The sequence below is a fragment of the Panthera leo genome, chromosome C1 (genome assembly GCF_018350215.1).
Source record: "Panthera leo isolate Ple1 chromosome C1, P.leo_Ple1_pat1.1, whole genome shotgun sequence".
Classification (NCBI taxonomy): Eukaryota; Metazoa; Chordata; class Mammalia; order Carnivora; family Felidae; genus Panthera; species Panthera leo.
Genome location: NC_056686.1, coordinates 204746125 through 204868020, shown reverse-complemented (window position 1 = coordinate 204868020; position 121896 = coordinate 204746125). Strand labels below are relative to the sequence as shown.

At 44.4% G+C, this 121896-nt stretch overlaps 1 protein-coding gene and 1 long non-coding RNA gene across 3 annotated transcripts; one reads left to right on the top strand and one right to left on the bottom strand.

Annotated features, from left to right (window-relative positions):
• The first annotated feature begins 3629 nt into the window (after positions 1-3629).
• On the top strand, positions 3630-100783 carry PAX3 (paired box 3). 2 transcript variants are annotated; one of them, XM_042950280.1, is made up of 9 exons: positions 3630-3720; positions 5010-5245; positions 6562-6691; positions 7841-7975; positions 69642-69847; positions 80134-80299; positions 81397-81611; positions 99381-99627; positions 100131-100783. In XM_042950280.1, the coding sequence occupies exons 1-9, from the start codon at positions 3636-3638 to the stop codon at positions 100163-100165; spliced, it is 1455 nt and encodes a 484-aa protein (XP_042806214.1). In that variant the 5' UTR covers positions 3630-3635; the 3' UTR covers positions 100166-100783. The 2 variants fall into 2 exon arrangements, with proteins under 2 accessions (XP_042806214.1, XP_042806213.1); XM_042950279.1 differs by having other exon boundaries at positions 3636-3720; positions 6565-6691.
• Positions 8283-10839, bottom strand: LOC122226693. Its single transcript, XR_006205723.1, has 3 exons — positions 10278-10839; positions 9313-9396; positions 8283-9143 (listed from the first exon to the last, which is right to left on the bottom strand). It is a non-coding gene; the product is annotated as an uncharacterized LOC122226693 (long non-coding RNA).
• Positions 100784-121896: the final 21113 nt, after the last annotated feature.

Below are 121896 nucleotides of genomic sequence, written 5' to 3'. Positions count from 1 at the left end.
CTGTTTCACCTGACGTTCCTCTGAAACTCGGGGCAGAGGAGGCATCGGCGAGTTATCCTTCTCCCCCGCCTCCCACCATTATCTTCCTATTGCCCTCAAGGCTTCAGTGGCATTTTGCACGTGCATGGATAGCGCGCGTGGACACCACGTTCGTTCTGGAAACTGTCCTAGAGACTTTCCTGCCTGCTTTCTGGGTAATTTGTCAGCCTGGGGAAATGATGCTGCCTTCCAAACCTGCGTTCAGTGCCGCAGGGGCGAGGGCGCTTGCCTTCCAAGACCCACTTTGGGGCCACTCCTTTGTCAACTGGCGACTGTATCGCGTCCAGAGGCAGCGCGGAGACTCTGGCTCAGAGGCTTGGGAACGGGGACAGGGCCTGGGTGGACACTCCCTTCCTGCTCCGGGGAATGGGGGGGGCGGGGGTAACTTCTGCTTCCAGAGAGACTTCTGAAAGAAGGGAGGCACAAGCTTCGGAGATGGGGAAGGAGTGGCTGAAGTGTAGAACCGGGGTTCGTTCTCAAAACCAATCTGGAAAGCCAGGAACCACCCCACCCTTCCGCGACCTGTTGCGCTCGTCTATGTCCAGGCTCCGGCTCCGGGCCTGGTCTGGTTTGGCTGCGAGTGGGCGCCATGGGCCCCAGAGCCTCAGCCAATGTCGCTGTCCCGGCCTTCCCTGGTCGGAAATCAGGGATACCAAGTTCAAGGAACTTGGACTCCCGAGGTCTTTGGATCCAAAGTGGCCCCGCAGCCCTAATGACCCAGCTGCTGGGAGACTGAGGGTGCCCTCTCACCCACCTCTGAGTCTCCCGGGTCCTCTGACCGCCACCCGCTGGAGAGGGTATGAGTTAATCTGGCTACAGAAGAAGAGCTCTCCCGCAGGGGAAGGCCCGGGAGTAGAGATCCTGGAGCTTGAGGCCCCCACCCCCCCCCCCCCCCCCCCCCCGCCCACACACACCCTCGTGGCCTCCATTTGTACGTTTTTATAGCAAGTGGTGGTCGGTTTATGGATGCGCATACTGGACTGGCTTCCATGGGTACTTCCAGATCCAGTTCAACCCGCAGTACCTTCGTTCCAGGATGCCCCTGGCCCTGCCGCTCACGGTTGCTGGACGTGCAACCCGGGAGAAGGAGTCTGCAGCCCGCGCACCTTCCCTGATCTGCAAGCTTTGGGGAAGGAGAACATCCAGCCGGAGCGCGCCGGGTCAGCGCCGCGAGGGTTTGGAGACACAGCCCTCGGCTCAGATACAAATGAGACTCAGTCCCGGATGTTCCTGGGTTCCTTTCAGTGGCGAGTTGAGTCCGCATTTGCCCTCTTAAAATACACCTTGGGTACCCCCCTTTTCCAACTACCGCTGACCCTAGAAAGTGCCCTATCGGCTCCACTCAACTTTTTAAAGACGGAAAACTAAAAAAAAAAAAAAAAAAAAAAGAATTTCTAGCTCAGGGGTTGCAATCCCTGAGAAGTGGCTTAGGAAGAAACAAGGACACGGATTTTGGTGATCCCCAAAAAGGAAATGAGAACGTTTTCCCCTTGACAAATTGAATCGTTTTATGTAATATCAGGTTAAATAGGGCTTCATTTTAAGCGGTGACTCTCCTTTGTACTATGAATGCACGTCAGCCCCCCCCCCCTTTGGTGAGTGAGGAGATGTCCAGACTTTTTTCCGTGTTTCCAGAGGCCTGTCTCCGCAGCTCGGAAGGTCAGTCAAGCCTTTTAATGTTGAAGCCCAGCCGGCCGAAAGCTGCCTGCTTTTCCCACTTGCGAGTGGATTTTTAAAGAACCAACTCCCAGAAGGTTGAGCAGTTATAAGCTACCCACCCCCCCACCCCATCTTCCCTTTTGAGTTTGCCTTAATTAGGGGGTGGGGAAGTGGGGTTGGGGGCCGCCTTCACGTAAAAACTGTCAAAGGAGTTGGGGGATGGGGGACCTAGAGAGAGGGGTGGGGAACTCCGGCGCAGGAAAAATTCAAAAATCGTAAAAGGAAAAGGGGGAACATGAAGCCCAGAAGTCATTGTTTCCTTTATTTCAAAGGGAAAAACCTGCCCGATTCTCATCCTTTTGATTGATTAAGGCCCTGAATACCTCGCAGCCCCAGAGTGACAGTCCTTGAATAGACTTCAGCGAATAAAGCGCAGGCAGAGCGCGGGGCTGGCACTCGGGGTGTAAAGGAGGCGAGTTCGCTGGCACTTACCAAGTTATAAATAAAGGGCTATGCACAATGGTACCTTCTCTAAGGACAGACAGTCTTTACAACACTCCTGGCGTCATATCCTGCTGGGGACACTTCAGCTCCTAGCCAAGACTTCGCTCCTTTTATTTTTCCAGCAGTTTAGTCTGAATACCATAATAAATTCCTGAGAACAAACGCAGCAGCCGGGCAAAACTTTAACATACAGACACATCTCTGCTGCCGCATTGGGGATCTATACCTCGAGATTTAGAGCTGGGGCTTCCCAGAGTGGGTTTTTCAATCAAGAGGCAGTTTTCTTCTCCCTCCCCACCCCAGACTTCAACTAGCGAGTCCTAGGGCCTCCCCAATGGCTGCCGAAGCTCCTCACCACTCCTGCTCCCAGACCGAGAAGACAAAAGAACTTTATCAGCACACTCTGGACTCCTCCTGGGAGGAACCCCACCGGGAGGACCCCTATAACAAACCTAGGCCAAAGGGGCATTGACCAGAAGAGAGAAAGCTAAACAAGGGAGGGGGGGCGGGCAGAGGGTCCCAATGCCTTCTTATTGGAATTGCGCCCCTCCAGTGGTTGTAAAACAAACAAACAAACAAACAAAACTAGAAAAAAGAGTCACAGAAAAATAGAGACATAGAGAGACAAGGAGACGGAACGGGAAGAATAGAGTCAGAGACGGAGAAAGCCACACAGAGATACACAGAGGGAGACAGAGACAAAGAGAGCAATAGAAAGTCAAGGAGAGAGGGACACACGTGAAGTGAAAAAAAGAAACAGGGACTCCTCTCCTCTGCGCAGCTGCCACCTCCCTCGGGCTGTCTCTTCCAGGTTCCACGGCTCTGCCCTTCTCTTCCGGGGAAGGGGAGCAGCGTGGGTCCCTCTCCGGGCCGGCCAAGGCCTTGGCACCGCCGGGGATGGGAAGAGAAAGTGGCCGCTGTCGCCCAATCAGCGCGTGTCTCCGCCACCCGGGACGGTCTCCCCGTCGGCCAATCGCAGCTCAGGGCTCCTGACCAAGCTTTGGGTGAAAGAACTAATAAATGCTCCCGAGCCCGGATCCCCGCACTCGGTGTCACGACGGGAGGAGATTCAGGCCGGCCGCGCTCCCACCCCCACCCCCCCCTCCCTGGCTCGTCGCGGCGCTCGCAGCCCCCTCCCCAGCGCCCCCCGCCGCAGGGCCACTCGCTCAGACTCAAACCAAACTTCTCCGCCCTGGGCTCGCGATCCCGGACTCTGGGGCCTCCCTGCCCGCCCCTTTCCCCGGTTCCTTCCCGAGCCGCTCTCTGGACGAGGAGCGGGCAGCCCTCCTGCCCACGTCCCTCCCTCTCTTTCCAGCCTTTTTGGGGAGGGGCTCCCCACGCTCGGGGGCAGTTCCCGAGAGCCGCCAGCACCGCGCTCGCCTTTCTCTTTCGCCTTCACCTGGATATAATTTCCCAGCGAAGCTGCCCCCAGGATGACCACGCTGGCCGGAGCCGTGCCCAGGATGATGCGGCCGGGCCCGGGGCAGAACTACCCGCGCAGCGGCTTCCCTCTGGAAGGTAAGGGTGGGGGGGCGCCTCAGCGCCGCGCGGAGCCCGGGGCCCGAGCCGGGCTGCTCCAGCGTCTCCACAGGCTTCCTCGGCGTGCCCTGGGAGCCCCATTCCCTGGGTGCCCCGACCCCCCCCCCCCCCACCGAGCTAACAGTCGGGGGGAGATCTCCGCTCGATTTTCTCCCTGCAAACAGAGCGCAGCTCTTTCTGCAAACCCTCGCGAAGCTCGGCGGCCAGGCCTGCTCCGGGCCGGTCCACTTTCCTCTGCTGTTTTGCAAGTGCGGCGGCGGCGGGGAAGGGATGGACCGGCTTCTGAGCGCCAGAAAGCACCATCTCCGCATTTTGCCCACCCCAGGGCCTTTCAAAATTGTCGCGGCTGCGCGGACATTTGCTAAGCTCTTGTTAGTTCCGAAAGAATTTTCTCGCCGGCCGCAGAGTGCAGTGGCAGGAGCCGGATGGCTTCGTGCTTGGAATTTTTAGTATTAACCGATTAATTAATTAGAGTTCCATTCATCTCAAGTGGCATCTCGAAGTTTCCATAAACCCTTTTGGGGGAACTGCCTTGCAGTCATCCAGAAGGGAATCCCAAGGCAGGAAGACTTTGGATAGTTGAAGAGGTTGGGGCAGCAAGAGCGGGGGGAAGCTGATCCAGAGGCGTCCCCCCTTCAGGCTGGGTCTGGAGTATAATGTCATACCTAGAGCATGGATGGAGGTGAAGGGGGCTGCCTGCAGACCCTGCTGTCCTCTGGGTCCCCAGGTGTAACAGGTGACTCGCTACCACCTGAGGCCTCCTTTGGGGACCCTCTTTGACCTTTGGCTGCTGCACTCTCACTCCTCTGAGTCCCTTAGAAAAGGAGTGGTTCCAGTTGAACGGGGTTTTGGGGGAGTGGAGTTCAGGAGGCCAGCGTCTGGGTAACCTTCTCTCTGCCTGGAGGCTGTTTCTCGAGCAAGCTTCAAGATACTGGCCCGAGGGTCTTCCCTTCCAACCCCCACCCCCTGCCAAAGATGCCACTTTCTCCGGGCCCAAAAGGAAGACAGTTTCTCTGGGGCAAGTTAGTTTGCTGTCGTTGCTGCCCCTTCACACAAGATTATGTGCTCCCGAATTGCTTAATACTTTCAACAGATGTGATTGGAAGAGGGGCTGGGGCTGGGAGCCGGCTGTCTTGCATTTTCAGCTGTGGCTGTAACACGCGGATTGTCCCCAAGCGTCAGGAATTAGGTGGGCTCATCTTCCCGGCTGCTCTCTGTTCTCCAGAAGTGACTTTTCCTTTGCCTCTCTTTTCGCCTTCCGCTCCCAGTGTCCACTCCCCTCGGCCAGGGCCGCGTCAACCAGCTCGGTGGTGTATTTATCAACGGCAGGCCGCTACCCAACCACATCCGCCACAAGATCGTGGAGATGGCCCACCACGGAATCCGGCCCTGCGTCATCTCCCGCCAGTTGCGCGTGTCCCACGGCTGTGTCTCTAAGATCCTGTGCAGGTACCAGGAGACCGGCTCCATCCGTCCCGGTGCCATTGGTGGCAGCAAACCCAAGGTGAGTGCTGGGGCCTGGCCCCAGAGGCCTCCAGGCCTGTGGTCTCCCCGGTTAGGGAGGATCGGGGCAGGGGGCAAGGACGCTCATCTGGGGCTTTCCAAGGAGTTATTTTTCAAGACTAGAAAGAGGTGGGGGGGGGGGGGGGAGGAGAACAAGGTTGCTGCCTGGGCGCTGCTCCTTGATAAAAGCTAAGGGAAAACTCCAGCCTTTTTGCAAAGGAGATACAGCATTTTTAAGAATGTCCCGGAACCCTTGAATACTCATCAAATTATTTTAATAGGCAAACACATAAAGCATGCAACTGTGTGTGCCCACCTGTTGCTGGTTTCCCAAGAATCTTCCCAGCTCCGACCCACCGCACCACTTTTGCCAGATCTAAAGAGCCACTTTTGGTTTTCTAAATGGTTTCTCTCCCACCTTCTGTCCCCAATCTCCTCCAGTCCAAATTGTCTTCAGGGAGTCAAAAGCTAGGGTGATTTGTTTCCTTTGTAATGGGCAGATTACTTGGCATTTAAAAAGCAGTTTGGTACTATCCTCAAATTATTTTGGTTCCTTTTAAAAAATGAAGGAGTCACACTGGCTAAGACTCAGTGGGAGGGGATTGCAGTGGGTCTGCCTTTTCTTCTGGATGTGGGGAAAATCCAATATAATTTTCTAGTTGCCACGGGGCAAAATCGAAAGGAGGATTCTGGCAAACCGAAGACTTCCAAACACCCTCCTTCCTCCCACTCCTAGCTCCCTTTCCAACCTCTCCGAGAATCTCTAGAAACAACTTTTATTGAGAGAGAGAGAGAAAAAAAAGACCCAGTGTTTCAAATTACCCGTATTTGTTTATCCACTCTGATTTTTTAAAACCCATATAATCACCTTTTACATTGCATTCTGCTCTTGAGGGTAGCTAAAATCTTGTGCTTATTTTTGGAGAGGTGCGAGTTGTAGCTGTAACTTGATTTTTCTGCTTCTCCTTTAGACATTCCCCTTTTTAGTTTCGTTTTCATGTTTCTGTGTAAGGAGTTGACTTTATTTTCAGGGATCAGAAAGTAAACCCCTCTCCCCCAAGATGTTATAAGTCTTCTTAATTTATCCTAAGTGCCCAAGCTTACCTAGGGAGGAACAGGGTCGACAGGGGTGAGGTGATCTCATTTCTACCCCTTCCTAAAAGTAAATTGCTCCAGAGAACGGGGTCCTTTTGCTAACAAGGGGGACCTTCCCAGGGGATTCAGGAAGGAGCATCCCACCGGGCCTGGAGGCGATGGGGCCACCACATTTGGCCCAGAGTCCTGGGTACCAACGCCTGCCTGCCTGTTCTCTTAAAGCAGGTGACAACGCCTGACGTGGAGAAGAAAATTGAGGAATACAAAAGAGAGAACCCGGGCATGTTCAGCTGGGAAATTCGAGACAAATTACTCAAGGACGCTGTCTGTGATCGAAACACTGTGCCCTCAGGTACGAGGTCCATTAACACCTTCCCCAGGCGCCGCCGTCAGTCGCTATTCCCCGGGCGGGTCATCCAAGCCACAATCACCCCAGAGATCGATCCGGGCGATCCGGAGGCAGCCCCTCCCAGGGCCCTGAAATATTCACGAGCCAGACGCGCTCTGGGTGTTTTACCCAGGGAGGGCTGAGCTGCTGGTCCTGGGGTTGAGAGACCGCCAACGGCTCCCCAAAGAGGATTTCTGTCGAGGACGAAAGCAGGAAACGCGAGGCGGAGGCCAACTGTTTATTAATATTGATGTTCCCTTTTAAAGAGAAACAAATGTTTTGGTAACCCCAACCGAAGGGAGATGGGGCCGCGCCAGCCCAGGCTCTGCCTAGTGCGCAAAGGAGGGGAGGCTTCGGCAACGGCCCGGCTTTTTCCCGAGAGTCCCAGGGACCATCCGGCGCCCCCGGCAGCCGGGGGAAGGCGGAGAGAGGGGCGAACGCAGGGCGAGCGCGCGGGCGCGCGGGAGAGTTTGTTTTTAATTAAAAGGAAACTCCCTCCCCCCCACCACCACCCCTGCGAGAACGAGATATTTCAGAGTATGGATTTGTTTACCAGACTGGAATCTGGAAAAAATAAATGGGGGAGAGTGCATTTTCTTTTGATTTTTTACAATAGGAAACGATTCTGCAGTTGAAATTTAAACCCTTTATAGCCTCAAAAAAACGTTGAATTGCAGGGGACGGGTCCGCTGTGGTTCTTCCTCCCTTAACGCGAACCGAGGGGGTCCAATACCCAGGTGGTGGTAGGGGTGGTGGGCTGGCCGGAGAGTTCTCTTGGATTGGAGATCCAGAGCCCCGTCTATAGGGTCAAAAAGGGGAATGCTTTCTGCCAAGAGGGACACAGACGGCGGCTCCCGGCCCTAACTTGGGAGGTGAGGGCTTCCCAGGCTTCGGGGTCCCAGTAGCTCCGCGTAGATAGGTGCAGACTGTGTGGTGGGGGGATTGGAGTGGGCGGGTGAATGGGGTGGTAGAACGACGGAGACACAGGCGAGGACACAGGCGAGTTGTGCAAGGCAGCCTCTCTACGGCTCGGGTCGGGGGTTCGGGGCTCCTACGGCCCGGCCTGGCACGGCTCAGTCGTCCGCGCTCCCTCCCTCCCCCCCGCGCCTCCAGTGAGTTCCATCAGCCGCATCCTGAGGAGTAAATTCGGGAAAGGCGAAGAGGAGGAGGCTGACCTGGAGAGGAAGGAGGCAGAGGAGAGCGAGAAGAAGGCGAAACACAGCATCGACGGCATCCTGAGCGAGCGAGGTAAGCGGCGGCGCGCTCGGGCGGCGCACGGAGGCCCGCGCCTCGGCCACGTCCGCTCTCTGACGTCGGCGCCCAGAGCGCCGGCCAGCTCCCGCTGGTGTCAAGGTCTCTCCCTTGGTACCCACTGCACCCGCGTACGGAGCATTCACATGAAGGACCAGAGACGCACTTGAAATTAAAACAAAAATCTCTGGTCTTTTTTTTTTTTTTTCTACTTTGTAAGCCTTTCTTCTGTACCAGTCTCAGCCCCTTGGAGTCTGGAACCGCGAGCTGCGGTTTGGTGAAGGGCTTCCCACTTGCCCTCAGGTATACAGGACCAGGCGTGGGGGGTTGAGGGGCTGGGGACAGTCTGTGAGTCCCCGGAAGCTGAAGGAACTTTTGCGCCCTCAGGAAAGGCCCAGATTTCCAGAGTTTCCCATTATCAGAGGAAGGGCGGGGAGAGAAGGATTCAAAACTCTTTGGCGCCGCGGGGGGCCCCCCAAATTCCGTGCCTTATACATACATACATGTAAGTTGGCTGTTTTGTGCTTTAAATTGTTTTTCAAATGCGATAGGGTTGGATTTCTGTGTGTGTCTAGGAAGTAAAACCAGCCTAAGAGGTGGGCTCTTGGGCCCGCCGTTTTGGCACCCTGTCTCCACGGGAAGGCACAGGCCACCTGCTCCCTGTTGGCTGTGACCTGGCATCATCAAGAGAAAGTCTCTCCTTTGGAGCCATAAGTGCGGCTTCCTTCTCGTCTACCTGCAGCACTTGGTCTGGAGAGTCTAAAGGTGTCCCGCCCCCGCCCAAGGAAAGGCAGCCCCCCAGGGGAGGTAGAAGTTGAACCAGAAAGGGGTCCCTGCAGCAGTTTTCCCGTGAGCAGTTTTGGCCTTGGGGATGGTTGCACCTCTTCAAAGGCATGGACGGTGGGGAGGCACCTGGAGTCCCAGCCATGCCTAGAGTTCCTGCTTCTGGGCCTGGACTTTGGTGGGTAGAGATGAGTTTTGACTTGCCTTAGAAGGGCAGGCGGCTCTCCAGATGGGCTTGAACACCCGCTGTGACTTCCAGAGTCAGGACTGTGGCTTCCAGAGTCAGGACTGCGGGTAGAAAGCTGGTTACTGCTTTTGCCTTCATTGCCCAACCTGGCGGATGGCAGCAGCTTTGCGAACCGATGCCAGCTCTGTACACAACCTTGAAGGGACACTCAGATTTAGATGTTACAAACCCAAACAGCAGATTTCAGGGATACACAGAAGCCTAGATGCTCTGGTACACACGGACAACCAAGAAAAGACACCCCCAACCACGGCAGGGAGATACACATGCTGTTGTTTCCCTCCCTTTAAAGCAGGGGACTCACAAGGTCTTAGTCTAAGCCTCTCCTCTGGGAGGGGCGATTTGCTGCTGTAGTCTCTGAGGAGACACCCCAGCTTTTATTCCAGACCTAGATGGAGCAGAGAGGTACTGGTGAGGGAGGAAGGAGAGGAACCAGCTAATCCCAAACCCAACGGGCCCCTGCGGGCACAGGGGCAAGAAGCCCAGAGCTATCAGAGAGGCTCAGGAAGGGGGGGTGGGGGGCACGGCTTTGCTACTTGTTGCTGGAGGCACCGGCGGCCGAGCGGCCGCTCCCTCACAGCACAGGCAACCGAGGCCCAGGAGACAAAACGCCCCAAATGAGCTGGTCAAACATTTGTACAACTTTTCCAGCTTTTACAAAGAAGGCCTTCTCTACACAATCTACACTTGGAGATGAACTTGGGAGACAAAGCCTGGAGAGTCCATTGAAACTCACACTTTAGCTCGGCCCAGACAAAGCTCCAGCGCGCAGCAGCTTGATGTGAACAAAGGAAGGCAACCTTTTTATAATTCAAGGAGAAAAGAAGAGAAAACAGCCCCACAAAGGGCTGAGAATAGACATTATGGGCTTGCAATGAGGGATGAATTATTCAATGAGCTCCAATAGCTGCTGCGCCAGGAAGTTTTATGGACTCTCCAGCGTGGAAAAAGTGGCTATTTCACCTACAAAATGTTTCTAGTCTTTTGGGCCGTCTAGCTGGGCCGGCTGCCATTCAAGGGCAATTGCTACCATTTTTAAAATCAGAGTATTCTCCCCAGCGGGGGCTGTGCCGTTGAAAACACACACACTCCGCGGAGGCTGAAGCCTAATTTAATTTGGGGTTGTCAGAGAGGATACAGCGACCGTTTCTTTAGCGGCTCTAGCTCCCTTTCCAGATAAGCCCTGGAGGGCATATGGGGCCCAGAGAAAGGACAAGTGTAGGAGTGAAGTATAGTTTAAAGGGAAATCTAGGAACCTAAAAAAATTACCTCTGTTCTTTGGGCACCAAAAGTTATCGACTGCCCCCGCTTGTAAAACGGGATGAATGTTGATAAAGGGGTCTGAGTTCTCTGGGGGAGGGGGAGGAGGCTGGCCTAGAAAGGACCTCTGGGTGCTCTGAGCAGGGGACGCGCTCTCTCTGGAGGTTCCAGCTTCCTTGCGGGGTCGGGAAGGGGGGCGACGGAAGCTGAGACTGGCTTGCCAGGAGACGTCTTTCCGCTTGTCAGACTCGAGGGCACAGGAAGACAGGCACCCCGAAAGAGGTCAGAACTGCCTTCGCTTTTCTCCAGCGTTTGGCCTTTCTTCTAGGTGACCCCCTTTACCTTCTCAACTTTCCCTCGTCCCTTGCCCAATCCAAGGGCAGCGCGGCGTGCTGACTCGGCGCGCTCAGGCCCTTGCGCCCTGGAGCGCACTAGACGCTGTGCAGCCCTCCTCCGTCCGTCCTTCCAGCTCCTTTGCCCGGGTGAAAGGAGAGAGCTGGGAGGCCGGGGGACAGCAAACCGCCCCCCATCCCCACCCCCACCCCGCTTGGTCCCGGCCCTCCGGCCAGCACCGTGATCGGAACAGGCGCAGTCGCAGGAGCCAAGCCCCGGTCGCAGCATCGGGGGCTGTGGGCACAGCCTCCGCCGCGGCCACTCAATGGGCGCCTCTGTTCCTCCCCCAGCGCGGCGGAGCGGGCCCGCGGGCGCCGTCACAATGGGTCGGCCCCCACTCCTGCGCCCTGCGCCAAAGCGCCGCGCCGCGCCGCCCCCTCCCTTGCGCTCCGGCCGGCTCGAAGCTTAGCTCGCCGGGCTGCAGCCGACTCAATTGCCTCCTTTATGTCCTTCTCACTTTCATCTAGACACAGCCCGCCTCCCCCCCTTCTTCTCCTTTTTTTTCCCCCCTCTCTTGCCTGAGGCTCACATTAGTGAAATTTCTGCAGCCTCCCCCCATTTTTTTCTTATTTTAAAGAAAGCCCTTAACACAAAAGCAGTGACTAATCAATAGAAAGTGCTCCTTCATCATCTCCTCCTCCTCCTCCTCCTCCTCCTCCCTCCTTCCCTCCCTCCCCCCTCCTCCTCCTCCAGCAGGGTGACGCTTTTCCTGTTTGTGAGTTTTGGGAAACATTTTTGCTTTGTGCCGTAATGGAATTAGAGGACAGATGAGGACTGTAAATGGACACGCGACGGCAAGACTCTCGCTTAAATATTTAGATGCAACATTACAATTACCGACTTGTTGCAGAGGCTTTGATGTGGCAGTTCGGGAGTGCGGGGGGGGGGGGGGGGGGGGGAGAGGCCAGATTGCCCAATTGATGTTTTGATTGAGGCTGGAGATACACTTTCCTAGGACTTTCCTTTCCCGCTTTAAAAATCACTAGTGAGCGTGGGAGGTTTGCAACAGTTTCAAAGATTGAGCTCAGAGACCGCAAGCATAGGTCGGTTGGGGCTTATACTCCATTCATATCTCTCCCTTCCTATTTGACATTTATGAAAAGCAGGTCTGTGTGGTTTTTTTGTTTTTTTGTTTGTTTGTTTGTTTGAGAAAGTGAAAGTGACCAAAGTTTTGCTCGTGTTTTGTTTGAAACCTTGCGAGCTTTTCTGAAATAACTAGGACGCTGTCAGTTTTTCCGCGGGGCAGAAGATAAAGCAAGTAAAAACGCACAAAAGTTTTAAAGGCCCTTGAAATATTTCGTTTCCAATGGAATCATGAAAAGAACACTTTATCATTGACGGGGGCGCTACTGAAGTCGAGAGGAACGAAGGCCATTTCTTCCCCCCGACTTAGCAAGGGAAGGACGTTTTGGCGCGAGGCAAAGCGGGGGAGGGGGGGAGGAACTTTCCCACAGACTGAAATCCCGGGGTATAAGATCTTAGGTTTGTGGCATCGGAACCTTTATTAAAGTGGACAGGCCACTCTCCAAGTCCGTTTGTCAGAATCCTAAATTTGACCCCAATGTCGCCTTCTAGTCTTTTGAGTGAAGTTTATGTTTTCTGAAGTCCTTAAAATACGCAACAAGGAAATAGCACCCATGTAAAAGTGTATTGGAAATATCAGCACTTGAATTAAATTAAAACACCAGGCTGGGTCCTTTTCAGGGACGTAATTGTAGCGATTTTCCTGTTGGAATGATGAGAGAGAGAGAGAGAGAGAGAGAGAGGGAGAGAGAGAAAGAGAGAGAGGGAGAGGGAGGGGGAGAGAAAGAAAGAAAGAAAACAAAAGAGGAAAGAAAAAAGAAAACCACCAGAGTTCAGATCTTGCAGGTTTTTCTTTTTTGCTTGTTTGTTTGTTTGGCTGCTGTATGCTTACTTTCTGGCCTTATTGAAAACATGCAGATTTTCTAATTAATGCTTGAAATCGTATGTTTATTTTGGGGCTTGATTTGATTGTTGATAGCACCGGAACGGGGACTAGGGGCTTCAAGTGCGTAATAATTACTGAAGGGTCATTTAAGAGTCCCCAGGGCTTCGCAATAAAACCCACCGGGGCGGTGAGGCGGAACCAGCAAGTGCCCCGCGGTTCAGGAGAGTGGGATATGTGGAAATCAATCAGGTGAATAGGAGCGTTGCCACTGAACTCAATTTCCATGAATAAATATGTTTTCAAGACAAAAAAAAAAAAAAAAATCCCTCCTAACCATAAGGTTAAATATTTAAGCTGCACATAAGTAAATAGCCAATGAAAGTTAAAAGTCGCAACATCAGCCCTAAACAAAGAGTGAGACAAAGTTTGTTCAGGACTGAGGACAGAGAAGGTTCAGTTCGGTGGGGTTCTAGACAGGTAACTTATTTATGTGGGTAAATAAAGATTAAAGAACCATTAAGAATGTACATATATAACTAACAAGACACTAACAGGCAATTAAGCAGTCAGTTTAATGCCTTATCTCACTGGCTGCTCTGGGGTTGTTTTACAACTAGGAATTAAAATCTGAAAAGGAAGTTTTCAGCAGCTCTGGCCAAATATTGATTAAGTAGCTGTTTGTTGATAGCATTGTTACGCATTAAAAGGCCGGGATCGCGGCCCCTCAGTGGCCATCTTCTATTGTGAGGGATTCTTAACCACAGAGATCAAAGCGGGATCATTTCAACTTATCTGTCTTGGAAAATCCTCCTTTTCCTCTGAAATCTCTAAGGAGGATTGGCCAAATTCTCTTTAAGAAATAGGAACCCAAACCAGTTACACGTCGTAGGTTTGTAGAGAAGAGACGCATGGGGTGTTTTTAATTATCCTATGGTGATTTCTTGTTTAGAGCTTAGGCTAAGATGGTGAATTTATCATCAAGTAGATTCTCATTTTTGGAGGGTGGCCGGAGGCATGGCACCTATCATTCTCTCATCCCTAAATTTCTAAACGTGGAACTTGCTTTCGCTGAAGTTGCCCTCAAAGCTGGAAGGATGGAAAGGAAAGATGTCAGATTTTTATGTAAAACTAGGTGGGGACTAGTTAAATACACAGGAAACTGGGAGTTACACTAAGTATGTTTCTCTACATGTGCTTCTATATTTTTTGTTTACATGAGTCTCATGCATATTTTTAACCCTCTATAATGTAGGAGTCGATATGTATTTGTGTATAGTTTGTGCATCGTTAGAGTTTATAAGTTGCTCACTATGAATTATGCTGGCAGTAAACTATATCCAGTTGTACAAAGACTTATTTGTCCAATGGATTACACTTTCTAGAGTCATCAGAATTTGAGATAATAGCACAACCTCCCAATTCTTATTCAGCCCTTCTGTTTAATGCTAGGAAAAAAAATTTCCCTGAATGATTTTATGACTTTTTAGCTGTTGATGTTTAGATGAACTATTAGACTTTTTTTTTTTAAGTTTAAGAATTCAATATATCTAGATAAATTTTTCTTTTATTATGAGAGTTAAAATTCCTGCAAGACCTTTTTTAGAAATACCATCTCTGTGCTTAATTTGCAAATTCCAACAAATCACTCTGAGGTTGTGAAATTTATGCCAGATTCAGGCTTTGGCTATTCAAATTTGCATCGTGGATCTGTCTTTCTGAATCTTCTTCTCTGATTGTGTTCATTGAAGTCCTAAATAATTGTGCATAGGGCTTTATTTTATTTTATTTTGTTTTTATTCTTTCTTATTCACTCTTGAACAAGATGAGTCTTGACGTACAGAATTACTAGTGGATATTTTCTATTCCATTATCATCTCCCAATTAATTAATAACCTACCTGTGCTCAAATGTTCTTTGATATAGTCCCAATCATTCAGTGTAGAGCAACTGTCTGAAAAAGATTAAGCTGGAAGTGTGAGTCAGCTCAGATCTGTTATGGTTACCCTGTCCTGGGTCCAGATGCAGCATTAGGGCGTTCTTTGTTGCATACGTCATATGTACATGTATATGAAATATACATATGGAGCTTAAGTGACTGTTCCCCCTTGGGTATCAGGCTATGTATTCCTATACTGTGAAGGCGGGGGGCAGCAGAATCGAGCTCCAAACTGGGTCTGATCTCAGTACCAAGGCAGAATTCCTGATATGAGAATTGGCTTATGTCAATAATATCTCAATCAAGTTGGGGGGGGGGGAATACGATTTGATATTATTGTAAAAAAAAAAAAAAAAAAAAGGATGGGCTGCCTTTCACCGAGGAACTATGATCAGAGAAAGTGGAAGGGAATTTCAGAAGTTGTCTTTCTCTTGGAAGATGCACAGCAAATCAGGAACAGAGGACCATCTTCTGCTCTATTGGGAAAGATTTTCTTGCCCTGTACCTGCCAGTCTCTGGTGGAGAGGGTCACAGTGCACCTTTCAGCTCTGCCTTGTGGTGTCGGGCCAAACACTGAGCCTCAAAAGCATGGAACTTTTGCTGGAATCAAGACCTCTGTCTTCTAAGAAATCTTTCTCTCAAATTATCTGTATTAGGATTATGCTCCCCAAACATATAATTTCCAGTTTGTTACTGGAACACGCACAGTTATCAAAATGCCCATTAACATTAGAAAACATATGTTCAGGGGAGAGGAGTTAGAAACGTCATCATTGTCAGAAGCAGATATGAAAACCATGCAAAGCAGTTGCTGAGGACACTTGAGGAAAGGTTTTATGAATTTGTACCTTCAATGTTGGTTTTCCTTCCTTCCTGATAAAAACTAAGACTAACAGACTTCTGCGATAGAAGTGACCACTTCTCTTTAAGGTAGAAGAAAGTGCCTCATAATAAAAGGGTGATGCGAAATTTAGAATTTGATTCAATGCACATTTCTCCTAAGAAGGGCAATCTTGAGAAAGAGTTTTATCCTGCACATTGCATGTAGCAAAGTTTGTAGCATTTTGATTTTTGTTGCAGGATTTTAAGTAAACAACAACAAAGAAACTCTTCTCGTTGGGGTGAAGCAACTTGATCAAAGTAGTCTGAGTTTTTATGTCCTCCTTACTGCAGTGATTGAGGAATCAATCTCCCTCAGTAAAACAAATTAGAAGACATGACAGGCAACAAGAAGCTAGCTGTATATTTGTCTCCTTCACCTATATTTTGGGATTTTGTGACTATATGCACTTTTCTTTGGCCAGATTCAATGCATCTACAACAGTATATTAACATAAAATCTCAGTTCTAGGGGGGTAATCAATGGATTCCATTTAAAAATAGCTGTTCAAAACGCTTTGTGACGAGGATAGGAGAGACTCTTCTTGGCTGAGGGAGAGGAAATACCACTGATTTTCAGCATTAACAAATGTCCAGGGTCATATTGGGAGTTCAAATAGTATAGTTTTACGGAGGCTTAAATGTAAATTTTCAGAATTTTTATAATCGGCTGGTAGGCATATTTCTGGAAACTGCCGCAGAATTAAATGTCCTTGCCTTTATGTCGTTAGATGGAAATAATAAGTAAGTTAGGGTAGAATAGTTAAGAAAAGAAAGTTAATTGCTGTGCAATTAAACCAGTGGGATTGGTTTGGTTTTTAATGTACTTTTATAGTAAATATTTACATGGTCACGCACAAATTTGCATTTTTTTTTAAATTTTTTTTTAACGTTTATTTATTTTTGAGACAGAGAGAGACAGAGCATGAACGGGGGAGGGGCAGAAGAGAGGGAGACACAGAATTGGAAACAGGCTCCAGGCTCTGAGCCATCTGCCCAGAGCCTGACGCGGGGCTCGAACTCACGGACCGCGAGATCGTGACCTGAGCCGAAGTCGGACGCTTAACCGACTGAGCCACCCAGGCGCCCCACAAATTTGCATTTTTAATAGAAAGCTTGCATTCGTAGGCTAGTGATTTTATACGTACACCGCAATGCTAATAGTACAGTCAATATATACCCTTCTTATCTCTGTTTTTTGGCAAACCCTAATATAGACATGACTTATCCAGTCGACAGGCACTTGGGCATTGTATGGGGATATTAATATCTTCCTTATTTTCTTTATAGGGCTTATCTTTTTTAAAAAACATTTTTTAAATGTTTATTTATTTTTGAGAGAGAGAGAGAGAGAGAGAGAGCGAGCACAAGCAAGGGAGGGGAAGAGAGAGAGAGAGAGGGAGACACAGAATCTGAAGCAGGCTCCAGGCTCTGAGCTGTTACCGCAGAGCCTGAGGCAAGGCTCAAACCCACAAACTGTGAGATCATGACCTGAGCCAAAGTCAGATGCTTAACCAGCTGAGTCACCCAGGCACCCCCAAAAGCATTTTATTTTTAAATAACTGTAGACTTATGGAGTCTGTCTTCAAACATATTAAAGTTTGGCCAGTTTTCAAATATATTACCATGATTAAGAAAATCTTGGCATGTGTGTGTGTGTGTGTGTGTGTGTGTGTGTGTGTCTCAGTTACCATGGTTGAGCTTAACCTGAACTAAAGAAAATTAATTGGTCCAATTCATTTTGTTATAAGAAAAGCAACAGGTTTCTTCTTTTTGAATTCCTACTTGGCCAGTTTCCTGATTGAGTGTTTCTTGTATATTCTGACTTAATCACACCCAAAGTCTTCTTTCCTGCCTTTGCTTGCATTGTAAGAGCCCAGTACCCAAAGTAAAAGGGGCCTTGCCTCCCTTATTTTACTCTAAAATTGAGACCAACCACACTTCAGGTGTGATCCCCTTGAACTTCGGCTTTGAAGTCTATAAGATGGGGCACATCATACTACTTTCCCAGGGTGATATGAGAAGAAAATGAGAAAATGCAAGTTATGTGCAAATTACACGTATGATAGGAACACTCAAAATGTTGGGGGAGAAAACCTTCTGAACGTGCAGAAAATGACCAGCCTGCTGGCAGATGGGCTCTGCCCAAAGGCAGATAAAAGCTTAATTCAGGGCTTAGGAGCAACAATGAAGAAACACACACACACACACACACACACACACACACACACACACACACACAGAGTCCACTTTCACTGAGTCAAAAAGATTGAGTTTGTAAGCAACTATTTAATGTAACAGATTTTATTGTCTTAATAGATAAGAAAAATAACAAAATTCTAAAGCCATTCACTGAGATGTCAAAAGATATTTCTAAATTATGTTTTTCTCCTAGTTCTACAAAGATTACTTTTCTCTCTTAGATTCACTTGGCTCTTTAAGAGCCCTCCATATCAAACTTTTCTTCGATTTTTTTTTTTTGCACAAGTTCTTTTCTCTCCAGAGATTGACAAACAAGTTGTTGTTTGAAAATCGGTCTCATACATGCATTCTTACTTGTGAAATTCTGTTGCAATGCTGCATTTTCCGGAATTGGTCTGGCATCATCTCTCATTCTGTCTGTCCCCTCTTCAGCCCCCTCCGTGTTCTTAAATATCTCCTTAGCTCCGCACGTGAGATTTTGTGCATTCTTCTTTCTTTGTGCATGATTCTTCTTAACCCCTCTCCTATCAAATTCGAGTTCAGAAATATTAAAGAAACTTTCCAAAATAGCATTCGTGAAGTTGGAGGATACATTTCGGTGACCTTTCTATTCGATTTCCCTCCATCCAGTTCCCCGAGCTCGGGAACTTGTGTGTTGTGTTTTCCGGGGTGCCGTTTGGAGAGTTGAAAACAAAGTAGCCTGGCTTGTGAGGCTTGCGGGGAGGGGGCTGGAGAGCTCCTGGCCCGCGTTTCCCCTGCTGGAGCGCCTTGCTGGTGCAGCCACTGCAGAAAAGGAAGGTTGTTTTCTTATCCCCGCATGCACTGGTCTGACCTGTCTCTGAAATAGGTCAGGCTGGGGCACAGCCAGTTTATGCAGCTGTTGGGGCTTAGGCGTCCCGGCAGGCGGCCCCCAGTGAACTGATAAAAATTCGCTGTCGAGCCATTGGGCCTTCCTTCTGGACTGTGCTGCACCCCTGCGCCCTCTCCCCCCCCCCCCAAGGCTTTTAGATGCAAGAGGACTCCTGGATTATGGGGACCAACTCTCAGCCTCAAAAGGGAAGCGTTCTTTTATTCCGGGGATTGTACTCTTGTTGATGCAAACGTTCAAAAGAAATATATACTTTGTCAGATTTCATTTTTAAATCGTCCCATTTACTTTGACTGAGTAAAGCATTCACTCTGCGCCTAATTCCAAAGATACAGAAGGATTTACAGGAACAGGTGTTAATAGGTTTTCTTCCCATCTATGTCCCTCAGTATCTTGGTCACCCCTCTAGTCTACACATAAATAATTACATTGCTCTCTCTCTTTAAAAAATATTCTCCCTCCTTTTGCACAAATGGTAGCTCACTTTAGAAACTATTCTGTGCCTTGCTTTTTTTTTTTTCTTTCCATTTGAGACTATATCTCAGCAATTACTCCACATCAGGGTCTGATGGTCTCCACAGCCTTTTGTATAGCTGTATAATATTCCCTTGCGATGGCAAAAGGTGATTTATTTAGCATTAGATAGTGTCCAATCTAACGTGTGTGAGTTTATTTATAAAATAATTCCTCCATGGTAGGGACAAAGAGAAAGTGTTTGCAACTTTGGTGGCTTTGGTGGAATTTTAGTACTGTGTCGAGAACAAATCATGGGATACTTAGCATGGAGCAGGAGCATGCTGGTTACGTGCACGAGAGAAATGAAACAGTTTTCTCTACCGCTGTGTGTTTATAGGAGCCGAGATTTTGAAATTTCTGCTTAGGAAGTTGGTCTTCCAATAGTGACTACACTCTGGAAATTTCCTCTACTCTCTTTTTGTTCCAAATGGAGAAATCTCTAAATCCCAGGAAAGCTTTTTTCTTTGACTTTTTGGTTCCTCTTTTTTTTCTTTTTAAAAAAAAATTTTTTTTTAATGTTTATTTACTTTTGAGACAGAGACAGAGCATGAACAGGGGAGGGTCAGAGAGAGAGAGGGAGACACTGAATCTGAAACAGGCTCCCAGCTCTGAGCTGTCAGCACAGAGCCCGACACGGGACTCGAACTCACGGACTGTGAGATCGTGGCCTGAGCCGAAGTCAGATGCTTAACTGACTGAGCCACCCAGGCGCCCCTCCTCTTTTTTTCTTATCTACTGTTCGCTTCACTCCCCACCCCCATCATTTATTAACATATTTATGTTAAGCCTTCTTAGTTATTTTTCCTTCTGGGCTGGAAAAACTATGGCTAATTTTATAACAATTTAGTGGCAACTTATCCTGATGGTTTAGTTACGAAAGAGAAGTTGTCTTTCAGGGTCACCAAATTCGGTTTGAACTAGTAAGAGAGCAGGTCATGAATAGTAAAACACGTCTTGTATTTCTGATTCTTGAGACGGGCTGGCCCGGTGCTCTCGGGGGTTTCTCGAGTTTGGGAAAGGCTGATTTTTAATTTTGCAAACTCTTAAGGGGCATGTATCCATTCCCTCCTATGCACAAAGGACTTTTTATGTTTTTGCACATACCTCGCCTCCCTCAAATCATTTCAGCCTATTTTCCCTTCAATCTGATGCCCAGGAATTCAGTTGTTGATGCTGTTAAGTACCTGGCTTACCTAAGCTGGAAGTCCGAGTCTGTGAAATGAGCCAGAGAGAGCTGTGTTCCAACCCTATGAGAAAAACAACCCGCTGCAAACCCTCTTGGGAAAACTGAAGATGTGAACGCCAATAAATGTTATGAAGTGAATGTTTCGAGTCATTCCTTTTTAGGAATGGGCCTTGCAGAAATGGGAGAATAAGCTAGGAGCTAGGATTTGCTTTTGAGAATCAAAATCTTGATTTGGTTAAAAAAACAAAAATTACCGAGAAACAGAACCCGTCTTCTTTCTTGACCGTTCTTGCCGCCCGGCCCCCGGAGCACGGTTGTGCCAGGCAGTGGCAGGAAGGTGAGTTCTTCTGCTAGAACTTTTGTGTGTGCTTCGACAGAACGCAGCTAGGTGGATCCTCTCCGTCCTCTCCCTGCTTCCTCTCTGACTTGCTTATGGAAATCTAAAGGAGTCAGTTTGAACATGCAAACAGGTCTGGTGTCCAGAGCATCTGTGAAGAGCTGAGAAGCATCAGAAGCAGCTTTTTTTCCCCTGCCCTCTCCCAGCTCGGTGCGTAATTTGGATTGAATCAGGCCCATAATTTGTGACCTCTGATTACTCCCGGCAAAAGTAGGCAACTCTCCACATAGGATGGGTGGTGGGGGTGGGGGTGGCTAGGGAGGGGTTAAGTTTGAAGAAACGTTGATTTGTTTGTCAGACTGCTGTGACGTTCCCAACAGAAATTTAGACCCTGGGAAAGATGCGGTTTTCAGAGCTGTGTCGGCAGAGTAACCGAACTTGAGATACTTGACGCGTCTTTACACGGTTCTCATCCGCACAGGTACCGGGAGAACATTCTCCAGCGGGCTGGCTCAGGGTCAGCGAGCAGGGATTTTGGTGGGAGAGCAGCTCCCTCTTCTGATTTGTACATTTGCCGTGTTTTTTTTTTTTTTCTTCCCAATAAAAAGGGACCCATGAATTCGTTAGGGGAAATACTTCAACTTTCCATTTCGTGATTCCCAAGTCAATGGGACCTCAGGGTCCGGAATCATTGGTTCAATTTGAAAAATGTTGGAACTTCTAACATCTTCTCAGACCATTTCTAAAAGGGGCTGGGGGTCCATTTCAGGAAGTCCAGCAAATAAATGGGGTCTCCTCACGGTGCCTCCGGCAGACTAGCAACATGCCAGAGAGGAATATGATTTGGGAAGCCATCCAGTGTGGAAACTTTCCAGGCGGTGGGCTTGCTTGGCTTTTGTGCAGACAGGGCACATCCGGGGTTTGTGTGCGCACGGCACACGTTTGTCAGAGGGCGGCAGAAAGGCAACTTCTATGGTTTCTTCCTGGAAGCCAATGTCTGCTTGTGGTCGCTGGCCCTGCCAAGCTCTGAATACTTGCTGAATTTTTGTCTGAAAAAAAGATGGCAAACGGAAGACTGGGATCTCAGCATCAGGTCAGACACTACAAAGAGCCAGGCTGAAGAGTCCAGGGCTTAGGGGGGATGCTGGGTATTGGCACCCCCCCCCCCCCCCCCCACACACACACACTGGGGGTTGGGTTCCAAGATGGAGGCCAGGCTGGAAAGTCAACTGGCCTATTTGGGATTTAGCTTCTGGGCTCTTCTCGGGGAACTTTCTGGGCCCTGAATCCTCAGTGTCTTTTTCTTCCCTGTGGAAAATTGTCAGCTGGTGTGTCTCAGGCCATTCCTGAGCCGAAAGCCAGTTGGTGGCTGGGAAGGCCGCCTCACCTTGTGTCCCTCAGAGGCTCATGTGGTGGTCAGTAGAGGGTGGGGACATACAACTCTTGTGCAGGTGGGAGCAAGTCCTCATTACCTGGTGCACCTGTGTCATGGGGTATGTCCTTTTTTAGGGAAATTGAAACTAAGTCCCTGAACGGGCTTTTCTTTCTTTTCTTTTCATGTTTATTTATTTTTGACAGAGACAGAGCATGAGCGGGGGAGGGGCAGAGAGAGAGGGAGACACAGAATCTGAACCAGGCTCCAGGCTCCGAGCTGGCAGCACAGAGCCCGATGCGGGGCTCGAACCCACGAACCATGAGATCATGACCTGAGCCGAAGTCGGACGCTCAACCGACTGAGCCACCCAGGCACCCCTAACGGGCTTTTATTTCTAATGGGGTATTAGCATATACCTTGGGCAGATAAGGAGAGGAACAATTTCCCTATTACAAAATACAAATGACACAGAGCACCAAATTTGGTCTGAATTTGGTTTGCTGTCTAACTTTATCATTTTATTGAATTACTATAATTTAATGTTACTAGTTTAACAATTTTCCCCCGGAAATGAATCCTTTTTATTTTTTCCTTTAGTTGAAGACCCAAATTAAATTCATTAGGAAGGACAATGACAATCTTTCACGTTGCAATTCCTGGTACTTGGAAAATCCTTTTGGAAAAGCTTCAGGAAAAATAGAACTGTCATCAAACTTTAGTGTATAGGAAACGAGATTACCGGAACAAGTTTGGGCCTTCTACAGGGATGTTTGAAAATCTCCCTACCCCAATGCTCTGCCTTTCAAATCTTTTGAAAATGTTTCCCCCCATTTTCCTTTCACAAAGGGCTCTCTGGGCTGACCTGGGGTAAAAAGAGGGAGGTCGGTCTTGGATGTCGTCTCCTCTCCTTCCCTGTGTCCCCCACCCCTTGTCCTATTTCCACCAACTCTTCCTCGTTCACGTCGAGACTCAACCCATTACCTCTTCCTGGGATGTTGGCAGTTTCCAGAAGGACCCTGGGAGCTCATAACCTACCATGGAAGAAAGAATCTCCAGTGGTAGAATTCCGGGTGTCCATGTAGGAAGGACATTTTTGTGGGGGGTGGGGGCAAGGGATGGGTTTCTGGTGCCCCTCAATCACACCCCTGTGGATCCTCTCTTCACTGTGAGTGGTGAGACTTGTTCTGAAATGAGGGAGCTTCTTGCTGGTGAGTATGGCCTGCCCGGGTGTGGTACACCACTGAGCTATCCAGGAGGAGGCAGGTCCAGGTAGGGCCGAGAGCATTCTCCATCGCAGGTAGATTTTCCACACTTCCTGGGTGCCAGGGAAGGGCCTTGGCTTGTGTCCTTTGGACTTCCTGAAGAACAGAAAGGGTCTGTTCTGGCCTACAGCCACAGGCGTGGAGGGCACTGAGGGGCCTATCTTGCCTCAGAGCTCAAAACCCTCCTAAGGAACAGACATCTGATCTGAGCTCTTATGCTTTTAGTGCCACCTGGGCAGATGGCAGAGGTCAGAAGAAGTGAGGCTCCCTCCTCTAGAGGACTAGGGCCCAAGGGGCAGCCATGATGGATCCACTGGCTGGGAAAGCTTCTGGCAAGTGCACTGAAGCACTTCTAGGAATCTTCTGGATGGCCAGAGACTCCTAGACTCTCAGTACTGGAGTCCTGGAGAGCCTCAGCAACACGATGCTTTGGAGAATGTATGCCACGAGCGCCCCAGGGGAACAGCTGGGATTTATTGCATCCATGATATATGGGGTTCAGAAATAGCCTGTCATGTTGGTGGACTATTAACTGATGACCCTGGATTCCTGCTGAGCCCCCAAAGTGGGGGCTTGATCACTCAGACTTGATCGACCTTTTATAAGTGTTAGGTAATGACAGCAGGCTCAAGCATGTAGAAACAGTCTACATCTCCCCCAGGCCTCCTCAGGTGGAGGATAAAAGACGAGTCCTTGTCAGAGAGGTGAGCGTATCGTACAGTGAATGAACCTTGAGTTCCGGGGCTCCTCACCTGCGTGGGCCCTTCCAGGCTCTGGAAGGGTACCTACAGCGTCTTCATGCCATTAGGTTTTTGGCAAATGATGCAAAATTAAGGTCTGTTCGTATTTACTGCTCAGAAGGGGCTCCCTCAACTATAAAAGCTTCAGGTCCCTCAAAGCTGTGTTTATCCTTGTCCTTGCTTAGTTTCGGGTAGGAAAGGTAGAAGTGAGCAGAGATGGTCCCTGAGCATGGAGACGGCCTGGTACACCTGTGTGAGAGCAAAATAGTAGTAGTAGTAATAATAATAATAATAATAATAATAATAATACTCAATTTCCCTCCACTGTGTCTTAGGCCTTAGAGTTGGCCAGGATGCTTCCTCATTTCTCATGCCTTATCCCGTTTACTTAGGGGACCAAAGTCTGAGCTACTGAGAGTTTACCCATGTGGCCCTGATATCGGACAGCATCTTAGGTCCTTGCAGGGAGCCCCTTAGAGGGATCCTGGACAGATTCCTTACCAGAAGATGAGGAACATCCACTCCCTGGACACAGGGAGGTGGGCAAGAGCCCTAATTTTGGGTGGGAGGGGGGGAGGCTTTGATTTCCTCAGCTGTAGAAGTTGGATTGGGCAGTTTTTAGATGTTTCTTGTAGGTCTCCAAAACCATTGCTATGACCAGGTTGCTTTCCCTCTCTGGGCCTCATTCTCCTTTCCTCCGAGAACAGAGGCATTGGCGAGGTGAAGGGTATGGTCTGCCCCAGCTCTGGCAGGACGTGGTGGCTCCGGCCACGTGTCGCGTCTGTTCTCAGCAGACTCAGCCGGGAGCCCCAGGCAGCTGTTTGAAGAAACAGTGGGGCCTCTGGGCAGCCGGAGAATCAGGGCAAGGATGTCTTAGAAGGAACTCCTATCTGTCTCGTCTGTGGAAAGAAGGATTCCAGGTGCTGGAACGGTGAGGGTGGGAACAGAAGCTTGCTGTACTGTTGAACAGGTGGACCCACTGGCTCTTCCCCGTCCACGTGGGGCAGTGCACGGTTTCTTGTAACTCCTGTCAAAACCGTGGCTTCCAGAAGCGTCTGGAAACCCCTGGGGATATTATTTGGAGAGCTTCCCCTTAAGCTAGAGTTGCTGAAGCAGGACAGTAACATTCCCTCTTTCAAATCATCTGTGTCTGGACATATTTCCCTGTGACCGGAGAGGGACACATGAGATTTCTGGTAGCTGACCAAGTCAGAGCTGGAAGCTGGGCTTGAGGAGAGAGAATCAGACAATGGTGCGTTCACTTCATCTGATTCTGCTGTCGTATTTTAAACATAAATTAACTCCCCCATCAGTAGTTGTCAAAAACTAAATCAGATAAAGTGGCTTTTTTTTTTTCTTTTGCCTTGGGTTAAAAGACACGCATAGACACTCGTGAATTAAAAACAAATCACATTTGAATCAATTAAATTTTTTCATGCATAGTAGAGTTTGAGAGAAAACTCAAAGATTAAACAGTATATAATTTCAAATCCGAAAACTTTTGTTGTTTTTGCAAGGCCTTTGCAATTAAGCGTTTTAGAAATTTGAAAAGAATGTAAGAAATAATTTTCTTGCATTGAAAACAATTCAAGGCAAGATGTCATAGCCTATCGAGACGAGATTTGAATTTTTTTTTTCTCTTCAATGTTTTATTCTTTTCTTTTTGCGGAAGAAAATTATTTGAGGAGTCAACATCTACATATTGACTTTTTAGGTCTATATTCTGAAAATAGACGATGAATCATTCAAAGATGGTGAACCTTCACTGCAGAGGCAAAATGACGAAGCTAACAATGTAAAATGCATTGTGAAAATTTATTTTTTGAAGAATTTTTAGAGCATGAAACTATCCAGACTAATCTCTGCATGCATAATTTTTCTTACGTATCTGATAATCTATGGCTCAAGGTTTGTTGAGGCTTTCCTTATCTTAAACAAATGGGTTTGTGGAAACACGTGTGAGCAAATATTGCTACAAAATATCAACTAATCTTCTGAAATAGAAGCTGAACATTATAAAACGAGAACATCAGGAAGGGGAACTCTACCCCTTTATACGTTCAGAATAATAAGAACTACTGTTTACCATACGAAAGAGTTTGTTTCTGTTTTTCTTAGTCATTAGCCTGTAGTCAGATCCAATGTATTGCGATTTTGAACTTTGAATCGCAAATGAAAATTTTTATGTGATAAGAGAGAAAGTCACCACTTGACCTGCAGATTAAAGAAGAAATCTGATCTTAGCTACTCTTAGCCAACATTAGAATTTTTGTTGAGTAACTCCATACAAATCAAAACAATTCAGGTTGTCGACTCCCCTTTCCGTATCCATAAGCCAACCTCTGACTTACGCTGCCCACGAACTGCACTCCCAGCAGGTTTGAACAAGTTGATTTGGTGAGTTATGGCATATATTTGTTTAATATAGTTTGAATAGTAAGATAACCACATAACTTTTAGAACGGCAGGCATTTATAATGCGTTGCCAAGTTTGGGGTGGTGAGCAGTGCTCGATCTAGTATTTGATTTCCTCCACTTACTTTTCTTTCATGTTTTCTTAGGGAAGTGCTAGCAAGATTCGAGATTCGGAGAAGAGTTGCCATTCTATTTAACTGTATGAAAACATTAAAGCGTTTTAGGGAATGCAGGAATACATATGCTTCAGGTTAAAATATTGAGACATCTTGGATATTTTGATAATATTTCCACTATAAAGTAGCAAGAGCAGACTTATTTTTCAACTTCCTTTAGACAGGAGGTTACATTCGTTGATTAAAGTAATTTGAACACTTTGGAAGAACACTTCAACTTTCTTGTGGTGAGGCATTTGCTGTTTTCTGCTATGCTATTAAAAGAGGTGTGGTTTTTTTTTTTTGTTTGTTTGTTTGTTTCTCAGTAGAGTGCTATTATGGTTGTTTTGTGATTGCTCAGAGGGATTTTAAAGTCAGTGTGAATACAGATTGATATTCACTGAAGAAATGAAATCAAATGCTACAGCTAACCGTAGAGTGACAGTCTATGACATACAAGGTTGGGATGCATTTCGCTGAAATTATTTATGTTAACGAGGCTGAAAGACTTTGTTGTACGGTTCATTTTGGGTGCTTGAGATTAAAAATATCCGTTTAGGATTCGGAGAAAATGAAAGTGTTGCTGTGTGCAAGGAGAGGGGCTAGCTGAGCAGAAAACGTTCTAGAGAGAACTTATTCTGAACGTTCTTCAAACGCTGCGGATACCGTCTATTTCATTTCTCAAGGTCCTTTGTGAAGTTGATTTCTCACATTAGGATTAAAAAAGTAATTTCCCTAGAAAGCAAATAAACGCCAAAGTCCAAATTCGCTAGCAGGGCAGATTACGATTTAGGCTCGCTTTTATTCAAACGATGGGAATTTTCTAACAAAGGGAATGAGTTGACGAACAAATTGAAGAAATTATAGCACCTACTTTGTCATATTGTGGTTGAACTTTTATTCTCTTATAGTCCCAAGGGCTGCCAGATTACCTAAAAAGAACAATGAGTTTCTCAACAGAAAATTTAAAAAAAGAAAGAAAGAAAAAGAAATTACCGAGGGATGCTGTAACCTACAAAACAATTGTTCTTGCTAAGCTTTGTGCAGCTTTAAATACAATTGAATATTAATTCTATCAGACCCAGTTGACTTAAAAGCTACGATGGATCAGGAGCTGATTTTTGGCATTCCTTCATTTTTCCACTCTTTTGTTCACTTGACACACAGCTTTTATACACTGGCTTTGCGGGAACCACTGGCGTGATCTCCGAACAATCTGTTCGAGGAGGAAAGGGCTCGTCCAACCAGCAGCCAGAGTTTTAATTAAATACTGTTCATCCTGTCTATCTCAAACAGCTGAAGAAATAGCTGTTGGCATAAAGGTATCAATGAACTTATGTTCTCTGGTGTTAATGGGGCAAAGAACCTTCTTGGCGCTTAAAAAGCAAAACAAAACAAAACGCACACACGCACACACCCCAAAATCGTGTCATTATTATTTTTTAAGTTAAGAAGAATCACATCGAAGCAACAGTCCCGTTCTGTGGCGCTAGACTCTGTATCATGTTGTAAGGGACGCGCAGGTTGAAGAAATTATTTTGTTTATTAATTCAGGTTACACGTCCTGCCAGGCTGGCTGGACGAGAAAGGCAAGAGAGGTGTAACTTTCAGCACACACTGATTTGTTCTTATTACATCACAAAAGTCTATTTCTTTATCATGTTATCATTCAGTTAATAAAAATTAGCTACAATAACAGCATCAACTTAAAAACCCCTCAAAGTCCGGGGGATTTTCTTTCACAATGAACATGAATACTGTTCAGAAATACAAACAGTCAAAGGATAACTTTAGGTCTGAAAGGGAAACCTGGCAAGGGTAATTGAATAAGCCTGGGTCCCTTGACTTTGTCATGGTGAGGGCAGTCAACATGTCATAATTAGGTTTATTGAGGGCCATTCCAACAATCTGCTTCTTTTCTTCCTGCCTTATTGTCCACAGCTAGGCAAATAGCCAAGGGACAAAAGGAATCAAGTGCTGACAAAACATGAAAGAGGAAAAAGATTTAGCTGCTTTTATCAAAGAAACTGAGAAGGACTTTGTGTAAATAAAATAAGCGACTGGCCATCCTGCATTTAGGCAATGCCGTTTTCATTAGAATTAATTCTTGACATATTGGAAGAGTTCCAAGGGAAGGATTTCTACTTCTGACAAGTTTAATTTGTAAATTAAAAACAGTTGGTTAAACATGAGCCTCCATCAACAAAACTTAACCAAAGCCATACACGGCAAAGGCCTAAGCAGGTGAAAAAGAAGATGACTTTGAAAACAGTCTTCCCCCAAATTATGCAAATTCTTATTACTTCATGACAACTGTTTCCCATTGAAGGCCTACAGCAGGATGTCTGCTCCTAGAGGTTTGTTTGGATCACATTTTCTTCCCCTCTAAGCCCCTTTAGTTGACATAACACTCACTCCGGGCTGGTTCTTGGGAGAAGTGGCGAGAGCGGAAGAGGTAGACTTCACGTGTGTTAAGAAGCCGAGCGAATGTAACTTTTCGAAGTCTGCAAATTGCAGGACAGGCTGCTCTGTTTTTTCTTCCCTGAAGGTGAGAGTTTCTTGCGAGCACGCTTCTGATTCCTAACGGGGGATAAAGGGTAGGAGCTGTGGCTGCTGTGTCTTCGGCACTAAATATTCATCAGACCCCCCGGGCCAGGTTGTCTGTGTGGAGGGTGGTGCGCAAAGTCAGCAGCTCAGCTCTGTGGTCATGAGTTGGTGAGAGAGGCAAAGTGCGAACCTTCAGGACGGAGGTCCAGCTGGCCTCTGGACAAGACTCCCATTTACGTTTAGGAGAGCCCTTTAATAAAAACAGCTCTCTGTGACGTTGGGTACGTTCCTGTTCCCGTTTTGGCACGTTGCAGGTTAAGCTTCAGAGAGGGGTGGCTCCCCCGGACCTGAGTCTCGGAAACTTCTTTTGCCAGCTGTGAATGGAAGGGTGGCTAGAGAAGAGAAGGCGAGCATGAACGATCTGTCCCTTGGGAACATCGATTCTGCTGGAGTATCAAATGCCCCTGAGTTTGATCGAGAGTCACAGAGGAAATAAGAAACCTGTTACTCGGGCAGCTTTAAGGAGATGACTGTTTAGATGTGAAAACTTCCCGATGCTTTACTTCACCTGACACCAGGGCATATTCGAGATTCACACTGCTTCGTTCCTAGGCACTTGACATGACAGTGAAAACATACTTTTCCCCCCATCTGAAAAAATAGAATGACATCAGGTAGTGGGTGTGAAAACACTTGTAACTGTAAAGCCCTGGACGCATGTGAAGTATAATCATTACTATTGGCGCTGCTATTATTGCTTCGTTTGAATGGAGCTAATCAATGGTTGCATCTGTATGAGGAAATTGAAATACGTGGTCCAAACATTTCTCTTGTGGCCCATTAAGCTGGATTTGCAGTGTGTTGAAGTTTATTCCACTTGTGGCTGTCGGTAAAGAAACCAGAGCACGTTGGGCTGCCAAAATCTATTTCTGCACCAGATGTAACTGTGATTTCACGAAAGACTTCGGAGTTCAATGACTTCACTTTCCGAGCCGGTCTACTGTCTTTACTAGCGGTGTGATCGAGGGAAACTCGCTCGCCACCCTGAGCTGGATTCTTCTGAGGTGGGACTGATGATATTTGCTCCACCAGCCCCAAGCGTGGTAGTGAGGTATTAACGCCCTGAACACACGGGGAGTTCTGAACAGATATGAAGCATTATTTCCTCCTAATCTGCTCCTTGCTTTTGTGCTTATTGAAACAAGATTTGGGAGCTGATTGAGTTGCCTTAATGCTTTCTGAGTACGGTCTAATAAGAATTAAGTGGATCTTCCTGTGGTCAGTCCAAAACAGAATTCCTTCCGTATGCGGGACAGAAGGGACCTAGTTGTTGAGATCACACTGCTTTACTGCAGAGCAGCACCCTGGTGCATTTCTGGTTGAAAAGCAGGATGGGGAAAAGTGCTGTTAGGGGTTTGGATCTGGGCAAAATAAGGCTTTTGATTTCCACATTGTTCTGATGCCTGTTGGCTCATGTCACAAGATTAGAAGGCCCAGCAGGCCAGGAAGGAGTTTCTCTGGAAGGAGTTGGAGATTTATGCAGATTGACTGCCTCTCTGACATTTATTTGCTGCCCTTTTCTCCCTCTGTTCTGGCAACTATGAACCAGATGGACAAGCTCATGGAAAATAAGGCCAGTGAAGAGAAGGTGCTTTTGATTTCTTCAAAGATAAGCTCTCTCTCTTGACCTAGCAGTGGCAATTTTCTAAATTTTTTTAAATGTTTTTATTTATTTCTGAGACAGAGAGAGACAGAGCACAAGTGGGGGAGGGGCAGAGAGAGAGAGGGAGACACGGAATCCAAAGCAGGCTCCAGGCTCCGGAGCAGTCAGCACAGAGCCCGACGCGGGGCTCGAACTCACAGACTGTGAGATCATGACCTGACCCGAAGTCGGACGCTCAACCGACTGAGCCACCCCGGCGCCCCCGCAGCGGCAATTTTCTGCGCACGAATTCAAAATTGGCATCTCACTTTCAGAGGCCGTTTGAACCACTTGAACAAGGACCTTCCTTGTTACGTCATGGAGAGTAAACTGAACTCTGTTTATCAGGCATCCGCCGGGGGAGGAAAGTCCAGGGGATGGTCCGAATGTTGCGTCTACCAGAGGCCAGCCATCCATCCACTTGGTAGCCGGGCACCAAGGATGTTGTCTGAGCTTTAGTTAAGATGATAATTCACTGAGACTGAAACCCTTCCTTCAATCACCAGCCTCTCCAAAAGAAGAATGATGGAGAGGAGAAGCAAGGCTTACTCTTTCACTGTGGTCACTTACGATTTGAGCAGTATTTTACCTTCTGTTGACCTCCAGTGCTGCTGATAGACTTAGTCTATTGTTGCAGCTACAGTATCACAAGGGGACAAATGAAGGCACCACCAAATAGTGATTTCCCTGGGACAGATCTCGTCTACATCTAGAGATGACTGATAAAAGTGTTTTACTATTTTAGACTCAAACTAAATTCTCTGTACTGGAAGGGTTAGTGAAGCATCAATCATTTCAACACAAATGTTCACATCCAAAGTAATTATGTCCAGAGCACTGGGACTTTTTTTTTTTTGCGAAGGGTACATGTTTTCCCCCCTACGTTTTAAAGTCTTAACATTTTACCTCGGTGTTACCAATGGCACAAAGCGAAAATACTTTATCTCCGGCCTGTTGTTAAGTCCCGCCCTTGGAATTTCAGTGTTGAAATATGGGATTAAAAATGGTGAATGGATTTGCTAACTACATGCAGGGTTTTTTTGTTGTTGTTGTTTTTTTTTAACGGATGTTTGGGAGGGGATGTGCGGCTCACGAATTTAGCCTTATTATTTATTTCATGTTGTCGCTGTTTGTAGACTTTTTTTTTTTTTATTTGTTTACTCTTGTTTGTTTGAACTAATCACTACTTAAGGTCTTTTCCTCCCCTTCCCCAAGCCTTTAGCTGCGGTGACCATTCAGGCATAAAAACGTGCTTATCTGCAAATGAATGGCAGCTCTTCGCTTCATTAAAGCCCCTTTCTCTTTTGGCACTCGCATTGTGACCCTTTGATATTAATTCAAAGGGCAATTAAAGAATGCGGCCCATCTTTGAAGTAAGGCATTCAGGGCAAGGGTAGGGATGAACCTGGGCCTCTGATGGACTGTGTGTATTCAACAGGCCTTTTCAAGGCAGTTTGAAGTGAGTCAAAGAAAATGGGCAGGAGAAGGTCAAAGAGAAAAAAGGGGCTAAAGAAACAGTCTGTATTTGTTCGGAGTATTAGCCAAGCAAACTGCAAATAGCAACAAAATGAAACAGTTAATAGAGCAGCCAGACAGAGCCATGTCAATCACTTAACTTGGACAGCATTAGGCCTACGGAGGCTCCCTCCGCTGTGTTACCTAATTATCTTGGAAAGGCAGTAACTGGAAGTAATGGTATTGTATTTCTTTCTGCTTACTGCCCAGAAAAGGTGATAAATACTCACTGCTCCATAATTATGCAACATATATACATAAAGGAGGAGGAGGGGGTAGGAGGAGGCTGGAGGGGGGGGCGGGGGCTGCATTGAAGTCGAGTTCCTAGTAAAAAGTCCGAATATGGCACAAATATGGGATTTTCAAACATTAGCATGCTGAAGAGTCACTTAACTCGATTCATATGGAGCTGGCTGAAATATGCAGGATTTCTTCTTTAACAACCCTTAAAGACAAACATGTTTACCCATCTAGGAAAGTTCTTTAGGAAAAAAAAAAAAATTAGCCAGCAAAAGCTGTGCTTAAATAATGTGAAGGATTTGGCTAACACTCCACTCTGCCCCCGTGGAGAAGAGGAGATTCGGAGCGAAGTGGGATTCCTGTCTTAGCTTTCCCCATCGTGGCTGGCTGTTGACACACCCTTGGGGGGAAGCGGCTGGAAAGCCTTCCTGGGTAACCGCCGAGCTGGGGGTTTGTAGACGTCACCTAGAGGGGTGAGGTGGGGTGGCAGGGCTGGGGGGTCTGATTGGAGGCTCGATCGGTTTCTATTAGTGTGTTGAGCAGGGATAGTTTTGGATTCCACTTTTTATGGGTCATTTTGAAAGACAAAAAACCTTAACCAAGCACTTCTTTGCAAGTGTGAGCAAACTGATTTTAAAAAAAAGATTTCCAGGCTTCCCCAGGGGTGGATAGGTAAGAGAGGGAGAAAACCCCAAACACCTGTATAAATGTCTGCAGCTAGGTCGAACCAAAGGTGTCTCTGAATTACAAAACACCGAGGCTGGCTTGTAAAGAGGTCCCTGAGGACGCTGTTCGGATTTTTTGAAACATGGGCTGTTGCACATTGTCGTTTGATGTCGCGTTTTGGGCATAATGGATTTTGTTTGGAGGGACAGTAATAGATCTGAAGGATCTGTTATGCAGCTTTTTGACATACTGTTCCAGAATGTAGCTATTAATGTAAATGTTTCTGCCTTTGTTAAAAAGTCCATTATTGAAATAAATACTGCATCACTCTGCCTTTTAACGCACCAATCATACCCTGGTGCTTGAAAACTTTCCTTGTTTAAAAAAAAAAAAAACCCTGATTTGGGGGGTCACCAATGATGATCGGTATACAAAACTAGAAAAACAAATTATATGGTTAATTTTTGAATCTAGTAATGACTTTAGCTATATAGTAGAGTCAACCTACACATTCTCCCTCCTTGTCCTGTTTAAGGCTACGACAGAACAATGTTTGAGGGGGTAAGAGGTGTTTTCTACCACAGAAACAGTCAACAGAACAGTAGCAGCTTAACTAGCAGGAATCAACTATGTGATTTTGTAAATGCCCTTAGGTGTCTCGGGAGGAAAGTACCACCAAATACTCCAAATAATAAAAAAACCTAAGTAAACAATAATTGTAAAATAAGGAAAAACACAGGCAATAATAGAAGTAGAATAAATGAGCTAGGACATTTCACCAGTAGTAACCACGGAAACTTTTCTACTTCTAGAAGGAGGGCGTTTCTTTTATCAAAGGACTCCTTTGGATGTCCTTTTTCAGGGTGATTAAAAATCATAGTATCTGGAGCTATTAGGAAATGTCCATGATCCTAGAATACTGAAAATGCTGGTGTACCTTTCAGATCAAAGTCAGCTCTCGTGGGAAAACTGGGGGTCTTTGCTGTCACCATGCTCTCCCCACTTCTGGGTGATTTACAAATTTCCACCAACTTTTACCCTTCTAGCCTCTGTTTTCTTACTCCTTTTCCCACACGAACTCCCAGTTTCTGTTTCAGTAAGTGAAGGCTGGGGACCCGTGAAGAGCAATTTATGATCCTGTTTTCCTCCCATTTTAAATTTGCCCACCGGCCTGAACTATCAGAATCACATGCCCCTTTGGGTGAGACTGTGGTTCTGGAAGTCCAGATAGATTATTTCATGGGCTCCGCCTACCCCGTGGTGCATTTCAGATTGAAAGGGCTGAATGTAGCTTACAGAGCAAGGTTATAGTGATTACACTTGTAGGTCCTGCTGTAAACAGCTTCGATGCCATATGCTTTCTCAGGTTTACGATGCTACCCACCTAGTTCTGTCCTTCCAGAGCTGCATCCTAGAAGCACATAGGGAATTCCTGGAATCTGGATGATCTTTGGGATCTGTTGGTGTTAATGATTCCCCCCAGTTAGAATTTATCCTTGAATTCACAGTCGGCCCTTTAGGGGCCAGACAGATAACAACAAAGCAATAATGAGAATGTACGTCCTATCTGATAGCTAAGGATGCGAAAGTTTAGAGAGGTTGGGTAATGCATCTTGTCGAGGTGGTTCTGGGCTCAGAGTCCAGGTCTGCCTGACTCCAGAACTTGTATCCCAACTGGCACGCTGCTTAACTGGGTCGTGGCTTCTGGGAGACAAGCCGCACTGAGCGAGTATTGAAGAGCGGGTCTGTTTTCAGGGAGTGTACTTAAGTGCTTCTGCAGCTGGTAGGTTTATGAAACCTACTAATGGTAGGTTGCCGTCTAGAATCGTGATTGAAAATTATATGAGAGAGTACACAGGGACACTTTGTGCCCCGCAGTAAGCACCAGACTCTATCTTTGTTCATCTTATTCGTGGGGTGTGGCTCAGAGGTGGGATTCCCAGGAACTTACTTGAACCCCTGAGCATGCTGGCTGTTTGCTGGGTGTTGTAAGGTGTTCTAGGTGGGGAGGGGAAGTCAGGATGCAGTCACGAATTGTTTCTGTGTCGTCGTTCCTAGCAAATCGCCTGGACAGAGACGCACCAGAGGGAGCCCCTAACTTATGGTGATTTTTCTCCCCATTCTAAGGATTTTGTATTTGTAAATCTATTTTATTTTATTTTTATTTTATTTTATTTTTATTCTATTCTATTCTATTCTATTCCATTCCATTCTATTCTATTTTATTTTTTTTATTTTAAGTTTTTAAAATCCCTGCAGTTAACACAGAATAACGTTAGTTTCAGGTGTAGTGCCTAGTGATTCACCACTTACACACAACGCCTGGTGCTCATCACAAGTGTTCTCCTTAAGACCCACCACCCATTTAACCTGTCCCCTTGCCCACCTCTCCTCCAGTAACCCTCAGTTCTCTGTAGTTAAGAGTCTGTTTTCTGGTTTCATCTCTCTCTCTCTCTCTCTCTCTTTTTTTCCCCTTCTGTTCATGTTTTGTTTCTTAAATTCCACATATGAGTGAAATCACATGGTATTTGTCTTTCTCTGACTGATTAATTTTACTTAGCGTAATACTCTCTAGTTCCATCCCTGTTGTGGCAAATGGCAAAATTTCATTCTTTTTTATGGACGAGTGATAGTCTATTATATATATATATACCGCATATCCTCTATCCATTCATCTGTCAATGGATATTTGGGCTCTCTCCATAACTTGGCTATTTTTGATACGCTGCTATAAACATCAGGGTGCATGTATCCCTTTAAATCAGTAATTTTGGTATCCTTTGGATAAATATCTCATAGTGCAATTGCTGGATAATAGGGTAGTTCTGTTTTTAACTTTCTGAGGACCCTCCATACTGTTTTCCAGGGTGGCTGCACCAGTTTGCATTCCTACCAATAGTGTAAGAGGGTTTCCCTTTCTCTGCATCCTTGCCAACACCTGTTGCTTCCTGTGTTTGTAAATCTATTTAAAAAAGAGAGTCTTTCGAAGAGGCGTCTGGGTGGCTCAGTCGATTGAGTGTCTGATTCTTTTAAAAAATTTTTTTTTTTTTTAACGTTTATTTATTTTTGAGACAGAGAGAGAGAGCATGAACAGGGGAGGGGCAGAGAGAGAGGGAGACACAGAATCTGAAACAGGCTCCAGTCTCTGAGCAGTCAGCACAGAGCCCGATGCGGGGCTCGAACTCATGGACCGCGAGATTGTGACCTGAGCCGAAGTCGGACGCCCAACTGACTGAGCCACCCAGGCGCCCCGTGAGTGTCTGATTCTTGATTTTGGCTCAGGTCATGATCCCAGGGTCATGGGATCGAGCCCTACGTCGGGCTCTGCACTGAGCATGGAGCCTGCTTGAGACTCTCTCCCTCTCTCTGCCCCCCCCCCCCCCCCCCACCGCTTGTGCATGTGCTCTCTCTCTAAAAAATAAAATTTTAAGAAGAAAAAAAAGAGAGTCCTTCAAAACCTAGGTTAGCTACTGGATACTTCTGGCACTGTTGTGTTTGTCCTGCTTTTAAACCCTTGGAGAGAAACCCTCTGTAGGCACGGGGAGCCAGGTGATGGCAGGAGGTAGGAGATGGCTTACTTTCCTGATTTGTTGGTTAAGAGTTTGATTCATTCACAGGCATTAACTGAGAATTCTAGCTGTGCTGTCGGATTCTATGCATGTGTACATGAGCTAAAGAAGTCAAAACCATCATCCTGTTCTGGAATTGTTTGAAGTCTGGCTTGCCAAATGTCCTAACTTCTGGTATTCTGAAAGAGAACAAAAACCTTGTTCCAGATATTAGAAGTCCACACGAAACTAACTTAGAACCACTGGGAAAATATAGAACCTGGAGAATCAGAATTGATCACAAAGCGAGAGTAACAACCTGTGTGAATGAGGAGAGACTAGAACTTATTCAGACACCAATCCAGATTGTTTTATGAGAAACATACAACAATCCACACAAACCAACCACACTTATCGAATGTCTACTCTACAGTAGTTACTGGAAAGAATAATGATGAGCAAAGTATGCCCTCTCCTCTTGAGAAGCCTATCGCCTGGGGGAAAGATGGTCACGTGAGCAGATCACTGCCAATCCCTCGTTGAAGGGCTTGTAAAGCCCAGGGCACTGTGGGAATGCAGGGGGAAATTGTTTGGCCATCCCCAGCCTCAGGGATGCTTCCTGGACAAGATCTCAGAGCTGAGTTTTAGAAGATGACTAGGAGTTGGCCGGAGCCAAAAGCACTGAAGAGGAAAGGTATTAAAGGCAGAGGGCACAGCATGGGCAAAGACACAGAGCGGCCAAAACACAGTGTAGGTGGGAATTGGCAAGCAGCTGAACACAAAAAGGGGTCCTGTCACCAGAATTCCTCAGTCTTAAAAGGCAAAATAAGGGGCGTCTGGGTGGCTCGATCGGTTAAGCGTCCAACTTCAGCTCCGGTCATGATCTCGCTGTCAGTGAGCTCGAGTCTCGCGTCGGGCTCTGTGCCGACCGCTCAGAGCCTGGAATGTGCTTTAGATTCTGTGTCTCCCTCTCTCTCTTCCCCTCCCCTGCTCATGCTCTGTCTCTCTCACTCTCAAAAATAAATAAACATTAAAAAAAAAAAAGCAAAATAAACTTCCCCCTTTTCATCTCTCTTCTGTTAAAAATTAACAGGCAGTATGCTCTCAACACAGCCACATTTTCCAAAGGCTAAGTGGGTCGCTTCCCCCCCCCCCCAGCTTTATTAAGATATAATTGACAGATAACACTGTGTGAGTTTTAAGTATCTACCGTGATGGTTTGATACACATTTATGTATTGCAAAATGATTACCACCGTAGCTGAGCTAACACCTGCATCACGTCTCATAGTCACTATTTCTCGTCCCTTCCCTCATCCTCCAGCCCCTAGTAACCACCATTTGGTCTCTGTTTCTATGAATTTGACTTTTTTAGATCCAACGTAAAAGTGAGATCATCAGGTATTTGTCTTTGTCTGACTTAGTTCACTCAAGATAATGCCTTCAAGGTCCATCTATGTTGTCCCCATAGGTAGGTCAGTTTAACATGGTTATTAAGGAAGTGTTTGAAAAGAAAATGAATTTCAGACAGCTGAGGCTTTTTTTTTTTTTAATTGGGCAAAACATTCTCCTCCTATGAGTGACCGTCTTGCAGGAGCAGTTTCAGGAAGACCGGAGCCTAATGGACACAAACGGGAAGTCTTCTAGAATGTAACATCTTTACTTTTATGCTCTGTTCAAGGAGGTAATTGGAGCCTGGAGTTATTGACTCATTGCATTTTTATAATTTTCTTTTTTTTTTTTTACTTTAAATTTATTGTTACAAAATTGTCCCAAATAGACTTTCTTGGATTTCTTGTATTTGTGAATTTCAAAAAAAAACACGGAACAATTCAGTGGCGTTTAGTACATCCGTGATGTAGTGCAACCATCAGATCTGTCTACGTCTAAAACATTTCCATCACCCCAAAAGGAAAGCCTGCACCTTTAAGGAAATGCTCCCTAATCCCTAGTAACCACTAATCTGTGTTCTGTCTCAATGTCCTTAACTCTTCTGGGATAGTTTTTCTTTTATATAAGTGGAATCATAGGATATTTTATATAAATGGAATCATAGGATATATGATGTGTGGTTGGCTTTTTTCATTTAGCATAATGTTTTAAAGGTTCGTCCATGTTGTAGTATATATCAGTACCTCATTCTTCTTTATGGCTGAATAATACTCCATTGTGTGCAAATACCACAATTTGTTTACCCATTCTTCCATTGGTGGACACTTGGACTGTTTCCACCTTTTGACTCTTTTAAAAAAAAATTTTTTTTAACGTTTATTTATTTTTGAGACAGAGAGAGACAGAGCATGAACGGGGGAGGGGCAGAGAGAGAGGGAGACACAGAATCGGAAGCAGGCTCCAGGCTCTGAGCCATCAGCCCAGAGCCCGACGCGGGGCTCGAACTCCCGGATCGTGAGATCGTGACCTGAGCCGAAGTCGGACGCCTAACCGACTGAGCCACCCAGGCACCCCCACCTTTTGACTCTTATGGATGGTGCAGCTATGAACGTGCGTGCTTGTTCTTTTTTGGAATTTTAACACATATATAAATTCGTGTAACTGCCTCACAATCAGGACAGGGAATAGTTCTGTCACCCCAAAACTCTCTCTGCTGTCCCATTCAAATCATACCCTCCTCCCACCCCTAACTCCTGGAAACCACTGATCTGTTGTCCATCAGTGTCGTTTTGTTCTTTTAAGAATATCCTATAAATTGGGCTGCCTGGGTGACACAGTCAGTTGAACATTGGACTCCTGATTTTGGCTCACCGTCATGATGCCAGGATTGTGGGATCGAGCCCTGCATTGGGCTCTGCACTGAATGAGGAGCCTGCTTGGGATTTTCTCTCCCTCCCTTTCCCTCTCCCTCCACCGTTCCTCCTGCTTGTATGTGCACCTGCTGTCTCTCTCAAATTAAAAAAATAAAAAAGAATATCCTATAAATCGAACCATATAATATGTAGCTTTTTAAGATTGGCTTTTTTCACTTAGTATAATTATTTTGAGATTCCCTCAAGTCATTGCATGTGTCAACATTTTATTCCTTTTTATTGCTGAATAATATTCAATTGAATGGATGTGTCATAGTTTGTTGATCCATTCACCTGTTGAACATTTCAGTTACTTCCAGTTTTTGTTCATTGTGAATAGAATTGCTATAAACATTTGTGTAAAGATATTGTGTGAACACAAGTTTCATTTATCTTTACCCCAGGTTGTGGAATTGTCAGGTCACATGTTAAGTGTATGTTTAACTTTCTAACTTTGTAAGAAACTGCCCAACTGTTTTCCACAGTAGCTATATCAGTCTGCCAGCAACACTTGAACATTCTTTTTTTTTTTTTAATTTTTTAATCTTTATTTTTGAGAGAGAGAGAGAGAGAGTGAGCGGGGGAGGAACAGAGAGAGAGGGAGACACAGAATCCGAAGCAGGCTCCAGGCGCTGAGCTGTCAGCACAGTCCCGACACGGGGCTCGAATTCACCAACCATGAGATCATGACCTGAGCCGAAGTCGGATGCTCAACCGACTGAGCCCCCCAGGCGCCCCACAACACATGAACATTCTAGGTGCCAGGTACATCTGTGCCAGGCCTTCGTATTATCAGTATTTTTTTCTTTTTTAAATTTTAGCTATTCTAACAGATGTGCAGTGAAACCAAATCATGGTTTTAATTCACATTTTCCTAATGGCTAATGATAAAGAACATCTTTTCATACGCTTTTTTTGCCACCCATATATCCTCTTTGGTGAGTGTCTATTCAACTCTTTTGCTCATTTCTAAATTGCTATTTTGTTTTCTCATTGTTAAGTTCTGAGAGTTCTTTTTATATTCTGGATACAAGTCCTTTGTCAAATATATGATTTGCTAATGTTTTCTCTCTGTCTCTAGCTTGGTTTTTGTTTGTTTGTTTGTTTGTTTCGAATTCTTCCAAGTGTCTTTTGCAGCACAAAAGTTTTGCTTTCAATGTAGTTCAGTTTGTCAATTTTTAATTTTATGGTTGTGCTTTTTAGCATCACATCTAAGAACTTTTTGCCTAGCCTCTGGTCATGAAGATTTTCTCGTATTCAATACAGATTTAGGTCTGTAGTCCATTTTCAGTCAATTCTTGCCTGTGGTTTTATGTGTAGGGCAAGGTTTGTTTGTTTATTTTTTTCATTTGTCCAATTGTTGCCACACCGTTTGTTGAAAAGACTGCCCTTTCTTCACCAAATTGCATTTGCTTCGTTGTCAAAATCAACTGGCCATATTTGTATAGGTCTCTTTCTGTACTTTATTCTGTTCCATTGATTTATGTGGCTTTCCTTTTACTAACACCACAATGTCTTGACCACTATAGTTTTGTAGTAATTCTTAAGATCCACTAATGTGATTCCTTCAACCTTTTCTTCCTTTTCAAAATTGTTTGTATCCATTTTGTTGCTTTTCCATGTACATTTGTCTGTATCTACTAACAATTTCTGCTGGGAAGAATTCATTTATTGAAAGCTATTTTGTTTTGGTCTTTAAACATTTTAACAATCAGAGGGTGATAATAAAATGAATCTGTTTCTATTCCATGTAAAATTAATAACGTTATCTACCAAATGGGGGATGTCGTTCTATTACCAATTCTTCCTCTTTGTAAGCGCTTGATTTTAGTGAAATGTTTGGCTGTAATTCAGAGAGGTTGAGGAAAGTCATGTCTACCCCAGAGATGAACTTTGAATCACCATGCGTTTCACCTGCTTCCTGCATTTGTCATGCAACATTTAAAATCGATCTCGGAGAACAAGGAAGGTATTTGATGTATGTTCATGAAGACCAGGTCAATCTACCCATGGCTTTTTTTTTTTTTTTTTTTTTTATTTATTAAATTTATATGGTTTGAAGTCTTTGGGTCCTTTCAAAAACATTTGTAAATGTGCAATATTATAGGGTTTCCAGGTCAATGATCTAGCCCATGAGTTAAGTGCTAAGATATCAGAAACTCAGGGAGGGAAGTAGACGGCAGGAGGCTTTGCTTTTTTTTTTTTTTTTTTTTCTTTTTTTTAACGTTTATTCATTTTTTGAGAGACAGAGAGAGAGAGTGTGAGAGCAGGGGAGGGGCAGAGAGAGAGAGGGAGACACAGAATCCCAGGCAGGCTCCAGGCTCTGAGCTGTCAGCACAGAGCCCGACGCGGGGCTCGAACCCACGGTTGTGAGATCATGACCTGAGCCAAAGTCGGCCGCTTAACCGACTGAGCCACCCAGGCACCCCCTTTTTTTCTTTCTTGTTTTGAGTGAAGAAAGAAAACCACCCCTGCTCTGCTTCAGAAAGGAATAATGAGAGAGGTTATAATCTTGGTATCCTTTCCTCCGCGTCTAGAATTTCTTTGCCAAATTCCAGTGAACTTTGAATGCTCTGTCCTAATGTTTTATAGAAATTGACACATATGCCAGGTATTTAACATGGTTTTTTTTCCTCCCCACTTTCTAACATTTAGAACAGAATTCACAGTTAACACTTAACCAATGATTCAACACGTGAATCTCAAATGTAATCAAGGATTCAACATGTGGCTCTCAGATTGGCAGAGATGGCTGTAACACTCCTGGATTTTCTAGGGAGGTTGTTAAAACCGATCATCCTGGACAACTTGGCAGCTTGTCATGGGCACTCCAGGTCTGCCAGAATAGTTCAGTGTGTCGACCTGATTTTGGAAACTTTGGACTAGATAAGTCCGCTGAATTCAGGTTACTCCGTAAAAACCGTGCGTTGAAATGAATATCCAAGGTTAATCAGTTAAGTAGTTTTAGGAATTTTGCCTTGAGACTGGGCTGCACTGAAGGATTCGGTGCTCCATGTTTGTGACTACTTGAGTTCATTTCCGTGATTTATACAAAGTCTAGGTGATTCTTCAGTGATTCTAAGCATTACTCTTAAATTTTACGTTGCCAGAAATACTTTTAGTTTTGTTCCTCAACTAAGACCATATGGTGTTGAAATATAGCCACACGTAAATGAAAAGTAGTTATTTCATTTCTGAGTTAAAGAAAAAAAATAGAAATCTAGCTCAGTAAAACTGTCACAATCCAGCCATGATAATTATAATGTGTCATTTGGCTATAGTTCTTTTACATGTAGTTTTTAAAAAAAAATTTTTTTTTAGCATTTATTTATTTTTGAGAGACAGAGACAAAGCATGAGTGGGGGAGGGGCAGAGAGAGACAGGGAGACACAGAATCTGAAGCACATTCCAGGCTCTGAGCGGTCGGCACAGAGCCCAATGCGGGGCTCGAACTCATGGACTGTGAGATCGTGACCTGAGCCGAAGTCGGAAGCTTAACCGACTGAGCCACCCAGGCACCCTTACCTGTAGTTTTTATTAGCCATTTCAGTGTTGTGATGGCTGTAAAAAGGCATTTTGTTGCCCACCGCAGAGATGAAGAAAGCAAGGCTCAGAGAAGTTAAGTGACTGATCCAAGGCCACTGATAAACTTCTGATTCGAAGGCACAAGCTATGAGATTCCCCTCTCTTCCCTCCCCCCCCCCCCCCCATTAAAACAAAAAGGAAAAAGGCAAAAGTGTTGAATTCTGTGGCACCAGCTCTGGCTTGGAACTATTTAAACAATATGGGCACTTGCATTTTCTTTCTCTAAACACAGTGTTATTTCCCAGTGTCATTTCTCTGTTTGGACTCGGAGTTATAAATCCCTTTCATTTTGATGTTCTTAATAGATGTTGATTGGTAGAATGCCATGCCTAGTCTTTATGTTCGATATATCATGTATTACCTGCAAAGTGCTTCTTTGCTTCGTACAATCTTTTGGTTTTACCTTTTGATCTAGAGATAAAACAGGCAGAAGCAATGTGATTCCTGTCTTTAATGTAATAGGATTCCAGACATTAGGAATTTCCACTTCAGAATGCAGCCGGAAGTGGGGAATGGGTTCATTCAACAATGATGTTTTGTTGGGTGAATTGTGTTGGTTGCTTACAAGGATGTGTGTGTTCATTTAGAAGCAGTAAGAGCAGGTTTTTGCTTTCCAACAAATCATTCTTGGAAAGTGGTTCTCAGCTGCTGTAGATAAGGTAAAATATAGAATACATTTGGTTTAGGAAAATTTTACATTTTAATTTTTTTTTTTTTTCTTTTGAGGAAGCCATGGAACTTCCAATCTGCGGGGAAAAAGTTTCCTCATTCCAGTTTTTTTGTCGAGGTCAGTTTAGCGGCTCACTTATGCCTCAGGGGTTGAGATTTTTATAGTATGTGTTAAATCAGTGCCATGATTTGACCCAAGAGAATAAGACTTAGGGAAAAAGAAAAGAAAAGAAAAGAAAAGAAAAGAAAAGAAAAGAAAAAAATCTCAGCATTGCCAGTTAGAGACTTTTTTTTTAAGAACCGAATTTCAGATCCACACTTTAGAAAGATATAGTCAGCAACCCAATGAAATTTAGGATGAGGCAAATTCTCCATCTGCCCCCGAATATTCTCTCACTGCAAACAATACACAAGGTTTAGGAATCAAGCCTAAAGGTTAAAGGTTCTTGCTGTCAAGCCAAAAAGGGAGGAAAGAGGTATACTGAAGCATGTCAGTTTCCAGATTCTGGGGCCAAGCTGCTGTTCTTGAAAGGAACAAGGCATCTTCAGAAAAATGTGGTTATCAAACAAGGGGTCAAAGTTTATCTCTAGGTCAATGAAAGGGTGGGGGAGGGCCATCCTTCAGGCTCTGAATATAAGCTTTGTATTTAAATAAATTTGTGGTGAAATATTCAGTTCTTAAAAAATTACCCTATAAGGATTATTAAAGGTTATTTACTAATGGAATAAAAATTGTTCTCACTTATAATTCATATGGAGTAATAATACTAATAATAGGTGTAGGAAAATAAATCTTCACATACGTAGTTTAATCGTCAAAACAATGCCGTGAGGGACATACGCCCACTCTGGATGAAATACTCGAGGCTTAGATGCATGAGCATCTCTTCTAAGGTTATAGATAGGGGCACATAAATACACTGTTCCTTCCACCCCTCTTCCTCCAAAAACAAACAAACAAACAAAAAAAGGATGGTGGCGATGTGAATTAGTCCTCATTTGATTTAACATAAAATACAAATGTGCCCCAGAGCGTTCCAGAAAACCAAGTGGGTTTTAGGATGGAAGGATGTCTCTCGAATATTCCTCTTCCTTGAAGCGGTCTTTTTTTTTCTCCCCTTTCCCCCAGAAGGGTCTGCGGTTCTGTCCCCGCCTGGGTTCCCACAGCCCTCCGGTGTGGGAACGCCTCGAGGCCAGGCGGCGCAGGCGACCCCCGCGGGCCCCAAAGCCCCAAAGCGCAAGGTCCCTGCGCTGCCGGGAGCCTTCCAGCCCCGGAGGCCCTGGGCTCCGTGCGGCTCTCAGATGCCAAGGGCCCCAGAGTCCCCAGGACTCCTCATTGTTTCCTGGAAAAATATCCCAGTGGGACTTTTGGATCGGTGGCCATGGGCATGCATGCCCCTGGGCCTTCTAAACAGACCAATGAGCAGGTAGTTCATTTGGTGACCTTTCCTACACATAATCACGAGTGACTTTGCAACAGTGTCTGGAAAATAGTCAGTGAGTTGCTTCGTGGAGATCACGGGCAACAGGAGTCTCCGGAACGAGCGTGATAAAGCCTCCAAGAATTATTTAAAAGTTCACTGGTGATGCAGGTTTTAACTTCTCTGGTAGCTGTTGGGGCAGAAAAATAATTGTCCTAGGCTTGTACGAGTGCTCAAAACATGTAAGTGAAGTATTAATTGGCCCTTTATGTTTGGCTGCATGAGTTAAAAGCGAAGGAAAACAAAATCCATCTTGAATTACGATGATGTGCAAAATTCCAATAGGCAGACAAAGAGGGTGAAGAGTTAGAAATTCTGAAGGTCTGAACATGCGGAGCCATTTATTGAAGAAATATTGATTGGGTCCCTGTTGGGAGAAGGCACCCGGAGACATTTAAACGAAGTGTAGACAGTTTAAAGTGTATATCTATGTGGAACCTGCTCCCCCCCCCCCCCCCCATTTAGTACTGTTTTTCCTCACCAAAAAAAATGGCCTGTGGACTGTTGCCCCTGTTGTGTGCTCACTCTGTGAATATTTTCCAGATTTTACTAGCGGGTTATACAACCTGTTGTGACTATTACTAGTTGTATTTCACTGTCTCCAACGTGCCTTATTAAACAAAAGTTATCTCACAGCTCCGGGAGTCACTTCAGTGCTGCAGTTTGAGCTTTAGGGTTTAGGGTCGGGTGGCCGCATCTGTGCTTTGAGGGAGAGTCGGTCTAGGGACAGTGTACAATTTCAAAATGGAGAGCCAGTTCATCAAATTCAATGCCGGCTTTCTGGGATGGAGTCAGGTTACTTTCCCCAACACAAGTTGTGTCCTGGGAGCATCGCATTAAAAGTACCGTATTGGCACTCACGTCCTGAGTTTCAGGAAAAGGAAACGTGAAAGACTGTCCGTACATCGCTGTTAGATACAGTATTTTGTTTTTGTATTTATGAGAAATTGAGACTTCCAGGCTACTAGGGAAGAAAAGTTAATTCCTTGCAGTAGAGAAATCAAAGAGCAGTTTCCGAGTCTCCCCCGGGCTGAGCCTGGAGGAGGTTAGGGGGTCTTTGTGCCTGGGGGATTGTCTCAGTGGGAGTGGAGAGAGGGAGCGGGAGGGATCAGGAAGTGCCTTCCTCGGTGTGAGCCCAGGGATCAAGGAGGGATGGGGGAGGAGAGGGGGGAGCGGGCTGAGAGGGAGGGGTGGCGGGGATCAGGGAATCTTCCAGGGATGGTGAGCACAGTCCTTGTGGCTGGTTGGAGGGAAGAATGGTTTTCTGTGAGCAGAAAAAGTCCCTCGTGGGAACTGTGAAAACACTCAAGAGGATGTGCCTGTCGGGCCAGTTTGCCCCCTTGGAATGTGATTGGACCTAGTACAGCCCCAATCCCAGAAGGAAGAAAAGAGTCCGTGGGCTCTGATGCTTCCAATGACAGGACCTGGCACAAGCCATAGGGAGGTGATAGCTCATCTTCAAGGAGGCTCTTGAACTGTGGGTAAGGAATATGACTGGGCATGTATATCATCACTGCCCAGTTAGGGACGTTTTCTCAAATGCACCTGAGCTCTCGTGGTAGGAAAGTGTGTGCCTCTGTCAGTTCACAGAGGAGTCTTGGAGCACATCTCTTTTGAGCTTAATGTGTAGCTGAAATGCTATCCTCCCCCTCCCCCCCCCCAAGAAAAGGAAAAAAAGAAAAGAAAGGCCATCGTCACAACACCATGCAAATTAGGAATGATCACCCTTGTTTTACACATGAGTTCCTTGGGGTTGGAGGAGATCAGGTAGCCTTTTGAGGGCCATAGTGGCAGAAAAATGACAGATCCAGGATTTGACTCTCCACGTGTTAGGCGAAAACCTAGCCCAGTGGCATGCCGACTTCACGGAATCTACCAGTCACACATAAGAGAACCTGAGTTAGTGTATGTAAGGTGCTCAGAATATTGACTGACGCGGTAAACGCCAGACAAATGTTATCAGTATTACACTTAATTTCTGGGTTCCTTGCTTAAAAGACCATTTCTAGGATCAATTTCAGGTGATTTGGATTTTGCAGAACAGGGGTCGGGCTTAGATACCATCATTTTCCTCAAACACCTCAGGTGATTCTGATGCAGATGTTGGTAGATGATTTGCACAATATTCCCACGTAATAGTGATGCTGAGATTTTATCACCCAATGAGGACGCTCCAGCAAGAAGGATACCCCTTTCCCATCTCCTTGAGGCTTTGACCACATTTAGGCAGGGCAGACATTTCCTACCATACACCTACCATCCGCCTGACTCATTCTCAGTATTAAAATCAGATCCCATGGCTCACAGTTTTGAAGACTATATACATTCCCTCTTTCTCCAGTGAAATCTGTAAATGTGTTTGGCTATTGAGCCAGACAAAATCTCTATTTCTATTGATATTGCAACGTGCTCAACCGAATTGAGAATAGAACGTTTAATTGTAAGCCTTAAGCATAGGACACTCTGTGATACATGTGTTTTGACATTAACTGAGGTGTTTGATATCCTCATACCCTAGAGCGATAGGAAAATACTATGAAAAGAAGATCTCGAAGAGATCTTTGGGCGTTCTCAGCCAGCCACGATACTCTCTTGCATCCTAAGTAATCATGGCATTGATGTCTCCATCAGTGGAGGGGCAGACCCAGAGGTGGGTCTCAGAGGTGCCTTTGTGGTAAAATAATACTCAGAGACTCTGGGAAACCTAGATTTCCAAAGGTCTTTCTGGACATGGAAGAGTCCTTGAATTTCAGACCTCCAGGGTAACCTTGTATGTTTAAAGCATCGATGGTTCTTATTGTAGGAGGAAGCATGTCAGAACAGACCAGCATACTTGGATCCAACAAACCCAATCTAAATGTAAGGGTGGGACAAGACTGTGACGGCCACCCCCTCGCCTCCCCTGGCAAAGAATGTATCTACCGAACACATATTGGGATTGGGAGTCCAACTGTCTTGTGAATAAATGAATGCAAACTTAGAGAAAAATGTTGTGACGAAGTTATTAAAAACTTTGACCTTTTTTTTTTTTTCCCTCCCTGGGAAAGAGAGCATGTGTCTCAACGTATTTATCTTTGACAACTTGTTTTATTGCTGTTTCTGGTGGTGCACCATCTAGATTGATTGGTATCGACATCCAGAGTCTTCCTTAGCATGAAGTGTTGAATCCTTGAATCACACCCCAACGTGTCTTCAGTGTTCGAGAAAGTTAGCACACTAATGTCAAACCAGGATATACGTTTTATACTTCAACACCGTGGCTTACCTTTAGGTTGCCTTTCTGTAGTACTCTGCATTTTTCAGAGACTCTTCATACCCCTGTGAATTGGTTCCTCATAATCGCCTGTGGCTTGTTATTACTCCTTTACAAATGGGGAATGTGAGAGCGATACAGTTTAGGCAACGTGCCCAACAGACCATCTGGGTTGAGAACAGGATCCTGGGAATAGAATATGTCTCTCTTCTGTGCTGCTTCTAGCTTCCTTGTTTAGCGGATTGGTAAATTTGCTGCCCTGGTGGTGGCAATTTGGATAAACAGGGTGAGAGTGGTGTATAGGGCATCAGGGCATAGGACTAGGGAGTGAGGTGACAACTGCGTTTCTACCGTCTCTGTGGGTGTAACCGGTGGCTCATGGCAGAGGTCATCGAGTGTATCACATAGAGATCCAAGATAATCCAAGAGTCCGAAGTCAAAGCAAGCGTCAACATGAAACTTAAGTGACCGCAACAGCAAGACTCACATCCCCCGGAAAACTGTTGTCCAATCAGAAGAGTTTCCTCATTCTCTCTCTTCTTGTGAGCTGAGCAATAGCGTGGTTCTTGGGTGTAATTAGCCCATGAATTACATGTGGCACCGGCTGTATGAAGTTGAGTAACAACACAGAGACCTGGATTCTTGTGGGAAAATGTCCCCCACAATTCTGGCTTCATTCATGCCTGGACATGAGGGAATGACAGCAGCAGGAGATGGGGCCAGGCATCCCCTCCTACACACCATGGGAGGATTGGGACTTGAGACATGCTAGGGAAAAGTGAGAGAAACAAGGGATGAACACAGTGTTCATTTGCTTTAGATGAATGAAAGCAAGTAAAGGTGTTTGACATGGTACCTGGTGCAAATTGAGTCCCCATAAAATGTTGGTCGTTGTATAGGCCAGGCCATTTTTTTTTTTTCTGCAAAGGGCTATAGAGTGAGTGTTTTTGGTTTTGCAGACCATTGGTCTCTGTCAGCTTGCCTTTGTAGCACGTGATCACAAAAGATATATAAGCGTGTGGCTATGTCCTAATAATCTGTATTTATGGACGCGGAGATTTCCTTTAGTCTTTCTGTGCTGACGTTATTCTTAACAATTTTTAAATGTTTTTATTTATTTTTGAGAGAGAGAGAGAGCAAGCAGGGGAGGGGCAGAGAGAGAGAGAGGGAGACACAGAATCCGAAGCAGGCTCCACGCTCTGAGCTGTCAGCACAGAGCCTGATGCGGGATTCGAACTCACGAACTGCAAGATCATGACCTGAGCTGAAGTCAGACACTTAACAGGCTGAGCCAGCCAGTTGCTCTTGATGTTCTGCTTCCTTTGGATTTTCCCCCCAACCATTTAAAAGTGTAAAAACCATCCTTAGACCACAGGACATGCAGATACCAACAGTGGCTTGTGTTTGGCTGGTCCCTGGTGTAGACCTTCACGTCTTTAATTTGGAAGAAATTATGTGATTTCCTAGCGCCACATCTTTGTTTGTGGTGATTCTCATGCTTAGGGTTCTTTCTGTTGGCATCTTCTGGTTATGCAGCAAAGCACCTGACAGTGGGAGGGGTGGGGGGGTGGGGAGGGGGGTTGACAGTCCTCCTCACTCACCCCAAATTGGCTATCCAAATGGAACACTTCGAGAAGACCATTGAAGTGATAGGGTAGATGGTCCATAAGTGCAAATGTACATTTTTAATTTTGTGGAGTCTTAGCAAGTTCGGCTCAAAATTTCATGTGTAATAAATCTTTCTCACATGATGCGGTAGAACTGCTCTGAGATAAGTGGAAAGTAGTGTCTGATGTATTTACAAGTGCGAGGAAATGTAAAGGAATCTAGTCCCCAGTGAGTCATTTGGGGTAAAGCTATGTGACATCCTATACCCTATTCAGGATTTAAGAAATCTCAGATGAGAATAAAGCCACATCTTCAGATGCAAGTAAAGAAATGCAGGGGAGCCTGGGTGGCTCAGTTGGCTAAGCGTCCGACTTCTGCTCATGGTTTGTGGGTTTGAGCCCCGTGTGGGGCTCTGCGCTGACAGCTCAGAGCCTGCTTGTTGGGATTCTTTGTCTACTTCTCTCTCTGCTCCTCCCCTGCTCTCTCTCTCTCTTTCTCAAAAATAAATAAACATTAAAAAAAAAAAAAAGAAGGTCCCTGGGGCGCCTGGGTGGCTCAGTCGGTTAGGCGTCCGACTTTGGCCCAGGTCATGATCTGACGTCCATGAGTTCGAGCCCCGCGTCGGGCTCTGTGCTGACAGTGCAGAGCCTGGAGCCTGTTTCAGATTCTGTGTCTCCCTCTCTCTCTCTGACCCTCCTGCATTCATGCTCTGTCTCTCTCTGTCTCAAAAATAAATAAACGTTAAAAAAAATTAAAAAAAAAAAAAAAAAGAAATGGAAGGTAGTATTTCGCTGAGTGAAACTCTAATATCCTTGCGCTTGAAATAGTCAAACACTTGAAGCAAAGGCATTATTTTTCTCTATAACATTGTGATGGCCCCATTTCTTCTACTTCAGTTTCTAGAGTATCATATCTGGCCTACGTCTGGTGCAAGTCTCATTTTTCACGATATTTCTTTCCAAGTCTCTGTGCTGTGAATGTTTCCTAGGCAAGGTGTTACAAAGTCAGTTAACACGCGCAACCTTTTTGTGGTGTTTGTGATTAATTACTCTGCTATTTTTTCAAGTTTGGGAGGGTGCGGGTGGCGTCATCTTGTAGGTACAAAAAGACCTCACGCGCTGGCTAAAACGCTGAACTGATTCACGAGGTTGCTTGCAACTTCTCGTAAGAAGACCCAGGCTTTTTTGAGGGTACTTCTCAACACTGGAACTGTTTCCATTATTATAAAAGTCATACGTATTTATTGCAGAAAACATCTTAAAGTAGACTTTCCCCAAACATTTCAATTGCATTCCGTTTGAGGCCCTAATGGGTATAAGCAACATGCACGTGGAAGGCACCACACCCGTGGTAGTGATTTCACGAGGGTGTCACCAGGCTCATGAGATCCCTACCTAAGATATGTTCCAGGTTCCAAGATACTTCCTGAAGGTTAGAAGACAAAGCAAAATGGCTTCCCATATTTATCATGAAGTTCTCTGAACGATCTGTGAAGGGCGTGTCTCCACTGTTATAGTTTATAGGATAAGCTTTACTCACAGGCTGTGGAAGTGGCTACGTCCAAGAGTTGATTTCAGCAGAATTGGGCAAGAAACACCATGCCCCTGTGAAAGATTCTAGGTGGCTTATAATTATGATTACTGGTTGACTTGTCTGTCCCTGCTACTTGTGGTAGGATGGGTTGTCATTGCCACTGTTGATGGGTGTTTAGACCTTTCGTGGAGGGACGTGTGGATGTAGAAAGCGAGCGTCTTTCTCTTGTGCGTTGCATTTAGGGGCTTTCTGGCTTTAGCAGTGATTCATGAGCGGTAGTGGGTTTACAACAAAGCAAACTTCGGAAACTTCGCTGATAAGGATGCCTTTCAAATTCCTGCAAAGGCCTCAACAGTGTGTCCCATGGTCATGTAATTTTGTAAAACATGCCAAATTAAGCTAGTTTTATGTCATTTAAAAATATTTATGTATTTGTTACTTATTTATTTTTGAGAAAAAGTGTGCACACGCACAAGCGAGTGGGGGAGGGGCAGAGGGAGAGTGGGGAGAGAGAGAGAGAATTTTAAGCAGGCTCCCCACCCAATGTGGAGCCCAACGCAGGGCTCAGTTTCACAACCCTGAGATCATGACCTGAGCTGAAATCAAGGGTTGGACGCTTAACCGACTGAACCACCCAGGTGCCCCTGTTCTTTGTTTAAAAGCAGCATTCCCAGCCACCAAACTGTAGAAACTTTAGGCTCCACAAAACATCGATCTGCTTCTGGCTCTATATTTTCAGGGTGGGACTTACTCAAACCTTTTTGGAAGGGAAGAAGAATGTCTTTGTTGAAAGATAAGTAGGATCCTGGAAGTTGAGGGTTCATCTTCCATAAGGCCTACAGTTGAAGAAGAAATTGCGAAAGGGAAAGATCTTCTCTGGGAAAGAAGCACGTAGACGCTGTTGGTGTCCTCCTGTATTCAAAGAAATTTGAGAAGTTTGGGAAAAAGAGGGGCACGTGTCTTCAGCTGATCAAAGAAGAACCTCTTATACACTCATCTTTTTCTTTTCTAGAGAAAGTGAAAGCCTTAATGCAATGCCATTTTAATTTGACATTGGCTAATACATTTTGTATAATTGGTGCTGCATCATCTCCTACAATAATAATGACAATATGGCGGTGATGGTGATGAGAAAAACATGCATGTTATGCGACTGTTACAGTTTACTGAGCACTTTGCCGTATTTTTTTCCTCATTGGCAATAACCGAAACCAAGAGAAAGTCTCTTTACCTATGGCCTGTGGATGCCTTTCAAATTAACTGGAGTCCTATGAAAGATTGAGGTAGAATGGGGTCTCTGTGCTTCTTTCAATATTCTTTCCTTATTTTGTGATGGAGCCGTGACACCATCAGTCAGCTTCTCTTTTGCAAATTCTTCAGCATCATGGCAGTCAAAATAACCATTGAACTTTGACACACAAAGCCAGCGCTCTTAGAATGGCCTCTAAGTTTTTGCTTGCAAAACTACTCATCTGGCAAGCACAGAACCAAGATCCCTCAAAACCTGCTCTCGGTGGTGTTTGCACTCATTAGATTTGTCTGTATGGACTTACTAGTTGCTCTGCTGACCTCTGACTGTTTGACCCATTAAATGAAAAAGCACTATTGGGACACACAACTAAATTTATAGTAATTCAAGGAAGTGGTCAGTCAGAGAAATGTATGGTTGCAAAAGAGCTGACCTCAAAGTTTAGTCAATAGTTCAGTTAAGAAGCACAAGTGCTGAATGTATGGAAAGTATGAAGTGCCCTTGCAGTCCAGAGAAAGGAGGGGTATTGATGGGTGGGGGGTTCCTGGGAAGTTTGGGGACCTATGAGGACATCATGTTAAGATGGGCAGAAAGGGCACGCCAGGTTCAGTTAGTTAGGGTGGGAAAATCAAGATAGGACCAGCCCTTGGTCCCTTTTGGCAAGCTCATGGGATTCTGGAAGAGTATGTTTGTTCCAGTCCAGTGAAAATAGTTCCATACAGTGAACCCTTAGCAGATTTTTGCGTATGTGTTCAACTTTGCGTTAATTATTAGTGTTCAGGATGCCTGGGTGGCTCAGCTGGTTAAGCATCTGACTTTGGCTCAGGTCAGGATCTCACGGTTCATAGGTTTGAGCCCTGCTTCTGGCTCTGTGCTGACAGCTCAGAGCCTGGAGCCTGCTTCAGATTCTGTGTCTCCCTCATTCTCTGCCCCTTCCCGGCTTACGCTCTGTCTCTTTCAAAAATACATAAACATTAAAAAATTAAAAAAATTAATAGGTTTCTACATTTTAAAGCTGATTTACTCAGAAATACACTAATCATTATTTCTTATAAAAATGGTTATTAGTCATCTATATTTGAATATATATGTTACTTGAGCAAAGAAATTTGCTAATGGTACTAAGATGATAGAAATTATTTTCATGCATTTTAAGAGAGAAGGCCTGATGATTATATTCTCAACACTTATTTGGCTAATGCCTAGCTGGCTTGTTGAGACTTTGGGCAAATCCTTTTAAACACTCTGAGTGTCAACTTTATTTTTTTAAAAAGGATAATACTGTCTAACTCACAGAATTGTTAAAAAGATATAATAAAGAGTGTTAAAAGTCAGGAACAAAAACAGCATCATTTAATGGTTAGATGTACATGGAATGGTTGAGAGGCTACATGTTTACTTTTTCCCCCCCAAGGCCCAATTTGAGTCCAAAGTCCATCTCATTTTGTTCATATTTATTTAAAAATTTTTGTTTGTTTGTTTGTTTCAAATAAGCTGTACACTCAACGTGGGGCTTGAACTCACAACCTCAAGATCAAGAATTGCCAGCCAGGTGCCCCTGATTCATCTTTATTTTTTTTATTTATTTAAACAAAAAAATTTTTTTTTAACGTTTATTTATTTTTGAGACAGAGAGAGACACAGAGTGTGAACAGGGGAGGGGCAGAGAGAGAGGGAGACACAGAATCTGAAACAGGCTCCAGGCTCTGAGCTGTCAGCACAGAGCCCGACGCAGGGCTTGAACTCACGGACCGTGAGATCATGACCTGAGCCAAAGTCGGACGCTTAACCGACTGAGCCACCCAGGCGCCCCCCCTGATTCATCTTTAGATTCAGTGGTTCTGGGAGGGGGACTGTAGCTACCAGAGCTGACTAGAAAATAGAAGTCAATTCAGCCACAGATCCACAGAAAATTATGCGCTGACACTGTGATAAAAAGGAAAGAACCAAAATTTAGAATTCAAAGATGTAAGTTTGAGATTTAACTCTGCCACTAACAAGCCAGGTGATGATAGAAGTATCATTTCATCTGTTTGAAACTCAGTCTTGTTTTGTTTTGAAGCTGTAAGGTAAAGTACAGTCTGATGATCTTTGAAATGATTTCTAGCTTTTAAAGTTCTAATGCTAAGCAGCACGTTTAACATAAAGCATGACCACTAGCAAGTAGTCGTAAAAAAGATTTTAAACAGTGATGTATTCATATCCCCGCCCCGCCCACCCCCCCGTAATTTACGTTGTTATTTACCTGGATGTCATCTTGCTGTGCTTCTGCTGGGTTTCTTCTCTAGCCGGCGTCCTGCTCTGTGTACATACTGATCCTACTCTGGCTTCTATCAGGGAGAAGGAAGCATTTTAGGGGCCCCCTCTTACTTAGTGATAGCCTAGTTAGAAATGGGGATAAGGATTGGGAGGAATGGTCAGTAAAGACAGCCACCTTGGATGCTTCAGGCCTTTGAGAAGCTTTTAAACAAGACTGGCTTATTTATAGTGAGATGTACGGGAGCAGCTTCTGTGCTTGTTGGAGTGAATTATATGCTGGTGTCCTGTGAATGCAGTGCGAGCACATGTCATTTATCTTGGTCCCTATATAGAGAGATGGGCACATGCTTATATTTGCACATTCAAATGTATCTGCAGGTGTATATGAGTAAACAGGAAGGAGTAGTGCTACAGAATCTCAGAACTCAAGTTAAATTTGCACATAACAATACTATCAACCAAATTTGTTGTTATTACCAAAACGACAAAGATAAATTCATTTGAATGCTTGCTGGAGGGAAGAGTTTTATTTACCCTTTTAAGGTGTAATTAATCAAGAAAGAGGTTTTAAAAACTTACATTTTGTTAATGATATACACAGATCAAAAGAATGGAAAGAAACAAGTAAAGAAGTTTGGTCAATCTATATCTAACTCTTGTTCTGTCCATCCATTCATCCAACCAGCCAGCCAGCCAGCCAGCCAAACGTCCATTTATAGAATCTAACTCCTTAATTTAAAATCAATAGTGATTGTTTTGGATTCTGGGGTTATCTTTTTTTTTTTTTTTTGCACTGCCCAAATTTTATTTTTTACTGTAATGTACATTTACCATGTGAAAACAAAAGTGCCCCCAAAATAGAAAATATATTTTGTCCACGAAACTCTTCTTAGGAATAAACTTATCATTGGGTAGTGAAGAGTAGGACTTGAGTTTGAATTGGATTAAATATTAGCACTATCCTGACATGCTGATGGGGTGATTCCCAGTTAAAATCACTGGCTGGCGTGAGTGGAAAACATGAGTAGGACTATCTTTGGTTTCCATCCAAGAGGGTCTGTAATTTATTCAAAGCTGCCAAGGATCAGGACATGTTTTCAGACCCTCACTCTCCCACTCTCGTCCCTCAGAGCAGGCTTTCCCAACTCAAAAGGACTTGTCATCAGTCTTTTGGGAAAGGAGTGCCTGGGGTCAACCCACTGACTCTAAAATCACTTACTGCATTATTACTCGTCTTTGCTAGGATGGACAGCTCACCCTCTTCTCTTCTTTCTTCTCTCCTCTCCATTGCTCCCTTCTACCCAGCATTTCCTTATTAATTTCCCTTCAGTTCTGAAAGATTATTCCTGAAAAGGCAACGTAGAGGGGCAAGGCAGTTGTCTAGTAATTCACATAGAAGCCAGCTACCGAAGACATCCTTGTATTTTTTTTTTTTTTCTTCTTCTGAGACTGGGTGCCTGAGCTGTTCACACTGGCTGGGAACACTAATCAACACGATCAGAGAGTGAATTGCTTAAAACTATATTTCAATTTTGTTTTTTAGACGTGTATCAGTAGACATAAAAGCAGATGCGAATTTGCCTCCGAGCAAACATATTCAAAGCTCTTTCCCATGGAAACCAAAATGAATGTTGGCATAGAGGGGAGGCCAAGTATATTTAATTTCTTTTAGGCTAGTTGCCTGATTTTTGATCCATCAGCCTTCTTGTTCAGGCCCTGAGGTACTTGGGAGCACAGAATTTATTTACTTTCAGAGCTACCTTAAACATTGACACACAGCACAGACACGTGTCCTGGGTCAGCAAGAGTAGAGTACCCTGGCCAACATTTTGGATTTCTAAGGGAATTAGATATGCAGCAAGAGTTGAATATCCTTTTTAATTGGATACATGTATACCGGCTGATTATAGACAGGATCTTTGGAAGAGGTAGCAGATGAGACATTGGACGAGGCTCTTGTTTCACGAATTTGGGAATTTCTACAAGGCTTCAGTGGCCACTTTTCCCTCAGTCTTAACCTAGAGAGAGAATTTTCCTCATGCTAGTCCTTTATGCCTGGTGAGCTTGGACAATATGGTGGTGAAGGGAGGCAGAGGGGGGCCATATTTGCTGAGGATATATTGCTCGTCGGGAACTGTTCTGTGCTTTACAAACGCTCGCCTTTCCTTTAAATCAGCCTTTGAGGCAGGTGTATTGAGCCACACTTACTAATGAAAGAACCGGTTTCAAGGGTTAAGCAGCTTTCCCCATATCAGAGAGGAAGTGGCCCATTGGGCATTTGGAGCCGACTGGCCTGTCTCCAGGGCTGGAGGTCTTCTGCCAGGACGGCCAGCTTTGTGTGCCCAGACCTCTGGAATCACTTCTGAGTTCAATGGTGACTGTTGCTCAGATGCAAAGAGAAGAAAACAACATTTCAAAAAGCGGGGAGGTTGATAAATCGTTCATATCCTCTACTTAGTCATCTCGACCGGTTGGCCAACTTCCCAGACCTGAGCCTCATACCTCTGCAGGCTGAAGGGGTGAAATCACTGTCTCTTCCTCGTTTTCCCTTCCCTCCCAGCCTCGACTGAAGTTTCTTGCGCAGTAGGTATTCCGTGAATGATTTTTGATGGTGACCTTGATGTTGCCACTAATTCCTGTGCCAGCGAGAATTAAGCTCAGCCTCCTCTCTTGCCTCCAGGAAAAGTTTCCTCTTTCGCTTATGTTCAGTTATTACCTCTTTCTCTCTTCCAAGAAGCCATAATTGGCCCAGGTAAGATTTGGATTTTCAAAACCAGCTTCCTGTGCTGCCCCTTTTCTGAAATCCTCACGGAATCCCGTAGGAGACAAAAAGCAAAGAAACAATCTTGAAATGCCATATGGGAGGTGTCAGTGAAAGCATCTATGTATGAATTTGATCTCTATATTAAAGATCACAGGCTCACAGAATCTATGGCTCCGTTATTTGGTAAATAATGTATCTAGGTGTTTCAGCCTTGAGAGGCCGTTTAATCCCCCTGTTGCTGCAGGACACGGCTGGATTATCTTCTGTGTGTACCCAGGCTTGGCCTCCGTGGAGAGAGCACTGCGGTGGGAGCCAGGTGATGCGACTTTTGCTTTCTGGCTTTAAGTCCACACATTATTCATTTTTGCATCCTCGGTGCCGAGGACAACATCAGCCGCTGTTTCCCGAAGGATGTGTGTGAATCTGGACAACCCTGCTTGCTCTCTGGGCTTCCGCTCTGAGACGAAGGGACTGGCCTAGGGTTTCTGATGTTTCAGCAATTGTAGGAATGCTTTCCCCTGGTCTGTCCAGGCTGTCAGGCCTCTATCTCTTTATGTAGGTTTCTGGCACAAAAGGTGTCGTATTTAACTTCCTTCTTAAATCTGCCTTTCTTGTGTTTGGTTTCCCCCCACCCCGCCCCGAATATCTCCCACCATGCTAATCCTGACAAAATTTAGTTGTCGGTAAAACAGCGTGGGTCGCGTGTGTCTTTGCTAGTCCTGTCTCAATAAGGGTGGCAAAAGCGTTCTTTTGTTTTTCTACCCCCTGAAAGGCTCTTTGTGCAACTTGTTATCTCTTTTTTATATTCTGCTTTGGATTTATTTGTCGACGTGAAAGTGACTGATGCACACAATGGCAAAAATATCCAGTCGTGGGAAATAAAGGTGAAGGCAGGGTGGTTCTTTGTCTTTGTCCACTGTGTCGCGAATCAGGTGGTGTCTTATTTTAAAGCTCTGTATACATAGCTAGGGTTTCCGTTTCATAGCCAGCGATCTCTGTTAGTAACTGTGCATAACATAATTTTCACACACACCAACCACCACTGAGAATACCACTCACCTTTTATAGTCGTGTTTTCACAACTGATTTGCAGAGTTGACTGTGACATCTGAGTCCTGGCAGTGTAGACCAGGAAGAAAAAAAATGTGATGATATTGGCTACAGTTTTTCTTCCAGCCCACATCAATCTTCCTCCTCAAATGGCAATGCTAATTAGATCTTATATTTGATACATACGATCTTATATTTGGATAACCTCTATGCGTTCTCATGGATCAGGTAGGTTACATTACTCCCCAGACCTCATTTTTTCCCCCCTCTCATCTTTAAGATGGGGGTGACAACACTTCTCCAATAGGGTTTTGGGAAAAATGAAAGAATGTGTACATGAAGGAGGAAGGAAGCAGGAGTTGACTATAGCAGGCAGTCAGTGAGTCAGAATAGCAGCCTTTCATATATCACTGTTGCTACCGTTGACTTAATTTTGCCCAGAATGTTGAAGGAATCATCACAAGAGGGATTTTGAGGGACCCATGTTCTGTCTCTGGGCAACCAGTTTACAAAGACATGATTTCAGAGGTAAGCTGTCCTGCATGGCAGTGGATGAACCACACTTGGACCGGGGTGGGGGAAAAAAATGTGGTTTCAATTCAGATGCAGTAACAAAAACAGTAGCCAAATCTCAGACAGCAAGTCTTTTGCAACATGGTGTCCCCCACCCCCCACCATAGTAAAGAGATATGGAAGAAAGATACCTAATTACCACATGGAACATCATCTTGTGGTCCATTTCACAGGTTCCCCCCCCCCCATTTGTAACATCTTAGAAATGCAGACTTAATCGTGAGAGATTAAAAATGCCTATTGTTCTTTCAAAGGGTTTGCAGTGTTCGGATTCCTCCCCCGGCCCCAACTCCCTTCTGTTGAAAATCTAGGAGTTGTCCCATTTTTAGCAAGTAATAACTGTGTCAAGCTGTGCCGGCAAAAATGTCCCAACACAACTGTTAATAAGCATTGTCATTTTAAGCATGAAACAGTTTAGCTAATGATTTATCTCTTATAATGTAGCACTCGGGGCAGCTGTATGATTGGTCTCTTTAGCAAGTCAAGTAATTTCTTTAACAAAATGTTAAGCACAGATGGGCCAGAAGCTGTCAGTTAACTATTATTGTGTCTACATCTGCTTGCTTTCAATGCACTGTTTTATGTATTCAGTCAGTAACTTAGCCGCAGCTCCGTGAAAAGGCGAACCTACTCTGATTGGCAAATAAAATGTTCATTTGTCTCTTCTTCCTATTGTTTTGTTTTGGTAACACATGTCAGCAGCTCAATTACCCAGTTCATTAACAGCTCCCAAAGGACATGATGGCCAGCCCGTGATAAGAGGGCCATTGTGGCACATATGGTCAATAATGGCCTCTCTCTTGGCAATTGTAAATAAAAGTCACTTGGCTCTTTTCCTTTCACGAGAACTACCGTTTTCCTGTTCCCCTTCAGTGTGCAAATTACCTTTCTTTGCTCCATGCAGCCCAATCCCCGGGAAACCAGAACCTAGCTTCCCTGCTTTTAGGGCCATGGGGACTTAACACGGAGAGAGCGAGCTCTGGTTCTTAATTTTAATTATGACTGACTTTTAAGCTCTTGAGGGGGGAAATTCTTATCATGGGAGACTATTCTTAGAAAGCTGTTAACTGATTAATTAGTCAACTAATCAGTTTTCCTAATTGAATAGCAACACATTTTCTTGGGGCTTTCCTCTGTTTCTCTTTGAAATGCTCCAGTGGCAGTGACCACGGCGTTTTTAAAAAGCCGTTAAACAACTTTAAATAAAAATCGTTTGCAGGGGTGGGGTAGGGAGGTGTCACTTCATCTTTTCCCTCGGTGAGAGAGATTCATGTTGTTGAGAGCAATTCTTGTCACGCGCACCTCCAGGTCGTAAACCAGAGGGTTCAAGAAGCCACCGAGGTAATCTGGGTCAGCGTCAGGGTCTCTAAGCAAGTAAGGATGCGTCCTGCACTTGAAGCCTGGGGAGGGAGGTGCTGAAACACTTTGGTCACGATTCTGCGGCTCCCCCAGACGAGATGCTGCTGTAATCGCGGAAGAAAAAGGGCCCGGGCAGGTTTTTCCTTAAATGTATCAAGTGCATATGGCTGTTACAGGCCATTTACTGGCGGGGCTGTGACGAACAAGGAAGCATAAGCCTTTCTTTCTGGCTTTGTTGTTACAAGGGAGGCCTTTGCGGTGACCGATGATCAGGCGACGGCCGCCGGCCGGCCGTTGGGACGAACTCCACTCGGAGTTAAGGTGTCTCAGCGTAACCTAGCGGCAGGTGCGGCGCGCACCTGACATTGCGCCGAGATCGGGACCTTAGGCTCTGGGGGGGGTCTTTGGGGCCGTGCTGCTCATCGCCTGGGAGGCAGCTTGGCCGCTCTGGCGGCTCCATAGCTCTTATCTTAAGTAAACACCCAACGGTCCATGTCGTGCACTTGCGAGAACTCCGGGGCGGGTGTGCAGCACGCGCGGCCGGCCGGATTCATAACCAATCTGTACTCTCCTCCCGGGGCGGCAGGCACTCGGGGAGTTGTTGAGTGTCAGGGTTTATTTGTGCTATTTTGATTAGCACCAACCTGGCAGGAGCTTATTTTCCTTCTAATGACCCCGTGCTGCGAGAAGGCGGCTTCCGAGGGAAGGACCTGGGGGCGGGGGGAGGGGAATAGCGTTACATCTCTGCAGCCCCCAAATGGGGACTGCGGGGCAGGGGCCGCAGTGGGGAAGTGGCTGCGGGTCTTAATTAGATGGAGTGTTCTGAAAAGAACCTTTCTTGGAGAAAGCCCAGAATATTCTTGCCACAGATCGTCCTACCTCCTTTTATTTTATTCTTATTCTTTTTTTTTTCTGGGGGGGGGGTACTTGTTAAAGATTCTTGGCTGGCACCTTCGGAGAAGTTGTAGAGGCGACAAAAAGCAAAACAGGACCCCCTCCCCTCCACATGGACCACCGATGAGGTGACGGGCCATTTCTCCCTGTTTATCCACCAGCTCCTCAAATCGTCCCTGAGTCAGGAATTCTGGGAAGTTCTCTTGAATGCTTGATCGTTTGTTAGGTCACTCGCGCACTTTCTACGTCCACCTTTGGATTTGGTCGTCAGTCTTCCCGTGTGTTCCTTTCAGGCGGGTATCTCTTTTCCTTTCTGTATCTCTTTTCTTTTCTTGACCTAGATAGGATTTAAACACACTTAAAAAAAATAATGTCGCCGATTACTTCTCAGCTTGTGAATTAATGTGGAAGAGAAGGTTCCAGGTGCTGAAGTCTCTAGACTGGCTTGGATTAACCCCTACTGTGCATCCATTTCAACCTCCCCCCCGCCCCTGGAAGAAAAAAAAAAAAAAAAAAAACCAACCTCCCCTTTCTCATCCACTCCCGGCTTTCTTTGTGTCTGCTGCTCCCTGCCAGGCAGGTGTCAGACCCCTGAATGAGGGTAAAATGCCCCGTTGATGGATTCCACAGATGGAGCGTGGAAATCGGTAGAATAGGCCTCAGCCACAGGCCATTTCTTGGGATCCAACAAAAGCCTCCAAATAAGTCAACCAAAATCCCAAAGATCACAAAGGGAAAATGTCATTTGTCATTTACTCTGGGTCTGTGAGGGAATATCAGTCTTGCCTCACTCGTCCTGGCTTTCACCCGAGTAAACACGAGAGAGGTCATTCACATCTCTCTCAGTGGAGAAGGGCCACCTCACATCAGAAAACAGTTAGCTGTCCCATCGTCCCCTTCATGCTGGATGGCAAAACTCACAAACGCAGGAGACATTCTGCAGTTAGCCGAGTGGGTGCCTCAAACTTCGAGCTGACCCGTCAAAGACCTTGTGGAATATACCTGCCAGGTCCCCTAAGACCTTCAGATATGGGAGGAAGTGGTCTCAGGGAGCTCTCAGGCACGATTCTTACTTTAATTTGTGTTGTATTATTGTTATTTTTTAATCAGCAAGACACAGCTTTGAGTACAAATGCTGATAGGTCGAGCTTGCAAAGATTAGTACAGACGAAAAGACCGTCCGATTTGGTCTGGGGCCATCTTAGAGTGAATGACTGATGATGACGTTTAGCCTCAGAGCCCGCAGAGAGAGATCCCCCCCACCTCCTCTGTGTCTGTAAATTGCATCGTATTCTATCTGGGACAAACATAGAGTTTAAATGGTTGTCATGTTTTGATTCTTTAATTATTCAAATGAAAGGTCTTGCTGAGAAGAAAGACAGTGTGCCAAATTCATGCTTGTGAATTATTTTGTTTCTCCATTTTTTGCCTGTCTCCCATCTCTGAATTATATTGGTCCGGAAACCAATAATTATAGAAGTCCACGTGACTAAATCCCTATAAAATTGAGGTAAGATCTCATGTATAATAGCGTTAACTAGGATGAAATATTTCTTCAGGCTACAGAAGAGGTCACAAGGGGTTAACGGACAAAGACATACTCTCTAATTCTGTAATTCCTTCTTTAATTAAACTTCATGGTTGGTCCGCTGGTGGTAAATACTTCTGCCTTCTCCTCCCAGTTTGATTTGTTTCCGAAGGAAGAATTTGTAATCCTGTGGGGGTAATGATTGTTGCCTATGCTTGACCTCTCTCTCTCTCTCTCTCTCTCTCTCTTTTTTTTTTTAAACTGATGATGTCCACATTCCCAAGGTTAATCTTGGGAGTTAATGTGAAATCATTGGGGTCACTAAAAATTTGGCTCCTGAGACCTAAAATTAGCTTGAGAGGGAAAAGGAAGAAATAACCTTTCATACAAAGCACGGAACTGAAACACTGAGGCACCTGGGGAGAGGTGACTGTTTCCCCGGGATCACTCTGGGGCATGTACTGAATAACTTGTGAATACCCCAACAGATTTCAAGTTATTTATTCCTGCACTTTTGTCTGAAAACAGTTTGAGGTTACTTTACAGGGCTTGAGATCCTTTCACTAAGATGTTTTTAATAGCAAAAAAGAAGGATTTTGTAAAGCTGTAAAATGAGTGATCAGTTCAACTGCTTGTGACCAATAGTATCTTCTAGATTGACGCTGGATCTTATGACCAGGGCTCTGCGATGATTCTTAAGGGAGACTTCAAATGGTCAGACTATTTTGTTTTCTTAAATAAATTCATTCAGCATCTTGGCAAATGGATTAGTTTCTTAGGGCTTTACCCTTGTTTAACGACTACACTTGAATATACAAAGAATTCAATAAATGTTCATTGAATGGAATTAAATTCGATCAGGAAATTGATTTGGTGTCTAATATTAAACGGTTGTGTTTTCATAAATTTCCTTTGATTCTAGGAGGTTTTTGAAAACCTGGGACAAATGAGTCATTGGTGGCAATCAGCTAAATAACTTGTATTAGAATTCCTGTTTGGATTTGTTTCTGGTGTTTCTCTTCAAAAGGACCGTGTGTGTGTGTGTGTGTGTGTGTGTGTGTGTGTGTGTGCGCGCGCGCGCGCGCGTGTGCATGTGTGCACACACACGTGAGAGAGAGAGAGAGAGAGAGAGAGAGAGAGAGAGAAGAAGGAACTGAGCACCTATTTAGAACATACCAGGCTAGAAGAAAGAAAGTATGTCCTCCGAAGCCCCATACACCTGGGTCAAATCCTAGCTTCCTTAGTCACGTGATCTGAATAATGTTGTCTCTGAGTCTCAGTTTCCTTTTTTTGTACAAAGGGGTATTTATTTCACCGGGTTTTTGTGTACTTACATTGGTAAGAGAGAGGTTTGCTCCAGGCTCATTGGAGACATTGAATTACACTCACGTATAAGTCAGAAAATGGATTGTGAGGGGGTTTTGAAAATAGAGTCAAAACTTTCAAGGTCTGATAAGAATATGGATTGGGGTAAAATTGGAGAATTATGCAATTTAGAGCAATAGAATCTCCACTCAGAAAGTCATGTATCATATGTTGGTGTGGGTTTCTTAGGAGAGCTGTTCTGGAATTTCAAGTTGGGGAACAATATCTCTATTTAATGAATAATAAAGCAAACTTTGTGAAGGCGTGTGTAGAATATGATGGAGTAACTTGAATGCCATTGAAAATCCCCTCTTAATATTAAGGCTAGACAGAAGAAGTAATCCAAAGAGATTATATTACTGAAGAGATTATATTTAATCTAGTTGTTATATCCTGGCAGTCTATTTTAGAGAACTGGCTTGCGGGGTCCAACTCACAGCATTAGAAAAACTGTAATTTCTTTGTGTTCAGCTGTCTGAAAAAAAAAAAAAGCCTTGTTTTTACTTTGCTGTAATATTTAGGAGGATTAGGTATTTTGTATCTAGTATCTAGAGGAAAGTTGAATATGTGAAATAGATGAACTTCAAAATACTTTTTCTTGTGCTGTTAAAATGTAAGTGTCAGACTTGTTTTTGGTAAAAACGGAATGATTCAAATTCATGACATTATTGTGATTCGTGTTCTGCACAGATAATGCATCTTATTTCTATTGGGTGATACAAGGCACAGTGGTGTTTCCGTCTTTAGAAGTAGCTCGTATCTCCTAGCTGGTAGATTAGTCTTGGGTGGCTGACTTAACATATCTTCAAGCCCACATCCTTTTGGGCTGTACAGATGGGGACAAGTTAGAATTAACTGGTACAACTGTGGCTTCATGTTGCCAGAAACGATCCATTGGTTCAGATAATTTTCCCGCAGAGAAATCAGGCAAGTCATTTCCTCAGTGTCTTTTGAAATGGTGCTTTATGGAGGTTTTCCTAGTTAGGCACAACCATTGGACTGCTCTTGAATAAGCAGTCTAGAAATACAAGTAGCGACTTATTAGCTTGTCAAAGAAAATTTCATTTTTAGTGGCAAAGCCTGTATTATTGAACTCCTAGACGTTCTGAGTCTTTTTAATTTTTTTTAATGCTTATTTATTTTTGAGAGAGAGAGACACAGTGTGAGTGGGTGAGGGGCAGAGAGAGAGAGGGAGAGAAAGAATCTAAAGCAGTCTCCACGCTCTGAGCTGTCAGCACAGAGCCCGACGCGGGGCTCGAACTTGGTGAACCGTGAGGTCATGACCTGAGCTGAAGTTCGACGCTTAACCAACTGAGTCACTCAGGCGCCCCGTTCTGAGTCTTTTTAATTACTAGCTGTTGGTGATCAACTTGCTTTTTTAAAAAAAATCACAATCCTCAGAAAAAATTGATAATTATTTCCCAGAAAAATACAGTTACGCAAATACTTGCAAAAACTTCCAAATAATGTTTGAGGATTTGTGGACTCCTGAACCTCATTTCAGTACATGCTGGGAGACTCAGAAGGGCAGCATTTCCATTTCAAGGTGCAAAATAGTGGCAGAGAAATCAGTGTTGGTCCAAAACTTAAATTCTACCTGGTGTTTCCATTCAGTCATCGTGTGTTTATTGAGCACCTACGGTGTTCCAAGGCTTCCAACAGTGAACAAGATGGAGAGAGGCTCACAAAGCTTATATTCAGGGGGATGTGGATCGTTCAGGTGAAACACGGTGGCCTTGACCCTCAGAATTAACTCTCACTGGTACTCGCAAATGTAAGCAGCCCCCTTTCTTCAGAAACTAGAGGTGATGTTGATTAATTGACCTGACAGTGCATGGCACATCATATTTACTTGGGAGGATTTAATAACCCTAGAGACTCCCAGAGGAAACATGAAAATTTCCACATACTATTATCCTAACGGGATCATAGTCAGAGAAAGGGGAAGCAAAGATTTAAGGTTCTCACAGGCAGAGGAAGCTGTTGGTCAGCCCTTAAACGCTGTTGGGGTTTGCACCTGAATTTACAGAAGACAGAAAAGTCAGGGCAACAGAAACCGGAAGCAGGGAAGGGAAACATTTTATGGTACGCAATGGTCTTAGGAGAACGACTAATCCATTTCTTGAAAAGTGTATTATGTATGTGGAAGTGTTGCTTTGATAAATTACAGCAGGAAAAATATTATATACTGGGGAATTTGGGGAGAGAAAATGAGAGTCTGGAATATTCTGTAGAGGTGGTTCTCAAAGTATCGTTCAGGATCAGTAAAGTTGGCATACCACCTGTGAAAGCAGAAAACTCTGGAACGGGGTGGGGGCAGCAATCTGTGTTTTCACCAGCGTTTCAAGTGATTCTGAAGCCCCAACAGCTCAGGATCCACTGCCCTACAATGACGCACAAATTACCGCTCTTTTAATCGGACTCACGTTTATCAAACACGTACACACATAAGTTGTATTGGGAGCGTTTGAAGTTTATAATGCAACGTACGGCACATTTCTTAGCGTGTTACTGCTCCTTTAAAACATTCCCACACTTAAAGAAAGTCTGGTTTTATTTCCTAAGTAGCCTAAAACAAGATTTGTATCAAATTAGACCATTTTAGGGGCGCCTGGGTGGCTCAGTCGGTTGAGCATCCAACTCTTGATCTCGGCTCATTTCATGATCTTCTGGCTCGTGAGTTCGAGCTCTATTGGGCTCTGTGCTGACAGTGTGGAGCCTGATTGGGATTCTCTCTCTCTGTCTCTCTCTCAAAATAAATAAAATAAACTAAGAAAATGAGACCATTTTATGTTAAATTAGACAACATAATTGAAAAACCAAGCCTCATGGCTAACATATAGCAGATGCATTATATACGATGCTTCCATTTTGCTTTTACGTACAGGAACTTGTTTTTCTTTAATTTGTCATATAGATTATTAATTCGCTCTCTTAATTTTCAAGTTTGAGTGTGAGTAAATTACAAAAGTATTAAATATTAAAAAATTAAAATTATATTTATGGGTTATGTTGGACGTGTACCCCTTTTGGGCAGCTTATAATTGGTACTGAAGTAGAATGAAATTTTTGATTTCTGTAGGGCAGAGTTGTTGGAGTTTAAGATAAATGAGAATTGGTACTTTTTTGCATTTTGTCATCGCTTCTGGCACCACCTGTGTTTCCTCGGGTCCTACAGCCGGGGTGTGCAAAGGAGTTACCTTGACAATGACATTAATGATCTACAATTCCTTCCTCATTTGCAGATAGCACACTTCAGCCCCTTCCCCAGAGGATCCCTCAGCTATTTGGGGAGTTTTCAGAGTGCATTTGGATATGCTCAGGAGCAAGGCCCTTGGGTGTCCTGAGCTCTGCTCAGAGTGTGTGGCCTGAGAGCCCTCTGATGGCCCCCTGCTACTGCCCTGATGTCCAGGGCCTCCGGGAGATGGCTGCGCTCCTGCCCAGAGCCCTGTGTCTGCTGTGCCCACAAACCTCAGAACACTCTCCAGGCTGACAGTTATTGTGTTATTGCCAGAACTCACGGATGCCGTATTGCATCATTAATGCAAATTCCTATCTAATTTCCCGGTTCCTTACTCTCTTTCGGAGATGCTCACACACTAACTATGGAAAATCTCCTTCCCTGATGTCTGCTAACACAGACAAACTCAAACTTGCTGGGAAGGGGCCTGCAACGGGCCTGGCTTCAGGGACATGTGAACTATGCAGTCGCCTACTCATGGCCCCATGCTCAGAAGGGTTCTGTGTTTGCTTTTTATGCTCTGTTGTGGCCATCTCACAATTGCGATAATTTTTGAACACAGGCACTCGTATTTTAATTTTTCACCATGTTCCTCAAATGAGGCGACAGCCTCTGGGCGGCTGCTTGCCATTCAGCAGAGACCCAGGCTTTGAACTTTTGGTGTAGGGACAGGTCACTAGACTATGCCTGCTTTTTCTGGAGTTAGTTCAGGAGGTTTACATCAACAGTATCTAAACTCTTCTTAAATATTTCTCAGTATCTGGTAATAAGATACTAACTATAAGTATGATTTCTTCCATAGGAGCGGTAGAGTCTATAAATTTGTTGGGATCCTGTAACAGTTCACTATTATTGGCTTTTTAGATACTACATTAGTTTTGGAATTTTTTTCTTTTCTTAAATTTTTTTTTTAAACGTTTATTTATTTTTGAGACAGAGAGAGAGCATGAACGGGGGAGGGGCAGAGAGAGAGGGAGACACAGAATCGGAAGCAGGCTCCAGGCTCTGAGCCATCAGCCCAGAGCCCGACGCGGGGCTCGAACTCACGGACCGCGAGATCGTGACCTGAGCTGAAGTCGGACACTTAACCGACTGAGCCACCCAGGCACCCCTGGAATTTTTTTTTCTAAAGAACCACCGTTTTAAACAGATTTCCTCATGGGGCGCCTGGGTGGCGCAGTCGGTTAAGCGTCCGACTTCAGCCAGGTCACGATCTCGCGGTCCGTGAGTTCGAGCCCCGCGTCAGGCTCTGGGCTGATGGCTCGGAGCCTGGAGCCTGTTTCCGATTCTGTGTCTCCCTCTCTCTCTGCCCCTCCCCCGTTCATGCTCTGTCTCTCTCTGTCCCAAAAATAAATAAAAAAAAAAAAAAAAAAAAAAAACGTTGAAAAAAAAATAAACAGATTTCCTCATGTAAAAGTTGGAGAGAGTTAATTTGGAACCAAATTAAATGATTCATTCATCAAACACAGATGGAGTACCCATTAAGTGTTAAGGACAAGGGCCCTAAAAGTGAAAGAATGCCTGTCCCTGTTTGCTAAGATCTCATAATGGACCACGACTGACAGATGCAGAGAACAATGATTTCTGCCTGGGGGGCCTGGAGACAAAATAGGGGAGGAGGTATCATTTAATAATATAATATTGCAGAGAGGGGCTTGGTGTCCCAGGGAAGACATTGGGAATGGACGTTAGGATTTGAATCTTTAAGGCTTGGTCACCCTTGTTTTTTGACCCCCATTTTATCACCTTCTCTCTCTTGTGCCTTTAGCCTCAGCACCCCAATCGGATGAAGGCTCCGACATTGACTCCGAACCAGATTTGCCCCTGAAGAGAAAACAACGCAGGAGCCGAACCACCTTCACAGCAGAACAGCTTGAAGAACTGGAAAGAGCTTTCGAGAGAACCCACTACCCTGACATTTATACCAGGGAGGAGCTGGCACAGAGGGCGAAGCTCACGGAGGCCCGAGTGCAGGTACTGACTCCGGACAGCCACGTCCTGATTAAATCCGGACAGGAAACAAAAAAGTGTCCTCTCATCTAAAGCAGATTTGAAACCAAGAAAATAAATATGTTAGCGAAGGCACTTCATTGTGAACTGTAGCCTTTAGTAGTATAAAGGTCCCACCTTTCTCTCTAGTGCCTTTTTAAAAACGTTTATTTGTTTATTTTGAGAGGAGAGAGAGAGAGCAGGGAAGGGGCAGAGAGAGAGGGAGAGAGAGAATCGCAAGTAGGCTCTGTGCGGTCAGCAGAGAGCCCAATGAGGGGCTTGAACTCACAAACCGTGAGACCACGACCTGAGCCAAAACCGAGAGCCAGATGCTTAACCGACCGAGCCACCCAGGCACCCCTCTCTCTGGTTAAGTTGCCTCATCTGGAAATGCTGTGTTCTTCCTGGCGACTTGACTTTCATAGTCAAAATGAGGTTGGAGACTCAGCAGTGAACTGGTCAGTCGATCTGGTCTCTAGATTGATCAATGCATCTCATACGCAGCTGATTACCTCTCCTGTTACAGACTTGTTCAGAAATAGCCTCTTCCAGGCTACAAAGCCTCGTCAGAAGAACTGTCTCATTCAACTTGGCTTTCCGTGTATCATAGTGCTAACAAAGTGAAGGAACGCTAAGAGGGATTAAGAGAAATCGCTCAAGGAGCTGCAGTCTAATATGGTTAATGAAGTCAGCACAAATAATAATAATAAAAAACCAGATATAATAAGTACCCTAAGACAGAAAGAGTGCAGTGAGAGTTAAGAAGAGGAAAGAATGAGATCTTGCTGGAGTAACAGGAGAGGCTCACGAAGAAGGCCGATTTAAGATGAACTTTCGAAGCTACAGAGAAATTCACTGGTCAGGGAGGGTGGGGCGAGTACAACGTGAGTCAACACACGAGTTACAGACCTGGTGACATTTCATTTCCATTCATGTTGAAGGCACAGTGAGTTGTTCAATGTGGCTGGAGGCTAGGGAGAGGTAAGAGGGGGCAGGGAGGAATATAGTTGGACATCTAGGCTGAGGACATCCTGTGGAGGGCTTGGGTTTCAGGGGAAGGCTCTCACAGTTGATGTGATAGGCAGTGGAAGCCGTGGGCATGAAATGGGTCAGTGGCCATGGGAGTGGAAGGGAAAGGACGGTGGCCAAAGGTATCCAGAGCTGGAATGTAGGCACCCGATTGTGTAAGCAGGACGTGGATGGAAGGGTGAGTGAAGAGAAGGGCCACAGATTTGGGGAGGTGTTACGGTGCAAATGTTTTACAGCTGGAACTATTGAATCTCTCTACCTGTTACATTGGGATACAGTGTTCCTCTCCAGAAATGACCACCACTAACCACAAATTATGATAATATGTGTACATAAATACTGTATTATATATGTAGTGTATGCATTCTGATATTACATATAACAGTGTTACAAATATGATATACCTCAAATCTAATTGTTTTATTATAGTTCTGTGATGACCTGATTTAAATCTGAAGTCAGATCCATTCCTATCTCTATTCTTCCAGCAAACTTTTATTGAGTGCCCACTAGATTCCAGGATTTGGTCCCTGTACTCCCTGTTGGTCAAGCCCACATCCCGAGTCTGTCCTTTAGACAGACAGAAGACAGCTCTGAACTCGGAGTCAAAAAATAAGCCCGGAGTTTAAAGAAATCAGACAAAGAGAGTGACGGGAAACTAAAAGAATGTTCAGTGTTGTTGTACCTCGTTCCTGCCTTTGCCAAAAACAAGGACGGGGGACAGAATGAATCTCAAGCCCTTGCAATTTGCGCAGTGCCCTGCATTCACATCTGGCTCAGTGAATGTCAGAGGAGAGTGAGAAAGGCCCATTAACTTGCAGAGGACATGGGATCAAACCAATAAAGAGTGGTTCATATTTTTCTATACAGTGACCTCCTCTCCAAAGCAGGGCCCTCATTAACCTAACAGCTGTCCTAATGTGGCTTTAACCCGGTGACTCTTTACATTCCTTATAGCTTCATTAGTTCCCTTGAGACACATCATGTCTTGCACCACAGCTATGATCTACAGCCTAACAAATTCCCTACAACACCCGGCATATGGATCTTTTACTTAACACAGCAGGAAAAAGAAGGGAGTAGTTAATCACTGATTAAAATGCCAGAACAAAATCCTTTAGTTTTTAGAAGGATCTGGGAAAGCAGTAGCAAAGTCAACTCAGTTTGAGTGATAGCCAGAAAGTGTGAGTTAGTTTAATTTGGGGCACCTGGGAAAACCAAACACCAAACGAACCCCCCCCTCCCCACCTCCAAACAAGTCTACATTCTATTTTTTTCCCCTGAGTAAAATATTTCTAAAGTCTTCTGGGTACAGATGGCATTAACGTATAATAACTTAGGCGTTTGTCAGTATTTCATAAAAATTTGTTTAGACAGTAGCTATGTTGTGTTTATCACAACTGAATCTGAGTACACAATCTAAGAATTACTGTACACCAAAGACTGATTTGCCCAATTCCCCTCCTGGGTATCATTATGCAAATAATGGGAAGCATTCGTTTTGTGGGGAAGAATGCAAATATTTATGATGTGCAAAAGTTTTGGTAAATATTCCATCTGAGAACTCCACAAAGCAGAGAAGTATCACTTTTCCCACCAGGATAATGGAAGACAGCAAAGGAAGCTGTTGGAGGAAACAGCATTTAATTAGGAGTCACAAGATGTGGGTTTTGGTCTCAGCTTGCCAAACGTGTTTTGTTGAGGAAGTCACTTGATTCTGCTGTAATCCTCCTGGCTTCAGTTTTTTGTTGTCGTCGTCGTGGTTGTTGTTTTGTTTTGTTTTAAAATATGGGATAGGTTAGATCAGATGATCTCAGTTTGGGTCCACAGATGACCAGGATAATCATGGAAGAACTTCAAGAAATCTAGGGGACTTGAGATTTGCACACACAATTTTGTGCCTTTGCCTCTGCCTCTGTGTGTGTGTGTGTGTGTGTGTGTGTGTGTGTGTGTGCGTATACACAAGCGTTAACCAGAGAGGGGTCCCTGACTTTGTCATATTCTCAAATGTCATCTTCCCCTCTCCCATCCCCCGATTAAAAATAACTAAGGGGCACCCGAGTGGCTCAGTTAATTGAGCATCCAACTTGATTTGGGCTCAGTTCATGATCCTGGGATCGTGGGATCAAGCCCTGTGTTGGACTCCACACTGCGCATGAAGCCTGCTTTAGATTCACTCTCTTGTCTCCCTCTGCCCCTCTCCCCTGCCCTCTCTTGCTCTCCTTCTAAAATAAAATAAGTAAATAACTAAATATCTAGGATGCATGATTTCTCATCAGTAATTTGAGATTCTCAGGGAAATCTAATAGGCACTGAGTGACTGATTGATTGATTTTAATTTCAGTATAGTTAGCACACAATGATGTATTAGTTTCAGGTGTACAATATAGTGAAATTCAACATTTTTATACGTTATTCAGTGCTCATCACAATAAGTGTCCTCATAATCCCTTTCACCTATTTCATCCATCCGCCACTCACCTCCCCTCTGGTAACCATCAGTTTGTTCTCTATAGTTAAGAGTCCGGTGTTTGGTTCATCTCTTTTTTCTTTATTTTATTTCTCAGTTTTCACATGAGTGAAATCATATGGTATTTGTCTTTCTCTGACTGATTTCACTTAGCATTATAACTTCTAGATCCATCCATGTTGTTGCAAATGGAAAGATTTCATTTGTTTTTATGGCTGAGTCCATTGTATGTATGTATGTATGTATGTATGTATATATGTATATGTATATGTATATCTATCTATATATATATCACATCTTCTTTATCCATTCATCTATCGATGGACATGTAGGCTGGTTCCATAATTTGGCTATGGTAAATAATGCTGCAGTAAACATAAAGGTGAATATAGCTTTTTTTTTAATTTTCTTCTTTTTTTTTTCCAATATATGAAATTTATTGTCAAATTGGTTTCCATACAACACCCAGTGCTCATCCCAAAATGTGCCCTCCTCAATACCCATCACCCACCCTGCCCTCCCTCCCACCCTGCCCTCCCTCCCACCCCCCATCAACCCTCAGTTTGTTCTCAGTTTTTAAGAGTCTCTTATGCTTTGGCTCTCTCCCACTCTAACCTCTTTTTTTTTTTTTTTCCTTCCCCTCCCCCATGGGTTTCTGTTAAGTTTCTCAGGATCCACATAAGAGTGAAACCATATGGTATCTGTCTTTCTCTGTATGGCTCATTTCACTTAGCATCACACTCTCCAGTTCCATCCACGTTGCTACAAAAGGCCATATTTCATTCTTTCTCATTGCCACGTAGTATTCCATTGTGTATATAAACCACAATTTCTTTATCCATTCATCAGTTGATGGACATTTAGGCTCTTTCCACAATTTGGCTATTGTTGAGAGTGCTGCTATAAACACTGGGGTACAAGTGCCCCTATGCATCAGTACTCCTGTATCCCTTGGGTAAATTCCTAGCAGTATATAGCTTTTTGAATTAGTGTTTTCATATTCTTTGGGTAAATATCCAGTAGTAGAATTACTGGATCATATGATAGTTTTATTTTTAAGTTTTCACGGAATCTCCATAGTGTTTTCCACAGTGGCCGTACCAGTTTGCATTCCCACCAATAGTGCATGAGGGCTCCTTTTTCTCTACATTCTCGCCAAACACGTGTTTTCTTGTATTTTTGATCCAATGGGAATTTGAAGCCACCCAGCAAATCTGTGTCGTTCAGAAGTTACGATAGGTATGGAACATTTGGGCCTGAATTCCGTAATGATGCAAAAATATCATCACCCTGAAATTCTCAGCAGGAGTTTGCTCTTGGGGTGAATGAAGATGCATGCAGTTGAATTTGCCTTTCTGTGTGTTCACGGTCCTCTGACATTCCTCAGAGCCTGGAGCTTCTCCTTGTCAACCTTACCCATTCTTCCCCCCGCCCCCAACCTGTTCTCTGTACAGTGGTCACAGCTGGAAAGCAGCACTGGGAGAGTGGGATGTGGAAAGAGAGGGGGTGTGGAGTGAGTGAGAAGGTCCAGGGATATTGCATCTTATCCTGAATTTACCTACTTGGAAAGTACTATGTTGGCATTGTCACATTACACATCGCTGAATGTTGTGTTTAATCAAGCATTTTAAATGTTGTGAATTCCCTTTCTAAGCATTAAGTATTATATCCTCTCCCCATTTTTCCAATTACATTTGAAATAACCCATCTGGAATAATGTAGGTTAGCTTGCCTTTGAGAACCACACCAAAAATCTGAACCAGTAATTTCTTGATGGGCAAAATTAGACTTACACCATGGGATAATTAGCACTAATCCATGAAACTTGGAAGCAAATTTAACCCAAGTCTCCATTCAAGCCAAACTGGCTTTCAATTATTTGAGGTGTTATTTGGGCACTTTCCTGTTTGCTCATGGGCACAAAAGGCTTTGGCTGTAGACCACAGAGCTGGGAAGACAAAGCAAGGGTTTAATTCTTGGGTGTCTAAGATAGTGACGGCAATGTGATGTTTATACTTCATAGCTAACTTTTTTATTATTATTATTATTTTTTACATTTGTTTATTTTTGAGAGACAGAGAGAGACAGAGCATGAGCAGGGGAGGGGCAGAGAGAGAGGGAGACACAGAATCAGAAGCAGGCTCCAGGCTCTGAGCTGTCAGCACAGAGCCCAATATGGGGCTCGAACTCACGAACCGTGAGATCATGACCTGAGCCGAAGTCGGACGCTTAACCGACTGAGCCACCCAGGCGCCCCAATAGCTAACTTTTATTAAACACTAAATACTTCCTAGGTGTTCTTTCAAGGGCTTTAATTGTAGTGTCTTATTTAATTGTCACAACAATCTTGTGAAGTAGCTTTTTGTTTCTCCCACTTAGAAGATGAGAAAGCAGAGGCCCACAGATAGTCAACAATTTGTTCAGGGTCACAGAGGTAGCAAGGTGGGGGGCATGGGATTCAATTTTTGCCCGGTCTGCATTGAACCTGGGCGAATAAAAGGTATTATTGTATCTTTTAAAACACAAAGCTTTCTTCAACTTGTATTGTTGAAAGTCTAGACAAATTGGTTACTTATGTGACCCAAGAAGAGAAAAGTTTAAGAAAACCCTATTCTCTTTTTGTGGATCATTATCTTTTTTTCCCATAGTTATCATGATGTGATGAGGATCTTTCAATCAATTTAAATTTTGCTTCAAAAATTCATTGGATATTACAGTACCTCAGAAATGGGTCTGAGGATCATTTCCAAAGGCAGGAATACAGCTTTGTGGAAGGGGTCTGTAGAGGGACCAGTAGGGAAAGATCCGGGGGCAGATGAAAACGAACCAGGTGGCAGTTCATCAGATGAATTAAAAACTTGCTTTGAGGGAGGGTTTTGATGCCCTGTGGTATTATACAGGTTAATTATCAGCATTTAGCTGTAGCTAATATCGTTATCACCCAACGTACGCCTCCTGCCCCACTTCCTTACCATGTTAGGTGTTATGTGGAAGGCCAGGTAATGTGTGGGGAGGGTGAGATTACATTGAATTATAGATCATAGACTTACATTTAACACGTAGGTAGCCAACTTTGTAAAACTTGCTCTTTCTGCCCTACTGGCTAAGAAATTGATGCAAGACCCATATTCTCCTTTGGAACATCAGAGGCCAGTTTGTTTCTGTTGCCCATGCTATTCTTTTCAGAACAAAGAGCAGTTTCTAGTAATTGTAACAACTGAGTCATAAATGCATTCCACCCGTTTCAGATGAAGTTATTCAGTGTTGTGCACTCACCCAGTTCATTTAGTAGATGAATCATTGATGTTTAGGAATTAGTGATACAATATTGAATACAATGTTAGTGATACAACATAAGACCTCTGAACGCTAAGAGAATGTCTTTCAGTCAAAGATGGGGTCATAACAGTACCCCAGGATCCCTGTGCTTGGTCAGTTTAGATATTGAAAATGAAGGTTATTTCAAGGACACTTTTTTTCCTATTAAAAACAGTAGGTACGTCTTTTATGAGTTTCAAAGTAGAAAGAAGGCAAGGACTACTTTCTGATATATATATATGTAATTATAAAATTATATATAAAATATATTATATATAAAATTATATATATTATTGTTAATATATATATTAATGTTTCTTTTGGCAGATACAGCTGGTTTTAGGAAATGCAGAAGGCTGGCAATGGCAAGATAATAAAAAATCTGGTTAAATGGCTAGAGACAGGAAGGACAGTCCTTAGTAATCTCTGGTTCTCTCAGGAATAGCCCTCTGGATTTATTTAGCCTAAATTTAAACATCATTTAAATTCCTTCCACTGGCAAACTCTTGAACCTCCTGTCGAAGGTTTGTTTTGCAGTAACGATTTGCTTCCCCAAATGATTTCTCGTCATCTTTTGTTGCAGGTATAATAGATACCGCATTGTAAATACTTTAAGAACTTTTAAATACAACTCCTGGTAGGTTTACTCAGTGTGTCTTCAGTATTTGTATCATTTTGGAAAAATGAAAAGAAAACCCCCAAAAACCATACATCCCTAGTCTTTTGGATGCCTGAAGATATTTGTAGGAAGTCATGATGTTTCTTATTATTTCTTGTTTGAGCAAAGACATTTTTCATGTAAAAAAACAGTGGGTTATGGAGGAGTTAGAGTGATCTTGGATCAAAAGTAGGTTGAGATTGAAGGAGTGATCAGGCATCACCACCCACTGGATAAATCAAACTTGGTTTACTTATCTAAAGGTTACAGAAGGAAGTTGGCACAGAGAGGTCGGGAGCATGTTCTGATAACAATGGAAGTACGGACTCAGTTCTTCATAAACGATCTCAACAGAAGAAGGGAGGATAGCTAGTCCGAATGAGTGAACTTTTGAAAATTCAGCTCTCTTCCCAGCCTACAGTGCACATAGGTGTCAGAGATCACTTCACCTGGGCTGAGTGTGACTCATTAATCTGAAGGGTTTGTAATATAAAATACGACCACCGTGTGTGGTATAGTACAATACACTCAGGCTTGAATACAGCCCACATTCCTTACTCTCAGCCTCCTTCAGCCCCAAACAGCTTGTTCTAAGCACTTCTGGGAGTCATGATAACAGATGCTTAGCTTTGCGGGGAGAAAACACAGTTGATACAAACCTGAAATTGACTGCTTGCTGTTCATGGTTCTATTATCCCAGGTGGCAATTTATTAAGTTAAGTAAAACTCTAATTCAATTATGTATCAACATGGGAAAATATTGACTTACCTTCTTTTCCTGTTGGAAACTTAAGGAGTATTAAATGCTAGTATTTTGCGGAAGTTCAAACAGCTTTCCTTACCAGTGTCTTACAACATGCCAGGAGAAGACCAGACTCCTTTCCAGGCAAATACTTGGGTGAATCACAAAAGTTTAAGCAGATACCTTGGCAAGGTATTTGTTAAACTGGGTTTTCTTGCTCCAAGATGGAGAAATTCTTCCCCCCACTCTTAAAAGTTTCCATAACTTAAAAAAAAAAAAAAAAACAACAATTAAGTTGTCTAATTGTTAGCTTTGCTCTGTAAGGAAATCAGGTCTTACCTTTTCTTGGACACTCTGGTCTCCTGTATTATCACCTCCATCAGGAGTGACCTTTTGTTAAAATCATATCCATATTCTAAAACGAATTCAAATTCCGTCTCCACTCCAAACTCTCCCTGATTCTCTGCATTTCCAAATATGGAGCTTCTGCTTCCAGGGAGTGATTATTTTGGTTTCCTTAAGGGCTCTGTGCATTCCAGAGGACAAGTCTGAAAGCTGCTGGAGTGCAGGGAATTCTGGCTTATCCTGACATTTTATTCATCCCTTTTTCCCTCTGACCCCCAAGCACAGTACTTTATCCATGTGAAGTTTTCAACGAACTTCTGATATAGGACTTAGACTATCTTTAGTTGGTAGAAATACTCTCTAATTTTTTTTTTAATTTTTTAAAGTTTATTCATTTATTTTCAGAGAGACAGAGACAGTAAGAGTGGGGGAGGGGCAGAGAGAGAGGGAGAGAGAGAGAATCCCAAGCAGGCTCCGCACTGGTAGCGCAGAGCCCGATGCGGGGCTCGAACCCATGAATCCGGGAGATCACAACCCGAGCCGAAACCAAGAGTCGGCTGCTTAACTGACTGAGCCACTCCGGTGCCCCAAAATACTCTCTAATTTTAAGGGAACGTCACATACACACTGTCTCAAATCATCCAAAGTTCCACATTTAAGGGGTGCCTGGTTGGCGCAGTTGGTTAAGTGACTTCAGCTCTGGTCCATGATCTCATGGTTCGTGAGTTGGAACCCTGCGTCAGGTCCGTGCTGAGAGCGCAGAGCCTGCTTGGGATTTTCTCTCTCCTTCTCTCTCTCGGCCCCTTCCTGCCCTCAAAAATAAATACACTTTAAAAAAAGGTTCCACTTTGAAGCTGCAGCTGTAAGAATTGAGCAAGATGATGGGTCCCATTAAAAGCCTTGTATCACAGTTGCTTAACATTTGGGTATATGGTTACATTTCTCACCCCTATGGTTGCCATTTCTCCGGCTACTTACTTTGAATTCTTTCAAGGCATTTTACTATATTATACCAAAGTTTTTCTGAGTATATGTGGTTATCATAGTGCTTGGCATAGCGTAGTATAGGTGCTTTAAGCTGTTGTTGAGAGAAATAATAAACTAATTATTTAAGGGATCTTCTTAGATAAAATGCTTTCATTTCTTGAAATACTTACCTCTTTGGCATGTATTTCCATTAGGACCAGAACAATGTGTCAGCTTTGAAAGAGATGGTAAGATGGCTTCATTTAATCAATTATCACGAGCTATGCTTATAACATAGAAACGCTAAGTCAGACTGATGAAAATATTAAATACAAAGTTAGCGTGATAGGCAAGCCCTAATTAGGATATATGTCACGTACGGGTCCGAGAGGTGCTTGTGTCCTCGCTTCGATGTGGAAAGAGATCGAGGTGGGTAGGTGTTGCTGATGGGGACAGTGGAGAGCTCCTGTGGTTCCCAGTCATGCTCGGCCATCCCTGCCCATGGTCGCCATGGGGTTTGTGGGGGCTCCGCGGGCCCATGGTCGGTCCTGGAAACCCCTCTCCCGACCCCTGACATTGAACTCTCCTTTCTCCCCTGACAATACAACACAGAAGGTAGAGGGCTCTTGCGTCTATTTGCCCCGTCCGTAAGGGGCCTTTCATCTGTTTTAGCATGAAAAATTCTTTAAGAATGTACTATTATTTCATCAGTGAAATCCTCAAATTTTAAATTAAATCCATAGGTTTGGTTTAGCAACCGCCGTGCAAGATGGAGGAAGCAAGCTGGGGCCAATCAACTGATGGCCTTCAACCATCTCATTCCGGGGGGGTTCCCTCCCACCGCCATGCCGACTCTGCCAACATACCAGCTGTCGGAGACATCTTACCAGCCCACAGCTATTCCGCAAGGTATGGAGGAAGGGGGAGTCCGGGGGTTGAAGCGTAACTCCCAAGGCTTTCTCTGCTGCTTGTTTTACACAGCCAGGGGAACCCGGGGCGATGCTGACGTTGTTGCTACTTGTAGGTTAATTGCATGGTATCAGGTGATCCTACATGTACCTGTCACATTTCAGAAACATAGTTGGCTCTATGACATTATTTGGATCTCTCTAGATGAACCGTGCTATAATGTAATACTATTTCATTATTTTAAAACAAAAACAATGAGACCAAACAAAACAGCTCTCCTAAATCAATATGGGATTAGCTTTGGCTTTATTAAAGTTTTACTTCGTTTGTACAAACTTTACTTCGTTTGTCTGCAGTTAACTAAAGTCCTATGATGGTTACTAACAATAGTAATCGAGCGAAGGTAAGCTTTGATAAAGTCACTGCTGGATGGCATACAGAGGTAAATGGGATAAGTGATAAATTACTTGGGATTAAGAAAGATAGAACTGCAGACGTTCCACACGAATATTTAGGTGCTTTGAAAGTACATTTGACCGGGGGCACCTGGGTGGCTCGGTCGGTAAGCGTCTGACTCTTGAACTTGGCTCACCGTTGGTGAGTTCGAGCCCTGCGTTGGGCTCCAGGCTGGTAGCAAAGACCTTGCTTGGGATGCTCTCTCTCTCCCTCTCTCTCTGCCCCTCCCCTGCTGGTCCTCTCTTTCTTTCTCTCTCTCTCAAAAATAAATAAACATGAAAAAAAAAAAAAGAAAGAATATTTGACAAGAAATGTGAGCCTTGCGATTCTGACACTGGTTAATCCTTACCCTGATTAATAACATTCGCTACCAAAATAGGCTCGTTATCATTGTTAATGTGATTTCTGCTCTCGTTTTCTGGGTGAGTATGCCAGGAAAGTATGGACGTCAGTTACGTACTTGCACGTAAGTGCGGAGATGTGGCTGTGGCTGTTATGAGTGGCTCTATACGCATGTTGTGGAATGCAGTTTGAAATTACTGTTTGGTCTGAGCGGTAGATACCGCTGGTGGCTCGGTGATGTGACCGTCTTCTGCTGGCCTGCACCGGTGCCTCCGAGCTGACAGTCTTCTCCCTTGCAGCCGTGTCGGATCCCAGCAGCACCGTTCACAGACCTCAGCCTCTTCCTCCGAGCACAGTACACCAAAGCACTCTTCCTTCGAACCCAGACGGCAACACTGCCTACTGCCTCCCCAGCACCAGGCATGGATTTTCCAGCTATACAGACAGCTTTGTGCCTCCGTCTGGGCCCTCCAACCCCATGAACCCCGCCATTGGCAATGGCCTTTCACCTCAGGTCAGTCCCGTGTTTCCAGACAGACGATTTGCTGTATACTAGAACCGAACAGTCAATTCCCCGAGGCGGTCGTATAATGAATTGCCAAATTTAAACCATAATGTACTCTTTCTACAAGCCACATGATTTCAGTTTTCTGGTTTCCTTTCTCTCCACCCTTCCTACGGGCCCGTATCAAAAGTTGGAGCTTGGACTTAAAACCCAAGTGATTTTTAAGGTCATCGTGGATATTCTGTGTTTACACCGAGTTGTCAAGGCAGTGGTTGGCTCCACCCCTAGGTCTGAGCTTTGGGTCAGAAGCTCACACACATTTGTTGTTGCTGTTGTTGTTTTCCAAAAGGTACGTGATCAGCTGATACGGTTGTGAACAAAAGCACCCAATATGAAAACACCAAAGCTTTTATAAAGCGATCGGAGGGGAAGCAAACAAATTGCGTGGGGAGAGATCAGCTGATGACTACAGAACTCTGGGATAAATGAGTTATAAACGCACAGATTAGGAGAATTACTGCGACTTTGGGAATATATAGATATTTGAATGTTGTAATTGTTTTTCTAATTTGCATTGGACTGTGAGCCTTTCTTCAGAGATCATATTAATAAATTGCCTTGGTAATTGCATGTTGGAGGGTTGGATAAATTTCCTACATGTGGCATCTGTGTGAGGTTGACATTATTAGCAGTAGTTTAAATACAGATCGCTTGATTTTATTAGGAGAGCTCTTGGCCCAGGTGGCAAAGATAGCTGCCCACTAAATTTGGAGAAATGTCACAAAGGGGTTGCAATCTATAATTGCAATCGAGAATCTCTTCAGGGCGGAGAGTGAGAGTTTTAACAGCTTTATCTTTTCTTCACCCCCTTTTTCCTCTTGGTGGTGAGAAAAACAGAGAGAAGCTCAGAATGACAGAAATGAAAAGTGAAAAGACAATTATACTCAATTACACACTAATCACCGACTATCACCGCTGCCTAAGCACCAAGAGGGCATTCTAATAGGCAGAAAATGAGATTTTAATGGCACAAAGGGTGGCCAAAATAACGACTCATATATCTTCGCCTTCTTCGTTTTCTTCAACTTGTGGTTTGTGTGTTGGGAGTGCAGTTCCTGGGCTCTGCACGAGGGTGATAACTCTGAGCAGCTGAAAAGTTCAAAGCCGTCGGAGTTGAAAAGAATGAATAGCAAAGGCAATGAAATAAACATTTCTGCCTAAAGGCAAAAGTTCATAAATCCTTTTTTGTAACAGTCAATGTAATTAAGTTTCATAGATTCCTATAGCACATCCTGGGATAAGAAATAAGAGGTGGCTTTAAACCTCGGCTGAAAAATAACAACATGAAAACAATGAACGTGCTTCCTACAGGACTCTAATACATTGAATTTCCAAGTGCTGGCATTTGTAAATGTGCTTTTGCATGAAAATCATAGACTTCGATTAGTAGATTCCTCTTTAAAATGCCCAGATTTAGAGGGTATAAGCTTCTTCCACAGTTGAGAAGTTACATCAGAAGTAGTTATCTCTGCGGTTTTTAGCATCAGTAGTCTGGGGCCATAGCAGAGCTGTTTTGAACACGGTTTGGTTGAATGTTTTGATAAAAGTAACCCTCAATAACCCTAACTGCTTCTGTAAGGTGAGACCCAGCACTCCCTTGGCATTTCTTTCCTGTTCAGCGGCAACAGGAAGAATGACACAAATCTGTATTCTAGAAGTGAAACTCCTGACTTCGTGTTAAGCGTATGAGCTTGTATGTTATAATCAGTATAGTATATTTTTTATATTATATAATTGGAGCTATTAGCACTTAGTCTTGAAACTGTTAATCTTTCATTGTATGATTCCAGAGTTGACAGTAGAGTGGGAATCATTCCAATATCAAGCAATGGAAAATTCCACAGGCAACTCCTCCAGTATTCCGTTTCTATGCTCTTCCGTATTCTGTTAATTTTCTCACCTATTACTTCATACATATTCAGGATAGTTTGCATTTCAACCAGACATTTCCCCCTCAAACTACCACGAGGAATCCATGTTGTTTTAGTCCTTACAACATCCCCAGTGAGTTGGAAAAGGGACAAATAATACATGATGAAATTCCTCCTTATTTCTTCAGGCAGAGTTGGGGAGTAAAAGATGGTGAGTGGATCAGAATCATGCCAAACATTTAAAAAACAACAGAGGAGGAGAATTGGAAATTAGAACTTGGATTTCTATAGCTTTGGGATTCATCACTTCTCGGGATCGCCTCTATTTAAGCAAGGGGGGAGGACCAAGCCTTGGTTGTTTGGCTTTGTTAGGAATATTGTGAAGAAAACTTGAAGACGAGGCCACTTTGAACAGCCCGGATTACCTATTAACCAAAGAAGAGAGTAAAGAAAGGGTCTTTAGGGGCACCTGGTTGGCTCGGTCAGTTAGGCATCTGACTCTTGGTTTTAGTGCAGGTCACGATCTCATGGTTCATGAATTCGAACCCTGCGTCAGGCTCTACGCCGACAGCGTGGAGCCCGCTTGGGGTTCTCTCTCTCCCCCCCCCCACCTCTCTGCCCCTCCCCTGCTCACTCTGTCTGTCTCTCTTTCAAAAATAAACAAATAAACTTAAACAAAGAGAAAGGGTCTTCAGCCTTCTGAGTTATTATATAGAAGTGCTTATTAACATGTTAGATCATATGATATTCAAAATGGAACTAATCCTTCCATGTCTCCTCTTCCTCTCCTACTCCTCCATTTCCCCTGCTTCTCTCTGGACCATCTGATATGCAGACAAATCAGCCGAGGCTCAGAGAGCTTACTTGAGGCCTGCTGAAGACCACCAGATAGAGAGATTTGAGGTTGGAAGCTGGGAGGCTTGGCCCGTAGTAGGATCTCCCCCACGAGAGTACACAGTTGGGCAAAGAGGAAACAGGTTTCATGAAAAACAGCGGCGGGGGGGGGGGGGGGGCTTTCGCCATATTTTAAAATCATTTAGTAGAGACAAATTTTCTAAACTTTTGGTTCAGGTTAACTGATACTCTTGCTAGTACATTTTGTACATGGTTTTTCAGCTTCACTCAGTTTGTCTACCAATCTTTTAACTTCCCCCAATAATAAAGGTACTACATGGTTATTGTAGAAAATGGAAAACATTTTTTTAAGAGTGTCTTCAGAGTGGAAAAAAAAAACTCCCCTGGGCAACACTGTTAATATTTTTGCATATTGCCTTCCAGCTTTTTTGAGTCTTACGCCTTTAAAGAAACATATAACTGGGGGCACCTGGGTGGCTCAGTCAGTTGCACATCTGACTTCGGCTCAGGGCATGATCCCGCGGTTGGGGAGTTCGAGCCCTGCGTTGGGCTCTGTGCTGTCAGCGCGGAGCGCGCTTTGGATCCTCTCTCCCCCTCGCTCTGTTCCTCCCCTGCTTACACTCTCTCGGAAATAAATAAACTTTGAAAAAAAAAAATATATATATATATAACTGAGATACTAGTGTATATAGCTTTCTTCTTTCTACCGCTACGTTTCATCAGAGGCCTTTCCCTACCTACTAACTTAAATGGAATTGGGCCTAATGGTTTTGGAGTTATTACAGTCAGTTCATTGTAGATCTTTCCAGTGGAGGCTGGTTGACATGTTGAAAATAATTTGCCCATTTTATTTGACTCTTTTTCTAGTGGTGTTGGCCATTCACACTTGGAACTCACGAATTAGAATGTGTGCGAACTGTGATGGCATGGGCTTTCTAGTTTCCTGTCAAGAACTTAATAGACACCACCATAAAGAAGGGCAGGTTGTCTCTCCGTGTGTGCGTGTGTTTCTTTTGGAGCCTCCGACACGTCTGCTCCCTCAAGCAAAGATTCCTCTGCAGCTTGGAATCGGAGCCATTAGCCAAATGGTATTTCTTAAATGTCCTCAGTGCTTTTCTCGGGGAGGGTCTCAGCCTCATGAGGGACAGGTGTGAAGCAGCAACTCGGGAAGGTCACACTTGTCCAGCTGGCCAGATTTGAGCAGCAGTGGACTGACACGTATCTGAACAAAATATCAGAATATTGACAGAAACTTTTAGGAACTTTGGGCATAGCCTTCCTCGAGTTGCCGAAAGGGTCTGCGCAGCGCCTAATCGTTGGCAAGTTTATCTTGTTCTGAGGAAATCAGTAACTATAGCTGAGGAACACGGCCATTTTTCTTATGGAAAAACTGAGGCCAGTGCAACGCGGTCATCTAAATGACAGGGTGAGTTACCGGCGGACTTAAGAGCCAAATCTCTCTCTCTTCCAATTGTTATTCTTGTATAAACACAAAGTACACACATTTCGCTTGCTGAAGAAGCGTCATAGCCTAGCAAGTTTTCCATAGGCTCTGGCACTGACGATATTTGACCCGATTTCCCTGCAGGCGTGGTCAAAAGCTTCACAGATGGAGGGTTTGCCTTCATATTCCCCTAAAGACTGGATCTGTCAGGGGGACCTGAGGCAAGAGTCTCAGTGATGGGTGACAGAGGGGGTAGGCTATGGCCCGAACCTTTTCTGCTGTCTCTGAATTGCATTTTGTTTGAGCTACCTAACGCCTTTAGGAGATGGGGCTTATATCATGAATGACAAACAGCCCCGGAGAAGAAAACCGTTTGAGTCACTGTAGCGAGGGCTTTCCCCCCCCGCCGTGGTAGCAGCCTTCTTTCGAAAAGTTGTGTTCTCTTGGTGTGGGGACAGTGCAGACAGAACGCAGGGAAATAGAGACCACGCGTTTCCCCCTGCAGACCCGGATGGCATGTTACCAGCACCTTGCTGCACATGCAGGAGAGAAAAAGGAATGTCGACTTGGAGTATGAAGTGCTGAGGAAATACTACCAGATGCTTAAGACATGAGACTAATTAACATTTGGCCCATGTTCTTCCAATTAACTTTCCTTTGCAAGAAACACTCCCCTCACTGCCCCCCCCCCCCGGAACACACATAGCCAAACCCCAAAAACAAGGCCAATTAATTTCACAAACTTCTATCATTTCGTGCCCCACCCCCATCCCACGTCTACAGTCACCGCAGTTTTTGGTCACAGCTTCTAATGATTTCTTGAGTAAAATACAGTATCGGTGGGGTTACATGGTTTCTAGAAAGCTCTCTCTCTCTCTCTCTTTTTTTTTTTTTTTTTTTTACTGTTATGTTGTATACAAAAATGGGCCAACTTGGCTGCATTTAGGGTTCATCAACCATTGCAAATGATTCTTCAAATGTTTTGGGTTTGGTAAAACCTAAAACACATTTTGCCAAGCACTTTTCCTCCTTAATTTTTCAAACTGTGTATTTTAGGGAAAATTTGATCCATATGGTTTTGATTCATTTACTCTTATATCATGGGCCTTTTTTTTTTTTTCCTATGGAGCCATTTGATATCCAAGAAGCTTTCTGAGCCTTTCCTATGTTCATTTAAAAAATTTTCCTCCTTAAAAAAGAGGAAATCCTCTTTGCAACCTCAGAGGCCATAAAGTTTTAGTGCTCTCTCGATTCAGCAATACTTAAAAATACATTTGGTATAAATCTGGATTATTATGAACACATTTTATGTGTAGAGCAGATGGGCAGATTTTCGTTTCTGGTTTATGAGTGAAACCAACGACAAAATAAGAAAATAGGCTTAAATTACAAAAAAAAAAAAGTTTTGTGTTAAGCAACCTATAACTGTTATTAATAAGTCTCCACGGTAAGAGCTATGCTCAGAGGCCTCATCTCAAATTTTCGTCCCGGTCTTGGATAAGATGTAATTGAGTAACCAGTACACCTGTCCTATTTCATGGATAATCTGCTGAGGAAAGAAAAAAATTCTCCTGCAGACTCGTTGTGTTCAAGGCTTAAAAATGCTCGAATGTTTGCTCGCCGCTCGTCACCTAAGGAACAAAGCACAGGTTTGCACGTCTCATCAAGGCTGTCGACCATTCATCTGTGAAGTCTGGTTGTATCCTCGCAGCTCGGAGGGGATGGGGCAGACCCAAGAAAGAGCGAATAGCTCCTCACAGTAATGAGATCATGGTTAACGGCAGAGGACAACCAGGATCAACTTTTGTTCTTATTCGCATTTTACAAAAGAAAACCTTTAGCTCCGCCACCCATCCAGTCGCTTTTAAAGAATAATATTAAAATTGAGATTATTAGTGTGTAATGTATGTAAATTGCATATTTGGTGGCAGCCGTGCCTGTTAGCGAGTGTCCTCATTTCATGCATATATGTATTAGACCGTCGTGGTTCCATTTCAAATTAGACTTCAATTGCTCAGCGCAGTTTCTTTTGACAAACATTTGTTAATCCCGAAACTTATTAGGGAGAAGCATTTGAGTGTTAATATGTGTACACAAAACTCAAGACTGCTTTTGATTTTGCTTGTCACTTTTTTTTTTTTTTGCACCACGGTGTTCGCATTATCTCAGATTCCTTAGCTGCAAGGCCAGTTGATGGTTCTTTGTCCAGCGAAGGAATAAGGGCTAGCTTACCGCGGATCAGTTTGTTACGTGGATGAGGTGTAGTCATTAAGAACGGTTGCGAGGGGTGCTTTTCTGTTTCACGCAAGGAGCAATCTTCTTCACTGTGGCGTGGTAATTCCTTGACCTTTTCTTGTACCGTTGATCCATGGAAAAGCGGTAAGATTTACCCTGGTGGCGGGGCCGGCTCCTGTTTCAGGATTGCGATTTTTCTGGATGTTTTCGGGCGTACACGCAGAAGCCGCTTCATGCCAAGCCATTTGTTTTGGGTTGCAGGATCTGTGCCCTCCGCCCTCCTTTATCATTGCAAAGAGCCAGCCCAGCAGCCCATGTCCCAAAGAGGCGCTTCCCTCTGTTTACACTTTCCAGAAAGTCACCTGTGGAGCAAAGAGGAGTGATTTTGATTAAAGAGATTGGTGGGGTGTCAAACAAAGCTCGGACGGACGGAGAGACAGACATGCCATGCAAAAGCAGCAGCCCTTCCGAGGCTCGAGCCTCATTGTTTCATTTCTGAAGCAGGCCGTGAGCTCAAATCCAAGGCTGCCAAAGCCTCCCGTGTTGAGGAAGGCTCCAGGATGTTTATGACCATAAATGAGCCCATTTCAGCCACACCAGGATCACTGTTGACCGTGTGCATGTTTCTGTTCCCCCGCCTAGGTTTTCAGATGTTCTCCGTGGTGAAAACATTGTTGCTAATCCATCTGTTGAATTCAGTGCAGGCTGTAATTGACCTGGTGCCTTTGGTTTTTCTCCGAAGGCTGTGGTTGCTACCCTTACAGAATATGAGGAAAGCCCTGGTTTGTGTCAGCTCTGGCCACAGCCTCTTGAGTTAGTTACAGATTGGGAGAATTTAGAAAGAAACAGCTACTTGGCCGAAATCTCCTTTTGAAAGAAGGGCGGGAGCAGCATCAATGACTGAATCTTACATCATCTCACTGAAATGAGCCACAAGCAAACCTTTCTCGCTGAATTAAATTTTTTGTGTGTCTGCTGAGTTGATTTAAATAGAAACTCCATCAGCTGCTTTCTCCTGTACATTGCACAAATCAAAGGCAACACGCCCATGGTTTTTTAGGCCCATTCCGATTTTTTTTAGCTGTGGGGGAGAAAAAAATTGTGTGTGGTTGCTGGGTCTATAAGGAAGCTACTAGAATAAAAAGTTTTTCTTTGTCGTTGGTAAAACACAGGAAGACCGTGCTGGATCCTAGTGTGAGGCCACTGGTCTGAATCAACCCTTTATATGTGGTTGGAATGCAATGTAAAGCTTTTAATTTATTACTGCATTTGCAAAATGGCAATATCTACAGAAATCTGAATACTTGCATATTTATTCAATTAGGGGCTGAATGTGTGCTTTGTAGTGCAGACGCAGAAGACTGGATTTAGTCATTAGTTGTGTACTATTTTTTGTTTTCTTTTTTTCTAAAGAAATCTGTTTTTGCGAAACAGTCTGGGTTTCATCAGAGGTGTGTATTTTTCAATGTACTGTATGCTATTTAAAAATTACTCTTGACATTTAGCTGGAGTTCGGTAAACCAGAGTTGCTGAGATGAGCGACAGCACTGTTCCTGCTGATTGTTCCTATGAGAACGATGGGAGATTGTGAGACAGTGCATTTTGTAGACTCACAGGGTAGTGTTTCCACCTGGAAGGGGGTATTTCCTCCTGGTGAGAGAACCTCAACCCTGAACAATGAAGGAAGCAGGCGTTCTTGAAAGAAGTATCTTTTTCTCTTACAGCAAAACAAAACAAAACTGATGTCTCATTTTGGACAGTTTGCATTAAAAAAATTTAACTAAACTTCTGATTTAAGAACGCTCCGTAGTGGTGAGCCTCTATTTATGTGTGACTCCATTGGAAAATTTCTAGTTCAGTGTCAACCCGTCCATGACTCTCGCAGGCAGAATTTTTTCTTTCAGCCTCTGTGGACGTACATCGTTGTGTTTGCACCTTGTTAAAACACATACCAGGCTGTGTTACATAACAATGCACCCGTTCCCCCTTTTACTGTGAGCTTCTGAAGGAGTGGTACTGGGTCATAATCGTCTTTGAACACCCAGAAACCAAACAGTGCCTCGTAATCCAGGCTCATTCCCCATAGTGGGCTCCCTGAAACAGTGGTTTGGGGAAAAGGGATTCGGAGTCAACAATTTGATAAGTGTTATCTTTCAAAATCCCAGGGCCCATGAGACTACTAAAGGCTCTGACAAGGCTTGCAGTATGGAAGCATGTTTGTCTAGCTCAGCGTTTTCTAATTCAACTGTGGAGCCCTTTTGTTGAGTATTAAACTACCAGGTTTTGTGGAACACTTCCTAGGAAGTGCTAAATGAGAGAAAACATGGGTGGAGATCTGCTCACGAGTCGTCCATTTCTAAAACGCTTCCCTTGGGTTTTTTTCGCAAGTGAATTTTCTTTCTGTATAATGTCTGATGTTATCTTTCACTTGGACACATTGTCCGCCCCATCCCCACCACCCGTATAATAATAACGTAGCATGCAAAAGAGTAATTTTAAGGAAGAAGCTATTAACTGCTTAATAATGTTTAGATAAGGCAGAGAAGGGTGTAAAGAGAGGCAAGAGAATTCTAGTGAGTAGATTGCAGTGTGGATGTAACTCATTGATCTCAAGAAGGAGGCCTCAAGGTCAAAAGCAACTAGATTCCAAAACTGATCAGCTGTGTGTCTTCAGGCACGTTGCTTAAACTGTCTTCACTTCTGTTCCATCTTCTTGTTAAACTGGTACAGAAGTAAGGACTCCTTTTTGGTGTCTGCTTAGAATGCAGTGATTGTCATGTGCCTGAGACAGGAGAGTCCCCAGAAATACAATGTACAACACTTAGTTTTGTTTGAGAGATTCGGATCACGGGGTGCCTGGGTGGCTCAGTCGGTTAAGCGTCTGACTCTTGATCTCAGCTCAGGTCCTGATCTTACCCTTTGTGAGTTTGAGCCCCATGTCAGAGCTGTCAGTGCAGAGCCTGCTTGGGATTCTCTCTCGCCCTCTCTCTGCTCCTTCCCTGCTTGCTCTCTCTCTCTCAAAAATAGATAAACTTTTTTTTAAAGAGAAATTCAGATCACAAGAATGTAAGAACACTCACTCCAGCAAGAATAAGGGCCACGATCCGTCATTCCCTGGGCCTTAGAGTGGGGAGGGGCAGGGTTATCCTAATGGTTCCTTTGCTCATTCTCATTTTGATTTATTGAAATACAATATTGACATGAACACGTTTTGAAAAATCTACGGTTCAACTCCTATGGGACTGGAAAGATAAGTGAATCTGATGAACGCTATGCTTCTCTCTCATCAGTAGAAGATAAAGGTAGCTAAAGTAACAGGTACAGTGGAAGGATCTTCGAAAGTAAGGGACAATCTGAGTAGTTGAGTTACTAATTGGGGAATAGTCTTTTAGTCAGTAAATTACAAAGACTCTCTTTAGTCAAGATCGGGAGGTGCAGGTTTAGTTTCTGTAGCTCAGAGAACCATGTAAGTGGTTTCACTGTGGGCCCCATATGTTCCCAGCATCTATCAAGTTGCCTGTGCAATAGGAGACATAGCCACTGTCCAATTTATGATCAAGGACACAAGTACATTTTCAGGTAGATGAGCAACACAACATCTTTGTGTTGGCTCGGTGTCCCTGGAGTTGGGTAAGAAAGAGAATTAAGGTACATAGGATTTTAGCTTAGTGGGGTAGTAGCTTCTGGTTCTTGGAAGACTGTCTTCTCAGACGTCCCATATTGATGGCCTTGCTGCAAGTGTCCATGCATCTCGGAAATCCTGTGAAATAGGCAGGAACACATTTCTTAAAAGGTATATTCTTTGACGTTTGCAAGGCTGCCTTCTGCTTTCCCATGGTTAATAGAAATCGCCTTCCTGAGATCTACTCATTAAATTAGTATGACTTGGTCTTTTCAGTTGGCTCTTTTCTCTACCCTGAGAACATACCTTCTTTCACTTGAAGAGAAGGGTAGGGAAGCTTGTCTTCTGTAATTTTAGGCATTTAGTAGATGGAGCCTTAGGACTCCATCTTAGGACTTGGGCAGCCATAGAAATATTTGCCTACGTCACACATGGTCTAGAAGGAAGAAGAGATTTCCTTGTTGAGATGGGCCACTGTTTTTCTCCCTTGGTAGGCTGGAATGTCTGTCCTCCATGTTGTTAGAGCACCGGGGGGAAGGGAAAATCTCGGGGGAAAGAGAATACAGTGTAGCCCAACATCCTTGGTTTCAGAGGGGCAGAGTTGAAGCCCTTCTTTCTAAAAGCCAATGTGGACTTCAAGTTTATTGTAAGTTTGTGTGTATGTGTGTGTGTGTGTGTGTGTGTGTGTGTGTGAACCTTAGAGCTGGGCAGTTAAGGTGCAGCAAGATTGGCATTTATGAATGGTTATGAAGGTGAATCAGCCCTCCAGTTCCTGGAATGCAGGTTTAGTTTATGGGCAATTAGAGATGAAGTTTTAATCCCTGAAGTATTGTGGGATGCCCAAGTGTAGAGCTTTTCGCTTTCGTGATTTGGAATCCTAGATCCCAAAGGGTCAGTGAATATTTAGCAAACATGTCCTGAAGTGGTCATGAAATTAAACCCAGATATATGTTTGATTTTCTACAGTCATGTGCTCAGGCAGGTTTTTGAAGTGGTGATGGGTTTGAGTACTTACCTTGGAGAGGACTGTGGTGGTGATGGGAAGAGTTAACAGCAGGTAATGCCATTCCTTCCAGAGAGAGTTTGAGACTCTCTGTGGTAAGTGATGAATGAGGGTATCTGACCCACATCTGTTTTCCATTAGAATGGAACATTGCCCTGACATCGTTAGGAGCATTTGTCAAGATTCCCTGGACAGAGCTTCTGTAAATTACATGCTGCAAATGTGTCAGGGTCAGATAAGAGGATATCATTAACTCCCTCAAGTTTACTCAGGGCTCTGTCAGTCCCTCTTAATATGCTAACAGCCAACGATTTTCCTTGAGCCGTTTTGTTATATTTTTCATTCATAGAAGAAAAAAAGTCTGCGCTATACTCTCCCCCCCCCAATATTGCACATGTTCTTTTCCCATAAATCATATTAATTGTAGACATGGTCACAAAGCATATTAAATGCAGGCATGCGTAAATGAATTAAAACATATGAGAATTTTATTATGACCCATGGTGGGTCTAACATAGTCAAATACCAACTGTATTAACTGGCATACTTTTTCATTTAGGTGGCATAAGCGTTCTCTTAATGGGCTTTATTTTGTTGGTACTAGATGGACGTGCTCATCATTGGCCAGAAGTAAACACTGTATACGTGCATGTGTGTATGTGTGTGTGAATGCGTGTGTACATACACGTCATTACCGCAAACCATTTCTGTGCTGAGGCTTTGCCTGGTTTTAAGTGTTAGTCGGCAGGGCCGAAAGAGTATTGCTATCAATTTAACAGCTTAGCTCTATTGAGAAATAGGTACCCTGGAGAACTGATGAAACAAAAGTTATCCTGTGATTGGCCAGAGGGCTGGAGATGAAAGGGCATCTAGAACTTAGGGTTTATCCGAGACAATACTTGCTGTGCTCTTTTCAAATAAATCTTAGAAATCCGCACAGCGTATGAACCACACTTGTCCGGCACTCATACTTTTGAATCATGCATTAAACATAGCTCCTTGCAAAATGTAAGCTAAGGATTAAAATTAAAAATAAGGATGTGGTAGCTGTTTTATAAGCACTGGTGTTCTATCTGGTTAGGTAAAGGTCGGCCATGCCCTTCCCATAACTGTGGGTGTGGGTGAGAAGGTCACCATACTTACCTTAAAGAAACTCTGCCCTCAGGCTACTTCCCTCTTACAGCTTTTAAACCGACAGGGCCAAAAATCTAATTATTTCGATACTAATCAACTGCAGGATAATTCCTAAGGCATTTGAATCTGAAGGCAATGTTCTGGTTCTCCCTTGTCCAAATTTAGGCTTTTCAAGCCTCAAAGGTACAGTCACTGAAATATAACCATCAGATGACTCCCAGAGCAGCTGTGTTAGCAAAACACACACACACACACACACACACACTCTTAAACGTTCGAGTATTTTTGTTTCATTTTGAAAATAAATTAGAGCCAAATTCAATATATATACAATCAGTATATAGACTTTGGGAGGGGAGGGTAGAAGCTAAAAAAAAAAAAAAAACCAAACTAAAAAAACCCCTTTATATCCTACATAGCTATATTTCACGACAGTTTTCTAAAATGTAAATAAATGTGCATCATTAAATGTGAAATCACAAGAACATCTGATTAGTTCGGCACAAACAAGAAAACAAAGACACGAACCAGGATTCCCACTGAGGAAAAAAGATGCACCGAGATATACACCATAATTTGCTAAATCATTTGAGATTTTTGATGAACTCTGAGCCCTTTCAGCTGATGGCAAAAACCGTAACCCGCGAAGACAAATATTTTCCAGACACGTTGTTTTCAATGTAAATCTTCATTTGGCCCATAGTTTTTATCTTTTATATTTCATCTTGCAATAGGAAAATTAATTCAAGAGAAAGATGTCGTGGAACAATTGTCGAGAGTTAGTTTTTCCTGAACCGTATAATCTTCCAATCAAGATATGAACACCCTGTTCGGAATTCTGAACCTGGAGAATGACTTTAAGGAGATCTTCAGAAAATGTCTCTGATCATTCGAATAACTGGAGAATCAGCATTAGCGTCGGCACATGATTCTAAGGCTTTGAATTTTTTTTTTTAAAAGCTTATCCTTAAAACAATCTAGAAACAGTGTCTGGGAAGTGTTTTTGGAGGTAACAGTTTAGAAATATACTTAATAGGCCTTTTCAGACTCCTCACCTGGGAGCTGTACTCAGACTCAAAGGAGTTGTATGTCCCAGGGGGACACGACAGCGATCTTGGTCATTGTATCTTCTGGGCTTCTGTGGCATTTAGTAAGAATGTGGTCAGTGTTCCGTAGACAGAACTGAATAGTTCCAAGTGCACTTATTTTCCTTTGAAATTGTTTGTGAAAACTGGGCAATTATTCTTCCCTTGACTCCAAATTAAAAAAAAAAAAAAATTAGCAAAAATGCCAGTCCTGTAGTAGAAATAGCTCACTAATGGTTTATGAGGGGGGGAAATACCCCACTTTGCAACAAATGGAGATTTTATTTTAGGCTTCAAATGACAAATGGCTGTAGGAAAAACATGTATAAAAGAAATCGTGACAATATTCTTAGAAAGAAAATATGGCTAGAAGACATTCCATAGCCATATTGGGGGAGCTCTAAGAAGTCGTTTACCAACTTCTTTGTGGAGCAAAAAAAGAAATTTCCATAGCTTCTCTTGAACCACATGAAATACAAAATAGCTTTTAAAGAAATGTACATGAAAGTGTAATGGGACCCTTCCATAGAGATTTGAGGTTTTAAATTATGTTAGGGGAAAGTAATGCATGTTGCCTTGATATATTCACTGTTTTACTTCCCGACGCAGATATCCTCTTCAGTTTTCAAATGAGAAGTTATTTGAAAAGATGTACATTTCTCAAGTTTTCTCAATGTGAAATCCTGAAATCAATCATGTTAGTTTATAATTATTTGTTAGTGTCCATTTTGGGCCAGTGCCTCTTGCCCATCCTTAAATAATTCTGGAGAAAGAAATGATGGCAATATGTGACCATCACAGTGGAAAGAAGAACTGGTAGGAAAATGTATGTCTCTTAGGCTCTATCAGGGAAGACCAAAGTTGGGCTCTGGTCCTTTTAAGTGTTTCACATTGGCCACTACAAGTCCTGGACTGCTGAGCGAAGGGCTCTTGCTCAAGCAGAAGCTGTCACTTGCTTTCTGTGTGTGACATTGGCAATACTGATAGGAAGACCCAGTGTGGATTCCTTCCTGTTCCATTTACGCAGCAGCCATCCCTCCTGACCGGGTCGTGCTCTGCAACGTCTTAAGGACGCTGTGCCCTGGAACCTTAAGGAACTATCTTTCCAATGGCCCTGGAAAACGGCTCTGGCAGATACGGCTGTATCTTCTCCATCCTCCTGCAGATATACTTCTAGGTCTTAGATTTAAGTCTTGTCCTAAAGTATTTCATAAATTCAGAACTGCAAAAAGTTTCTCCCTGAACAACGTAAACTGAATTTTGCTTACAGGAAGGACTCATTTCTTCTCTTTTCGGATCTTCAAGGTTTTCTCCAATGGACAAAATTATTACCGCTTTCAAAGTTATGCAGACTAAGAAATATATGGCAGAGGATGAAAAAAAAGTTTATCACAAAAATGTACAGGATACCTCATGGGCGAGTGTGCGTGTTTTGAATAACATTTCGCTCTCACTCCTCAACCTTCATTGTGTATAGAGTACTCCTTTTCTCCCTTGAAGTGACATAATATTAACTATTTATTAATATTAATATATTATAATTACATAACATATAATTATAATATACTATAATTACATAACATAATTATAATATACTAATATATATTTTATAACATAGTAATATATAATATATATTATATTTGTAATTATAATAATATAATATAATATTATAATATTAACTACAAGTAAGTATTTTCACAAGGGGTGCTATTTTAGTTTAAAATGTATTTCCTTTTTACCCAGTGCCATTGGCCATTTTTCTTCTCCGGATTCATGTAATTACAAAATGGCTTTTTCTAAGTACTTGTTTTTACTCACACAGCTTATTTGCAGTAAAGTATTTGTGCCCTGTGTCCTTACCCCCCTTTCATTGAAATAGTTACATTTTTCATATTGTTATTTTCCCCATCCAGATACCCATGATTTGAAGGGATGTGCTTGGCACTGAAAGACTTCCGTTTTAGATCCTTTTCTTCTAAGAGACACGAATGGATAATTTGGGCTGAAACAAAATACTTAATAAACTAGACTGTCAATAGCATTTTTATGAATGTTCCAAACATATACTGTAAAATCATCTGCACAAACTCAAAGGCAAAAAAAAGAAAAAAAAAAAACCCATGCAGGTGGAAGAACATTCAGGAAATAACTCAAATGCATTCTGGGTTATGTTCACAGTTTTTAGAAGGAGAAAATGAAGCAATCAACTGACGGTAAACGGCGTCGGGTAGGGCCCATGAGAACCCCATGTTCTAGAGACCTCTATCGTACTGCAGCTCTGAATCAGACTGATTCTTTATTTTGTGACTTTCGTTTTCTCCAAATGCCCAGTAAAATAAAACTATGCTCTGTCACATATGATTATTTTTTAAAATATATGTAGTTTTTAAAGCTTTTTAAAAAGCTATTCCGCCACATAACTCAAGGAAACTTAGAGCCCCTGGAACATCTTTAAAAATTTGGGTATTGCTGTGTCCCTTTCTGCACACTGGCCCCCCCTTTCTCACATGCTCACACACACAAGTCAAATGAAAGGCAGACAAGGAAACAGAGAATAGCTCTTAAGGGAAAAGGTGAGGGAAATCGGTGCCTTGTTAAAATACAGGAAGAAAGGGTAATCCATAGAAGGTTTGTAAGCAGACCCCCCCTTTTGTCTCATGGGGCTAATTGAAGATAGATCTGTTTAAAGCTGCATTTCAAGAAGATTTTGTTTGGCTATGAGGATTATGCAGACCTCTCCCAGAGGGGATTGTGGCATCCTCAGTTTTGAAATCTAATTTAGGATGCCTTTTCTGGGATGCAAGAGTAGTCCCTTGCTGGAACTCCTACATCCAGGATTTTGTGGTCTGAATTACCTCGGGGGACAGCACGAGGCCGGAGATGGGGCTTGGGGTTCATTGCTACTCTCTCCTCCTGCCCTTATTTGTACTTTTAATTTCTTCCTCAGATACAACAGGAATATTTTTTAAATAATTTTTTTAAAGCGTTTTTATTTATTTGAGAGAGAGAGAGAGAGAGAGAGCGCAAGCATGAGCGGGGGAGGGGCAGAGAGAGGGAGACAGAATCTGAAGCAGGATCCAGGCTCTGAGCAGAGCACAGAGCCCAATAGGGGCTCGAACTCATGAACAGCGAGATCATGACCTGGGCCGAAGTCAGATGCTCAACTGACTGAACCACCCGGGCACCCCGATATAACAGGACTATAATGGCATTGCCTGCAGTTGTGGGCTCCTGCACTAAAATACTTGGGAAACAGGTAATATTTGGCGGGGGGGGGGGGGGGGCTCTACACACAGTACCGGATTTCTTCTGCAACTGCTTCTTGACCCCGGCTGCTAGATCAGAGCAGCGGAGAAAAATCCCTCCCTCTCTCGGGTGGCAGTTTTCCAGCTGCCAAATTAATTAGCCACTTAACTTCCATCACAAGGGGCTGTAAGGGTCAGCGAGCTTGAGTTTGCGAAACCCTTCCCCATGCGCATCTGAAAGTCATTCTTTTACCACAAGGTGGTTTTTCTTTCTTTTCTTTTTAAACTTCTCTTGCTCTCCAGGGTTATTTACAACACCTAATGGACTTTTTAGAACATGTTTGCATTGCCACCTTTTCTTTCCTTTTAACACTTCTTATATATGAAATGTTTAGAGAAGAAATGAAAAGGCAGGTAGTGGAGGCAGTTGGTTACTACTCCCTTCCTTCCTTCCATTCATCCATCCTTCCCTGCCTCCCTCCTTCCCTCAGTACCTAATATGTGACAAGTACCAAGTTAGGTTCTAGGACTATAAAGGTAAGTAGGTTATTAGCCTCAAAACTCTCATAATTCAAAGTAGGTGAGCAAAGTCATGATTGCGTAGTGGGAGGGATGAATAAAATGCTTGGGAACATCGGGGAGGGAGTAATTATTTCTGATTACTGAAAGATGGCCGCGTTAGGGAGAGGAAACTTCTGGAGAGGGAACGCTATGAAAGCAGACCTAGACATCTGAAAATACACAACGAGGATTTCATTTGACTCCACTGAGCTTTTTAAAAAACATAAGCAAACGAGTGTTTAAAAATCACATGTGAAACTTCCAGATGTAATCTATGATTAGCCAGCACTCTACATGAACAGATATAATGTCTCCCTCTGTCCTTCTGTCCCTCCTTCCTTTCCCCTTCTTTGAAATTCTAGTCCGATTTTATCATGAGAGGCATGGTGAGTCTCTCTTTCCACCTCTTTTTCTTTTCCCTCCCCGCTCCCCCCTACACCTTCCTCCCCCCCTTCCTTTTTTCTGAAACTGCAGTCAGATGTTATCACTGCGCACGAGGCGGTGTCCACGCCCCTTTGCCTTGCAGTCATCGTCTTCTGGAAGGCCCTGTAACAGCAGATTTCCGAAGAAATAAAAAGGGGACCTTTCCGGTGATTCAGCTCTCCGCTCTGATCTGGTCCGCCCTGCATTCTTACTTCCTCCCAATCTGCCCGTCTACTTTAGGTAATGGGACTCCTGACCAACCACGGTGGTGTGCCCCATCAGCCCCAGACCGATTATGCTCTCTCCCCTCTCACCGGGGGCCTGGAACCTACCACCACGGTGTCGGCCAGCTGCAGTCAGAGACTAGACCATATGAAGAGCTTGGACAGTCTGCCAACGTCTCAGTCCTACTGTCCACCCACCTACAGCACCACGGGCTACAGTATGGACCCCGTCACCAGCTACCAATATGGGCAGTATGGACAAAGTGAGCCTTGGTCTTTCTGGTGGGGGGAATTCCTCCTGAAAGGGCGAAAAGTCCCCACCCTTCCTTAAGAAAGGGGGGGGGGGTGCAGAGGCACCATTAGGCCTTACATCCCAGTATCAATGTTGCGGCAAAGCCAGCCGATTGTCCCGGCAAGGGCTCCCTTGTCTAATTATTTTCTTAACTGATGTCAACGACATCTTGCGATTATTAATTGCCGGAGATGTGAAACCTGATTGCCACTAGGTAAAACACGAGGGTTGGCCAAAATGAAATAACCCCTGGCATTAGAAACACATGTTCTTAATGAGGTCAGCTCAAGGATCACATGGGGTATAATCCCAAGGACACAGACTTGTGTCAAACTTGTCCCGGGAATAAAAATATTGGTCTCGATCCTTTGATACCGTGGTATGAAATATGACATCGTCAGCCTGTAGCTGATTTTGCCTCTTGCTGTGAATTGTCCCAACGTGACCTAAAGAGCTGTGTGTGTTTCCTTACAGGTGCCTTTCATTATCTCAAGCCTGATATCGCGTAAGTGAACTGTCCACTTGCAGCTCGAACTGGCCTTGTTTCCGGTCTCCCCAGCCTACACGTGAAGAATCTCCTCAGAAAACAAAAATCAGCTTTTTGGGGGGCGGTCTCGACAGGAGACCAAGAAGAGTGGTTTTTTCTTTTTCTCCCCCCTCCGGTAGTTGGTCTCAAATTCTTTTGAACATGTTGGACAAACGCGATGGAAGAAAGGAAGGCTGGGAACCGTAAAAAGACAAACACAACATTTGAAGGCAATGATTTAACGTGGCTACATATCAAATACCCCAACTCTTCCGTGCTGATGATCAAGGAGCTAAAACATTCCATTTGTGTGTGCGTGTGTGTGTGTGTGTGTATGTGAATGTGTGCGTGAGATTTATCTGGACTGGTTCAGGCAAGCAGAATGTTTCTAAAGTCAAGTCAGAAAGTACTCTAAAGTATGACATGTTTGATGTTTCAATGCTGACACTTCTACGATCTTAAAACTGCTCACGTAATGAAGCAGGAACGGAGGAATCCTTGACCTTTACACACTGGAAATCGATATAAAAATAAGTGACACCATTTTTAGGAAGCTAGACTAGATGTAAAGGACCTCCCAAATAAATTATTTGTGATCTCACCCTCCTTTGTAACCCAGTTGTCAATAAATAATGTCCCGGGCGGGCAGCCTTGCTAACAGGATATGGGATAACAGGAAGAAAAGCTTGTTTTTTTTCTCGGTGTGGGGAGAGGTATGTGACATTTTCCCAGTTCGTTTTCATTTGGAAGCCGACCTGGCCAACCTGGGGGGAGGGCGCGGTGGAGAAGAAGTGACGTGCGTTCCCACAGCTGCTTATCGGTGTGCAATACTGTGTACCTCACGGATGCTCTGGCAGTGGCCAGGGCCGTAGAAACAGAATCAGAACTCTATTTTTGCAGGTGCTTTATTTTCGCAGCCCATGATTCATGGCGGTAGAATGCATGATGTTCGCCATTTAATGGACAACCAACACCCGGCTTGCTCCTTTTGACTAGAGACCGTGTTCGAGAATAATGCTTTTAACGTGACGACGTTTACATTCTTCTCTTTTCTATGAAAGGCAGGGCAAGAACAGAAATGTCCACGTGGCTCTCATGTACTTTTAAATTATACAAGGGTATCCAACATTAAAAGACCAGAGGAACTGAGGTTTACATACGTTTGTGTGGTGACATTTTAGAATGTCAATAAATTTGTTTTTCGAGATGTTACGAGGAACGAGAAGGTGGAAGGCAGTGTTATTTATTTCTTTCTATTCTTGGAACCATGAGCGAGGTAGGCACAGATACATTCCCTTTAGAGTTAAGGATGATGACGTAGTCGGTTAGTGAGATTAGGCGTAGTTCCAGAGTAGTTCATACGTTGGTCCTAGAAGGCGATGGGCTTTGTGTCGCAGCCTCAACCAACAACGATGTGTTGTAAAAATGTCTTTCATGTAAAAAGTGCAGTAAATATTTACTATTTATAATGAATAAACAGTTATGAAAACTTGCCCAATACTGCTTTTTTGGGGAATTGGTGACTATAGGGTTAATAAAAATGCGGGTGTGGGAAGTCCACAGAACACACACTTCACTGACAACGGTGACTTTTGGATTAGACTATACCATGGACAGATAGGGTCACATACCTGACGATTGTATTGCCTTGAACAAGCTTGGTTGAGCACACTTTTTAAATGACGGAAGGTGTTTTTTTTTTTTTTAATGTTTATTTATTTATTTTGAGAGAGAGGGAGAGGGAGAATCCCAAGCAGGCTTCTTGCTGTCAGTGCAGAGCCCAATACGGGGCTCGAGCTCATGACGCATGAGATCGTGATCCGAGTGGAGATCAAGAGTCGGATGCATAACCTCCTGAGCCCCCCAGGCGCCCCTGAAGGTTTTATTTTTGTATATGTGGTGTTTAAGTAGACCCCTTTGCCCTCTTTTCTCTCTCTGTGGTTCTCCAAGCGATCGAATTCCTCAACTACCACTTGGGAGTGCGTCTTCCTCCAGAAGTACATTCTCTGTCTTCATCTTCAGTGGTCACCCTGCTGAAATTTTTATTGAGAGCTTTCATATTGTGTCATTTATTTTATTTTAGAAGTTGTCTTCACTCTTCATGAAAAACCTTACTGCCTACTTCATTCACTCTTCTGTCCTCCTTCACCCCCCCCGCCGCCTTTCGAGAGAGACAGAGAGAGACAGAGAGAGAGAGAAAGAGATTCCTAAGCAGGTTCCATGCTGTCAGTACAGAGCCTGACGTGGGGCTCGATCTCACAAACTGTGAGACTATGACCTGAGCCCAAATCAGGAGTTGGATGCTCAACCACCTGAGCCACCCAGGTGCCCCATGAGCACTGTTACTATCGAGTAAATGGGTCATAATACCCTTGGAGACTCTTACTTACATTAATCTATTTATTCCTCCCAATACCTTATATGAGGCAGGCATCATTAGCATTGCTCTTTCACAGTTGCGGAAACTGAGGCATAAGGCACTTTTGTGAGATTCCCCCAGTGGCAGAGCTGGGATTTGATTCCAGGCACACTGCTTCCAGAGCCTGTGTGCTTCAAGTCGCTCTTCTGGCTCCTCAGGTCCAGTGTGAGAGAAAGTTCTAGAAGAATCTAAAGGAGCGCTAATTCCATAAGCAGCTAGCCACGTGTGACTGTCATTTGTAATAGAAGTAAATAAAACTAAAAAGTCCCTCAGTTGCACTAGCTACGTCCCGAGTGTACAATAGCCACATGTGGGTAGAAGCCACTATATCAGGCAGTGTAGACATGGAACATTTCCATCACTGCAGAAGGTTCTGTTGGTCAGCTCTGATCTAAGGCATGTCTTTTTAAAACCCCCAGGACTTGAAGTGCAGGAGGTAAAACTTCCAAATTCTTTAAATGTGTCAGGCGTTCTTAGCTCACTTGTTTCCAGTCAAGTATGTTGCTCTTTTTTTTTTGACAGTTATCTTTTCCAGGGGCACCTGGGTGGCTCAGTCAGCTGAGCACCTGACCCTTGATTTTGGCTCAGGTCATGATCTCAGGGTTTGTGAGAGCTGCGCTGATGGCGTGGAGCCTGCTTAGGATTCTCTCTCTCTCTCTCTCTCTCTCTCTCTCTGCCCCTCCCCCACTCGCCTACACATTCTCTCCCTCTCGCTGTCTCAAAAAAATAAACCTTAGAAAAAAAGAGACAATGATCTATTGCAAAATTATTTTTAAATGTTTATTTATTAAAATTTTTTTTTTAATGTTTATTTATTTTTGAGACAGAGAAAGACAGAGCATGAACGAGGGAGGGTCAGAGAAAGGGAGACACAGAATCCGAAGCAGGCTCCAGGCTCCGAGCTGTCAGCACACAGCCCGACGCGGGGCTCGAACTCACGGACTGTGAGATCACGGCCTGAGCCGAAGTCGGACGCTTAAACGACTGAGCCACCCAGGCGCCCCTATTTATTTTTGAGAGAGAAAGAGAGCAGGGGAGGGGCAGAGAGAGGGGGAGACAGAGAATCCCAAGCAGGCTCCTCACCGTCAGTGCAGAGCCCCATGCGGAGCTCGAACTCACGAACCGTGAGACCATGACCTGAGCCGGAACCAAGAGTCAGACGCTTAACCAGTTGAGCCACCCAGCGTCCCCCCCCACCTCAATGTTTCAAGAACAGGGTAGGAAGGTCATCTTTACCACTTTTTTTATCCTGTTTAATCTTCATGCAATCCCGTGAGGTGGGCATCATTAGCCCCAAATTATAAATAAAACTGAGGCCCAGAGCTGTTTATTAGGTGGGCCGAGGTCATACACAGTCAGAAGTAGAAGCAGGCTTTGACTTCTGCTCAGCCTGGTGGCAGGACCCGTCTTCATTTTACCTTCCCCAATCCTGCTCGCAGTCCTCACTTCCTTACGTCAACCTACCCTCGGGCCAAACTCAAGCCGAAAGCAGGTATTAAAAAAAGTAATAATAATTCACTCCCAGGACATGAGAGCGGAAGTTCCAGGAGGTGGGATTGCACGACAGAACCTGATCGTCCACGTCACTTTCCCTTCCCTCCCAATCTCAGAACTTGGCGTGTGTGGCTCACGTCTCTTGCCGATACGCTTCTTGACGCCCTTATTTCTGCGTGTCTCTGAGATCTCTTGCTCGGCTCATGTTCCTCATGTTGAAAGTCTCTGTGAAGTCATTTTTTCCCCTGACCTATTTATGTATTTTTGTTTGTACCCAGTCTCCAGAGGAGCAAGGACTTGACTCCCCTCGGTCCTGACCACTCGTTGGAGTCCCTGCTCCTGTAGTTCGTATAGTTATACAGTTTAGCTTGAAAACTCACAAGGAAAAACTGAACATTAGAACCTCAAATTATTAAATAATGGGTGTAGTAATGTCAGTTGCTGAGTCATTCCTTCCTTGGCAGCAATTTTCCGAGGAATAGCTATCATATTTCACATCTGCGATGGGAACGAACTTAATTGTTTTAGTCCCGTTTGGAAAGGGGTTTTCACACGCACTGGGTATTTGGGGGAACATCCTATGTTCGGAGGGATCTTCTCAGTCCTGGCAATAGAGCCAGTGGAAGGGACAAGGTCACTAGCTCGTGGGTGTGAGTTTAGAAAGAGTCTGAAATGGGGGGAGGGGATAGATTTATTGATGCCCTTTGTGCAGACATACGATGGACGACTCAATCCTCAAAATACAGAATTACTCTACGGAGCTAGAACCAAGATGTCTACGGAAAGGAAATCTACTTGGGGGCGCAGGCTTGGGCCTCATTCTGAGTAAATGATTTTTGGTGTTTAATTATTTATGGATAAGGAGAGCTGGTGTCGAACACCGAGGAGCAGAGCAAGTGACAAGGAGCAGGGTTTAGGCAAAGAGATCCACAAGGCCGACCTCAGCCCCAGGCAAGCACTCATGGGTCTGGAATCAGTGTTGGATAATATGTGAGAGAGAAGAAAGAAACAGAACTAGGCTCAGGCTTCTTGTCAATGCCGGTGATACAAACTAGTCTCTTTCTCATAGATCCACTCTTTGGTATCACCGGCCGTTGAATCCCAAGAGCCTAGCACCATGTCTGGCCCATAATGAGTACTCAGTACCTGCCGGTTGAGTAAATGAATAAATGAATGAATGAAGAGCGACTCTCTTGTACTGTACTCCTGACATGATCTGAAGAAGAAGCTCAATCTTGAGGGTGTGTGAAGCGGGGTGAACAAGTCTGATGTTGCAATAATCCTTGGGGCGGGACCAGCTAGGCGGCTAATGTAAGACCAAAAAGGCACACAGATTATCTTGGATTGGATTAGTAGAAAAGCTTAGGGAAGGAGCGGGAGTCAGGGGTCTAACAAGTCACTCGAGAGTCATCTTTCCGGTGTTTCTGACCAAGGCAGATGGCACAAGGCAGTGAAAGAGCCAGTTGGTTGATCGCTGATGGCACTGGATCTCACACCTACCTGTATCATAACCTAATTATTAAAAAGACACTATTGCTGGGTCTACCCAGCCTTGTGACTCAGAATCCACGGAGATGGGCAGAGAGAGGGTCGATGAAGCAAGAGCTCAGAGAGAAGCCTTTGGCTGGATTGAAGTCTTGGCCACACTTGACCAGGGAACTGGCTGATGGGCTTTCTGGGGCTCAGAGCTACGGTCAGGGTCATTCTTCACAGCGCAGCCGAGGGAGGTCACTTTGGCATATGAGGTCACCTTAGCCTTATATTCCCCCCTGTTCTTGAACCGGAGGGAAAAATGTAGAGAGGCGGCAGTCAGGTGACATAAATGAGGGTGAAACGTGTGGAATCACTGTTTGATTGGCATTGTGTTATGACCCCATCACCTCTCCAGCTGGACATCACCACACAACAATCGGTAGTGGTGGGGCTTTTCCCCAAGTGGTGCATTGACATCTTGTGCCCCAGGCTCTTGTGATCCTGTGGCATTCGGGAGAGTTTGAATCATGGGACCGAAAACATGACTGTCGTTTGGTCCCGCTCATCTGGGTCCACCCACTCAATGACGCTGAGCTCCTGAGCATTGAACAGAAGCCCACAAATGCCGGTTCTTTTCAGTACTTGTAGAGTGACGGAGGGAGGTAGTGTTTTTTATTTCCTAATTAAATGATTTGTTGGATACTTACCGAGCTCCTCCTGTATGCTGGGCAGTGGGGTTTGAATGGAAAGTAAGACAGTCCCTGCTTCCAGAGGACCCCAGCTCCGAATTAGCTGGCTCAGTAAATAACGTGTTGGGACACAAAGCGATACGTAAGGGAAAGTGAGTGTGGGAACACCAGGAGACAGGGCATCGCTCCGCCTGGCATTGTATACTTTTCAGAGGAAGGGACCCTGGGGCAGAATATCTAAGGAGAAATAGGAAGTTACTGGGCAGATGCAGTGCCAAAGGGCGTGTCAGTTCCATTTATTTTTATTTTTTTAATGTTTATTTATTTTTGAGAGAGAGAAAGAGAGAGAAAGAGAGAATGAGTGGGGGGGAGAGGCAGAGAGGGAGGGAGACACAGAACCTGAAACAGGCTCCAGGGTCTGAGCTGTTAGCACAGAACCCGACACGGGGCTCAAACTCACGAACTGTGAGACCATGACCTGAGCCAAAGTCAGATACCTAACTGACTGAGCCACCCAGGCACCCCTAGTTTCATTTTTATATGATGTTAGCTGTGGGGGCTCCAGACAAAAGAAGCCAGAGCCTTCTGGGAGTCCCTAGTTTATAGAGTTCAAAGGATAGGAGATTAGGTTAAATGAGCAATTACTTTTTTACTTAATAATGGATTGAGAGACTTTCTACCTAGGGGGCCTGATAAGAAACTTGGGGGAGAAGGAACACATATATGATCATTGCCTTTTTTTTTTTTTTTTTTTTTTTTTAAGTAGGCTTCACGTCCAACATGCAATCCAACACAACCCTGAGATCAAGACCTGAGCTGAGATCAAGAGTTAGATGCTTAACCGACTGAGCCACCCAGGCACCCCCCGATTATTGCCTTTCTAAACAGATCCTCGAAAGCTTGGGAGGGGTGTAATGCCAACTCTTGTGGTCCGGCTGCATTTTCATCAGTGGAAAGTTCTTTGTCGCAGGTCTGGAACCTGCAGTACCTTTCATTACAGGCTGACTGGGACGATCCACTGTGACTAATTATCCAAATGTGTGTAATGGGGTGCTCCGCTGAGTTTCGGCCCCAAGATCTCTTTGCTCAACCTTGATGGGCAAAGACGGGAAGCAATACTTTTCTTCGTTTTTAAGCTCCACGTTTAAATTCTCTTTTTGGACAAATTGTACCCATTCCCCCTTCCCAAATGCACCCTATTGGGTTTCTTGGTCACATAGAAGGGAGCAAATATCCTCTCTGGGATGGGGAATAAAGAACATATAGGTGGAGGTACAGACGACGGGAAACTAGGCAGCTTTGCGTATTATATTTACTTGTAGGGGACCAGTTATTTCTTTCTGGGCTTACAGCAGCAGAGGCCTGCTTGAGAGAAGTCAACTGTTCCCAAAAGCACAGTGGCACGCTGAGAGTCCTTCTGGAAACGTTTGGGTCTTGGGTGGTGGGGAGGGGGCTGTGCTCTCAGGCAACCATGGTTTTGTCTCAGTCAACAGAAACAGATGCCACACTTGAATTTGGAAATTTAGAGAAGGATTTCTAATAAGGAGATTATCTATAAAGTTGGAGGGTGTAGGGCAATCACAAGGGATTATGTGGCAACCTGGGGAGAGGAGGAGAGCTGCTATGGGACGGGAAGGGAGAACTTACTGGAACCTGGAAAGAGAGCGTCACATAGAACAGTGGGCTCTGAGAGCGATGGTTCTTGAAAGGACACAGACATCCAGAGGCAACTGCGAGGGAGAGGGAGCCAAGGGAAAAATATCCTGGCTTCATTTTCCTCCTCTCTCCCAACTCCTCCTGGGGGTCCCATTGGCCGAACCCAGTTAGAAGCCAGAGGGTACAGGAGCCACGCATGTGGGCCCGGATAGCAGCGTGGTACGTGGAAAGCAGGGTGGGAAGGACGGAGAGGGATCTGGGAGGGTCCACAAATTGCACCTAGGTTTGAGTGCTCTGTTTTGCCGTCTTTTCCCGTTGTTCCCAGCTCTCCACAGAAGTCAGGCCTCAGCTGTCATCCTAAGGAATTAAGGGAAGGGTCCATGCCCAAGCTGGGGCTAAGGGTACACACAAGCAAATACTGTTTGCTGATATGGGGAGGGTAAGGGGCGTCATGCACAGCACCTTCCCAAAGTCAGAGGGTTGACTGAGGTGGCAGGTCAGATTTACAGGAGAGGTAGTCATCTGCCAAGAATTCCCGGGGACACACGGGTGAGAGGAATCTAGTCACAGGATCGACTTCTTGGGGTTAAGCAGGATGGTCGTGTTCACTCTAAAAAGCTGGACATAAAAAAGAAAGGGACCGTGTTCCTTTACAGTTATCATAGCAAGAAACCTGGAGTATAAGCCTTGCCCATATAATTTTATAACTGCTTTAAACTTGTCTATCTCCTCCACAATTTAAGTTTCTGGAAGACAAGGCCAGCGGCTCGGTTATTTTTGCCTTTCCAGCTTTATTTTGTTCGCTGTCAACTTGCTTGACACGTTTATTGAACGGAACCAAATCGTCACTTACTATTTATGCTTGGTTGTTATGAAGCATTCGGACAGTTTTTACACCTTGAATACAAGAGATTCACTTGTTTTCAGCTGTAATTGAGTTCAGCACTAAATTCTACAGCATTTTATAGAATTTTATGTAGTATTTTAGTGTTTATAGTTTGCTGATAATATAACGTGGACGGGGTCTTACACGTGGAAAAATAGTGAGAGTGTGTAGGGCTTCAGGGAATTCACCGAATCTACTCTAGTTCCCAGGACTGGGGAGCTTGAAAAGACAAAACAAACCATGATTCCTGCTTAAAGAAGCTCATAAATACATCTATGGATGAATTTATGATGTAGTTTGTAAGACAATTTGATGAAAGCTAAGTTTTAGTATACCTTTGTGTTAAAACTGAAGAAAGCATTTGCCAAAAAAAAAAAAATTATGGTGTAAATATGATTATACCGATGTAATCAGCCTCCTTAAAAAGCTCAGGTCTTGGAGATCATAACAGGAATCATTAAAGAAAGAACAAAGTTAAGGGCGTCTGAGTGGCTCAGTCGGTTAAGCGTCCGACTTCGGCTCAGGTCATGATCTCGAGGTTTGTGAGCTCGAGCCCCGCATCGGGCTCTGTGCTGACAGCTCAGAGCCTGGAACCTGCTTCAGATTCTGTGTCTCCCTGTCTCTCTGCCCCTCCCCTGCTCACGCCCTGTCTCTCAATAATAAATAAACATTAAAAAAAAAAAAAAAAGAATGAACAAAGTTATATGGTAGTTATTATTCAGAGGAACGTGTCTTTTGTTTTTAAAAGACTGATAGAAATTTATACCTGGCAACATTTTATTTGTTGGTAATTGAAGTTACTACACATATTTGACAGTAATAAAACTGTTCTATAATAAAACAAGTTCTATCAGTTCAATTTGGTTCCAATTCTGAAACAATAAAGACCATAGTCCAACTCTGGAGAACGTTTGACAAATACGTTGTTCCACCAACATAAGAGACCTTTTCAGCTTTGCATCTACTTTTCAGTCTTTTTTTTTTTTTTTTTTTTAATGTTTTCTTTTTGAGAGAAGGAGCACGAGCAGGGGAGGGGCGGAGAGAGAGAGGGAGAGAGGATCCCAAGCAGGGAAGCAGGCTCTGTGCTGAGCAGCAGCAAACCCGATTCAGGGCTCAAACTCACAAACTGTGAGATCATGACCTGAGCCGAAGTCGGATGCTCAACCGACTGAGCCACCCAGGTGCCCCTGTCTTCAGTCTTTAACTAAGTGTACGAATATATTTTCATGATCATTCAATTACACTGAGAGTGAGTATGAGCCGCTACAACAGAACAGCAAAGACTGGGCATCTTATAAACAACAACCATGTACTTCTCACAGGTCTGGAGTCTGGAAAGTTCAAGATCAAGGCACTGGCAGGTTCCGTGTCTGGTGATGGCTCGCTTCCTGGTTCGTAGGTGGCTGTCTTCTGGCTGTGTCCTGACCTGGCAGAAGAGGGAAGGGACCCTCTGGTGCCTTTTTCACAAGATCACTAATCCCATTTATGAGGGCTTCACCCTCATGACCCAATCACCTCCAAAAGGCCCCAAGGCCCCACCTTCTAATACCATCACATTGGGGGATTAGATGTCATCATCTAAGTGTTGAGAGGACACATTCAGTCTATGGCAACATTTAAAACTATTGTTTCAATTTTTTTTTAATGTTTATTTATTTTCGAAGGAGAGAGAGAGAGCATGAGCAGGGGAGGGGCGGAGAGAGAGGGAGACGCAGAATCCGAAGCGGGCTCCAGGCTCCGAGCCGTGGCTCGAACTCACAAGCTGTGAGATCATGACCTAAGCTGAAGTCAGACGCCCAACCGAGTGACCCAGCCAGGGGCCCCAAAAACTGTTCTTTAAAAAACAGTAAAATGGAATCATAGAAAGAAAAATAAATCATTTATATCAATCTCTACATCATAGTTCTCTCTCCATGTATGCACTGTAATTTTCAAGAAATGTAGTTACCCTCATGATTTAGTCTGATACAGGGCTTTTTATGAGTTCTGTTTCTTTTTTGTGTTCAGACTTCTGCTCTACCTACAGTGTACAATAAAGAAAATATAAATAAAAAAATAAATTCCTTAAATCTGTTTTTTTCCCCCCCAAAATCCAAAAACTTTGGGTTCTGTTTGTTTGGGCTTCTTACCTGACTTCAGTTCTTTTCCTTTCTCCTTTGTCTTTACTTTCAAATTTAACACTGGAAAAAGACATCACCTTGAGAACTGATTGTAAGAAAACGTCTCCATATGTACTTGCAGACTTTCTCTTTCATAATAAATATCAAAGAGTTTGAGGAGTAGTATTTATGTACCCTCAATGGTCTGGATGACACTTGAGAAATTCAAGGAAGGTTCACACACATCATATTGATCTTCCCAGTATCTTCATGAAGAAGGCAGGTCAGGAATACAATCCTCAGTCTCTGGCGAGAATGTTAAGCAACAGGATGGTGAAATGATCATCCACAGTTTCACACTCAGCCATTAATGGTAGAGTTAGGAATACAATTCGGATGTTCTGATTCTCAGCTTGTGATTCTCTACAAGACCATGTATCCAGCAGAGCATGTCCTCAGTGGGTTCTCAAACACACGCTCAACATTGTTGTCTGTCTCTGCTTACATGATTTAAACTTATAAGAGAAAGTAGCTTTCTGAGTTTAATGAGGCAGTAGGAATCATTGCTTGTTCCTATACTATAATACAGAGCCAGATATTGCCAGCTGGCTGATACAAAGAGGAATGAATGTAGTCACTCAACTTTACAATATTCACGGCTCCAGAATTGCTGTGTAAAAGCAGGTTGAGTTTCTCAAGATTCCGTATGAGTGAAAACATAGGATATGTCTTTCTAAGACCATGGGGGAAGGGAAAGGGGAAAAAAAAATAGTTACAAACAGAGGGGGAGGGAGGCAAATCATAAGAGACTCTTAAATACAGAGAACAAACTGAGGGTTAATGGGGGGGGGGAGAGGGGAAAATGGGTGATGGGCATTGAGGAGGGCACTTGTTGGGATGAGCACTGGGTGTTGTATGGAGGTGATGAGCCATGGGAATCTACCCTAGGACCAAGAGCACACTTTATACACTGTATATTAGCCAATTTGACAATAAATTATATTCAAAAAATAATAAATGCAGGTTGAGGGGGAGTGGGAGAGGAGAGCAAGGAGAATGGGACAAAGAGATCTAAGCTGCCTTTGAGACTTAATGATAAATATAACATCCGTTGTCCATATGACAGAATGATGAGCTTGGAGAGGTGGTCTGGGTCCAGTCCAGAATGCCTTATAGCATACCATGTTCATGGATTTGTATTTTATTTTATTTCCTGTGATGACTTTTTTTAAATATTTATTTTTGACAGACAGGGGAGACAGAGCATGAGCAGGAGAGGGGCAGAGAGAGAGAGAGAGATGGAGACACAGAATCCGAAGCAGGCTCCAGGCTCCGAGCTGTCAGCACAGAGCCCCATGTGGAGCTCGAACTTACTGACCGTGAGATCATGACCTGAGCCGAAGTCAGACGCCCAACCAACTGAGCCACCCAGGTGCCCCAAGGATTTGTATTTGATTTTAAAAGTGAAGGAGAGGGGGGCACTTGGGCGGCTCAGTCAGTTGAGCATCTGACTCTTTGATTTCGGCTCAGGTCATGATCCCAGGGTCGCGGGATTGAGCTCCGTGTCAGGCTCTGCACTGAGTGTGAAGCCTGCTTAGGATTCTCGCTCTCTCTGTCTCTCTCTCTCTCTCAGCCCCTCCCCCACTCACTCTCTCTCAAAATAAATAAACTTTAAAAAATGCAAAAAAAAAAAAAAAAGTGAAGGGATGCCATTGAAGAACTCTTAACTGGAAGACTGACAACATAGATTCGTGACTTAGGAAATTACTCTCTAATTACAATAGTTGTATTTTATTGAGCTTTTGCAGAAATGTATTGTCTAAAAACCTTCACAGCAACCCAACAATGTGGTAACATGATCTGATACTCAGAAAGCGGAAGCACCTTTTTTAAAGCCACATGGTAAGCTTTGTTGCCCAGTGAGAGACTGGAGGTGTAAAAAAAGGAGGTGAGTGACGGTCAATGAGGGAAGCAAGTAGGCCCGGCAAAGTAGGAAGGGATTGAGCGAGATGCAGTGCAGTTTTAGACAGACTGGCTTTATCCTGGATAGAGAGCATCATTTTAAACCTTTCCCGCTTAAGTAAGGGCAGTAGGGAAGGACACAGACGTGTGTGCCGGCCGAGAGGGAGGCCGTGGAATTGCGGGAGTTCACTTGTGCTGCCTGTTGTCTCCGAGGCTAAGGGCGGCGGGGAGGGCACAAGCATCTCCAGTGGCCTCAGTGGAGCGGTGCAGGCTCTGTCTTGGGACTCGGAGGTCGTGGAACAGCCCTGAGGCCCCGGGTGAGGGTGGAGTGCTTTTCTTTAGCTGTGCTTTGTGGCTCAGATATAAGGGACTGAGTGGCCTGGAGACCAGATTGGCTCTTTGAGGGGGATTTGCAGGATAGTGAGCAAGGTGTGAGTGGCAGAAATGTCATCGGAGGAGGTGGCAGGGGCCTGGGTCTTGCTGGGCCTTTGAGGGCCATTGAGGCCATTGGAAGGTTTGCTCCTTAGTACATGTGAGGCTGCTATGCTATGGTTTGAAAGCAGAGAGAAACCACCTGCAATACATTGTTGGAAAGATCACAAGAGAGCTGCTTTTGGGGACAATATAACCAAGATGGGCTCCATGGCATGCCAGAGAAGAGACGAACTCATGTCTCGCTATGGATCCCCCAGATACCTCAAGAGGCTGGACTTGATAAGGTTCCAGAGCATCCGAGACAACCCTACCTCTTTAAATCTTCTAAGTCCTTAAAAATGGCGCGCCATCGTAAAGATAGTAGAGGACTGTGTAGCCTAATGCTTACAGACCTCTGGGGACTCAAAACCTTGGTTTGAAATTCTGGATTGGCAACTCAAACATTTGTACTAGCTGTGTGATTTTGGATACGTTATCTGATTTCTTTTACACTAATTTCAAATTCTGTAAGGGGTGCCTGGGTGGCTCAGTCAGTTGAGCGTCCAACTTTCGCTCAGGCCGTGATCTCACGGTTCATGAGTCCAAGCCCAGCACCAGGCTTCCTGCTGTCAACGCAGAGACCGCTCTGGGTCTCCTGTCCCCTTCTCTCTCTGCCTCTCTCCCTCTCTCTCTCAAAAAAGAATAAAACATAAACAAATATTCTCTAAGAAAAGAAAAATGATGGTTTCTTTAATGGGTTCTGTTGAGGGTCAAATGTTACCTTGCATATGCCTGACTGATGGTGAGCTACTGGTGAGTGTTAGCAATGAATAGTGTTACTTTTTTTTTTTTAACGTTTATTTATTTTTGAGACAGAGAGAGAGCATGAACAGGGGAGGGTCAGAGAAAGAGGGAGACACAGAATCTGAAACAGGCTCCAGGCTCTGAGCTGTCAGCACAGAGCCCGACGCGGGGCTTGAACTCACGGACTGCGAGATCATGACCTGAGCCGAAGTTGGACGCTTAACCGACTGAGCCACCCAGGGGCCCCAATAGTGTTACTTAATCACATTAATTATGCTATGCAGATTGTACATGTTCCTGGGCTCTTAAACTTACTCATTGGCTTATCTAAGTTACTAAAATAACGGAGAGATTATTTTTAATGACCGTGAATGGAAAAGTCACAAAAAAATGGCTTTTATGTGAATATAATTTATTGAGAAGATGTATTCATAGTTTCTTCTTCTTTTTCCATGTGTGGTCATAATTTTTAAATGACTCTCTCTAACCACTGAGAGTTCCCAAAGTAATGGGACTGAAGATACAAAGAAGAAAATAATGAGCTGACCTCTGCTCCAAAGAATCTTTGCCAATGGTGGCTTATTTACCATTGCAACTTTAGTCATGAAAACAGGTATGTGTCTAAGACCCAGTGAAAGAACAGCAAGGATCAGTCTGAAGCTATAGTCTTCAGGGTTTCTCACCCCCTGGGCTTATACACTGGGGACTGTCCCACTGCAAGACCGATTTCTAACAGTGAGGGTGGCACTGGGGCAACAGTTCTGGGGGGACGTCGGGAATCTCTTGGAGGGATGGCTCTTTTTTGGTTTGGATTTTACAGAATTCTGTCTTTGGCAGTGGGTGGGGGGCAGGGGGAAAGGTGAGTAGATTTTACAGGCACAAGTCTGTGCGCAGGAGGTGGTCATTCCATCTGTCTTCTTCTTTGCTGAAAGAGCCCCAACTTTGTCCAGTTGCCTGGCAGGTGGATGCTCAGGTCAGATGGACCTACTGGAATCCAGGGCAAGGGTTGGCGGTAAGGAAGGATTGTGTTCCGATAATTCCACTGACACGCTCTTGTAGACGAGAGGAAGGCAAATGTGATTGATGACACAGTGGGACCCAGGCAGGCCAAATGACCTGGAAGTGAAGTAGAATGTGAACTGGGAGTCACCGGGACTTAAGCCTTTTATGCGTTTATTTGGCAAATACTTTGTGAGAATCTGCTGTCAGCCGGGAATCACTTAATGGCTCTGATGTTTTGGTCAATATGGTTCCTGGCAGATTCTGAACGTCACATAGGGAAGACAGACAAAAACGAGTAAAGAAGCGAACCTCTAATTAGGCATCGTGCTGAGTGTGGGGAAGGAAAAGAGGATCGAAAGGGTGAAACATGGGGCCTTCTTACACCAAATCGTCAGGGAGGGCCTGGCAGGTATGATGAGCCTGGGGAAGTGAGCAGAGAGGTTTTCTAAACAGAGGGAGCAGGATGTGATGAGGTGGTCTGAATCTGAGAAAGAGCTTTGCCTGTTTGAGGTACCGAAATTAGGTCCTTATGTCTGGTATGCAGGGGGGGAGTGCGGCATGGGATGAGGCCAGCCTGGGCTGGGCCAGGGCAGCCACAATAAGGAGCTTGGATTTAATTCCATTTGCAATGGGAAGTGACTGGCGGCCTCCAAGCAGAGGAGGAACATTAGCTAATGCCCCTCCTCCATGGAGGATGTATTGGAAGGAGGCAGGATGGAAATACTGTACTGGTAGCATGACGGACGAGGATGGCCTGCGTGTGTCGTACCGGAGAGGGTATTGGCTGCGAAATCGGTCACGCGGGGGCTTGAATCCTGATTTGTTCTCCTGTTGCCCGTTTACTAATGTCCTTAAGGTAGTAGTTTCTCTGAGCTGCCACTTTCCAGATCACATGAGTAGATACTTACAGCTCCCAAGATGGCGAGATTAACTGGGTGAATTTTATGCGTCTTATTTCAGTTCCCGGTGCGAACAGGCAACTACTAAGAAATGCTAATTTTCTTTTCCTCCCTACCGGGTGTAGATAAAGAACGTTATCTACTTTTTGTTTTGTTTGTTTGTTTTAAGTTTATTTATTTATTTTGAGAGACAGAGAGAGAAAGGGAGAGAGAGCGCGCGCATGAGCAAAGGAGGAGTAGAGAAAAAGGGAGAGAGAGAATCCCAAGCTGACAGCAGGGAGCCTTACGTGGGGATCAATCTCAGGAACCCATGAGACCGTGACCTGAACTGAAATCAAGAGTCGGACGCTCAATCGACTGAGCCACCCAGGTGCCCCAAGAATGTTATGTACTTAATGAAGAAGAAGGTGCAGCCTAGAGGGCCCTGGGCTGGTGATAGTAACACAGAGAAAAGACATGAATCCTTGCCTTACAGGGTCTATTGCAGGGATGGCAGGGTTTGTTTGCATTTGCCTCACAACATTAAAAATTTGTTGTAAAGGAGCACCTGGGTGGCTCAGTCGGTTAAGCATCTCACTCAGCTCAGGTCACGATCTCACCGCTGGTGGGTTCGAGCCCCGCGTCGGGCCCTGTGCTGACAGCTCAGAGCCTGGAGCCTGCTGCCGATTCTGTGTCCCCTCCTCTCTCTCTTCCCCTCCTCCACTCGTGCTCTGTCTCTGTCTCTCTCTCGAAAAGTAAATAAATATTGAAAACAACTAAAAAATGTGTTGTAAAATGATAAAGGCCCATTAAAGAACAATAGAAAACGCAGCCAAGCAGAGGGATGCAAACAACCCTCATCTGAGGAGCCACAACTCAAACAGAAGCACTGATAACATTTAGTGTGGTTTCCTTTGCCTCTCCGCTTCGGGGGTAACAACCCCAGATAGGTGCCTACTTGGTAGGGGTGCCGAAAGCAAAATGACATAATATTTGTGAGAAGTTTTGAAAGTTCTGGACAGAAGATAACAACGATGGAACACCAATATAGCACACTGCAGTCTTGCTGTCACTTTCAAAATGGTCATAACGGTGAAGCAATGACAAATGTGAGTCCCGGGGCCCTCTCGGATGGGTCAGGCTTTCAGAGCCTCGAGCCTTGCCCCATCCTTTGGGAAGAGAAGGCTTCTTCACTAAGAGAACTTTGTATCTCATGGATTATTCTGCGAGCCGGGAACGGATTTTCAATCTTTTGAATGCTTTATTTGATTTAAGAAAAAGTGTTGATGTTGGCCCCCTGGGAGGTCACACCTTGTCGCTGTAGGTGTGGACGGGGAACTAGTCGCTTTTCCTAAAGATAAGCAGGTAAACTGTGTTTCTGACAGCTGCTGAGCGGAAGATTCTCAGGCACCGGAAAAGGAATTGGCTGAGCTGGGTACATATGCTGCGTCGTATAAAACCCCATTGTCTAAATGACTAATATCACGTGACAGGAAGTCAGCGCTCAGGCGTAAATGTCTTCCAGTCTTCGGAAATACAGTGTATATTATCCAGTTACTCAGTCTGTGTCATGAAATATGAAAATAGTCTAGGAAAGACACATCCCACTTGACCTTTGCAGAATGATTTAATAAAGTTCGCTTGATACAAACATATGAAAGAGTAATTGCTGATAAAAGAGGAATTGTGGCTTCCTTCTCTCACTTCCTCCTTTCTTTGGAAACACTTCACAGGCTTTATTAACTCTTTAATGTTTTTGTAATTGGTGGCGTTTGTCCCTGAGGCCATGTTCCCAGCCCTGGTTGGGTTCCATTAAGGCAGAGATTGCACATCTTCGAGGTTCTCAGCCCCTTTCAACACTCATCCTGATATCTTTGTCTGTATAATTAGGCAAGTATGTTTCCAATTGTTTTTATGTGTGTACACATTTCACCCCTTTTACTGCTATCTTGATGGATGTTTTATGGGATACATTTTCAATTCGTGGCCTCCTCCGCTGAGAGAGGCGCCAACGTTTGCTTCTGTATCCACTTACGACTATCGCTTCCATCTGTAGGTGTAACTGAATATGTTCTTCACTTTCCGGGGTTTTCTAAGTAAAGACTCCCTTACTCCCTCATTTTATCCACTGTTATCTGTTTATTTTATGGTGTTATTCTGGTTTAAAATGAAATATAGACCTACTCGAGAAACTTTGGAGACTACAGAGAGATTGAAAGAAACTTCTTTGTGGTTTTAGAACTCTCATCATAATTGCAACCATCAGCTGAAGAGATCGCTTCCCAGCGGTCTCTCTGACCTCCCGAGCCAGTCACCGGGTCCCTCCCCAAAGCTTCAGGCGGCTTTATTTTCATTGGAGCACACCTGATGTGTGATGGGTATCACGTGACCCGATAGCTTCTTGGTCATTTATTTGTTTGTGTTAATTGTGGACGTGAGGATCCTGTCGGTCTTATTTGATGGCGCGTCCCTGTGCCTCGGACATATTTGGTCCTCGATAAATATTTACTTAACTAACGAACAACCCAACTTATTATTTTAACACAAATCTTTCCCCTTACCATTTAAAAACCTGAAAATGTTCCGGGACGCCTGGGTGGCTCAGTCGGTTAAGCGTCCAACTCTCGATTTCGGCTCAGCTCACGATCTCATGTTTCTCGAGACGGAGTCCCGAGTTGGGCTCTGCACTGACAGTATGGAGCCTGCTTGGGATTCTCTCTCTCCCTCTCTCTCTGCCCCTCCCCCCCCCCCCCCCCCCCCCCCCCCCATAGAGAAATAAACTTAAAAAAAATACGGAGAAGTTCTAATGTAATTGCCAGGGTTATGTTTTTCTATACACGAGCCTTTCTTTTCTATGTCGTATCACCCAGGAGAGGCTGGAGGAGTGCTCCCCTCATCCCAGGCACTCAGGGACCCTGGCTCATGAAGGGTTTGTTTCTGCTTTCTCCTTTCAGTGTGGCTAGGATGACAGAAGGGGACGGATGCATTGGGCGCTGGCTCTTAGGACTTCTGTCTAGATGTGACACCCTTTATAGTTGCCCACATTTTATTGGCCAAAGCATGACACACGGCCTAGTCTCAAAAAGGGTGGGGGAAATGCCTTCCCACTGTGTGCCTGGAAACAGATTTGGAATTATTTTAACTCTAGTGCTCATGATGACCATGTAGGTTAATAACGCACTTGGTTACCAATACAAAGTAATTTAATTTCTTACTCTGGACCCCCCTGTCCTTCTCTCCAGTAGTAGCCCCTATTAACAGGCTCTGATATATCTTATATCTTATATCTTATATATATATATATTAACAGGCTCTGATATATCTTGCTCCAAATAGTCTCTTCATATGCAAACGTATGTGGTGTGTATTTGCATATATGTATATATCCCCTTTTTGGTACTCAAATAAGAATATATTTAATAAATACTATTTAATTTTAATTTTATTTATTAGATTTTTTTAAATATTTATTTTTGAGAGAGAGAGAGAGAGAGAGAGAGAGAGCATGAGCAGGGAGGGGCAGAGAGAGAGGGAGACACAGAACCTGAAGCAGGCTCCAGGCTCTGAGCTGTCAGCACAGAGCCCGGCGTGGGGCTCGAACTCATGAACTGTGAGATCATGACCTGAGCCGAAGTCAGACGCCCAACCGACTGAGCCACCCAGGCGCCCCTATTTAATTTTAATTTTAATAAACGCTATTCTGTCTTTTTCTTCCACCTTGGTTGTCACATGGTTTTTTTCCTACATAATTTATGTTGAAAACCTTTCTCCATATAGTTTTTCCTCCATTACGTTCATCGTCAAATATACCATAATTCACCACTCCCTTTTTGGTGGACAAGTAGGGTGTTTCTAACCTCTTCTTTCGACAACAGTGCTAACAGCACACCTAGATAAAGCTGCTGTGGTGTCGCGTGACAAGAACCAACTTGGCTTGGCTTCAGAAAGACCTGGTTTCTAATCCCAAATCCCACTTACTCGTTGAACAGGCAACTCCTTAAACCTCAGGAGTCCTGGTTTTCTCGGTGATCGAATAGAGATATTAGCTCATCTCTCACCGGGTTGTCATAAGAAATACACAAGATAGTTTTCCCGCAACCTAATGGCTGTTCCATAAATCTCTGCGAGCAACTGTGTGCACACCATCAAGATTCTCCCATCCTTTTCTCTATTCTTAAGTAGAAACCCTGAATTAAAAAATTTTTTTTAATGTTTATTTATTTTTGAGAGGAGGAAGACAGACAGAGAACGAGCAGGGAAGGGACAGAGAGAGAGAGAGACACACAGACTCTGAAGCAAGCTCCAGGCTCTAGGCACAGAGCCTGATGCTGGGCTCGAACTCACAAACTGCGAGCTCATGACCTGAGCCGAAGTCGGAGGCTTAACCCTGCAACCCTGAACTTTAAAGATGAGAAAGGAAACTGGGATTTATTAATTTTATGATCTTTCACTTCCAAGGCACACACGTTTGAGTAGAGGCTTGGACGTGGATGGGTAAAATGACACCATCATCAAGATCCTTGTGTACACGCAGAAATAACCGTGGGAGGGGTGGTCATGACTGGGCCCTTCAGTCCTTTTAATATTATGTATCCCATATGAGTTATAAATGGCTGTAAAGAAAAAGAACAAGGCAACAAAGGGTCAGTGGGAGAAGACTTGGCATTAGGTTGTGGCCCGGGGGTTTTCTCCACCGACTTACTTTCACGTCCTGTGTCCTAACTAAAAATGAGTACGACGTTAACTATCCTGTTGTGGTAAACCATCACCTACTGGCAAGTTAAATGAGATGCATTTGGGCCAAATCTACAGTAGTGTTTGTCGATCCACGGATTCGTGACATCACCCTCACTAACTGCCTTTCACACAGCTCCCCAGAGTGGCCGCGGTGTTTGTCAAGGACACATGCGGTACTTTTCACGGTTTCTATTTTACTCTATTCAATACAGTCAGATTCTTTTCTTTCCTTTTTATTTTATTTTTTTAAATTTTTTTTAACGTGTATTTATTTTTAAGACAGAGAGAGACAGAGCATGAACAGGGGAGGGGCAGAGAGAGAGGGAGACACGGAATCTGAAACGGGCTCCAGGCTCTGAGCTGTCAGCACAGAGCCCGACGCGGGGCTCGAACTCACGAACTGCGAGATCATGACCTGAGCCGAAGTCGGACGCTTAACCGACTGAGCCACCCAGGCACCCCTTTTTCTTTCCTTTTTTCTAAAAAAAATTTTTTTTATGCTTATTTATTTTTGAAAGAGAGAGAGAGACAGAGCATCAGTGGGGGAGGAGCAGAGAGAGAGAGAGGGAGACACAGAATCTGAAGCAGGCTCCAGGCTCCGAGCCGTCAACACTGAGCCTGACGCAGGGCCCGAACCCACAAACCGTGAGATCATGATCTGAGCCCAAGTCGGACACTCAACTGACTGAGCCACCCAGGCGCCCCAGTCCGATTCCTTTCTACTCAGTTTTATCTAATCCAATATCATTAATTTCATTTTGGTAAAAGACTCCTGGTCACAGCCCCTATATTCATTTCATGACTCTTCATTTCATGGCCAAGCTGCACAGTTTGAAAACTCCCGCCCTCAAAGATTTCCTTTTGTTCTGTGGCTTTGCTAGCCGGCCATCTAGTGAGGTCACCCAGATTTATGTCTTCGCCAGGCTGGCGCACTTCACTACTGCCCATGTGCCATCAGCCAAAGCAGGCACGTGGTCATGTTGACTTCGAATTTATGTATCCGGAGCAGATTGCAGTACTCCCCCTCCGTCACCATCTCATTCTGTCCCGTTGCTCTTTATTTAAGTCAACGACGTCACCATTCACCCAGTCGGTCATGCCTGGAAATGGGGTGTCGTTCTGAGCCTTCTTTTTCTTCCCTGCTGCACATCCAAACGGTCACGCCTTCTGGAGTAGCTTTGCATTAGAAATATATCCTAAA

Excerpts from the sequence above, each read along its gene's own strand:
- PAX3 (XM_042950280.1), top strand. The coding sequence starts at position 3,636 with ATGACCACGCTGGCCGGAGCCGTGCCCAGGATGATGCGGCCGGGCCCG. Across the intron at positions 6,692-7,840 it reads TCGAAACACTGTGCCCTCAG|TGAGTTCCATCAGCCGCATC; the intron begins GTACGAGGTCCA and ends CCGCGCCTCCAG. Across the intron at positions 99,628-100,130 it reads ATATGGGCAGTATGGACAAA|GTGCCTTTCATTATCTCAAG; the intron begins GTGAGCCTTGGT and ends GTTTCCTTACAG.